The sequence below is a fragment of the Larus michahellis genome, chromosome 2 (assembly GCF_964199755.1).
Source record: "Larus michahellis chromosome 2, bLarMic1.1, whole genome shotgun sequence".
NCBI classification, from domain to species: domain Eukaryota; kingdom Metazoa; phylum Chordata; class Aves; order Charadriiformes; family Laridae; genus Larus; species Larus michahellis.
This window is the reverse complement of record NC_133897.1, coordinates 156,776,355-156,920,533: the sequence shown is the minus strand read 5'-3', so window position 1 is coordinate 156,920,533 and position 144,179 is coordinate 156,776,355. Positions and strand designations below refer to the sequence as shown.

The 144,179-nt window shown below is 43.2% G+C and overlaps 1 protein-coding gene across 1 annotated transcript; it reads right to left on the bottom strand.

Moving 5' to 3' along the window:
- Positions 1–36,516: 36,516 nt before the first annotated feature.
- On the bottom strand, positions 36,517–104,758 carry FER1L6 (fer-1 like family member 6). The gene is made up of 41 exons (XM_074573560.1): positions 104,721–104,758; positions 104,186–104,265; positions 100,991–101,117; positions 100,307–100,361; positions 100,080–100,211; positions 99,298–99,360; positions 94,037–94,115; positions 92,285–92,441; positions 91,006–91,192; positions 89,149–89,341; positions 87,826–88,169; positions 83,827–83,935; positions 83,161–83,341; positions 79,328–79,448; positions 78,095–78,195; positions 77,343–77,433; positions 76,437–76,556; positions 75,151–75,303; positions 73,650–73,836; positions 72,987–73,111; positions 70,915–71,049; positions 70,188–70,337; positions 66,272–66,382; positions 65,499–65,660; positions 64,172–64,355; positions 63,792–63,976; positions 61,380–61,502; positions 61,210–61,249; positions 59,341–59,456; positions 58,089–58,220; positions 56,926–57,051; positions 56,270–56,397; positions 54,252–54,422; positions 52,922–53,082; positions 49,971–50,113; positions 49,312–49,400; positions 46,942–47,040; positions 44,300–44,541; positions 43,794–43,957; positions 40,972–41,072; positions 36,517–36,697 (listed from the first exon to the last, which is right to left on the bottom strand). The coding sequence occupies exons 1-41, from the start codon at positions 104,756–104,758 to the stop codon at positions 36,517–36,519; spliced, it is 5,586 nt and encodes a 1,861-aa protein (XP_074429661.1).
- Positions 104,759–144,179: the final 39,421 nt, after the last annotated feature.

Genomic DNA, 144,179 nt, shown 5'->3' with positions numbered 1-144,179 from the left:
ATAAAGGCCATTGAGTAAAGGCCATGGCTGGAGCCAAAAAAGCCCGTGTGAGATCAAGTGGCTCTTTACTGCTCAGTTACTGTCTAATTATGCTACATTTGTCGGCTCTCTGGGCTGTGCTCCTGGACACCGAGCAGTGCACACGTGATGAACACAGGGGACTTGGTGCCTCATTTTACTTTTGCAAGATCTGAGTGGTTTGGTGCTGAAATTCCTGGTGTCACAAGGTGGTTGTGGACCCTGCAGGAGGGTGGGATCAGGCCATGTGGATGCTGGGAGCATTGGTTGACAGCCAGCTGATTATGTGCCAGCAGTGTGCCCAGGTGGCCAAGAAGGCCAGCAGCATCCTGGCTTGTATAAGGAATAGAGTGGCCAGCAGGACTAGGGAAGCGATCATCCCCCTGTACTCGGCACTGGTGAGGCCTCACCTCAAGTACTGTCCGGTTTTGGGCCCCTCACCACAAAAAAGACATTGAGGTGCTGGAGCATCCAGAGAATGACAATGAAACTGGTGAAGGGTCTGGAGAACAAGTCTTGTGACGAGCAGCTGAGGGAGCTGGGGTTGTTCAGTCTGGAGAAAAGGAGGCTGAGGGATGACCTTATCACTCTCTACAACTATCTGAAAGGAGGGTGTAGCCAGGTGGGGGTCGGTCTCTTCTCCCAAGCAACAAGCGATAAGACAAGAGGAAATGGCCTCAAGTTGTACCAGGGGAGGTTTAGATTTGATAGAAGGGAAAATTTCTTCACTGAAAGCATTGTCAAACACTGTAACAGGCTGCCCAGAGAAGTGGTGGAGTCACCATCCCTGGAGGTGTTTAAAAGACGGGTAGATATGGTGCTTAGGGACATCGTTTAGTGGTGGACTTGGCAGCATTAGGTTAGTGGTTGGCCTCGATGATCTTAAGGGTCTTTTCCAACCTAAATTATTCTATGATTCTATGATCTCAGTGTTGGATCGGAACAGAAAGTACTATTATCAATTAAATTCCTATCTGTACGTGTATTCTTGCTTTTTCACAGGGTGGTGGGCTTCTATGTCTAATGATATGGAATTATGCAGCACAGGTTTTGTAATAAAAGATCTTCTTTTTCCCTCATTAATGCCTGTTTAAAAGATAAGCTATCAGGAGGTTGGAGGAAATTTTCGATTAAACAGGGACTGAGCAATACTGAAGGACTGAAAAGGATTTGAAAGCTGTCGTGAACATTAATTTCCTTCTTCTGTTCTTTGTTACAGTTTATAGGTAGGCATGTAATCAGATGTAAGGATAAGGATAAAGAAACCACAGAGTTTGGGGAAATGAAGGATTAGGGCTTGTCTTGACCTGAACCCATGTGAAAAACTTCCTTGCAACATTTATTGCTTGTCTTAAACACCAGGATTAGGCTGTGCTAAGCACTGGACAAAAAAAAAAAACTAAACAAAATCCCTGCCTGTATAAATTTACCACCTGGAGATAAGTGAAGCTGAGCACATGAGAGAAGACTGTCTCATGCCTGTGTTCAGAGCTGAAGTTTTAGTCCTGACCTATCTACACTCAGGTTTTGACCTGGTTTTCCAAAACTATTGGCTCTCACCATATTTATAGAACCATGGGATCATGCAGTGGCAAGGGGGTCTGATTCGGAAAACTGGGCCACAAATCCGTGCTTGTGGGGGATGTATTAGAAAGGAATTACATTAAAACCAGGTTTTAAATATCTTGAACAAACAAAGGAGGTAGTGTTTCATGGGGGATATGTACACTTGTAGTGGGTAATCATATACATCACTTCCAAATCTCATTAAGCTCTGTGAGCTGTTGTGTGTGCTGCGTGATGCAGAACATGACTGAGGACATCTGCAACAGAGCACGGTCCTGTGCTGTGACCAGTCCTGGCTTCATGCTTCTTTCAGTCATTCAGAGGAAAAATATATATATTCATGCATAGTAATTGGAGAAAAAGAAAATTACTAAAAAATTCCAGATGAGAAACAAATCAAATTATTGAGTTGTGCTAAAAATACTTGCATTTTTTCATGATTAACTCATAGGAAACCATGAAATCCTGGTTCATGCATGTGTCATGTAAATGAATGAGCAATAACACTCAAATGACCTTTTCCCAGTGTATTAGGGGAGTATTGCTTGAGGTATAAATCACTGCAAAAGCTATCAAAATTTGCAAGCTAACACAGTGAACAGCTGTGTTTTTTCCACTATAAAGTCAAGAGCAATTACAAACCGCAGTAATCAAATATGCAGATCATATTTAAAATAAGGAAAGCGGTAAGAAGTGGAGAAAAAAAATAAAAATAGCAAGCAGCAAAATTCAGTATGGTCTGCAGCCTGGAGACATGCAGAAAGGATTGGGACACATTTCTGCCTTTCGTTCCCTTACGCCAGTCACTTCCACGCAGCAGGTGTTGTGAAGGAACTGGAGAAACACCCCATCAAAAGTCATAAAATAGCAACAAGACCACAACGTACAAGGAAATGTAATCCAGAGCAGGGTAGGACTTGGGGGGTGACTGTAGCTGTGGTAATTCCTTACAGAGAGGAATTCAGCCAGTTTAAAAATAGAAGTTGTCAGGCAAAACAGAAAGTCCTGGAGACAAGCAGGTGGCTGCAGCAGATTTTTGTTTGAAACACTAAGGTGGAAGAAAATTACTATCTTCATCCAGCCTTTCTGTTTCTTCAGATTCAAAAGAAGCCAGGAAAGGAAAACTCTTGTCTTCCCACTGAGCATCCCCTTTCGTGGGAAAACAAAGATAATGCGCAATATGAACTATTGCCTCTCCTCCGATTAGTGTATTGGCATTCTCTTTGCTCCCACGGTCTGAGAGGTTACTTAGATGCCAGATACTCTTACAAATGTAATTTACTGCCCACGTCAAAGCAGGTCTTTTTTTCCCTCAGTTTCTCCAGGGCTCTGCAACACTTATCTGCATCCCTGCTAATGCTTGCAGGCAGTTGCCTCTGGCAAGGAAGGAAGGGATCTATTCCTAAACTAACCAGATTATGTCAGAAATGACAACAGGCAGAAGGAGACAAACAACAGCTGGAGCAATCTATCAGTCGCTTCCAAGGGGCTCTTAGCAAACAGCCTTGAGCACTCTCAGTACAGGAATTTACCGGCAGTGCAACCAAATAAAGCTCAATGTGTTGCACGAAGAACAAAGCATTTTCATCGATTATATGCTACATGCAAACCAATAAACAAGTCATCAAAGTACATGCTTTTGTAGATAATTCATTTTAAATAGACTGGGCTTAAACTTGTGTCAAAAATACCTCTGCTGTGGTCAGACAGGGAAAGATACATCACACCTAAGTTTGGATAGGGAAAGGTAGATCATACCAAAGTTTCAGCATACTACCTGGCCGTAGTGCATGTGTCTCCATCTGAGCTTCTCGCTGTAAGCTCCTGCCACTGTCAAAGGAAAGAAGAAGTAGGCGATTTTAAGTTTGATTTATATAGTGTATTTAGATATAGACTTTAGAGTGAGATAATGGACACTGATATGCCTAGCTGTAACCACTATCAAGTGACATCAGATGAATGCCTCTGACACACTCTTCTCTTGATCATATGAATCCCATAAAAGGAGCCGTTCATCCTAAGAGAGCTTGGCCTGTGTAGACTCACAGTACTGCCCAGTAACTGTAATCCTCTGCCCCATGTGTGGATGCTGGTTTATCTTAATCTACAGTGTCTGACAATCATCTCACTGATTTGGTAGATCTGGTAGTGCCTGACCTTTCTTTGGGTAGTCCCAGGCAGAGCAACACCTAGAAGGAGGATTATGTCTAGCAACAGACTCATGCCTTTGGGGCAGCACCATCTCTTCTGGGCTTTGTTTTAGTATCTTTGTATCTTCAGGGATGCCTAAGCGCTACCCATTTCACTCCTAACAGTGATAAGGACTGCGAGAGCTGTACTTTGCAGAGTATATTAGAGCATATAGCTAGGAGGACAGGCAGTATAGTCCTTTCTCACTCTCTCTTTCGCTCATGATGACCTGAGGCATAGATAAGGTCCTCCCAAATACTTTGGTCTTCAGTAGCACACTCTGGTATACTCTGGTATTTAGGTGACTAATCTCCACTTGGCTTCTGCTGTAGATCTGTCCTGCTCTCCTTGTCTTTCTCCTGAAGTTTCTTGCCACTTTGCAAGTTTATATCTATTCAAGGGTGGTATGAAAGGCATGCAGTAGGCCTGAAATCAGTGCCTGGGGAGGAGGTCCCCGATTCATTTCCATCCTTTGAGCTCCTGAGGAACACCAGTTTCTACCACTGGGAAACTCTGACATTTCTGACCTTTCATTCCAAACTGGAAAAAAAAAAAAAGGAAATGTGAAATTTTATACCAATACAGACATTTTCAGCTGTAGCTGTGTGCCAAGGAATTAAGGAGGAAAGTTTGAATTCCACTAAACAAACATTTTTCAAAAGGAAGTTGTTAATTAGGGTATTTTCAGCCACAACTTAATGAAGTCTGTCTCCTTATTCAGGTCTGACTTTCTTCACTAAATTTACCTGAGAGGATACTGGTTTAAGAGAGATTATTTTGCCAGCATGCTGTTCTGTAACATTTGCTAATTTTGCTCGAATAGCTTTTCCCCAGGTAGCCCATGGGCAGCTGGTATAAACAATAGCATAGATATTGTGACTACCGTTCCAATTTCGAAGCAAGTTTATTTGCTACTGTGATGTCTGTTTGGCAAATGGCTTCTGGTCACTAACTATGATGCAAAAGACGGAATCATCTTCTGTGTTTCTGCAATTAAAAGGAAATGTCTTAAAAAGTCGTGTTGTAATGCCAGTAATGATGTTATGTGCATATTCAGGCTATGAGCATTTTCCCTGTATTTGTTCTTATTCTAATGAAGTGTCTTTGTTCTTGTTATTGTCTCTTCTGTGGCAAAGGTAGGAAATGCTACATGCGTCTCTGGTATAAACCAATGCACATAATAAAAGGACACATTTGATAAAGTGAATTTGAAAAGCTTTTCTCCTGCTGATAGAAAATATGGATATGAAGCATCGGAAAGAGCGTGATGGGATACAAAGGGATTTTGCTCTGTACATATGTTAGAGAAAGCAATACAAGTGCATATATTTGCATGTTCAGGATACCAAAGGGAGGGGATTTTATATTGTGGGCACTTGAACATGAACTTCTTCAGTGCCTTCTGGGTCCTACCTAAAACCAGCAGAGCACTGCCAAGTGAGCCAGTCCCATGGGGACTGTGCAGCCATCACCTCACTTCACCTCTGTCGCCTTCTAACGTTTCCTCCATGAGCAACAGCTGCACGTCAGGGTAAGCTCTTCTCAGGCCAAGGCTTGACCGGCATCCTCCCACACCACCCTGCAGAGGGATCTCACTGGCAAAACATCTTCAACCTCTCATCCTCCTCCCTTCCATTCTTCCCCAGTCTGCTCCCTGTACCTTCAGTCCTCAGGGGAGAAAATTGTCTTTGTGTCATCTGTAAGCGCAATGAATAATTGCAATACCTTTATAGCTCATATCTTTCATGTTTCTCAAAACACTTCAACAAAGTCTTTAAGTTGGCATCCCATTCTTCTGAGGCACTGGTCTCTGAGGCAGAAGCAGAAAATAAAGACCTTTCTGCAGTCCTGCAGGATAGGGCAGTATCTGTGCCAGTCTTTAGACTTCTAAAAGTTCGTGTGTTTAGTCTTAACTGGTTGCACGTGCCTCTGCTAGATATATGGGTCACTCAAGAGAATAATTCTTATGGAAGACTGGGACATTAATCATTTCACTGAGCTTTAGACATCTCCATTCGAACTAGTCACCCCAGTTTTCCTTTCCAGTCACTGGAGAGAAGTAGAGTATGATTCATCATGTCTAAGATAGGATGAGATGAACTGCACCAATTTTAATGATGACTACCTTGGCAACCGATGTCTATATTTTAAAAGCTGATGTTCGGTGAGTCGAATTTCATCCATTGTGATAAATGTCACTGTTCTCTGCAATTAGTTTTGATGTCCCATGAAGACTACTTGCTGCTGTGTGATGTACATCATATTCAGACTTGGCTCCAAGGTACAAATGAGACCATTTGATGTTCCTTGGTTTTTGGTGTAACTTGTAGTTCTTATCTCTTTATACAACAAAAAAGTTCTACAAAATATTTGACTACAAAGGCCATTTGTCAGCCAGAACTTGTGTAAGAGGGTCAGAAAGCAAGATGAAAGGACCATTTTTGTGGTCCTGACATTACACAGCATTATAGAGAGTTTTAGAACCAACTAGCCTTTATTAAAGAGGAAAAACAACAGAAAAAAACAACTGGAGAAGGAATTGCTTTGTAGACTGTTGTGACTACTGAAAGCCCTGTCATTCCCACCCATCACATTCAGGTGTACATCTCTGAAAAGATCCATGTTTTTCCAAGCATGGCCTGTTGCCAGTCCCAAGTAAGAAATGTCCTGTTCTAAATTATCACAAATTACCGAGTTTACTCAGTGTCAGCAGCTTCACCAGAATCTGTCTTTGGTCCTGCTGGCTGTTGTGGAAAACAGCATTTGTAGGATTGGTGCTTTGCAGAGCTAAGGTCTCCAAATAGTATGAGCATGTTCTACCACTTTTCTCTTTATTTTCAGTTTTATGATCTTGTATGATAAACTTAAAACGAAGTACTTTTCACTCATTATATTTTCCAGTAAAGAAGACCCAAGCCATGTCTCCCAAGTAAGCAGAGTGGAAAGTGTCTTATAACTCTGTGAGACACCTCATCTCAGCTCCACCAGCTGCCTTTGGTTGTGATGAATTACTGTCATTCCATCTTTGCCTGTACGGCCACTGGGACACACATCTTCTTGAAGCAGTTATTCTTGAATCTCATTTGAGATACCACAGGAACCGTTTAGCCATGCCTCAAAGGGCCATTTTGATTTAACTAGAGGAAACAGGGAGATAAAATATTATAATTTCTTCCTGAGTGAAAGACATAATTTTAATGGAGTAGGAGGAAGGGTATGTTTAAAGAATGATACATATTTGGCTGAATTAATTATTGAGATAAAAAGTTCTGATATAATCAACAAGGAAAGATTAAATCATATTGAAAAGCAAATACTACATTCAGAAATCAAAACATTCATTTGCGTACATGCACAAAAGAAAGACAAAGGGCAGACAGCTTCTTGATCATCGTTTAATTTTTTGTCTGCTTCTTTCAAATGATAAGGACTCCATTTCTCTGGATTAAGTCTTACACAGATGACAGTATTGCAGGCCAGGTCAGCAAAAATAAAACAGTAAACTGAAATGTAAAGGAGGAATATGTTTGGGTTTTACAGCATTCTTGTGACTGCCTGTGCAGGGCAGAATCAGCCCTACCTGAGCCATGTCGGGCTTGAAATCATATCCATTTCCAGGAGAATATTTGAATAAGCATGTTTTCTGGTTATTCCAACGTTGTCTTCTTCTCTTAAGCTGAGCTGGTTGAGTTCATAGCTGAACAAGAAAACAAACCAACAAAAAACCAATCAAAAAACGGTGAGACGAAGTAAACAGCCCAGAAGAAAAAGGTTTTTAAGTCTTCTGTTCAGCCAAGTCTGAAAGTCACATGTTGAGTGTCCCAGTGGACTGACATTTTCTCACAAGTCACATATACCTTGTTCAGCAGGAGTAGCTCGGAACTGACTCACTGCCTGCTCTCTTATCTCACAGCGCTCGTTACCTGACGCAGGTGTCTTAGTACAGCATCATGTTTGCTCTACGTAAAAGCACGAGCAGAACAAGCAATTTCAGACTTCAAACCATGCTAGTTGTCTAAATGTCAGCTAGCTGGTTGATTGAACAGATTCCTTTGTTATCCAGAGAGACAACTGCTCTAGACCTTACCCGCTGACCACAAGTGGAAGGAAAGATGGAGACCATGAGTCTGGAAGTAGCTGAAATACCTGTATTGGCTGTTTTCAGAAACAGGTTTCTGAAAAGATGGACATGCCTTCAAGTCCCTGGTGCTCAGTCCAATCCCACTAAGGAGTCCTTGGGGAGACATGTGTTGATTTCAGTAGCAGCTGAATTGTGCCTCATTTCTCCACAGAATTAGGATGGAGGATGCAAACTGACTACTGATGGATTTTATATATATACTGTCTGCCATCTGCATCGTAAATGCTGGGTTCCTGCACACAGGCACAGTCCATTAGCAATGTAAAATATTCCTAGGTAAGGTCCTCTAATGCATTAAACAATTTACTAGTGCAATCTATAAGTGGAAATTGTATGTTTTCCTCAATCTGCCTCTTTGACAGTGCCTTTGAAATACTGCTTGAATTTCCTTAGGTACAAAGCATTATGCGGTACCTGCTTTCAAAATATCTAGAAATATCCAGTGCTGAGAACAAAAAGAGGCAGGGCAAAATTTGTTCACAATGTTAATTTACTTACACATGCAACTGTATTTCCTAATTCAGGTCTGTGATCATTTAAAAATGAACACGATGAGCATATGAACAAAACCAGGGATGTCCTGTGCTGGTACATTCATCTCCTGTGTCCCCGTATAGAGGGAAGGCTGCCTAGACAAAGCAGTGGTGGGGGGGACACATTGGTCTGTTCAGCACAGGAACAGGTGCCCACAGAGACGGAAGAATCTCTGTCCTTGGAGGTTTCCAAAATTCATCCGCACAAGGCCCTGACCATCCTGATCTGTGTTTGGAGTTAGCTGTGCTTTGAGTGAGAAGCTGGACTAGATGACTTCCAGAGGTCCCTTCCAACCTAAAAATACCCAAATCCAGAGACTAGATAAAGCTGTTGAGACGTTAGAAATTGCAGTAAGAATAGAAAAAACCTGCTACCTGGTGGTCTGGGAAGAAAAAGAGAGAGGAAAGTTAAAAAAAAAAACCACAACAGAAGCCCTACAAACCTACCATCTTTTTTTTTCAAATGACTTAATTGCCATGGTATCTAGGCCATAATAATAACTGAAGTCAGTCATCTTTTCTTTTTGTACTGTGTCATACTGCTACAGTAAAGAACAAGTTTTCCTTTTGCAGTTTTACAGTTTTCTTTTCTTCCTCCTGATTTCTCTCCCACCGTTCAAGATTTTTGTAGTATCTGTTCACTAACAAAAGAAAACACGCTCCAAGAAGTTGCATCCGTTACCACACTCTCTAGTCACTGAGTTTCATGCATTTGAATCCCTAGTGGAACACTTCCACAGGATGACATTTTCCTGTATACCCAGACACAAAATTATCAGGGGTATTTGATGCCCATCTGCCCCTTTAGGCAAGGCAGGCTACCACGTAGGTGTCACCAGCTCTTCCACAGTTCAGCCTGCCACCTCAGACATTATATTTCTCTGTCTCTGAGCTTTTACAAATGCACAGGCTGTGCCCTGCAGTGACCTACCTAGGGTTAAAGGCCCACAAAGGTGCAGGTAAAAGCCTCACACCATTCGTTTGGCTTGAACAGAGAGCTTCAGAAAATCCTGCTTTCACCTTCTGCTTACTCTCCAACCACCAGACAAGAAAAGAGGCAACAAAACTCCAAAAAGTACCAGGCACTTGGTTGTATAAATGTAGTGGGATGTGGGAATATGAACAGAAAGGAGGGGTGGGAAGGGGACACTGAGAGTGTCACAGAAAGGAGATGGGATACCCAAGTATGTGATCTGGAGGGAAATAGATGAAAAAGTCCAGTCCAGGACCTGGCCGGGACTCATCAGCCAGCTATACTCATAAATCCCCTTCCCTATAAGGAAAGATTTAGGTTCAAGGCTAAAACTTCCTAATAGATGATCAGGAGGGCAAAGCTGAGCATCGTCACATTTAAATACCTTTGAAGGGTTGGTCTCCTGTGACTTTTATGTGCCCTTCAGCTGGACTGCCTCTGACCTAGTGATGGAGCGACCAGGTCACCGTGGGCTGCAGATCGAGGAGCATTGTCTGATCTCCACGTACGGAGCTCCACGGTGGAGGTGCCAGCAGATGGCACTCAGGAATACACAGAGCAGTCCCAGGGCGGCCGAGGCTGGGGAGAATTTCGTGCCCTGCAAATGGCTCCTTCTGTACGGCCCTGTCTATGAGACACTATCAAAACACATCCAGAAAACAGAAAAGTAGGTTTCTTTTCACACTTAAATTTTTTATGGATATATATGTATATATATTTAAATGTCATGGCTGTGAGAATGAAGACATTATTGCAGCCAACATTGTGGGAAAAAAAAGAAAACCAAATTCAGGTGGGAAGGTGAATCAGGGCATCTCCGTCAAATTCCAAGACTTCTGTATGCAGGAGATGGAAAGAGATGGAAGCCCTACTAGCACACATTTCCTACTCAAATCCAACATGCAAAAGAGTGCAAACCTGGCTAGCGAGGTCCTAGCAAGGACTAGCTGAACACCTGTTTTCCAGGAAAGAAAAAATTGTTAATCACTTTGGATTTTCAAATGCAAAATTATTTCATTTTATTTTCCATGGAAGAAAGCTAGAAGCAAGGAAGAGCAAGTCATAAAACTCCAAGTGGAACCAACTTTTGCTGGCGTAGAGGGAGGCAGCTGACCCAAGTCACCAGAAGACCAGTGACACAGCTGGGACTGGACAATGGGCCTCCCACATCCACATCTAACCTATTCTGCCCCCCTTGCAGCTCTCATTCAGCAGCTCTCCTCCCTGGATCAAAAACGCTATATCTAGTTATTAGCTCCTACAGCACTTTTCACCTGCCGTGTCACTTGTTCAGAATTATGGGTGAGCTATAAATGAGAAAATATGAGTATTATGGCTCTGTACTAGGAAGGAGAGCTGCTTGTTCAGTCTTGCTTTCACAATCCACATTCTCCAGACGTGCACCTTTTTCTTTTTCCTGGGATGACCCCTCTCTTTCTCTCTGCTCCTTTCTTGAGCATTTCATTGCCTTTCACCTAAACTTTCAAAAATTTTCTTCCTTCTACCCTCAAAAACAAGCAAAAAAAAAAGGTGGACATTTTTAATAGCTGAATTTTCTTACTGAAGAACACAAATCTGCACTATCAGAGGAAAAGGTAAATTTCACCAATTTCAGCATTTCAATGAATGCCACATACTGCTGACTGAAAGAAATTAATAAGTAAGAAACTCTGTGCTGTGAAGGAGGTTTTATTGGCATTCTGTCCTCACTGAATTCTCAGTGCTGGAAAATTAGGACCTCTTGGGTCCATGGTGATACATGAGGGATTAATTTGGCCTTTCTTGTTACTTTATAATGTCATGTACAGTGGATGTTACGCGACACAAACTGAAATACACAGCTTTTTTGAGATATGGACTCTGAGATTCATGCAATTACCCATCTCAGTGCCTGAGAAAACACAAATGCACCTTGAGCAATGGAGGTAGGTATGATGGTCCTGTGGAAGGTGCAAGTCAAGGTCTCAAGGGGACTGGGATGGAGAGAGACATGGGTGCAGACATATTGGTTGGTCAGGTACCAATCACACAGATGTCCTTGGGACATCATGAAGACAAGCTTCCCTCCGCATGCCATTGTCACATGCATGGCAGGGAGTTGTGCTCCCTGGCTATGGAAACCCACACTTAGAGGATGTAGTCCTTCCCTAAAAAACGCATTGTTACATTAAATTGTGGCCCAGTTTTCAAGACCGGTTTCAAGGAGCTGAAAAATGGATTTTAATTTTGTGCCCTCTATATTGTACATTCTTAAAGAGTGCTATGCTGTAATCTGGAGTACTGGCCGTGAACCCATTGAGCCCCCTTAACACTCAATATACAAATGGCCTCATGTGAACGGACACCTGACACCTCTCCCCAACCCACCCATCTCCAGGGAGAAGGGAAAGGATTTTTTCCCCAGCCATCCCATGTGTCAAGCTGATTGTGCTCTCTATTTTGAGTGTATCAACAAAACAGGTAGGTTTGGTGAGCACATGTATGATCCTCGAGTCTTCATATCTTTACATCAAACCATCATTGGACTAAAACCCATCAGTTTTCTTGGGAGCACCATTTAAGGTCTTCTGGCTGAGGACCTTCTAGACCTCGTGTTTTTGTTTCCTGACAAGAGCAGCCATCAGCTACCGACATTGTGCTGAGGCACTGAGTCATTTTTACCATCTCTGTTACGTCCCACAAACATATAGGCCCATACGTTTTTTCTGCAATGGCAGCAACGCATTGATCACATGTGATGTTATGGATCATCCTGGCTCCTGCTTAATTTATCAGTCACCCTCCTCCAGTTTATTGATGGATGAATTAGAAGAGGTAGTACCTGGATTCATTTAATCTGGTTTTATATATATATATTTATAAAATAACATGTTATTTTTTTAAGTATAATAACACGTTGAAATAGTGGTTATTGATGTTTAAAAATAGTGGCATAATAATGTATGTTTTAATTAATTTCCTTTGCCAACGCCAACTGAGTAGTTGCTCCTAACCTATCCAGACCACACGGATGAAGGCTTGGACTTGTCTCACTAAGAACACGAGATGATGTTCAGCCTGTGCAGCAGGGATGGTGCTCAGCTGTGCGTTACTGGGTCCTCCAAAGCTTTCTCAGCACAACAGCCATGGGGAAACACGCAGTGATTCTGAGAACATCAAGCATCGAGTATTCCTGTGAGAAAGAATAAACCAGGTTCTTTTCTATCATTTTCTCAGAAATAGTAACTCCAAAGATACATCCAGAAAGATCCTATTTAAGAATGATTAATCCCAGTCAAGGCCTATTTGGTGAGTTGTATTAGCAGAATATGTAAAACAGCACACAAGAAAATGATATGATTTCTTGTTTGGGGGGGGAAATTCGAGCATACTTTTTCTTCAATGCTAGATGAATCTACCCAGTTTATAATTTCATCAACCCTGTTTTCCATGGTTTTTACTGCCTGATGCTTTTCTGGCCTTCAGGAATCCCAGGTCGCAGAGACCAGAGGGAAAATCATAAGAAAGGAAGATATACCCTTGGTGGAAGAGGATCAGGTCAGGGAATAATGAAGCAAACTGGACATACATAACTCCATGGGCCTGATGGGATGCACCCACAAGTGCTGGGGGAGCTGCCAAGCGTCATTGCAAGGCCACTCTCAATATCCTGTGTTCAATCATGGTGATCTGGAGAAGTGGAGGAAGACTGGAGGAAAGCAAATGTCAGCCCTCTCTGCAAGAAGGGCAAGAAGGAGGACCCAGGGAACTACGGGTTGGTCAGCCTCTCCTTGATCCCTGGAAAAGTGATGGAGCAGCTAATCCTGGACACCATTTCCAGTCACAAGAACATGTATCTTGGAAAATCTTTTTTTATAAAAAGCTAGGTACAATTAATGTGAGCTATTTCAGCCAGCCACCATAGGATCAAATTAAATTGCACCCATAAAATTGTGGGTTATATCAGCTCTAAGAGAAATCAGGGTTGACTAGCTCAGAGATAGAAATCTGTGTCTCTGGACATTTACATTCAGTCATCTGAACCCTCCTTTATCTCAGGGGACCTAGCAACCTAAGTGGGCAGTCTCTGGGGATGTCTCTACAGAATGCTCTAGAAAAGAGAAATATAGTGAGATCCAACATAGTATCACTGAGTAGTAGTGATACTGGTTTTGTAGGCTTTGATGTCCAAGTGCCTGATGTCAAGATATGGAAGCTGCGCTGCTGCCCTCATCTCAAGAGCAGAATTTTTGGTGTCAAGGTTGCCTGTGCCTTACAGGATGCTCCCAGCAAAGACTAAGGTTTGACATGGAAAGAGCCAGCGGTGCTTATTTGATTTTCTTGGCCAGTCTGGAGGTGGGGATTTCTCTTGGAGGACCAAGAGAAAGAAGCCTCTGACAGGGAACCAGAGGAAGTGGCCTGAGCCTGGATCCCTTCTGGAGCAGTGTGTGATCCTTCCTTGCCTGCATAGGGCTCAAAGAGCAGAGTCTGCCCTGGACCCATGATCAGGGAGCCCAGAGCAGGCTCTGAGGGGCAAGGACTTTCAACCCACAAACTTGGAGCGCTTGAAAAACAAACAAAAATTCTTGAAAAAACAAACAAAATGGTTTTTCACATTCACTGACACTTGTAAATTTTCACATGCCTGTTAATGGAGGGAGCCTTTTTCCCTGTGGGTTGAAGATGTCAAATCACTTAGATGCTTTAACAGAACTTCAGGCATTAATTAATTACTTCAAGCTAAGGGGAAAAAAAAATATTAAAGTGAAGTGAAAGGTTCGGAGGTGGCAAGCCCCCAGGGAAATACAAGTGGTGTCAGGATGAGACTCCCTGAAGTACCAGAAGCATTTGCAAGTGAGGAAGATTTACACTGGGGACTCTCCTCTTCTCTTAGGTGCATGGGAACATATTGCAATGGGAATCCTGATGTGCTTGTTCTCATAAATCCCCCTACGATTTAGGGGAAGTCTGCTTTGGTCATTGGCTTTGCTCCAGCAAGGCACTGCAACCAAGGATGAAAAATGGGTATAAGCAAATTGTGGGTATTCAGCAGGGTGTTACTGAGAGAGAAATCATCTTTACGTGCTCAGAAATGGAATCTAAATAAGATGTGAAAAAGTGCTGTGCTGGTATGACTTGGGGAAGTTGCAGAGATTCCTTGGCATATTTCATGCTGTTGAGGAAATTATTTCTAAGGCTGGCTTTACAGCTTTACGGGAGATTCATGATGCCAGAAGTAATTGGTGAGAAAATACTGTTGTCTGAGAGACTCTTGGCTACATTCTGTTTCTTAATGTATAGTCTTGGTCCTCTGCATGTAAGGATATATCCGATGTCATGTTCCCTGGGCGCATGAGTCCTCCAGGCAATTCCCAGAGTGGGGTCTGATCCTTCTCGAGCAGTTAACACCAAATAGCAGCTCTAGTCCTTTTGCTAGTTGACAAGGCTTCACAACACTGCTCTGTGAAGTGAACAGCCCAATGAGTGAAGTGGTGGCTTCTTCACCCTAGGAATGAGCCTTCAAACTCAGTGTTGCAGTCCAGTGATGGATGGATGGGTAGGTGGAAATCACAACTGCACAATTAACCCTGGAATGATCCTTGAACAATATGTGAAAGAGAGCAATTTCCAGGGCTGGAAAGCTGCTCCCTTTCCTGGAGGTCACGTTTTCACCCTGTTCTGAAAGAAAGACCTGGGAAAAGCCCCAGTCATATCTCCTTACCATGCCTTTCAGAGGAACAGTGTGCAAGGTGCAAACCTACCCAGGCTACAGGACAACCTGGCTTCTGTTATTATTAAAATAGTTTTCATTACTGAGTCTATAGTAATTACATTCAATTCCACATTGTAATTTTTGGAGTCACCCTCAGACAGATGTAATACCCTAAATCCAATTAATTATGATCCCTCTCCTATTTTTATATAAAATCCAATTCTTGGCCAGCTTGACAGAAGCAGCTTAAAGTGGCTGCCACCATCACAGTCCTTGGCAGAGAGAGCCAGAGGCAACGGTCTTCCCACTGGATTTATGACAGCTGGGGATACGTGAGATCTGGTACCCGACACCTGAGATATGGGTGTATGGAGATGTACTTATCCCCTGTCTGAAGAAAAAAACTTCATGGAAATGCTTTCAGGTTATGGCTTTGATATTCAATAAAAGCAAACTCAATATTATCAGGTTCCATAATATCAAGTGACATTACAAACCTACTTGAGGCCTTATTTAAGACCATCATTCCTGTAAATGCGACAATCATTACTCAAATACCCTTTATATCTGACAAAAGCACCCTGATTCCCAGGGAAATGTTCTTATTCCTAGAGACTATATATGTCGTTGCTCAATTCTCAGTTGAAAGGGTTTATCTTTTACATATGTAAATAATCACTTAACCTGTTACACCATTGTTTTAATTGGACAGGCAAAGACAATAAAGAAATCCCTAGAACCTTGTCATACAGGTCACATTAACTTATTGCCAGATTAGGTAAAGCAGAAAAACAAAAGGTCCCTTCCAACCCAACAGATTCTACAACATCTCTTCTTGCTCAGGACCTCACTGGACAAGCCTCCAGCCACAGGATGAGGGTAATTCTTATAACATGCTTGATGGGCCTTCAGCCTTCAGATCCCAGCCTCTCGTTTTGCTGTGTTTTCCTTTCAATTTAAAATATTGTTAACATCCAGTTGGTTATCTTTAAATGCCTTGATATGGGTGAATCTTAAATAAAGTGATTTCTGTCTACCGTTTAGGTCCTTTACTGTGAAATTTTGCATCTGAGATGCTTTGTCACTTGTTAGGTGCAGTACCACATCCTTTATTTTGCCTTGCCCTGCACTTACTTGCTTACAGTATCCCGGCAACAGCAATCAGGAGTCTGATTGAATTTACATCATTTTCTATTGGCATGGGGAGAGCAAAAACAGCAGTGAGACAAGGTAATGTGTCTTATTTAAGCTCATTTAAACAACATGTAATCTGCATACACAAAATGGTATAATTTTAGCTATGTTCAAGCCCACAGAAGTGGCTTTTTCTTATGAACCAGGCAAGAGATCGCTTTATGACTGAGAAACTGGGCAAAAGGAAAAACTCAAATTTTATTTTCAACTACAGAAAAGAAAGGAACAAGATTTATACTTCAGCTTTCTCAAGCTGAAATTTTGCCATCACGGGGGTTAATGCTCCATTTAGTGAGTGATGGTGCATGAACAACTTCTTCCACCATTTTCTGTGAGAAAGGATAGTCCTGACTGAAACATTAACTCCAGGGAAAGCCTTATAGAGAAAGATGCATTTAACCTGTCTCCTCCTCCATGTCACACGCCCTGCTGTGGCTTAGGGACTGCACCATTCTTATTTCCCCCCTGTGGCATTTGTGCCATATGATTCATGCATCACACTGAGAGCTTAGGTGTTGAACTCAGGTCTAGGGCTTCAGAGATGGGGCAAGTGGCTTGAGTCCTGGTGCTGGGATGCTGTGTGCCGACAGTTCCCTTCATGGGCCTCGCTCACCCATCTTTAAGACTCTTCCATGGAGGGTTACTCCCAGGGCTTGCTTGATGCAATATCTCATTCTTTTTCCCTTAAAAATCACAGAATCACAGAATGGTAGGGGTTGGAAGGGACCTCTGGAGATCATCTAGTCCAACCCCCCTGCCACAGCATGTCTAACACTTTAAACTTGAATTGATATGCAGCTGTATCCTTTTAATATCCACTTAAAATCTCCTTCTAGAAAACATAACATCCACTTTACAACCAGCACATTAATTTCTTCCACTAGTAGAAAACAGTTTCTCTTACACATTTTCTCTCTTCCAGCCTCTGGAATATTTTCATGCCGCATTGACACAGATAAAGAAACTACAGTAGTCTGTAGAAAACATGGGAAAATATTAATATTATTTAAAAAAGAATACATTAAAAGAGAAAGAGATTGTTCAAAAAATCTTCACTGGCTATGGTTAGTTGAGGTACAACCTTACACTGTGGAATACTGGTGTAGTTTCTACTGGCTTTATAGCTGATTTACTTTGGATAGAGTTATGTTACAGAAATAAAAATAACTGAGTGGAATTTTAAATTAATTCAACAGTCTTCCATCGACCATTTTCTGATCTAGAATTACTCTTAACAAAGTCCTTCATTTCTTTTCATTCACGGCTCTTTGGATAGCTGAATCACTTCTTTTTATTGCACAAGAAGAGGGATCATAAAATAATTTGTAACAATAATCAATCTTCTGCCTAGCCTGTCACAAGTAATCCACTATTAACAGAAATGGGAGGCTGAGTTTGCATTGGAGACAGTCTTTGGGGGAAACTGTACTGTAGTACATTTTGCATCTGGTCTACAAAGTTCACTTAATAATTGCAATCTGATCTGAGGTCAGGATAAGACGCAGAATTTAGACGATGTGCAAATAAGCCACGCCTGCCCTTTACTTGGCTTTTGAAGTGTCCATGTTTTCTCTGAATCCTTACAGGAGCGGAGCTTTTTTCTTGCTATCTCTTCCACTCAGAGTCTGCATATAATAGTTCATAAGGTCACTCTGCATATAATGATATGTTGGAGTAACAAAGATTTAGAAGTGCCCTGATACAATAAGGCATCTTCCACAATTCAATGTGTTGTGCACATCTGTCCTTATGCTTTTATGCTCCCCAAGCACCTCCTCCACTGAGGATAATGATGGGGAAAATAAACAGTTTTCTTTGACCATTTTCTTCCTTCTCCTGGGCTGGCGTATGAAACACAGACAACAGAGTCAGTGACTGGACCTGCCTGACTCCCCCACCTTTCCCCAAGCACTACAGCTCAGCTGGTCACAACAGGCTAATTATTAAGGCGACTTTTGCAATTAGTCTTCAAGGGCTCCGAGGTTTCCCTGCTGCCCTCTTCAGCGCAGATGAGGTCTCAGATCAAGCACTTGGGTCCATTCGGAGGCAGTGACGCAGAAACATCAAAAAGGTCTTGAAATACACATCAGGTTCCTGCGGGGGAGAAAGGAGTAATCTCTGTTTCCATCCCATGATGGGCAGGATAAGAAGTAATCAAAGAAACATGGAAGAACATACAGATGGGAATGCAGAAAACACTTTCTGTGAGATCAATGGATGAGGAATGACGTACTTGCCTGCTCTGAAGGCAGGATCCTTCCAACTCTACAGTTTGCCTTATAAGCATGTCTCCCATCATGTGTAATTTTGCTGAGTTGCGGCTGTTTAAGCTGAAATTTCTCAGCCTGGGCAATCTCCCTGGACCTGAGGTTTAGAAAAACTTTCAACCCAAGCAGTGACAAAGTTTTGGTTTCCATCACTTCTCTTGGCTCCATTGCTGACTTGGACTGGAAGGATTGAGTTTGGGAAAATTGCAGTCTTTGCTGTTATAAATCATGCAATTCAAACTGCAGGAGGTACTTTAAAAAACCCAAGGTCTCTGTTTGTACGTACCCAAAAGAGGCATTCATATTTTGTGATTATCAAACAGAAAGACTCTGCGTTCAGGGAATCAAGCTCAGCCCCTAAAGGCTCTGAAATAAATGATATTTGATCACGTGTTGGAGAATTTCCTTCTATTGCTACTTTTCGCAGTATGTGGAAGTCTCACAAGACGCCGTTAATGTCTCACATGCAGCTTTTCTCCCCTAAATGAAGAAAGTGATGCAAGTGTGGCTACCTTTCCAAGAATTGGTATAGGATCTACCTCAGTCCCTTATCTCTGATAAGTTTAAACACTCTCCTTAAATTTGGAAGCTGAGATGAAGCACAAACCTTTGCCATCTCTTTGATGTCAGTCTGCCAGGGTCACTACATCAGCTGCTTTTGTTGCCGTAGTGCTGTACAAAGCTCCTGCATCTTCATCTGCATCCTGCTGATACTTTCAGGGGGAGTGGGCCATTCTGATCCCGTTAGCCTTTCTGAACAGGATCTGCTCCTTACTGCCATTCATGGAACCAGTACCCAGCTTCTGGGCTGGTTTAGTGATGAAATGGGCTTTTTTTCAATCAAACACCTATTTTCAGCACAGTTTAATTCCCCAGCTAGTTAGCTTTAGTAATAGTAATTAGCAGATTGGAAGAGCATACTTGATTTCTGAAGTCTCTCTAATGATTTTCCTGCTGATTACTTGAAGAACAGCAATACCCTGAACCCCAGGGAAGACTGCAAGAAACTTCTGTATTAGAAGAATCGTCAAAATGCAGCAATGGTATCACCATTTGAAGAAAAATAAACAGGTATCTCATATTCTGTAAAAGAGATTGATGGATAAATACTGTGATGATAGAAGGATAATGGTATTTTCACTTGGCCAAATATGGAGGTGAGATAATTCCTCCTTTCTTCATGGTTATCTCAGATAGGGTCATTCCCCCACATTGACTGAGATGAGGCAATGGAAGGAGATGAAGATACCTGCTGGAGCAGTCATGCTGGCCCTGGGCTGTGATCTCAGCAGGATCAAAAGAGAGAAAACGAACTCCGAGGCAGGAAAGACCCAAGTGTTTTTAGAGACTGCCTTGCATAAAACTTTCCATTCTCTTAAACAAGTGAGGTATGTGACAGGAGCAGGCGAAGAGGGAGGGGCACCTGGAGCTGGAAGCTGTCCCTCAGCTGCTGGAGTGGGACTTCTGTCTGCGAGCTGGCACCAGGGAAAACTGTCTTATGAACCACCTTTAAAGCTCTGCAGGAGACATGCCATCACCCCTCCTGGGTGGCAGGTCTCAGTGGTGCTGCCTATGCACATCTCCAATTTGTCTTTTCACTGCTGAAGAGGATCCCTGCTTCCCCAACCCTTCTAACTCCAGGCAAAGCAGGGATCGCAATGTGACAGGCTTATTTCAGTCAAGCCAAAGGATAGGTAGCTGCACTTCAAGTAGGAGAAAGATTACAGAAGAGAAAGGCAGAATAAAGGAACCCAACCTTTTATCCTACCTGTGCAGAAACTTTTCTCCCTGGTAGTCGCTGAGATGCCCTAAGGCTTTTCTCAGCTGCTGGAGAGAAGAAAGGAGTTCAGGTACCACCACTCACCTCCCTGCATGCTGCTATTCAGTGTTGAACCCCTAAAGGGTCTGACCCCTGAGGTCAGAGTCCTGACCAAACACCTTCCCCATCCCTCCCACAGTAGCTGTGGCTGAGCTCTCTCTTGCTCCTTTTATCTGTGAAGGACCTCCTTTCCCAACTGTATTTGAATTTCTCTTGCTGGCTCTTCCCTGTGATAGGAAGGCAGACTCGGCGGCTCAGACTTGTTATATGGGACCACCTGCTCCAACGCCTTCCCCCTGCCATGTCTCTTGGAGACAGGCTTGGAAGTATAACATGCAAATGTAACGGGAGCTCCCTTGTCCGTCCAGGTGGACCCTCAGTTCTAGAATCTCCTTTGGCTGGGACCTTCCTTTTGCTGTATGAATCACACATCATAAGATGCTTTTAATGTACATGGACTGTAGGCAACCCACGGTCCTGCTGAGCTTTATCTCTCCACAGGGACCCAGAGCTACACCACTAATGCAGAGGACGGAGTTGTCCAAACTGTTCACTCCCACGCCTGCCCACACACCTCTCACAGAGGGCTCGCTGGGAAGTCAGTATTTATTTATTGGTTGTGCAGGGAGGTATGGGGGAAGCAGCTGAAGGGGTTTTCATTACTTTAGTCACTACCTGACAGCAAAACATTTTCCTTGATTTAAATAATTATGAAGGGCTCTGGTGGCACACTTTCTGAGTGCCTCAAACTCTAAAGAGTTTTACCACCTCCCTGATAGAATATCAGATTTTACAGATGGAAACAGAAGTTGTAAGTATAAGTAATAAGGAGGCCAACAGTATCCTGAGCTGCATTGGAGTAGTGTTGCAGACAGGTAGAGAGAGGTCATCTGAGCTCTGCTCAGCATGGGTGAGACCTGTCTGGGTGCTGTACCCAGGGTCAGGCTCCCACTACTGGAGAGACACGGACATACTAGAACAAGTCTAGCAAAGGACCATGAAAACGTTTAAGGGACTGGAGCATCTTCCTGGAGCTGGGACTGTCCAGCTTGGAGAAGACAAGGCTTTGGGAATCTTATCCATGTGTATAAATACCTGATAGGGAAGGAATAAAGAAGGCAGAGCCAGGATCTTTTCAGCAGCACCAGCAACTGAAATGATCTTGCAAGTAGAGTGTAACTGTACAGGCTTGAGTTATTTTTTAGTCTGGTTCCACCAACGTTAAAGCAGGCACTTCCATTCCCAGTAGACACACAGGGCCACTGAGCACAACTCACCATCCTGGCTACGTCCTCTTCAGCTCTTCAGAGTGTATGCCAGTCTTCTCTGAAGACAATGCGCTGGGTTATGGGAAGATGCTATTTGAATATACATGATTATCAAGCAGCAGCAAAGTATACTGCATTCACACACACATTCCTGCTAAGGTATACTGCTAAGTAGAGACTTTTCAAAATCTTCATAAAATCCAAACTCTTCCTAGTTGTTCTCTCAAAAAACAAATCAAGGAAACTTAAAAAACTTCTGCCAAATATAAGCCTGGGAATTACAATTCGTATTTTTATTGCATGCCAAAAAACAGTGGTTCTGTAGCAATATTGCTTTTATGGCACTTAATTTCCCTTCTCCCTGATAACCTCTCTGTGCTCCACATTTTCTACACTGTCTTGGCTTTGCTTTCCTCAGGCGATATCTACCTCAACACCTTCCTCTCCATCCTATTAATATCTCTCCACTTGAGAGGTACCGACCACATTTCCTTCAGAGATGGTCTGATACACAGCTCATCAAACTGTGACTTTTCTCTGCTGTTAGGTGCCCGTGAAGGTTTCTGCTTCTATTGCGGATCTGAAGAAGTTCTTGGGTGCCCAAAACCTTGCCTATTTTTCCCATTTGTGCTGGTTGGTCTAAAAAGAGGTGGCATCTTAACTTACATACCTTCTCTTGACTTAATAATGTCTATATTCTTTATTTTCTAAAGAAATGTTTACATAGGGATTTGCTTTAGGATGCCAGAACGACAGAGGTCAGTGCTGCAGTTTGTCTGCAGTGTAGGGAATGAGGCATTTGCGTCACCAACATCCTCATTAGGCCAGGTGGATTTAGAGTCCCTGCGGCATGGTAACTGCGCCGGCGCAACAGCTTCTCTGCGAAAGGACTTACTCAAAAAATATAACTGCGTGTAACTATGAATTACTTATTCTACAAACAGGAAATGCGGAAAAAAGAGCAGAAGGTAACACTCTGGGTAGGTGATGCAAATTTTGCCCTTTGATGAAACTAGTCACTTTACGCTTTACCAGTTGGGTTATGGCAAGCCAATATATAAACTTCCAGGGAGTTATGCTGAGATGAGAGACATCTGGGGTGAGTCTGCTCCATTTCAGTCAACAATTAGAGGTGATCAGTGAAAGTACAGAACAGATTATGGGTAAAAATTGACATCCCAATAAAAATGTAGTGAAAATGAGGTGGATGAAAATCACAAGTGACATACTAGAATTTTCTCCACCGTGTTCATTTGGCTCTGTTTTTACTCATTTTCAAACTGAAGAGTTACTCATTCTTTTGCCACAGCTGAGAAATGATCTAATTAGACATTTTACCAGCTTTTTCAATAAAAGGACTGAAATCAGCAAAATAGGAAGGCAGTAGGTTTTTCTATTGGCCCATCCTTGCTCTTCTGAACTCTCTGGTTGTTAACCCAGACCTGTCTTATACCTATGATGGTTTGATTGCTAGGTCTATTGAAACAGCTTGCTCTGGGTCCCTGCTGCAAAGCAATCTGAACTCAGGAGACCTTTCTCTTCCACCACTTCATATCACCCTAATGTATGCTGTACGCTCCTTTTTCCAGCATTTGAATGCTCTTGACTAGGAGGGTTCAATTCTGCAGCCACTGACTGCTCAAAATGCTTCATGGCATCACCTGCCCCATCTCAATATGTTCTGCAGGGCGTTATTTGCAGCAATAGCTCATATCTAGGCTTGGAGAAGCATCTGCAGATCTTCTGGTGAGGAAGGGCTGGTGAGGTCCTCACGTCGGGTGCTTCAGTGGGAGGTGGTGGGGTGAGCGCAAGCAGCTGACTGTCCCACTTCTGCTGTGCCTCACAGCATCTGCACCACCACAAATGGGGCATCTGGTGTCAGTCCTGCCTCAGTGTCTTCCCAGCTGATGTTCCTACATACCACCCGCTTCAGAGCTGCACCTGGTGATCCTGTGTGAGCAAAATAAATCTCCAGGGCTGCAATGAAATTCCAGGAGTTTAGAGAGGCTTTTTTTTTTTTTATTGAGAGGTGTGTTGGGTTTTTTTACCCAGTCCTCACCTTGAGTCCTGCACAACAAAAGTCTGACAACGCAAAACCTTGAAGCTACCAGCAGCTTTTTTATAATGCAGCATTTGATCACAGTGGCTCTTTCTTTGCTGTGTGTTCAGTTTCCTCTTGCATACAAAACTATTAGAAGCACATATATTTGATGAGAGGCAACAGAGGTTTTTTCCAAAGCCTTCAGTGGCAAAGTTACTTGCTCTCAGTCTGTTGACTGTTTGAAGTCTAGCAATCTCAGTCCCCACACGCATCAGAAACAAAACTCCCACCATGTTCAGCGAGAGCAGAATTGCTTCCCCATGTGATGCTGTGCTACACCAGGGGCTGAACGCTGGCAGATGGTGTAGGGGCTGGCTAGTGCTGTCACAGGCTGATCCTGGTCAGCGCTGAGGAGCCTCGCCAGCGTCAGAGCCCGTCCTCCGTCACACATCCCACGGGCACCTCGGTCCAGCTGGTAGCTCTGCTCCTGTCATGCTCAAGCTGCTCTGAAACCTGGCGGTAGCAGGACCAGCTGCGAAATTTGGAGCTGGCTCCTCCTCTGTGCTCCTGCTGCGGGTTGGGATGTGCAGGAGCTGGGTTCCAGGTCCCAGTCTGATTTGTGCTGCCAAACCTTCTTGTAAAATACACTTTCTGTAGCTCATTTTCACTTATTTCCAAGAAGGCTGCAGGTTTCCCAGTCCCAAAGACTGCAGAGATGTGATCCACCTGCTTTTATCCTTTAATTTACAGCCAATAACTGAGGAAATTCAATAATAGAGGCTCAGTAAATAATGCGCTGTAGGTGCTCCACACCAGACAAGGCAACGATGAGCCCAGTTAAACCAGGTGCGAGTCTACTTTTCATTGCTGGTGAAGATGCTTGCCTCATCAGTATTTAAAATGAAAGAAGAACCCTCGAGGTTGCTTTCTTCCAAAGAGGGAATTACTTGTCTGCTCTTGCAGTACTGGGAATGGGTGGCACAGGGGAAAAGAAACGGGTTTTAGCGGATCACTTGGCAATGGCGAATGTTTAATTTTAGCAGTGAGTGAAAGCTGATTTAGAAACCTTGTCTTGTGATCAGGGACTGCAGGGAAAACTTTGTGCCCTTGAAGCACGCAGAGGAGAGGTCTGAAAGCAGGGACTCACCCAAAGTTAATTAACAGGTACGATTCGTATCGCACGCTCTGTTCATCCTTCAGCCCTGTCGGATGGGATCAATTAACAAAGAAAGGCATGATCAGCAGGGCTTGTTAAATATTACAGTTTTCCCAGGAGCAGACTCAAGCAGTGGATTGATATTCCTCTCCCCAGGTGCTGGTCCCCCGGCCTGTCTGGGAGGTTCTCGGGATGCTCGCAGTGACTCGTGAGGAGCTCTCTCGCAGGGGGACACAATGAATGGGAGCATATTCAGAGTCAAACCCATCGCTTTTTGTGAAGCTACTGAAATGCAAGTGATGGCAGCAGCCAGCATTTAGTTTTGGGTGCAGCAAGATAATTTCCTTGCCGTGAATAAATTATCATACTTTAATACTAACCAAGTGCAACAACCTTTCAGGCAGATGTCAGACATTTTTTTGCCCTGTTCTTAAAAAAGCTTTTGTCTCTAGCATAAGCAGCTGAGTGTCTGGGGATGCCCCACATGCCTGGATGCCACAGGGGATTCAGCCAGCATCCCAGTCACTACAGGTGCAAGTGATTTACAGGTGCAATTTCCCCTTTTGGGTCCAATAGGAAGAGCACCTTGGATAACCTAACAGCTGCTGGGAAATAATTTGCCTGATGTAGTAAGAAACTGCTTCGACAAGGGGTGTTCAGCAGTTCAAGATCTCACCATCTGGAGTGTGTTTGTGATATGGGTCCCCGAGGACTGATGCAAGAGCTTAGCCTGGACCGTGTCCCTCATACAGCTTTGTGCACAGCTCTGCCACCGTCCCTGCCAGCTCCTGCTGGGTGGACAGTCGGCTGCGATGGCTTGCAGTCCAATCTGATGCATCAGCCCCAAGTTCTGGTCAGTCTGTGCTCCCCTGTCCCTAAATCCAGCCGACTTCTCAAACCACTAAATGGAAATGGAAACACCATAGCCAGTCTATAAAATTTCGGTCACAAAACCAAACATGATTAGGGGGAAAGTGATGTTCTTGGAAAAAAAGATGTTTTGGGACTTGACCTGAGGGGCTGCGGGGGCTCTAGAGTCACTGGAATTTTAGAGGGCTGTAATGGGATTTCAACTACAAACATACTTGTTCCCAAACTTTACCCTTTTATCCACCTGCACAATCTTTGGTTTTACCAACCAAAAAGACCGTGAGCAAAGCCCATGGAGTCAGTAAAAAGGGTTCAGCCCTTCCATCTTTCCTCTCCACATTACAGATGCTATAGAAAAAAAAACCCCAAAACTACTGGCAAAACATTGCAGCTTCACTTTTTAGGGTAAGAAACTTTTCCGGTCCAAAACTCAAACAACTGGAGGAGCTAATAAATTCCTATTTCTTGAGCACGTGTGTTGGCCCCACCTCTGTCCTGGTGGCAGTGAGCATCAGCAGTAAGAGATGCTGAGGGGTAAGAGATGCTGACCCAGGATCACACGGAGAGTGCTGGAGAAGGCAGATACTCAGCTCTGTTGAGGGTTTACCATTATCCTGGGAGGGCAAATCACAGTGCCTGGCTTTGAAGCCCAACCTCCATATTGTCACGTTTTACACATCAAGCCCATAAGTGCCCCTCACAAATAGCTACTCCAGCTCCTTGTGCCAAGAACAGGAAGACCTGGCCCCGGTACATCAAAATTCACCCATGCTCCCAGAGCCATGAGCGAACCATCTTTGTGGTAATAGCTGCTGATGGGGCACCTGCATGAGCTGCACCCTGTCTGGAATCAGTCAAAACAGAGCCTGGGACATGCAATCCATTTCCAAATAAAGATATTGAAGGAGGAGAAGTGCGGGAACTGAGCAGAACAAGATGACTCTCACTAATCCTCTGATTAATGGGTTGCTCTTATTACTGCTGTTTGCTTAATATATTGACTTTACTCTATGATATTCACTGCAGTTGTGTTCCAAGGCTTTAAAATAGCCTTTGAGGCTGCTGTAGTGTAGTACTTTCGCACAAGCTGTGTGCCATCTGCGCTGTGGGTACCGGCTCTGGAGAGCTGTCGGTCAAAGGCAGAGCTGCTCTCTTGGGTGAAACTATTTACATACCAAGAGCCAAGAAGATAATGATGGTGTCAAAAGGACACAGGCTTTGGAGAAGTTCTTTGTTTAGTGTTTCGGTGAGGTTTTATTGCAAAGGTTAATTAAAAGTTCATCACATGCACCAAACGCAGCCAGTGTTTATTTGCTGTACAGCCATATTGACAGGCCAATGCTTTGTCAGTATCTTAGGACTGTGTGCTTGTTTCTGGAGTGGATTAACTATCGCTTCTCTGTCAGGAAAAAGAAACATCACTAACAAATAAGTAAACAAAAAAATAAATCCTTGTCTCTCATGATGTGCCAACGGCCTTTGGAGCTGCTCTTGCATTTGTCTCTTTTTCTAATATTTTCCTGAAATCTGGCACGTAAGTTGCAGTGCAGAGCTACATAGCATGGACCAGCATGCTCTGGGCATGACAAACCTGCCTGGATTTCCTTGTGCCTGAAATCTGTCCCTTAGTCCAGCAGGGGCTTGCAGCTGCATGTGTGCAAGGTGCTTTGACCAAGGATGAAGGTTCGAGAGGCAGAGCCTCTAAACAAGGCAGCTGGACTGGCTGTAACCACTTAGGCTGCAGGTAGAAAAAGTGGGTGAAGGAATCCCTCTGAGATGCGATATCCCAGGGTGGTCAACTGCCAAGGTTCAGGGAGCGAGGGCGCACAGAGACCCTTCTGAATGAGGGTTTAACTGAAAGCAAATTGCAGAGAACAACAAAGAATTGGGGTAAAAGAAAGCCACTGGAGGAAGGTGACTGCAGCGTAGCTATACTGTTCAACCATCCCACCTAACAATGTAGACATCTGAAGAGTTCTTGGCCTGTATTTTTAATATATTTTTATATATATATATATATATATATTACAGCATTTCCCAATCTCCAATGACTCTTGATTTCGCCCATTAATGGGTGCCAAATTTCTGTACATGCCTTTCTTAAAAGACGTTTGGGGAAGAAGTCTTATAGCACCTGCAGATACCACCTACAAGTCTGACATGTTTGCAGCGCCTGAGCGTCAAGAGAAAAGGCAGGCTGGGGCTGGACATGGAAACTGGAGATGGTTTCCTTCCCCCTTTCCAGCCTCCCCTCCACTCCAGATTCTGAGCCAGCGGTTGCGTGCAGTGGAAGAGTGTGGGAAGAGTACCGGACACCAGTGCAGTAAAAGGGGGAGGCATTGCTGGTAACGGTGTCCTCCTGTGCCAGCAGGTCAAGCACAGCCCTTTCAAGGAACTGCAATATGAAAAATGTTCTGTGTTGTGACGAGCAGGTAACTCAGAAAGAGCAGGATGCCGGAATTAGCCCGTTAATTAGCTGTCAGTGTCATCAGAGAGAGTTCAGCCAGGGCCACTCTTCTGTCAGTGGGAGCGAGGGAACAGCCAGAGATCTTTCCAGCTTGCTCCTAATGAAGGTGGCCTCTGTTACTGCCGTGGAGACCTGGAGCCATGGCAGAGGCATCCAGGAAGCAAATGCATAGACTCTGTTAATTAATGTGGCTCTGATCGGTCTCTATACCTGCTCGCAGAAGTGATTAAAAGAGATGCAGTCTGGAAGATTTTTATCCATGAGAAAGATGTGAAAAGTTGTTATCTGTTTACTTTTTAGATGGGGACTTAATTAGAAAGCAGAAGGGAGAGGTGGTTGTTGTCATACAATGCCTGGGAGCCTGGAACAAGTTCTTGGGCCGAGCTTTCCCCAGTCACAAACAGCTGACAGAAAATGTATGATTTAGTCTGGAAGGAGACAGCACTCTGCACTTCAGAGCTGAAGGCGAACAGGCTATTCAGCCAAGCTCATAAATATCCCCTTTGGAGCTCACAGCCGGCACACAGCGCAATGAGGAGCTCCTCCCAGCAATCAAAAGCCGTTCCTGTGACTAACGCGTGGAGGAAACAAATTCTTATGTCACCTCATCAGGGGATTTGTTTCTTCCAAATGTAAAAGTAATTTTAATGTAGTCGTTAGTCAGTGCGAGACCAATCTGCCGGGCGCAGTGCCGTTCGCGGGCTGGGAGCGAGGCACAGAATATTCTGCAGGAAGCGGGGCAGGGCAGAGCCCCTGCAGACCCCGCTGGCTTCACGACCCCGACCGAACTGCCTTCCCATGGAAACTGCCCTCAGAAGCAGCAGCAACAACCGCAGTGTTACAAGATATTTCTGTCTTTGTGGAACGATCAGGTGCACAGAGACGGACATTTGTTTTATAATATTCCATGTAGGATGGATACAGCTGTCTCTTATCTATACAGCCATCAGAATGGTGATAGTCAAGCATGAAAGGTCTCTAGGTGAGGAATAAGATTCAAACGTCTGGGTAATGCCTTCCTTTTTTCCAATATATCCTTAATATAACCTGGGCAGTGGTGATCGTGTTTCTTTGTGTTGAAATCACAGTGGAAGTGGAGGACATACTGATGGGGCCAGTCTTTTTCAGTGGTGCCCGGGGACAGGACAAGAGGTAACAGACACAAACTTGAGCATAGGAAGTTCCATCTAAACATGAGGAGGAACTTTCCTTTGAGGGTGGCAGAGCACTGGAACAGGCTGCCCAGAGAGGTGGTGGAGTCTCCGTCTCTGGAGACATTCAAAACCCACCTGGACGCGTTCCTGTGCAACCTGCTCTGGGTGACCCTGCTCTGGCAGGGGGTTGGACTAGATGATCTCCAGAGGTCCCTTCCAACCCCTACCATTCTGTGATTCCGTGATTCTGTGGCACCTTGTACTTACTGAAGGTGCCAGGACTGTCTGGAGATGGTGTACTACATGCAGTGTAAAAAGGGAGACATCCAGGGGGTAGGTGTAATGGTAGGGGAGACCCTCAGGTGTTGAACCTTCAGATAAACTAACTGCTGGAGCTATGGTCACATGAACATCAACCATAGTGCCTTCAAACTTTTTCTGAGTAGGAAAGAAATCTCTTTACAGGTAAAATCTCTTCAGTTTGTGCAGAATCAAAACTTTCAAGAAATTTCAGGCAAAAAAAAAATCCAAACAATAAAACGAACCTCCAATCTAAACAAAAAATACCCACCCCATGTTCAGGATATACAGATTATTTCATATTGGACTTAAAAAACGCAAAGAATTAAATCTGCCAGCAGACACAGAGATGTCGAATTTGTTGTCTCAGAAGAATGATAACTGCAGGATCAAGATGTATACAGTCTGTTTTGGGGCTTAGCTTTTCCCCCTTCCTTTGCTTTGTAGGATAAATTGTTCTGCCAATCCACAAATTCAATATTCTATAAAACATTAATGCAGTCTAGCTATGAATGGCCACTCTCAGTATGGTAATCCCACCCTAACTAATGGAGTATGCCATCCACAATTTCTGCCAGTCACGTTCCTACCTTCCCTTTTAAAAACGTTCTTCCCTTTTAAATATGTTTGCGAGGAGCTAAAAAAGTAAAAAGACCAGGCTTTCAGAAGAAGGTATCTCTTCCTTACAGACTGAAAATTGGAGGATACATTTTTGAAAGCTGTCCTTTCACCTTTATCACAATTTGGTTGATAGTTAGGTGTGTCTACCTGGGAACTTTTACAGATTTAATCAGTTCTTGATGCTTTTCATGGTTTGCATTAAAACCTGACTCTCAAAAGGCAAAGACGAGTCCATGGCAGAGCCACAAAATGGTGTCAGATCGCTCTATTTGTGGTGCTTTTCTACACAGAGAATACAAAAGCCACCACCCGGCCTGACACGTGGTTATGTCCCTGTGTAGGAAAGGACTGCTCTGCCTCTTAGGTGAAGCCTGATTCATCCTGAAAGCTTTAGTCTCCCTGAAACGTGTCAGAGACAGAGTTGTTTGTTTTCAAGCAGTGACAATACCTCTGGATTGACTGTCTGTCCGGTCTGTTTCGTGACATCTCCAGCATTTTGGAGCAGGTGTGGAGGTGCCAGCTGCTATGAGGTATCCATGGCTGTGAAATCACGGCTCTGCAACCACGGCTCTGCGATCGGGGCTTTGCAGCCACAGGTCAGCAGCCATGGCTGTGCAACCACAGCTGCTGGCTAATGCATTTGAGAGCGCTGCGGTTCAGCAGGAGCAGCCGGGGGTCCAGCAGCGAATGAGATGCTAACTGCTGCACTTGGGTGGCTAAAGGGTTGGGCCAGTCAACAAAAACATGTATTTCCATCGTTCCCTTGAAAACAGAAGGAGCTGCCTAAATGATAGCAAGCAAAGCTTCCTTCTGGAGGTTAGAAAATCGCCAATGATCAGCACAGTGTGTAAGTTGCTGGAGTTGCTCCCGTGCGTGAAAAGGATCTTCTAACACCCCTGCTCCCCTCTGTGTCCTGCTCTTCCACAGTCTGAGCAATGCAAGGCCAAAATGCCAGGCTGGGCTGGCGCAGCTCCTCAGAGCCTGCCAGCATCTCTCGCGGTGGCTGCAGAGGCTCTCCCGAGGCTCCTGGCTTGTGCTGGTGTGAGGGAACAGATGAGCAGACACCGTGCTCAGAGCATGATAGCTCCCAGCACAGGACCTGGAAACATTTGTCCATCAGCTAGGTTGTCAGAAGAGCCCTCCCAAGCCCATTTATTTGACCATTTATTTTAGAAGGGGGTCAGACGTGCTGCCCCATTCACAGCAGAAGCAATCGGTCCTCACCCAGGTCACATTGAGCAAGAAGAGGGACATACTTGCTGCCAAGGGGCCACATGGCAAAGAAGGGAAAACGGATCTCCAGAGCAGATCTCCTGGTGGGAACTAGGCTGACAGGGAAATCAAGCACTACTTTTCCCTGTCTCACTTAATGGGTGAGGAGGAGGAATTCGAAATTACATTTTTTCCCCTGATCCCTTTTTATCCTGTGGTAGTTTAAGCTCCTGAGTTATGGTGGCAGTGGAGGGAAGCCTATGCTTTAGTCTTCCTCAGGGTTTTGTGACGGGCTGGGATGTTATGAGTGGGAAACAGCTGGTAATGGGTGCTGCGCATGGCCCCATCCTTAACACCTGGTGGGTCTGGTCATCACTTCATACTATGGTATTTTCCAGATGGGCACACATAAACAGCTGGATTTCAGCAGCCAGGATGGGGTAGCTTTTGCTTACACAGGTAAATGTTGGGTTTTTGTTGTGGACTCCTGCAGCAAGTCAGGAACAGCAAGTGTGTTCTTTGGGAGCTGCTACACTGTGCAGTGTGAGGTAAGATTTTTTTTTTTTGTTCTAATTAGCTATATGGGAACACAAAATTGCCAAAAGAGGTCAATGCTCATAAGGCCTTTTACTGTCATGTACCTCGCCGTCATGTACCTCGCCGTCATGTAGCAAAATCAGTGATAACAGCTTGTTTCTGTTCTTACAGCAGAAAATCAAGCAAGACTGTGGCAAACCCCACTGGGGTGGGTACTGGTTACTGGTAACTGCTTTTACTGGCTGAGCTCAAAACTCGTGCTGCTTCTTAAGCATTTCATGCTCTTGCTTGCCTGTAGTATTACGATGCCACTGAATGTTCCCGAACTGAGCTAATAGAAATGACAGAGGTATAAATGAATGGATATTTTTCTCAAGGACTCAGTAATCTGTTGGTGTTCAGTATTGTTCCCTTTCATGGGAGGCCCCGACAGCAAAGATCTGGTAGTGATTGGCTATCACTTTTCTCCTGCTCTGTTAGAGCAAATGGTTTCACATATCTGCTCTTCAATGGCAGTAATGCTTCTTCCTTCTGACTCATGTAATAATGTTTTATAAAGATTTCATTTTATTATGCCTGTGAATGTGCCTGGAGCTGAGTTTTTTTCCACAGAGAAACATTCCTCTTCTAGTGCTTCATGTTGTATCTTGATTAGGTTCTGCTTTGTTTTTCCTCCTTAAAAGTAGACTTTCTGTTTTCTTTCCTCGGATGTTCTTCAGCTGTATCACCAGAACCGGGCAAAGGTCCATCTTCCCTTGTTGCCCCATCTCCACCGCTGTGCTGCTGGACATCTGCTGGTAGCATTTATTGTACAATTTCTTTCGATGCAAGGTTTTGCCTCATGATTGAAAATGCAGCACATCCTCCTACAACAATGGCCACATGCATGGGTGACACCAGACCACTATTTGCTCTGTGTCCTGATGCGTCTGGTTGAAAGCAACAAGGCTTTGGCACCAATGCATGTTTCCAGGCTAGAGCTGGCTTCAATCTGGTCAGCACAACCCTCTGCCATGTTGTCCCCGGTCACCTATCTTGATGTGCCCACAGGTCAAATCAGCTACAACTGGAGCCTAGAGCAGGAGGAGGAATGCCCAACTTGCTCCACAACACTAAATCATGGGACTCTGTTCCCACTCTGCTCCTTAAATGCCAGCAGGAGGTGAGTTTTTGTCTAAAAATCTGACTCAGGGTACCTGAAATTGGGCACTCAGAAATTATTACACCCCAAACTTGAGTCTGTCTTCAACAGTTCAGGCATAGGTCTCTCCATCTTTCAAGTTTGCTCACCAGAAGGATAACATCTACTCCTACCTGAGAAGATTTTTGGATGCAAAAAGCAGTGTTTTTTGTGACAAGCCAAATGTCTCAAAGGAGAACGTGCCTTTTTAGATCAGCAGTGGTAGGCTGTTATTTCTAAACATTTTTGGGATTCCTGGCTAGCCTTCCTGTCCCAAGAATACCATCTTATACCCACAGATCTTGTATCTGCAAATGGTAGCGCTCAGCTATTTAATGAGCTATTTGTGGTCAGAAACCAGTTGATAAAACTCCAAGTTGTACCAGGGGGCTTCAAAATTGAGCCAGTATTATTGCAGACCGATGTTGAGAAAACTGCCCAGGATAAGGATCTCTTCTTTTTGTATAAAATACACAGGAGCCCTTGACAATAATAACAATCCTCGGTATAAACCTCACTCCTTGTTAATGACAAAGACCATGTCACCATAAATTCACTTAAAATGCAAACCCATAACATCTGGCATCCGTATGAGTAGTCCAGCATTGAATGTTGCTGTATTTTGTCTCTTTAATCCTTACTGACAGTTCTACCTCTCCAGCTACTTTGCAGCCATCTGGAAGATCATGACAAGGTTTTTGATTTAACTTTGTCCTATAAGACAACGCTATCCAGCTCAGCTTACATGTGCTAGGCAGTTTAAGACTTGTGGAAGAGTTAGCTTGCTTGCTTCTTGGCTGCGTGAAGCCCTTTTTAGCCCGCTCTGCAGGGCTATGCAGGGGTAAGGGGACCTCAGTGTTCAGCGATACAAGGGGCTCGGGGATGGTCATCCTGCAGGGGACTGAAGGCCCCAGGGGCAGCAGGGGTGAAGGAGATGGTTATTTGCAAGGGACAAAAGGGGACAGGGTCTTTGCACGGTCCCTGCTCATCCAGACTCAGACCAAGACTTGGAGGGGAATGTCATTTCAGCCATCTTGTCCTAATAATGCTGCTGCCACAGCATTCTTGCTGCTGGGCTCCAGAGACAAGGCTTGGTCCTGGAGTCGCGCAGGAGGACCCTCCGGCAAGGGCAAGGTGGTCAAGCCACAGTCCAGCGCCTCACACAGCCCATGACAGCAAGGGCAAACAAGCAGAGTAAGGACAGATGGACACAGCAGCTGCCATGCGGGACCAGGCCTACTGCCTTGTTGCACTGGGAAAAAATCAGAACCATTGCCTTTATGGCTGTCACAACATACTCTGATTGTCACGATTCGCCTCCCACCTTTTGCACCAAAATAATTTTCTTTGCTCTTATTGGAGCTTTTAAATCGCAATTCCAGAATTCATGGTATGGTGAGACATATTAGGAGAAATAACATCTCATTTTCTCTCTCATACAGGCTCGATTGCAAGATGGCACAAAATTGAAAAAGATGTGGTTTCAGAGGAACGTGTCCCACATGCTGTGTAAGCAGAGACCGCACCAGACGAGGCCGCAGTGCAGAGGGATATGAGATGAAGAGGGACTTGAGGGTGCTCAGCACCTTTCCACATCGCTGTCCTGCATTGCTGCGTTTAACTAGTCCAGATTCCAGCATGTAATTTTGTTCTAATTTCTTGGTCATATTAAATACACTTATAAAGGAAAATGACACAACAATAAAATCCATCCGGTGGAGTCCTTTTACCACACGTCTAGCTGTAATGTAATTACTCACATACCTAAGTAATTTATTTACATTTATTATATACTTAAAACATGAACTTTAGAAGAAATACTGAGTCACAATCGGTTGGATGGGGTGGGGATGGGGTGCTTTCAGTCTGCCTTTAGCCATCTGCCTCTATCATCAGTGGAAAGAGGAAGAGGCACTTTTAGAGCAATTCATCCCATCCAAAACCAGCCCCTAAAACAAGCCTCAAACCTTTTTAAATGTGAAATATTTTCTCTGTGCAAGATTCAATGACATCAATTTTTCAGAATAATGCAATTCCCTGTGTTGTAGGCCAGAGGGGAAGACAGAGGCTCGTTGTAAAGCCTTAACAGGCCAGGTACAAGCAGTGCCGCATAAGCTTCCCATAGAACTGACCTCTGAGAGTTACACAGATTTCTGTTCCCGCACCCTGAGCTTGGCAGAATTAACAGCATTTCTAGGATTTCTTTTTCTTACCTTTTGATACTTTAAAATTTGCACAGGCTGCTCACACTTTTTATGAGCGGAGCATGATGGAAAGCATTTTCTCAAAGGTCACCTTTACAACATGTCTAACCATGGATGAAACTCGAGGAGATTTCTATTGCTACATCAAATTCATAATCATTCATTTTAAGGCCAAGTGGGGTCATTAAGTAAGCAAGCCTTGCTTTGTGCATGACACAGGCTGCAGCATTTTCTATGTTCTTAAGTAGGATGAAGATTTTCACATTGACAACTGTGTAAGGATTTATTCCTTGCGTTCTTTAATCCTCCATGATTTGTTCCACTCTGCAGCCTTTCTCTTTCCCATTCCTTTTTCCCTCTGCTTGTCAAGCAGCAGGATTCTCACTGTTCCTTCTCCTTTACAAGGATCATTTGCTACTGCAGTGCCTGCAGCTGAGTCTTCATCTTCCTGATCCCTCTCCTCCAGTGACCTCCAGCACTTTCAAACTGCAGCTGAAAAAAGTTCTTTCCCTCTCTGCTTCTACCTCCCCCCGTCACTGACGTTTACCTCATTTATAAGTGTGTGAGACGTCCTTATAGAGCACAGAGCTCCTACTGTGAGGCGCAGGATGAATTCAGTGCATGACACCAAATGAGACAATTTAACCTTAGATATTTTTTTAATAAACCTTTTATCTCAAAATAATTGTGCCATTATAGGTCATTGGAAAACAGTTCAAATAATTAGTTACAAAACTATGCAAAGACTGAACTATACATGTATATCTGTGTACAGATTTTGCTCTTAATATTTAATCACCTGTATGTAATAATAAATACTTGACTGACAAATCAGTTTCTACACAGCATTAAGGAATTTACTTTCAAACTCAGTTTTAGGTGCCGCATCAAACTTTCATTGTCACTAAAGCTGCGGCAGTATATTAATGATAATGTACATTAAGGCTGGCTCTGAAGGGGCAGCCAAAGAAGTTGTTAAAATATTGTAAGAGGTCTCCAGCTTCTGATGCGAATATTTGTGTTTTCTTCTTAAAAGGAATGAGACGTTCATAAATTCTGTATGCCTGACTTTTATTTTTAACTGAGTATAAAATTGGTTACAATAACCTATGCTTATCCTACAACTATCTTATGACTGATCGCACCTGGCAGCGTGTAGATGAAGAGCACCAAGAAGACAACGAGAACAAGTAGAATTATGCCGATGATGATGTACTTCTTGTAATTTCTCCAGATCAGGTGATACAAACACTTGAAAGGATTTACAAACCAAGAGAAGGATGTGTCTGGTCGGCTAAAGGGGAAGAAAGAAAAAGAGAAAAACTTTTGTAAAGGCAGATCCAGGCTACTTCCGACTGCAAAAATACATATTGAGTCTAAAAAGGACCTTTAACTCCAGGGAACTGACTAAAGAATTTGTAGGGAACTTCCATGAGTTTCATGTACTACAAGGTCACTCTTCTTCTTCCATCTGTCCCTGAGCCCAAGCTCCTCATGCCACTGGGAATGAAATTCCAGTTCATACTTCATAACTACTCCAACTTAAGACAAGACATAGAGCTCAAAATTACGAACAAGATTGTGATAAATCCTAAAGAAGAAATGTAGACATCTTGAACTTGAGTTCAAAATCTTTCTAATCATTGCATGGAATTTAGCATTGCAAAAGGATTAATGAGCCACTACAAAATCTAATTGCTCAGTGATAGTCATGGTACCATAACAGGCAGAGCCAGCTCAGGCCTGGCATACGGCCCCAAATGGTGTATTTTCAGAAGGAGTTTGAAAACAGGCCCCCTGAAAACAGGAGATGAGGTGAACCCCAGAATCCAGGTAGTTTGCCTGGGTACATAAAGGGAAGGAGAGTCACCTTCACCTCGTGGTGACTATCTGCACTTCACAGTCCTTACTTTTTCCCAAATGTTGCCCCATATCATATTGTCTCTATAATCAGGAGTTTCTTCACACTGTATGACAAAGCTGGCTGCATAGAGAGCAAAACAACATTCTCCTTAGGAAAAACGTTGGCATAGTCTCTCCTCTGGCATGCCACCCGGCTTGGGAGGTCACTGTGCCTCTAAATTCAACAGCCCTAACCCTGCGATGAGCTGAGGCAACATCCATCAGCTCTGTGTGATGGGATGACCTGACAAGTATGGTGGTGTGGAGCAACAGTAACACGAGCAAAATTGGGTGCAGGTTGTCTTTCTTATCCAATGTCACAGTAATTGTGCAGATGGTGCAGCACTAAGGAGAATGAAATTAAGACCGAAGGTCACAAAAAGCAGCGGTCATGTCTCACTCTAGAAAGCCATGTAAGGAATTTAAGCAATGTCTGAGTCAACTGGAGAATTCAGCATTCTGCATATGGAAGTGAATGCCAACATGACAGAAAGTCTGCAAATCTAAAAGGCCAACTGAATATCTTTTAACTAAAGACTGCGTTTTATACTGAGGTGGAAATGACTCAGAAATAAATCAACAAACAAGCCCTCCAGGTTAAAAGGAATTATTTAAAAATGGATACTGTGTAAAGAGCGAAACTTACTGAATCACAGACTTGAGTAACAAAGCCATTAATCTGCATGTTCCAACTACTTAAGAGCTTTTCATAACCTTTAAAAACAGGGCAAAAAAAGCCAACTGTCTCTCATTTAATTTGTTTTCTTTGCAACGTAGGCAATAGGATTCAGTACCAGCTATAGCCAGTGTATTGGTTATAATAGAGAGCATCCGGAAAAGCATCCCGTCTTGATCAGTAGAGACAAATAGAGATGGATAACTTCACGGTGCTCTGGCCAGCAGGAAATTACACTGCATCTTCTATCTTATTTGCATGTTTCTCTTTAGTTCCCAGACGTTTATTCTTTGTATACCCTTTTTCTAGTACATTAAAGAGTCTGCTATTGTCTAGTAGCTCCTAGAAGATAATTTGGGTTTTGAAATTATTTCGTTTCTTAATTTAAAAACCTAATTACGCAAAACAATCTGAAAATTTCTCTGCTTCTCTGTGTGAGCCTACATGATTAGCAAAAAAAATGTGAACCTACAGTACTGGCATATAGATATGGAGGTCCTGACACAAAGCTCCTTGAGATCCACTTCTTCCTGAGGAGAACTCATTTGAAGTGCAGAAACAGTTATCTGTTAGCACTCAGTTGATTTTGACTCCTCTGCATGTATGAACCACATATTCCATCACTCAGGGGCACTGAGCTGGTAAACTTAAACACCAGCTTTATGGAACTGAGGCATGCAATATCTTCAGCTACGAGTTTATTTTCTTTCCGGTAAGTGAGCGTCTAGCTAATATAGTATTTACTATCCACATGCTGATAGGGCTTTAGTAACCTTGGGATTTATTTTGCCTAACTTTAAAACTTAGATGCCCAGCCTGGTCAGTCATATGGGCTGTCTGCATGTGGAGAGGAAGGACCTTCTGGAGGACAAAGAACCTTCTGTTCATCTTTTTCCCTAGCTCCCATCTTGAGATACGCATGTTAGGTAATTCAGATGACTCCCTCACCTGTACATGAGCAGCTACAAAAGGAGCCTGAATGGCTTGCTTCTGAGATGAGTAATGTCAAGTGAGACTAGCCTCACCCTAATTTTAATTTAATTGAGGCATGCATCTCAATTAAGAGTCGAACTGCGTTGAGACATGTGTTGGATGAGGAGCCTCTCTGAGGCTCTTACTCAGTGCACTCTTGCACTCCTACTCAGTGCCAGTCCCGGAGGAACACTCTGGTTTTGTGGCTTCTGGGTCAAAACACCTCCAGGCTGGCTGTGCAGCAGAGAAGGGGCCACCAAGCTAGTGACAACCTTTTGACCCAACAGTACACTTGCAGATAAAATGCCCTTGAGGTGAAAAAGCAGGGAGCCCTTGAGCCCCCGGCTGCCTGGTATTCATGGGCTGGGATGGAAAAAAAAATGAGAGGAAAATGAGAGGGTGCCTTTGCCCATCCTGTTGACAACCTTCTGGACATGTAATCTTTCTATTAAACGCTACGCTCCCTCTTAAAACTGCCTAGGCTGATTGCCTCCCAGCAGATGTATTTCAGAGCTATCCCAGTCCTCCCTTCTCTGTAGTGCTTTAGTTTCTATTACTGGGAGCCTTTCAGACAGACATCTGTCAGACATAGCTCATCCTGCCTTTGCGTAAAGACGTTGGGTCAAATGATTGATTAAAGTCTTTCCAAGGCTAATTTTTAACAAGTCTAGTACCTCTAATTTTCAGGCTAAATTTATACCCTTTGTAGGGGTATTGGCAATTTCACCTTCATGCTGTTTTCTCCTTTTTCGTGTTTATCTCAACATGTGTATCAAACCAACAAAATTAAACAGAATGTGCAGTGATTACCATTATGATTAGCAATTGATTTTTAGAAGCTTTGGTAGCAGGAAATATAACATCAATTTCTCTCTCTTTTTTTTAAAAACCTAGCTCATTACTTTAGTAGAACAAAGTACTTGAGCAAAAATAGATCAGAAGTACTTTTTTTCTGAATGTGAAAATCTCAGCCAATAATATTTTTTTAATGTGACAAATACCGAAAGACAAAATGCTCCTTCTAGATCATCTGCCTTCATTAAACCACTTAAAATGTCCTCATTAAAAATTCTTATGATGAAAAATAAGCATATTCATTCTCTGATTATGAAGTACAAAAAAATTAGAGGTAGATTTGTTAAAGTCATATTATTCGTGTATGACCTATTTTTGTGTTTTATGTGCCTTTATCTGCAAAAGATTAACTTATGCAAAAACAACTAGATGTATGTAGAGATCAGTTTTCCACTGATATGTAGCACCTAAGACACCTTTAAACGTGTGCAGATAATTCTTAGAATCATAGAATCATTTAGGTTGGAAAAGATCCTTAAGATCATCAACCGTTAACACAACACTGCCGAGTGCACCACTAAACCATGTCCCTCACACCACATCTACACTTCTTTTAAATACCTCCAGGGATGGTGACTCAACCACTTCCCTGGGCAGCCTGTTCCAATGTTTGACAACCCTTTCGGTGAAGAAATTTTTCGTAATATCCAAAATTCTTTTTTCCTAATACTAAGACTCTGCCTCCTAATGATCATATTAAAAAACAACCTGAACACAGGAAATATTTCATACAGTCACTTTAAAGCACTTAAAAATTAATGGCTTATAGTTATCCTCTTAACATAGTAAATATAATCCATCTGATCTTTATTGGTGACCAAACCGAGGTGTTAGGTATATGCATAAGTTATGATGGTTTTTAAGAGGCTATCACATGGCAGGTCAGCTATGGAATGAGCTTGCGTGTGAACTCTAGCTGACCACAAACACGCAGCAATGCAATTTATTTGGGCTTCCAGAGGAAGGCATTTCAGCTAACCTGGAAGGTGCTGCCGGCTGCGAGTGCCAGCAGCCAGGCAATGCACAATTTGGACAAATGGCTTGCTCAAGGTTACAGCAGGAAAGAGGAGAAAAGCCAGGAGAGGTGTAAGAAGACCTGTTCTTCCCCATCTCCTGCTGAATGCCCCTGCCCCACCTTGTTTAATGGGTATGCTCTTACTCACTTGGGTTTTTCCAAGGGCTCGGGCTCCTTTCGAGCTTTGCCTACAGGATTCTTCTCAGCTTCTTCTGCTGTGACTAAGTGAAACTCAGCTTCCACCTTGCCCTGGATCAGAGAGATCATATGTAAGTATCCACTCCTGGGTTATTATCACTAAATCACAGCAGGGTACAGCTTGTGGAGAAATTATGGAATAAGCTGAGGGCGAAGAAACTTGACTGAAGAAAATAAGATGAAGTCTTTGCAGTTAAAGAGAAAGCACAAAGGAAAACCCAGGCACCAAATTCCTGGCTTATGCTCAAGGACAATGAGGAAAGAGAGGTAGGATGTTTTCTTCCAGACCCATAATGTATTTTCTGCTTCCTAAATTATAATGTAATTCATCTAAGAAGAGCTGTCTTCTACCTGAGGCATGTCCTGGCACAGCTGAGTAGCCGAGCTGGAAGCTGCACTGCTGATGTGGACAAGGTGTAGCCCACCAAAGAGGGGAAATTCAGCCAGTCACAAGTGCTGGAGCACTTGAGCTGTGGGGTCTCAGCTCATGAAAGGAAGATGGCCAGAAACGAGATCTGTGTGCAGAAAATGTCATGCAGTCCCAGAGCTCTATTCAGGCTAAAAGAATAGCAGTCTGGCAGGTGGATTCAGAGTCAATTTTCTTGATGGATGGCCAGAAGATGATATGCAGAGCTGCGACAAAAGGGCAAATTTGTTCAGCACCAACTTACTGATAATTTCTAGAATTCAGAAAAGTCATAATGGGATATAATTTCTGGTTACTGCATCTTTTCATTGTGACAACCCATTAAAGCCAGTTGAGTGACCGATAAAATATTATCACTTATAAAAGATCATGTCTGTTACATCTTGCAGTAGAAACATGTAATTTGAGATATTCAGACTCTTAGTATCAACTGTAACTTCTACTACGGATGTTAGAGCTTCCTAAATATGGGTTAGATATTTGCTTTTCCCTTGCACTCACAGCAACAAATCTGTTGTTATTTCCATCTGTGTTAGGTTACAGAGACGTTCTCTCTTTTCCCTGTTTATCCAGGTGCGTTCCTCAGTACTTTCTCCACTATAAATTTAATTAGGCCAAATGAAAAAAAATTATGAAGATTTCAGAGATTTAAAGATTCCAGTAACAATTAAGAGTGGATAAATCAAATCAGCTTCATAAAATCTGTGATGGATGAATAACGGACAAATGGCTTTTCATGTTATTTGTTATTTTCCTACCCCATACCTTTGTGGATATCAAAAACTAAAGTGTTTAAAAAACCTATGGCCAGCAGCTGGGATTCAGGACAGAACTGGACTGAAAGAAGGATTCAGATGAAAGGGATCAATGTGTAAGACAAAGGGATCAAGAGATGAAAGTGGACTGGGAGAAAGAGAATCAATTGTATGAGAGCTGAGAGAATTAAGGTAAAGCAGGGATTTGCAAATGGAGCCCATCCACTAAAACCATGGAAAATACACAGTCACCTTCAATCTGATGAAGGCAACAAACTTGAAGATAGCACTATTTGTTAAGGCATTCTTCTTGCTGGAAGGGATGGAAGGGTGAGGTTTAGGAAAACTCTTGGATAGTCAATGAAAGTCTAGAGAGGGAGGTAGATCCCCTAAAAAAGGGCCAAAGCAGGTGAATTTGTGGAGGGCTATACTACAGGAAGGCAGCTTGTAGCTCTTGGTCTGTGTCCTCACAGAGATCTGGATGGACCTAAAAAGACTCCAACCACACTAATCCCAGAACAGGGCTGCAGGGATGTCTAGGTTCAGGTCCAAGCTCCCGAGGAGCTCTGTGGCCGCATGAGCAGATCAGCTCAGGTTTTCCTTCACTAGCTTACACAGCTCTGCTTCATGCTCTGTTTCATGCAGACATGCCCCAAAGACCATGTGCAGAGTTACCTATTGGGATGTATTTCATGCCTAGATACATGCAATCCACCTAGGAAACAGAGGAGCAGAGCTGTCTTTCACCTACGCTGAGGATCCCTATACTGCTGTAACAGCACAAAGGAGCCTTAAAGACAGGGGAAAATGAAGAAGTTGTGTTAAACACTGGGAATTTCACTGTAGCTCCAGATTATACACAGAAAACACTGCAACATTGTAAAAAGATGCTGCAGAAGAAAACCCTGAGATAAATGGCTAGGTACACGCTGAGTGAGATTTACACCCTGTTGGCAAGCCTTGTTACACTAGAGGCTTCAGGTAAATTAAAATTTTGTATCAGCATTTATATTCTTCTTAGGAGGATACTTCTGATATAACAAGTCTTGTAGAGTGTGGGGGAAGCTGCCACTGTCCTTTGCATTCCTTTATACCAGTTGTATCCTGCCACTAAACCAAAAAAAAAAAAACAAACCAAATTGGCTTAGTGAGTACACTTCAGCAGGAAGAGGGGACTGTGGTCTTTCTGCTTGAGACGTGTCACTAGCAAGGAGAGTAATGGTAGAATCTACAATCTGTTCTTTGACCCTGGTTGAAGTGAGAAATAAATAGAAAATAAATAAATAGGCGGGTAAGATTCCTCCCAGGATTTCCTCAACTGACATAAAGTTGGCTGGAAACACCTGATTTTCCACTCTACCCATCCAGTGTGCTGGGAGATGAACAGTAGAAGAAAGCAAAGAAAAAGTACAAAGAGCTCTGGCTGCCTGGGATTATCTGAACCATATTTATGGGGGACCACTGAAACATTTGGAGGAGCCCTAGGGATTGCCAGTGGCGATTGTTCAGATACTACACCCAAGATCAGCATCTGTCTGTCTCAGGACCTCAGTCCAGAGAAAAGCTGTTCATCTGTAGTGAGCTGCCTACCGTGAGCTCCCCAGCCTTGATGAAAGGCCACCAGCCTCTGACGCGCTTCTGCTGAAATATGGAGATCTTGTTTTCTTCACTTGCTGCCACAACCATGCCTAGGTCACAGCTCTTGGCTGTCTTTGCTGCTCGAGGGAACCCATTCAGGTTCAATTCAAGAGTGCCTGGAGGGAGAAGTAATGTGACAACACTCAGAGGCCAGACAGATGTGAACGCATTCAAACAGCAGCTTCCAGATGGGATACATGGAGCAATGCAGCAGCCTGGGCTCAGGCTTCACAGCTGGGGATCTCCCTCTACTGTCAGCCATTCATTTGTATTGTCCTGGCATCGTCTCATCTGAGTTCCTAATTATTCCCTCTCCAAGAAATACATGTTTGCAACATGGCGCCTCAGAGAAAGACAACCAAAAGTTGGGTCTCAGATGCCGCTCTGTACATACCTCTACAAAATATAGGCCTGGTAAGACCTGAGGTGAAGTTCAGGCAGATCCATTGCATACTTACCCAAGAAATCATCGGAAGAGAGTCTTTCAAAGTCCCACACCTGAAGGACCAACTCTGCAGGTACTTTGCGCTCTGTCTTTTCCAAGGAGAATATGTTTTCTCTTTTACTAACTACCATTTGTTTCTCTGCTGGGAGATAGTGGAACGGGAACACAAAGCGCCAGTTGAAGTTGCCCTCTCCTGTCAAGGAGTTGTAATGTACGTCTGTCTCCTGCTTGTCCTCTTCCAGGCCCTTTATCCACCTATGGCAAGTAGATAGTGGAATACACTGCTGTCACCAGGGGAGCTGGAGTTGTGGTTGTTGTTATTCAGCTACAGGCATGATAATTTACTAATTCCTCCCTAATCAGTGTGAGGTAACACACTGTTCAGGACTGTGACACATAGTGACAGCCCTGGCTCTGGGATCTCAGCTACTTCTGAGCCATGGCACAGCAGCAATGGCCAGCGATGACCAACATTTGAGAGTAAGAACATGACTTTTATTTAGATCAGATCCCAAAATACCAGTTGGCCATTTACTGTTGGCTAAGATGTCTGTCTTCTTTGGGAGAGGCAAAGACAGCATCAGTGATTCATCCATTACTAATCACCTCGTAGCCATGTTGTGCCACACTAATAAATTCTGTGTCAATGACCCAATACTGATTTAAGTGATCAGTATTAGAGTCTAAATTGTTTGCAGTTGCTGTTTTGGGGTATAAACATGGCATAAATATGGCTGGGGAAATCTCTCTGGTTTTTCTTGTGATTTCTTCTTGGTTTCTGCTACAGTGTGCACAACATCTGATGTGCAATGCCATGTTACAAAAGGACAATGCTTTCCTAAACATAATCTTCTCTTCTGAAGTGGTAATGATCCAGCTAGGTAAGTTTTAGTTCTGAAGATTATTTATCACAGCTTGAGTAAAGATTAGCATTTTTGTGCTGCATCCAAAGAGTGGCTTTTCCCCTGCAAGCCCCATTATTTCAAAAAGGAATTGGGAAAAACAGTAACCATCCCAAGCACGGCACTGCCCGCAGTGCAAATCCATGCCTGGTGACAGATTCAGTGCCAAGTGCACTGTCTGAACATAATGAGATTTGTGTCTTCATCACTAAGGCACAGAAGCAAAAAGTTACCCGCTCCTGGCTCTCCCTGTCAGACCGCTCTGGCATTGATAGTGAAGTTCTCATGTTATCACACAGCTCAGCACAAAGGCTGGCTCCCTATTTAGTTCCTTAATTTTGCCCTCTCAGAGCTACTCCACTGCTGCTCTGAACACATTAGTTTATTGATAGGTTGGATATATCTGTGTGAACAGCAGTGATTTCAGAGTAGCTCCTCTCAGGGAACTGCAAGGGGAGGTTTGCTCAGCCAGGGTGTGCAATAACCGCACTTGCAGCCCGCTGGGGTCCATACATGGGTATTAGTGCCCTCTTCACCCAGGCTAATATTGCCTGCTCCAAAGGAGTGGAACCACTCCTGGTACCCCACACAGCTTGGTCAGAGCTCACACAGGTTTCCCTGGTAAAATGCACTTGGATATACCCTACACAGGACTAAGAGCTGTTACCAGACTGCCCTGTCCTTATGCTTACTTTGGATTTCATATTATGTTCACATGATTTTCAGAACCTGCAAAGTGCAAAGCATCTTCTCTTCCCTGCTCCATCAGCCCCAGTGCTGCCTCCTCCAGCTCTTTGCATCTGGTCATTGGCAATTTTCATAAAAACAGGCTTTTATGAAAATTCATTTTTCCATATGCCTAGTGCTCCATAAATTCTGATTTTTCCAGCACTCCGCAATGACACAATTCATGCTGGCATAATAATCTCACTGTCTAGTAGTGGACACATAGCAAGAAATCTAAGGCAAATCTCTCACCTGAGATTTCCAATACTTCCTACTGCCACCTAGGCCATAGTTTCCCCCCACTCCTCTCTGGTACCTGCTCAGAGGCAGAAAGGGCAAAGCCGTACTGCAAACAGGCAAGTAATTTTAAGAAGTAACCTGCTACAATCTCAGAAAAGAACTGGTTTAAGTGTCAAACTCACCTTTCACTCTCTCTCTTTTCATTTTATTTATGTGAAATCCTTCCCATTTACTGATTATCCCAGTAACATCTCTGCAGCTGTGACAAGCGTTTTGTCTGCAGCAGAAAGGAGATGGAGAACGAGCCTACGCGATGTTCTCCCCAGCACGGACATACTCATCCACCCACACATGCTCCCCACACGAGGTTAGAAAATAATTCCCACAGAAATAGCCTGGCAAACACCAGATTTCTTCTTTCTAATGTGGTCACAATTCCATTTTCCCTGATTATTTCATAACTCTCTGCATCCATGTAACCCCTAACAGTTCAAATTCTGTAAGTGTTTGATCACTTTTGCTAAACCATGGGCTTGGTTCTCTTCTTACAACAAATCTGTCTAAGCAGGAAGCAAGGACTAGTGTCATTTTAAAGTTACTTGATTTTAAGAGGGAAAAAAAAGGAGGGGGGAAGAAAAGAAGTATCCATGACAAATGAGTAATTTGGGCAGGCATTTAGAGCAAAGTGCCAAGGTTACAGAAATAGCTTATCGGATATTCTCACAACATAATTATCTGCTTTTTGAATGAAATATTACTTGGCCTTTTGAAGTCGTGAAGAACTTACCCTTTTACATAGATATCACTTGATTTTTGCCCTGTAAAGATGTTTTCATCTTCTAGAATTACATCCTCTGTGTTCCAGATTATTACCCTCAGTTCATAGCTGAAAAAGAAAAGAAAGGAGGCCTGTGTGTACTCAAGCTCTGGTCAGACACTAATGTAACCCTCTATGCAACCATGCTTTTATAAAGTGAGAAACGTTGTATTTCTGTGAAACTCTTAAAATAGCATCAGCCTCAGGCCCCTTCTGTTTACAAGAGGGTATAGTGATAGAGTGGGGATGGTGGCTCCTCTCAGCTCTTGGAGCGTGCTGGACGACAGCAGGGTCACTGCCAGCATCAGAGGGATGGAAAATTCCTTGCTTTTTATGTGCCTGTTCCTTTTCAATTCTCTTCACAAAAATGCTGCAGTGAAACAAGGCAAAGTTGATCTGAGCAACATCATCAGAGCAGCCTCCAAAACAGTGAGCAGCTTGCTAATAAAAACCACAGATCCTTGGGAGGTGTTTTTCAGAAGAAATCATAGAATCATAGAATGGTTCAGGTTGGAAGGGACCTTTAAAGGCCATCTAGTCCAACCCCCCTGCAGTAAGCAGGGACATCTTCGACTAGATCAGGTTGCTCAGAGCCTCATCAAGTCTGGCCTTGAATGTCTCCAGGGATGGGGCCTCCACCACCTCTCTGGGCAACCTGGGCCAGTGTCTCACCACCCTCAGTGGAAAGAACTTCATCCTAATGTCTAATAAACCTGCCCTGCTCTAGTTTAAAACCATTGGCCCTTGTCCTATCGCTACATGCCCTTGCAAACAGCCCCTCCCCAGCTTTCTTGTAGGCCCCCTTCAGGGACTGGAAGGGGCTATAAGGTCTCCCTGGAGCCTTCTCTTCTCCAGGCTGGACAACCCCAACTATCTCAGCCTGTCCTCATAGGAAAAGTGCTCCAGCCCTTGGATCATCTTCGTGGCCCTCCTCTGGATGCACTCCAACAGGTCCATGTCCTTCTTGTGCCTAAAAATATTGTATTTGGTGCAATCCAGTGCATTAAAAGGGAAAAGAATCACTGCTTAGAGATATTTTCATTTAAGCAAGTGTAATTGTCTTCAGAAGCAACAGTAAAAGGAATTAGAGCTTTCCCATCCTTTCCACTCCCTATATACAGACATTTCTGGTGGTCTTCCAAAGCTCTAGAAGCTTGAACTGAAATACAGATGTCGCAAGTGACATAAAAAATTGATACTCAAAAATTTGTGCACGCCTTGAGTCATTGGGAAAAGGTTCTTCACTGAGAGGGTGGTGGGTCACTGAAGCAGACTCCCCATGGAAGTGGTCACAGCACCAAGCCTGTCAGAGTTCAAGTTCAAATATGCATTTGTTGGCAAAATGTGTAACTTGTGTTTGCATGTTGACTTTCTTTCTCATAATTAATGGTTTGACAATATTTTTCTCTGCTTTTGTAGACTACAAAAATGGCAGCGACATTTTGGTTTTGTGGGTATGATTATTTTTAAATCTTTTGGGCTTGGAAAATGCTTGTTGTTAAGGATCTTTACAGAAAGTTCTGATCTGAAGAAAGTAATTGCTACATAGACTTATTTTTGTCAAATCCTGGCTTTTGTAAAAGGAAAGGAAAAGAAACACAGTTTTATTACATCGTTTCTTGTTCAAACATAAATAATAGAGGAATAGTACCTGATGCTGCTTCAGACATAAAATTCTCAGGAAAGGCCTTACTAAAATATTGGAATAAAGCTGATGCAGGGTGGGCTGAGAATTCTGTTGGTCAGTTTTGTGCCTCATTAACAAGCATTCAATTAGCTTGAAGAATTATGCAACTATGTTGCATACAAAGTAGCATAAGTATCTGTCTGAAATTTGAGAGATGGTTATTCCAAACATATCTGTCTGTTGCTGCTTTATGTGTTTCTTGATCTTTGAACCAAGTGCTGGAAATCCAATAGGTGCAATACTATTACATCAGACTAAAGATCTTAACCAGGGCCAAGTGTGTTATCCTGCTGAAAGAGGTAGTGAAACTAGAATTACCTCTTTCAGCTCAACAAGTGGATGATAACATCAGAATTATTAAGGGACTCTTGCCTCTAACCACATGTAATCTCTATGTGAAAAAGCGGTATCATTCTAAAAGAGGTGTGTGGTTGCCCTTGATGTAAAATCACCAAATCTTGAGTTGTTTAATGGAGGAGACCGAGCTGGATGCTCTCTTTTGACTTGAAGTCGTGTGAACCTAAGAAAACTTTTCTCAGGATCACAAAAGTTTGTTTTGACTGTTCTTTTTATAGTTCTTTCCAGACGCTTAAGAAAGGCTCAGTCTTTCAAGACTTCTGCCACTGTGCTGGGGGGAAAGTACAGAGTATTACCCTTTGGGTTTTCTTGGTGAAATGTCCACTGGGGGTCCTGGCAGAGGCATATCTTTAGGAAACATGTCGACCCACATCTGTACACGACCCTTGGAAAAAAGGAAAAAGATAAACATCTCTGTAACCCTAATTTAGAGAGACTTTAAAAGGCTTTAAAAGTACTTCTGGCACCCAAAATCACCGCTTCCTCTGTGACCAACCAGCTCATTATCATGTAACTGTGATTTTATCTATAAACTTGCTATACAATATATTTTTTTCATACACTTATTCTAGCAATCTCACAGGAATTTGGTGAAGTTGGAATTGAGCTTAACCATTGTCAACTTCAAGGTAAAAGTCCATATAAAAATAGTACACGACGAAAGGAAAGAACCAAAGTCCAAATACAAGCACAAGAGTTTGTGTTAACGTAATAAACTAAAGCATTTAAAAGAATGAAAATATGCATCTACTCCTTGTGTGGTTACTGTGTATTTAGGGAACCGGCTGCATACATGCATGTGTGACAATTTCCAGGTTGACACCGTCCAAAGTCTCACCCCTAACACTCAGATGCTGTCTCTGCAAGTTCGCAGATAAAAATAGAAACCACAGTAACTGGAGGAAAGAAAACTGCTCCTGGGTCTACCATCACTACCATCTCTGAGCTGCTCTACCTGTTCCATGCCTGGCTTATCCTTATGGTAGAGAGGTCGAGTCTCAATGTGCTCTGGGACCAGTTTGTATCCAGCTCCAGGGATTTCTTCCCAAGCACGTAAAACCTTTAAGGAGAGATGTTCATACGATTCAACTGGCTCCTCTACAGGAAAAAAAGAAAGCAAAGAAGTTATAAAGTTGAGCCTCTTGGTGATATGTTCCATTAATTATTAAAAATGGTCATTAAAAATCTGATTGAGTTAGAAGTTTTATGTATCCCAGCTAAGTAAAGAAGGGTCTAGAAATGCTTGTAAATAAGGGTACCCACTGGGGTAACTGTAAGATTAGCACTTAGGCAGCAGTTTATTTATAAAACACAGCAAATCATTTTACTATTACAGCAGCAGTTGCTAATAGGAAGACTGAAGAAACACGTGAACTACTCTTTTTACAGAAAATTGCAAATGTGAGGATTTTTTACAGTTCATGAAAGAGAAGGAGACCTGGATTTTGATGGAGATGAGAGTAAACAGGCAGTAGGAATTATATCTATACCTCATTTTGCCTTGTGATGGCAACAGCAAAGACCCCCCTGGAGAACTCAATCACACCTCAAGGGAAGAGGGCTGAAATTGAAGAACGTTATTCCTCCTGACCAGCTCAGCTTGGCCACTGGAGGAAGTGAGACCCCCAAAGAAGGAAGAATCATTGTCAATATTGCATGTAGGGTGGATATTGGAAAGCAGAGAAAGCCTTTGAGCTACTGAGCCTCTTTTTCCTCCCTTTTTGTGTGGGCTCCATACAAAAGGAACCCAGATTTTTGAAGAGGGACGTCTCCTAGATCAGGAGAGAAGTACCTAAGTGAGAAGGAGTTAAGAGTTCTTTTGAGTCAGCAAGCAGTTATCACTTTTCTCACCCTGTTGCTATCTCTGAGTTGCTGGCAGGTGACAAAAGGTTTGGTTTGGATTTAACTGCAGGTATTAAACCCTTCCTAGTGGCTCAGAGAGAGAGGAAGGATGACCCTGTGGTTGTGAGTCCTGGTTCCCTTTTGTGCACTGACGTGTGTTTGAGATGTGATTATTTCATCTAATTTTCTCCAGCTAAACCCAAGGTTTTTAGCCTGAGCTACTCAGTCAGGCAACCTCAAGGGCAAGCAGGACAGACTGTCCCATGATGACCCAGACCTTCTCTCACGCACCTTTTTAAAGGTTGTTTTCACCCTCTGAAGATGCGTATTTCTTCCCATTGGCTACAGGTACTCCTAGACTATCTGGGAGTAGATATCTAACTTCTAGGCTCCTAAAGCAAAAATTAAATTATTCTTTTCCTTGAAATTTAAGGCTGGATTTAAGGCATAGGTATATTTTTCCACCTGTAAGTTATAAATGGTACTGCTCCCCCTTTTCAGTACTCCCCTAGAGGTCAAATCTGTGGTCTTTGTTAGTTTTACAGACCAAAAGATGACCAGCATAGGAACTCAGCAGGAAATAAAGGCCCAGATGTACTTGTCAGAACAGCAATCTGAATAGGAATTATGCAGAAGACTGTATGCTGTAAACCAGGTCTTTATAACATGTTGAAAAACTTGTGTACATAAGTACTTTGGACTTTGCCATCTGGTCCTGTATTTCCTTGCTTTTGGTTTCCATCATCTTGTCTGTTGTTCGTTTTTCTGAAGCTCATTTTAGTGAACTGGAATTTTGATTGAGAGATCTGTTGCTGTCAGTCTCACTCAATCGTCTGCTAGAGAGGAAAACAAACAGCAATACTGGGGTCATAAATCTCTCTCAGGCCAAGAAACCAAAAATGGATCAACTCTTTTCCCTTCAACAGTGCTACCAGAGCAGCCTTCCACTCAAGATGTGAGCTGTATTTTGTAGCTGCCAAGGTGAATTTTCTCAAAGACAAATAAACACAGATAAGCAAGTAGAGGTTTCCCTACATTGCCACAGTGTCCATTACTGTCTCCAAGACCAGATCCTTTTGTTCCCCTTTGAAAGTCTCCATCCTCACACCTCTTTTCCTTACCCTGAGTATAAACCTGAATTGTGGAATGGTTGGGTTGGAAGGGGCCTTCAAAGATCATTTAGTCTGATTCCCCTGCCATGGGCAGGGACATCTTTCACTGACAGCTTTGTCACACTCCATCCATATGTGATATGGACACTCAACTTCCTGGTAGCTTTGCTCTCTTTTTAAGCTGGGACCCTTGAAAGCAAGTTCTGTCCTTTCCTCTGGATTCGTGGGCCCCAGAGATACCTGGATTTACACAGAGCTGTGTTAGCACTTCAGAAGAGCAGTCAGAATGTTAATAATCAAGAGGAGGAAAAAAACAACAGAGAGGAGGAAAGCCAAGTAGGTAAGGTAGGACTGGCAGATAAGCGGCCTGGAACCTAACTGTGGTCAATTAGAGACTTATCTGACCTCAAGTAACTCACTTCACATCTGTATTTCCCTTCCCCCTTCTCCTCACTGCTTGGGTCTGTCTACACTAGTGTTTCAGTTTAGACAGGGAATGCATTTTTGAAAAGACTCTCTCAGTAATGCTGACTTTTCATGCTTTGGTTTGCTGTGTAGAGAGGTCTCAGAGCGTGCAAGCTGCTCTCCATTCAGATGAAACTAAGCCAGAAGACATGGTCCAAGAGGATGCCCTGCACTCCAACCACTCCTGGGTACCCCATCCTTGGGATCAGGCAGGACCTAGTCCAAAGTACCCCCCAACCCCCCTACTATGGGGATGTCAGGTCATCAACAATAACCATCTCACGCTACAGATTATCTGCAATTAAGCTACAGTAATAGCTATTATAAACACAGCCTTCATTACCACAGTTATATGAGCATTTCAAAGCAGAGACAGGTTCCAGTAATCTGACTTTAGAGTGCATAGCACAACAGGGCCCCAGCTACAGCTGGGCAGACTCTTGGTACTGCTACAATGCAGCTGAAGACTGATGAACTATTTTATTACCGTTCTCATCTTCTGTGAAGACTGTCTGTCCTTTAAAGACTTTTGTTCCTACTTGTATCTCCCCTGGCCGCATGAAGGGTCCACTTATTCTGTAGTCCTTACACAGCTTAGTGAGGATCTCGCTTGGCTTGGTTGCATCTCGCCATGCATTGTACCCTTCTCTGCAAGAATGGAACAGAGAGTGGAGAGAAAAGGGTGAGGTTTTTCTTCAGCTAAGTTCACTGGCAAATCAGGACTTCCCATGTGGAGATTTGCTTTGTGGCCAGTGGCCCTGATGTCTGCTCAGCCAAACTTTTCCCTTGAACTGTCCAGCACCACGTCTTACTTGAGACAACCCCTCTGCCTGCTCAGGTCCTAGGGCAAATCACTCTTTTCTCTTAAAACACAGAAGTTGATGCAGCCTTACCTGCAGCTTATGTAAAGTGGCCCAGGCATCAGCAAGTTCCCCAAGAGAAGAAGGACCAGAGCCCTTTCCCTGTTCTAACTAAAGGATTCAAGTCTACATGTTCTACCTCCAGGACGACATTTAAGGAAGAAGCATTCTGCTGCTCACCTGTGCAGAGGAGAAACTGGGATCCTCTTGGGACATGAAACAAGGACACAAACAAATACCTCATACTGGAGATTGAGCTGGTGGGAGGTCTGACTGAGCTGACCAAGGGAGGTCTTGGGGTTTGGTCTGTGCTCTTGGATTGTTTTTTTGCTTTCTCAACCCTTTGTTTGTAAATAAAATAATAATAATAGAAGAACCCCATACCTTAATCTCCCAGGTTAGTGCCCCACCTCAGGGCAATGGAGTTATTTTAGCTTTAATTTCTCTGCGTTAATCTTCATGCAAAATGGCCTTGAGAGTACAGCCGTGTGACTGGGAGCGGGAGCTCGGCACCACTGCCCGGCCAGCAGCCCTGCGCTGCTCTCACTCCTTCCAGTGCCACTCCAGTCCCACCAGCCTTGCTGCAATCACTCCAGTTGCAGTTCAGTAACAGAGAGCAGAGTTTAGTCCTGCCATAACTTCTCTGACAGATTATTTCCAATTTTTCCTTTATGCCTGTCCAAAGGTAGTTTATCACTCATGTACGTTACACATAGGCTGTCTACTATCTAAAATACTTGGTGAACAGTGTTGTTAATTTAAAAAAATCCACTTCCTACTGAGGCTGGCAGCTACCCAAAGCCACCACTAAGCTCTTTGGTGAAATCTAGTTAAAATACCTCTTATGACACTTTTGTGCTGGAGAAAGCATAATATTTAGCCACATCTGGAATTTCCCCTTCAAGTCAAGTCAATCACTGTGTGCTGCTCTCTGGTGCTGTCTGAAGAGGTACTTACATTTCATATTGACTTTGTAACCCACAGGTAGCTCGATGCCTGCTGTAGAAACGATTTTCCAAATCAATTTTAGTCTCCCCAATGAGATCATCTGTTCCCACGAAGTCATGGTCATAGATCAGGACTCTGAGCAAGGAATCCTTGGGGAACATAGCTTGGATTTCAAATGATCTACAGCAAAAAAATGAGAACTACGTGCGGTCAAATCAATTTTGAAGCCTAAAAGACTAAATTAATGAATACTGTGCAAACAATGTATGGACAGTGTCTCTTCTAATAAACAGTGGGAGGGTTTTGGTAGTGTTTTTTGTTTTGATGAAATATCTGGACATACTGGAAACACACAGTGCAAAAGTATTTTCTTTCTTCCTGCTTCCCTACCAGCCACTGTACAGGATTGCTACTACCTACAGTGGACAGAGAATGTGATGGAGCTGGTCAGCTGCAATGATTTATCCTGGATCCAATGGAGGTGGAAGTATGGAAATTACAAGGCTAAAGAAGCTATATGTATAACAGTTCTCAAATGCTTTTCAGAACCCACAAAAGGGATGTGTTTTCTTCCAATAGGTCCAGATTAAATATTGAATATAGGAATCTTGGGGCACCCAACAAAATGATCAGGCAAAAGCTTTAAAACAAGATTCAAAAAAGCAAAGATCAGAAGCGCCTTTTCACTCAGTGCATTTTTCAGGGATAAGGATTGTTGTCATTGAGATGTTTAGAGAAGCTGAAAATATAAAAGTGATTTTAAGAGTGATTTGGCAAATTAGTGGAGGACAGGACACCCTCAAGAGCACAACATTGACTCCAGATTTCTCCAAAGCACAGGCAAAACTGAGCTTTGTCTAATGAAGGACAAGTTTTGTCCTTTTTTTTCAGAGTGGATAAGGTCAAATTTGTAGCAACAGCAGAGCAGTTTTCGCAGGAGAGAGAGGTTTGGAAAGGCTCTGGGATTGCTAGAGGTTAGTGATACTGTGCTGACCAGGGCTTCTGGGGTGGCAAGAGGTGGTGAGCACGACTGATGCTACTGCTGCGAAGGAGTTGCTGGTCCAGTCACCCATGTTGGCAACATGGCAGCAGCAGAAAGGGCTATCCAAATGAACAGCCCCTTCCTAAACTTGTCTAAAACACACACAGTGGTGTTTTCCCCTTCCATCTGTATGTATCATCTACAGTGCCTGTGCTTTATGGTTTATCATAATGATGGTTCGGTTGCAACCTCTACTAAAGAAGAGCTTAAATCACAGAAACTGAGATGGCATGCTATGGAGGGACCACTCTGTTCTTGTCTTTTCTCCTTACACTTTTTTCTTTAAGTCTGCTTTTGCAGACAGGACCCTGGGCTAGGGGGCTTTCAGTCCAACACAGTATAGCTTCTCTGTCTTATGTTCTTACATAATAACTCCATCCCAATTCAAAGTATTTTTAATCTTCTTAAAACAGGGAAAGTTACTGGCGAAAAAATCACAGCTATTAGCATTAACAATATAAACAAGTATGAAGTATTGGTAATACAAAGTTGATGCGTACTGACATCAAATTTGTAGTGCCCCTGGCTCCCTCATTCAGAAGGCTGGCTGGTTTCAAAAAACTATTTTTTTATGCTAGCCCTAAAATTATGAGGTTTATTTGGCACTCCATTCAACCTGAAATAGCAACAAAGATTGTGAAATCACACATTACTGTGCTGATATTTATTCCACTTTAAACTTAACAATTGCACAGAGAATTTGCACAGAGAAGATCATGTGCTGTCTCATTTCCTCTCATGCATCATTTTGCAAAACCTCTCACAGATTGCACTGCATGATGTGTTTTGGCTGGTATGAAAATTAAATAATTTATAATCATACAGGGTGGCACCAATTCTCAACATTTTAACCAGTAGAATTACGAAACATCCAAACAGGCAGAAATCAGCATATAGCAAACACTTTGTAATAGTAACAGCAATAGTGGTGGCGAGTGAGAAAGCAGAAATCACCCCTGAATAAAAAAAATAAGCTATCACTGACCTTCCAAAAACTGGGTTTAGCTGCTTGGGGATGTAGTTTTCCCTGTCTTTAATTTCTGTGTTGCCCAGTCTCAGCACAATGTAGGGATCTGACTTGCCGTCTGGATCAGCTGGGCTGAGGTTAAATGCCTGTTAGGAAGAAAGACTGTGTCCTCAGGAAGCTTGGTTCAATACAGCATGGTCACGACACAGGACTGTGGGTTTCTTGTCCAGTCCTGGGTGTTCTGGAAGTGCCTACCACTTTGATAACGTGCAACTCTCAGCCCTCAAAAAATATGCTCCCATTTTCCCCTTACTAAGAAAGCTTTGTTTAAATGTGTGTCACTTTGAAACAACTCTACTGATTAAAATTGGCTGCATTTGCATAACGTGGCTGGACCAAGTTGTCCATACCATGTTATTTACGTCTCTAGCCCTTTCAGTTTGACCAAGTAAAGCGATTCTCCAGTCTTGTGGTTCATCATGAGGAATATGTAACTTCTTCTACTCTGAACACTTATTTCTAAAACATGAAACATTGTGTGAAATATGACCAAAAAAAATTCTACCACATGGATAAAGGATTTTCAGAGGCTTCACTGCAGACACTGGAGGTAAACTGAATTGAAAAGAAATATCCAAGTTATTTCAAGGTTAAAGGAACATCTGTCTACTTACTGCCACAATATAAACCCTGATGAGGACTTTGACGGAATTGTTTGGTGGTATCCCTTGCAGGATGCGGGGCTGCCCTCCGTCCAGCAAGCTGCCATCCTCAGGACTTGGATATATGCAGAAGGAGCCCTGGTAATACACTGTCTTTTATCTCCCTCGAAAACAGATCAAGTGCAATACAAAAACAATCCTTTGAATGCAAACAAACCATCATTCATGCAGTCCACGCTGCAGCGCCTACATATACACAACACATTTTGTGGTACCACACAAAGAGAACACAGGCTCCAGTGCACTAAACATCGCCTTTAAAAATGTCTTTGCTCTATAACATGGCTCTATAACATCACATCTAGATTACCGTAAGAAGTACTTGCATGCTCTCTATTTCATTATTTAAAGGACTAATACCTGCAGTTGTTCTAAATCTAGTTTTTTTAGTATTAGTATTCTAAAAATAATATTTTGCCCTTAACAGTATATTTGCAAATTGATAATTCCACTGAGTTATTTTCACAACAGTGTGACTGGAATCCAACTGTATTTTTGCAGCCACTATACAACTCAGATAAATCAATATTGACTCATGCTGCTGAGTAGCTCATACTGCCTGAAAGCAACTAGTAGGTCATTTGAGCAGAAATTTGCATTGCAAACTAATTGAGGTATCAATGAGTTTAATCAGTTCCTCTAAACTACAAAGTGCTTGCAATCCTGCTATCATTATTCATGCTTTGAACTACATTTTCAGATTGCGTAATGGTGCCTTGGATCAGGCTGTGCGATTGTTTCCAACTGGAGTAGCTGTAAGCGCCTCCATTTAAACTAATGAAAATTACGTATAAGGTGCTGTAACTGATAGTGCAGTAATAAAGTTGCATTAGCGGAATCTGGACTACATAATATATCTCTTCTTCCCCTACTATGATTTAAAACTTTTTTGTAATTCCTTGTTTCATAACAACAGTGAACACCTGGTGCTGGATGCTGCTTTCATCTACCAGATAATGGGAAAGGAAAAATATGACTCTAGATCCAATAAAAGAGATGACTCTATTTACAACAGACCATCAATGTCTTTTTCTTTCATCTTTGGTATACCTGAAATCTGCATGAAAACATAAAGTCTCTAAATTATTACCCATTTAATCAACATTAAAGCTCACCTTAAATTTTCCTATTATTCTGTCTTCAGAGTCAGCATGAACTTCATCATTAGATTTTCCTCTCAAGAGCTGGAAAGTTTTCACCCAGTCCTCAAAGTTATTAAATTCACTCTCCAAATCCCCTTCATAAATCTTTGAAAATAGGAGAATGCTTATTTTTTGTGGTGCAGTGAATATATTTATAGCAACTTTTTTATTACAGGATGACTAGAAATCCATTTTGACTCAAAATACAGATTTTAATAAAACCAAGGTTTTGCAAAAGTCCTTGAGGGAAAAAAGTTAATTCCCCACTTAAAACAGGAGCAGCTTTGTCCTTCCCAACTACTGAAATAGTACATTAATGCAGCAAGTAGACGTGGCTCTAGAAGGGACAGAATGAACATTTGTAAGCTCTAGAGTGGATGAAAAACTGTGTGGATGTGCTGCTCTGCACTTCTGCTTCCTCTCTGCAACGTGCCTTCGATGTACTGACCCATTCTGTTATGTTAATGTGTCAGAACATGAGAGCAAAGCAACGAAGTGTGGTAGGGACAGAGCTTTAGGATAGGTAAAAAGACCACATCATTTTCAAAATGATGGATATTTTTTCAACACTCTCCCCCTGTAATTTATGAAGTGTTATTCAGTGTGAAATAGAAGGGCCTAGACTAGTGCCATCTCTTAAAAAATGGAAAGAGCAGTTTCTAATTCCCCTTTATTCAGCTACATTCTAATCCAAGCAGTCCTAGTCTTTTCAAACTTCTTCATGTCTCCAGTCGATTTGCATGACCCATACAGTTCTCCTTGAATTCTTTCTATCATTACCCAACCAAATCTAATGCGAGCTGAATATTACCTCCCCATCAGGGAGGATGCTGCACTGGTGATTGCAGCAATGCTTTCCATACTCTTTTTAAAAGTCATTCTTAATAGGCTGTAATATCTCCAACATGAAATTTAGAATTTCCAAATTCAGTGTTTTACAGGTGAACAACAAAACTGAATTTTCACTTAAGTCTCTCTGGGTGCGTCTATACTGGTAAACTGAAGGTCTAAGGCCAAGCGGGCCACATCCACCCTACGAAACCCTGATTTCCTCTGGGCCCCATGTGCTGATGTGCATTATCAAATATCATTTTGTGTGTTTTATTTGTTTTAAAGTGTTTGAAATAAATGTAGGGAGGGTTTGCTAAACTCAGCCCCTGATATCAAGCTTTGGGGTAACAGTGAATAACAACAGCCTTGCCCCTCAGCCTTGCTTCTCTCTTACCTGCAGTGTTGCTAGGTTTGGAGTTTCTTTCTGTTTCCTTTTCAACGTCTTATCCTTCTTCTTTTTATCCGGCTCATCTTCTATGATCAATGCAATGTGGTCAGAAGCCTGCTTGTCTGCAGAGATTTCATGACATCATGTAGGTTTTTAGTGAGCAAAGCGCATCAAATGCTTCAGATAAGAATGCAAAATACATTTTGAAGGTTCCCCCTTGCTCTTTCTCCATTCAGTTTTCTACTGCCGAGCTTAGGGTGCTCTCTTTTCCCACCTCTCCTCCCAGGCAGAGAGCTGGCATTTTATCCTCTCTGTGGCTAAGTCTTCTGGATGAGCTTCGAGGACCAAGTGTGATGGTGTCCTGTATCACTGTTTCCCTGCTTCCCAAGATGACCTTTTCCTTCCTCTCTGACTCCTCCCAGATGTAAACTACCAAATCTTAACATCTTTCACATAAAAAGGCTTATTTGAAACCGGAAGCCACTGTTTAGGCTGACTGGTACTTCAGCTATCAGGTGATCCAAGTCCTTCTCTGCTCAAAGGCATCACAAAATAGAGTGTTTCTCACCTTGTGAAAGCCCAGAAGTATGAGAAATGGAAGGAGGCATCTGACCAGCCTCACACCAGACTCCAAACACTGAGAGGGTACTTCCTAACAAACAGAGGGCGAGCCTTCAAAAATGACACTGATGTGGTTCAGTTCTTTGGCTGAAATCTAGATTTTGAGTTCACTTTACTCTCATTTTTCGAGTAGTTCATGTGTGCTTGATATCACTAAACATAGAAGTATATATATATTTGTTATATCAGTGCTGTCCTGTGTGTATAATACTCATCATCATGGGTGAAAATATGTAACAAAAACTATCAGAAGAGAATTTACAAGATCTGAAGTCATCAGTCAAAAACAATATGCCACAACTGCCTGAATAGCATGTGGAATAGTCCCAATGTCAACTAAATTTCTAATTGTAAGTGAACATCACACCTTTGTAGAACGTTTTCTGTCTAAATGTTTCCTCCATGTGGACAAGCCAGTTTCTCTCAGAAGCTGATGTCCACCTCATCTCTCAGCAGCCCTGATGATCACTGAAACACCATCAGCTGCTATTTACAGAATTATACCATCTGACATTTAGGTCATGTCTTCCATCCAGAGCAACCTCAACACCTCTTTAAAATAGAAATCACCTTGATCACTGGTGAAGTGCAGTCAGCTGTGGCATGGGAAGATGCTGTAATGTAATTCTGAATAGCAGCTCTGTGTAAACAGTAAATATTTGTTTTCCTTCCCAGTCTGCTCAAGCTGTCATATTTGTCCACATAACCAAATAATATTCTAGAACTCTGCTTGATTGTGGGAGGACATGTCAAAGCAGGGAGTATACATGTATGGAGACATATATACATAAACGTACACAGAGCCTATTTCTGGCCAATTCTTTTAGGTTCTCGTGTAAAAATTTTCCACTAGAGCCTGAGTTAGACACAAAGCTTTTCAGCTATGGAAGTAACACACACGACTATGAAGTCTCCTAGCAGAAGCTGTTTCTACAGCATTGATCCTGACTTGGATTAAAAATTGAGAGAAGCTTCTTTTTCTGGACCTGCTACAAATGCCATCTAAGATTATCCTAATCTCCAACTTCTATCATTTTGGACTTTGACTTTGCAAATCTTTGTGCATAAGGCCTGAATGACAGGAAACTCAGGATAACCGACTACTGCCTGTGAAGTTTTATTCTACCCACCATCTGATCAGCTGTAGAGGAAAGAGCCCAGTATACTGTTACCAGACATTGTTGACAGTAAAATAGCAGAGAAGCAAAGTATTACCAGTACAAAATAAGAGAAAAATGCAAATAATTTACTTACTGTCTTCAGGTTTTCCCTCACTTGGAAAAATTCCTTTTGCCTTTCAAAAGAAAAAGACAATGGACAAACTCCTTATCATGAATGTAATACAAAAAGGAATCATTCAGCAGTAAATCTGCTTTTACGACATGGCTCATCTATGAGAGTTTTGGGCACACTGGGTGACTTACTTTTTGCATTTTGAGCACAGAAGCATAGTATTTGGACCACCAGTCAATAACATTTTCAGCTGATTCATCTGCAAGTGTTCTTTTTCTCCGCTTTGTTGATCGTCGTATGGATTTTTTCATATCCTACCAAAGCACAGGGAAAAACACTGCTGAATTGGGGAGGAATAACCCCCTGCACCAGTACAGGTTGGGGGCTGACCTGCTGGAGAGCAGCTCAGCTGAAAGAGACCTGGGAGTCCTGGAGGACAACAGGATGACCATGAGCCAGCAATGTGCCCTTGTGGCCAAGAAGGCCAATGGCATCCTGGGGTGCATCAGGAAGAGTGTGGCCAGCAGGTGGAGGGAGGTCATCCTCCCCCTCTACTCTGCCCTGGTGAGGCCGCACCTGGAGTACTGTGTCCAGTCCTGGGCTCCCCAGTTCAAGGACAGGGAATTGCTGGAGAGGGTGCAGCAGAGAGCTACCAAGATGATTAGGGGACTCGAACACCTCTCTTATGAAGAAAGGCTGAGGGATTTGGGTCTCTTCAGTCTGGAAAAAAGACCTCTGAGGGGGGATCTTATCAACACTTATAAATACTTAGAGGGTGGATGTCAGGAGGATGGGGCCAGGCTCTTTTCAGTGGTGCCTGGGGACAGGACGAGAGGTAACAGGCACAAACTTGAGCATAGGAAGTTCCACCTAAACATGAGGAGGAACTTCTTTCCTTTGAGGGTGGCAGAGCACTGGAACAGGCTGCCCAGAGAGGTGGTGGAGTCTCCATCTCTGGAGACATTCAAAACCCACCTGGACGCGTTCCTGTGCAACCTGCTCTGGGTGACCCTGCTCTGGCAGGGGGTTGGACTAGGTGATCTCCAGAGGTCCCTTCCAACCCTATGATTCTATGATTCTATGAATTCTAGGAGTGACTAAAATTAATCACCTGACTCATGACATCAAGCATGAACAGATGGATACGAAGAAAATGTCAACCTCCAAGAGCTAAATAAAATGCAATATGAATTAGTGTCTCTGTCTTTCATTCCAAGACACTTCACCATGATCATCATATTATTAAAGCCATCTCTATATTACATACTGATGATGTCAAAACTTTGAACATTTGAGACATTTCCACAGGAGCAACCCATACAACAGGCAAATCTACACCGAGAAATAGGTAATGAAGTTTTAAGGGATGTGAATATTCAGATACAAATTGGTTTTTCCCACTTAAGTCTGGAAGTATTTTAAGAACTCCCATTACTACTTTATTGCCTTTTGGAAGGAGAAAGAGTCCCAACAGTTGCTGCAGTTCAGCTGTTCTCTTTCTACAAAAAAGCTAAAATAGGATCTTGAAGTCCACCTGCTCATGTGGCAAATATTAATAACTTCTTTACTGCCTAAAGTTTGGCTCTTGTTGAATAAAATGTGCATCCTACACTCTTACACAGAGTTGTCAGCTTGGCTGGGGAGGCCAGAGCAAAGATAGATAATTGGAAATGATAGATAAATTAGTAGGAATGATAATTAATATAACACATTATGGGGTTCCCTTTAAGACTCTTTTCTTACTATACTTTGCTGTCATACTTTAATATTGTTCTGTACCAGATGAAAGATTCAGGCTGGTGTGTACATCTAGGAAATGAGACATCCCTGTGGTTTCTTTGACCTCCTAATTATGAAGGATGTTGGAAACATTTGACCACTGAAACAGCAAAGGTTAAAGACGCATGCTTTATGTAGCTGCAGAAACAACTTCTGAAATGAAACTCAGTCCTGCATCTTCTGCTTTTATTGTTATTAATAAAAGAGTGATTGTGATGGGAGAAACTACAGAGAAAGGAGGAGCATGTGCATCTGAACAAAAGATAACGTGTACAATCTAGAGCAAATACTGTACTACTGTAAACGCCATGCTGACCAGATTTGCCTTGTTTTCCTGCACTTCCCTGTCTTCTTCTACCCATAGAAGACACCGGTTTTATACTTTGACTGTAAGATCTTTTGGAAACAAGCTTTCTGCTCCACGTTTGTACAGCATCTAACACAAGGGGGTTTTCATCCCTGCCTAAACACCATGGACACAGAAATAGTCAATCACAGTGAGAGTTTTGCAATTAAGTAGATCATTCAAGGCTAGGAAAAGTAAAAATCCTACTACTCCAGCAGTACTTGCCTATTTGCTAGATGAACATCTAACATAAAAGGAAAGAAAGGAAGTATCTATTAATGGAAGTAAAGAAATTATGTGAGGTCAAAGCTGCATTGCTAACTAGTTCTCTCAAGGGCCATCAAGATAACGTGGGTGTTAACAACAGTACCCAGAATTTCTAATCCTAAAGTAAATAAGCGATTACCATTCTATAAGGAAGGGCTAAAGTCTGCAAGACTGCAACAAAGAGTTAATTCAGAGGTTCAGCTATACCCACCTTCTGTTTTCTGTCTTTCCCTGGTTCAGAGGCAGAGTGCTCTGGTTCAGGGGCAGGAGGTGTTGTGAGACATGGGTCTGGTTCTACCACTGTGCATTTACCCTGCTCCACCTCGGCGTAGACGTGATCAGCTAAAAATGGTTCTTCTTGGGATAATTCAGCAGGCTGAGATGACTCAGATGAAGCTGAAATTGAAACGTGGCTAGTTAGGTGAGATTTTGCCAAAAATACTACCATCACATTTGGTCATCATCAAATGATCATATGGTTAAGGGTTTGACACTCAACACAATAAAGAATATCTTCTAAGTACACGCCTAGTGCTAAGCCTCTAAATAGGTCCTTTGTCTTTTTATTTGGGGTCAGGGTTTGACATTTACCTTTCTCAATTTCTGTAATATCTAGTCTGTTTGGTGTAGCTTGAGGACCCAACTGGGTCTTACATAGGAATTGCTTAAGGCAATTGATGGTGTGCGTTCCAACAAGAGTACTCCTCCCAAATGCTCTCCAGTCGACTACGCAGATGCTTAATGGTGGATGCAAGAGTTCATTTTCAGGCAGCTCCTAGTGGAGTAGGAGAGACAGCAGCGTGAGAATTACTAGAGAATATAGAACACGAATAGAATATTTGTCATGCAGAGCAATAAGACTGTTACTCTTCCCTCCCTTCTTCTCCCCATACTCAAAATGCAAAATGCATACAGCATAGGCAACATAGTTCTGTCCACAGTTTTCTGCAAAGTCTGGAGAAAGCCTTGGCCTTAAGAATACAGAGGGGACACATGGACTGTGCTACCGAGTTGAGTCCCGTGCTGTCACATACAAGCATCTCTTCTTAGAATAAAACGGGAGAATCAGGAACATTCAGAAGGAATGAATGTTGTGTTGGTAGTCGTGAGTCTTAATGCCACTGCTGCTTTGTTGAAGGCTATTAACCCTATCTGCCTCAGTTTGTCCCACCATGAGATGTGGACACTGGGTGGTTACATGCCTTATAGGATGAATTACAAAAGGGAAAGCAGGTCTTTGGACATGTGATCTATAATGGAAGTTAAAATACTGCAGCAATCATACTTCAGTATCCAGGTTAGTGTTTTGTTATCCTTTTGTCTTATAAATAAACAACTTCTCTCTTGATGGTAGCAACTAGAGCAAATCAAACAGATCATTTTTTTCTGATGCTGACTTTCGTCCACTGAAAGTACCAGCTCTTATAGCGCAGCCAACAGACAATAACTACTTTCCAGTCCATAACAGCAAGTGTTACAATATGAAAATGTACAAAGTTCATGAGTCAGAAATGATCAATCCCCTTAATAGCCCAGTAACACACAAAAAAAAATTAAAATAATTGAAAGAAAACAAAGGAAACTGAGCATTACCCTGCAAAATGGAGGAGGGAAAAGCACTAAAAATATCCCTGTTCTCTGACAGCAAGTTCCAATCTATCAGTAAAAATCTGATTGCAACATATTCCCTTGCCTGCTTAGGACACAACATGAAGAATATCATCTTCTTTTATCACACATTTGTAGCAGAAGTCTTTTAAAGCGTCTTCAAATCAGTAGCTTTTTCATAAGTACTGATGTCCATTAGTATTTAATCAAGACACAGAGGAAATTATTTGACAAGAAAGGAAGGAAATGAGTAATTAACACCTTGCCTAACATGAGAACAGACAGGCAAGGAGCAGCATGCTTTACGTACCACTTCAAACCAGTCTGCAAGGCCACTGAAATTGGGATTTTTCTTGTAGCTCTGAATGACAGAGGATTTCACTCCTTTCCCCGCACATTCAATGAGAACCTGTGGGCGATCTACAGAAAGGAGCTGGACTTTCTTCAGCTCTCGAACACCCCAGAACAGGACCTGTGGTGGGCAGAGAGAAACATTAGTAGCCTGCAGAGACCCCTCAGTCTGGTGGGAGCCACTGCTGGGATCCCATCACTTCGTATCCCTTTGGGAACACAGGACCACCAGAAAAAAATACACAACTTAAATCTGATATCCAATATCCAACAGGATTATGGTGGAAGTTAAAGCAATTAATAACATTCAACTGATATCACGAAGTTATTGTCAACAGCAAGCCATAATAATCACAGTCTGCTGCTTTCTAACACAAGGGGACTTTGGGTCCAAACGGTGCAAGAGATGAGGGGAGACAAGGTGCAAACATTTGTACACAGGTAGGTGGCATCACTTGGCTGAAGTTTGGGACCCAGAAAACGCTGATCTGAACTTCACCTCCAATGAGGTCAGCTGCAAGGGGAAGCTCTCCGTCGCCGGCAGACACTTCCCTGGGTGCACAGAGTGCAGGTCCATCAGCCACTCTGCCATGGGGGCAGTCTCGTCTATATGCTATTTTTACGTGATTCCTATTGATCAGGATCTTAAAATCATCATCTCTTACTGTTACAGTTCAGTAAAGGCATAAAAGGAGCTGAGGTTTGGAAGCAGAAGTATTCTAAGTAACTCACCTCCACTCTGTACTTGCTTAAAACAGGTCGGATGTTGACTGGGACTGGATAAATCTGGCCAACATCTGGTGGATCCAGGGGGGGAAGTCTGTCTGGATCTGACTGAGGAATCTGAAAAATTAAGTAGTCATAACTTTAGCTGGTTTTTGGAAGAAGTGTCTATGAATGGCACAGAGAACACATCAATTTAACGCAGTTTCACAAACCATGTTGCAGAGCAGACAGGTTGTGCTGTGAGAGGAATGTGACCTGGATTGCTGTCTGCCCTGCTGTGATGCTAAAGCACTTGGCAGGAAGAGTATTCAATAGACTGGGTTTGTGCACCTTTCTGAAAAGAAGTCTCCTTTGTCCTGGCAGGAGATAGTCTGCCCTAAAGACATGCATGTACCGGAGCACGGTAATTCTATTTGCTAAAAATAGAAAGCACGGTAATTCTATTTAATAAAAATCCTGAGCAAAACTACTTCAAAGACTTTCTCAGGAAAATTCTATATCTGATTCTAGTTAAAGAAGGCTGGGGAACAGACAGTGCACATCAGCTAAACTGCACATTTGCCAGACAGACACAATGCTCTTCAGCCACTATGGAAGAGCAGTCCTGCTTTATTGCATGCTGTCACCACTTGAGAACTTGCAAATCACATCTCCAGAGTTAGGGCTGAGTCTTCTCTGTGCAGCTACTAAAATCATGCAGCAGGCGGCACTTATGTCCTTTGCGTGTGATCGCACATAAGCCTGGCCCGCGTTCAGGAGATGATTTGGGTGTACGTGACTGGCCTGTGCCAGGTGGGTGGGAGGAGAGCACCCACCACTACAGCTCTGACCATCACTTCGCCTCTTGCCATGCTCCAGGCTCTGCAGCCTGTTTGGTTCGCCTTCTGTGGGAAAGCTCCCTGGCTTCATTTCCCAAACCTTCCTAATTTTCAACAGTGTATTTATGACCTTCTCAGTCCATGCAGGGTGGATCCGAAGCCTGGCCTGATTTAGCAAATGTCTACATAAAACAGTTCAAGCCAGGACATGATGATCACTCCGACCAAAAGCTCAGGCTGTGATAGCAGAGAACAGTAGGAACACACGTTTCACAGGTGAGCTAACAACCTCCAGGCAGAGCTCTCCTCAACTTTCTTCTGAAGTACGGTACCTAAAGCTTCTGGGGAAAAGAAACACAACTTCTGGAGTGTTTCATCGTTCCTAAGCTAAATTATCACTGTTGAAAGGTGAAGCATCTGAGATACAGCTCTCAAAGGACCTGTAAAGTTGAAGTCTTCTGCTTCTTTTAACTAGGCCATCTGTCTGTTATTTGCTGCTATGTACAGTTGTGTGGGAGTTTAATTAGCATCAGGGAGAAAGGATGTATTCCTTAGTACCTTCTAGGTGAAAGAGGAGATGGGTGAAAAACATATCTGCTAGCATAGCACCTGCAGCATCCATGAGTAATTAATAAATAATTAATAGCAATAATTCACATGCACGTTTACTGCCTTTTGTAAGTAAAAATCCAAAGCAATTCATTTAATAGATTTTGGAGAATTTGAGGCCAGACATCTAGGTCTAATTTTGTTGTTCCCCAACGTATCTGCTTTCTACCAGCCACCTCTGTGATGCTCTTTAAAAAGCTGAACAGAAACAACTTTGTGAATAATACCTGCCTGTCTAGAAATCCACTTGTTTAGTTTTAATAGTATTTGGAGCTTCCAACTCTATATTAATTGGCATCAAATGGTCCAAAATTTTACCTCATAATAAATTAATTGATACTTTAAATAAAAGAATAAATTCACATTTAAGGGTACCCACTTTCTTTGCATTGTCTGACTTGGACACTGATGACAGGTGATCGAGAAAAATATATTAATCTGCAAGATACAGAGACATGCATATGTAATTTCTTAACTGCACCTTTAATTTCCTTTTTTAAAAAAAAACTAGAACATACATCGCTATTTGCATTTCTTACAGCTTTGAGAAGGGATTAGTTCCCAAGGACATGGCCTAGGAAGGCTGGGAGACAGATGACATTTGAAGACAGAACTGCCTCATAAAGAGTTTGATTAAACTGCCCTCCAAGACTGCAAAACCTAAGACTGATATCAAATCAAGCTTCTTTGGATCTTCGCTTTTGTTCTTTTTAAGTAATGCAGTTAACTGAACAGTTCTCCAATATAATGCAAGGTCCCCAGTTTTCCAAGATCTAACAACCACTAGTGAAGTTGAGAGTGCTTCTGTATTAAAAAGGGAAAACTCTCTTGCTTTCAGTGAAATTAGCTTGGTATGACTCAGAGAGGACTTTGCTTCATGGCCACAGTGAAACTGCACAGAACAAGAGGTGAAGAATGATCTAGCACTCAAGCTGACAATAGAGGAAAATACCCACAGGGTGAGTTTACAAGGGGATTTTGCATTTTTTGTTTTAAAAAAAAATCAGTAAATTCTGAGACCGCTTTGAGCTAAATCAAGACTCCTAGTATTCATTAGTCTGTATTTTTTTAGCCTAGTATTTTTCTAAATGTTATAAGAATCATTATATTCCTTCAGCAAGACCCAGCATAATGTTATTCATCTTGAGAAAGGAGCATTCACTTCTTGTACAACATTTCTTCAGCTGAACCAAATGATACCTGCAGATTGGAGTTACGGAGCACAGAATGTCATGGGAAAGGTTATGGGCTCAGAATGAGAATACGTTATTGATGAGAGATTTTTGTTTCCAACCTCACACAGAGCATCACCAGGAATCTCCCGATATTAGAAGGAGCCACTGGCACATCAGCTCACGAGTGCTTTGAAGCCTGACAGATGTTTATATATGTCTTTTCCTGAAATTTTCTTTAATGTCCATAGAGCTATTATCTGCCATGTGAGATCATAGAATCGTAGAATGCTCTAGAGTGTTGTCACTGAGAATAACAATACAGTGCATGAAAATAAGGACTGCAGAGTCTTTACTTACAGTTCTCATCAACTCTCTAGAGAAGTCTTAGGGGTATATTTGGATATATCCCAGAAGCACTGCTGCTTCCCTTGTACCAAAAGATGGCAAAAAAAATACAATGCTCTTTTCATTCACCAAAGAGTGAATTTCAATAAAAAAAAGGGAAAATTATGGCTAAGGTACTAGACTCTATCCCTAGGTACCCACGATAATGAGGAAGTGTTCCACATGGTGTCATATTTCACCAAGAATATAATTAGCTCATCGTGCTTAAAAGCCTCTTTTATCTTGGGAATATCTATAAAATGTGTCACGGAGTTCCACTTTTTTCCCATTTCATATTTCAGAATAAACCTGCCATAGGTTTTCAGCAGAGATAAGTTGCCTCTAACTGGTGGCTCTGCAAATTCCACTGAAATTCCTTGAAATCCCAGGCATGATACACCCCACTCGTGCATCTGCCAGGCTAGCCCTAGAGGTAAGCTGAATTTGCCTTTTGTCTCACAGTTGGAAACCAGTGTAACATCTCTCTTAATATGTTAGAGGGATCTGAAAACTCAGTATCCCTAATCCATTCCTTATTATTCACCACTGTCTTTTCCTAAGAGAGAAAGTAGCATTGAGAGCTTTCATGTTGCTAAAGTCAGGGCCACGAGCTACTCCAAAGAGCAGGTCACTGCAGTGGTGGTGGGATTTTCACAGTTGTTTCTCAAGCCAGAGCCCAATTTAGGGCAGGGCAAGTGATGGGCAAATGAGGCTCAGAACACGCGAGGGGCTGGCGATGGTGTGTGTGTGGACAGTGTCCCCTGGCAAGGTGGAGGGAGCAACAGAGATTGCATAAGGACTATGAGGTCCAACAGCAGAATGATCCTGCTCTAGTCACAATTCCCATTAATTCCAGGGGGTGGTGGGCCTTGGTGCCATGGCTGCTTTTGTGAGCCCAAGGTGCAAAAGTGTAGTGGTCCAAAAAGTCTAGTTTACCTCTAGAAGCTCAAATGTAGCAAGAAGGTCTCCTCCTGAAAGACTTCCACAATGCACTGGGTGGTAAGAAAGTTTAGGTGGTTCATAGTTTTCATCAGCAAGTCTCACCACAGGGGCAGCCACTGTAGACCCAATATATTCTGCCTTACCCTAAAAAAAGGAGAATGAGAGTGTCAAATGCACTTGAATTTCACAGCTGTCGTAGGAGCCAAGATGATGCAGAGCTTAGTATTTGTGGAAAAAAAAATCTCCTGAAGTAAACAGCAAGTTAAAATGCAAGGCAGGTATGAAAATGGAAGAGCTGAGTACTTATTACCTCTTCAGAGCGCTCAAAGTTTCTGAGCTCTATATTCAGCTGGTGAGACTGTGTCAGAGTTTGCATGGTCAGAGACAAATTCATGTCTCCTCAGACTTAAATACTCTATTTACAGGGGAGTGTAAAGCAAGTGGGGGCAAGATGCTTCTTATTTCTCTAAGCCAGTCTTTGGGAGCAAGATTCACTCAGGAAAAAACAAGGCCACAGCTTTGCAAGGACATAAAGTGAGTCTCAGGGCTGTTTTCAGACGTTAAACTGCAAACCACTGTAACGCCAAGCTCCATTTACCAGGGTCATCCATGTTGCTTGACAATTTTCCATTTAATGCCTATTCAGTGGCATGCTTTGCTTTTACGCTGGCAGTAAGACATAAGAGCACGAGTTTTTTGCTAAGCAGTATTTTGAGTTTACCACTGCGTCGTCATCGTACAGCTCGATGACAATCTCTGGTGGGAACTGAGCAATCTCCTCTCTGTCGCCGTGAAGCACAATGCTGTTGAAGAGCAGCATCTGGTTCCAGGTGGGGGATAACGTCTGAGAAATGATCTAATGAAAGAGAGGAAATGCTTAATGAGCTATGAACTGCCTGGTTGGGCGTGTTTCAGTGGGATGTGCTGATCTGCTGGTGACGTCCTTTCCCACGGCCTGGACAACTCCCTTATCTGAGGCACCGCATTTTCCAGCAGCTATTTCCAGCCAGAAGAATATGATTCTTTCACTTTGAGGCCTGTATCTCTGGTGTCTTCATTTCCCTGTTTGCCTCACAGACCCCTCACGGGCATATCAATACATGACAACCAGTCTGTGTAGACAAAGCTCAGCAATGAATTGAGAGGAAAGCTACTGCTTTAGCAAAGCAGGCACATGCCCAATGCTATTAAAATATAGCCTTTGCCCTAAACTGAGGCCAGTTTTCACTTCTTCAGTGTACATTTTTTCAATCTTATTTTTCCTTCAGGGTAATGACACATAACACTTCTATATATATATATATAAATAAATAAAAGATTTAATGAATCACTCACAATAAATCAATAGTTTGTCATTTGTCGTAATTTGGCTTATGTGGATGCTTATGGCATTTCATCATAGACAATGTTTTAACTGTCTTGGCAGAAAATATATTTAACAAAGATAACATTTAAAGAGGAAAAATGTGCCAACTGCAAATTGACTCATAACCTGCTATCGTTCTTTTGAATGGAAATAAGGCTCTTGACTACAGTTTATTGGCACTTGGCTGACAGTCTTCTAAAAACATGCAAGTTATTGGCTGCAATATTTTATTCAGGCAGCGAATAAACTTAACACTTCTGTGCCTATAAAATCCTATTTTTCCTGGGCCAAAATTTACTTTCCTGAATCTGGTGCATCTAAACACTAGCTTCATTGGCTTCATCCCCCAACTTCCAGTAGAAGTTAAAATCACGTTACAAGAAAAAATCAATTCACATCCTTGAGGCAAAAGCAGCGCAAAGAGACAAAAACGACTTAGAGGAAAGAAAAGGTTTTTACTTCTTGCTCCTTTTGGCAGGAGAAATTGAGAGAATTCCTCTGAGAGAAGAGGAATTTTAGAATTAATTAAATTAAAACAGTCTTCTGTGGAGGCTTTGGGGAGAGGGGTTGGATGGGGGGGGGGTGTTAAATACTTTTTCTGAAGGAAGAACATATTTGGCCCCACAAATTCTGCTTGTGGCATGGGTTTCAGAACTCATGGCCCCATTTTAACTCCAGGGTAGTTGTAGAGGGCTCAGGACCTCTGAAAGTCAGTCCTCATGTTTTGTGAGGGACCATTCTCCTGTTCATTTGCCAGGACTTTACTTCAGCCTTCCTGCTGGAGCTCTGTAGGAGTTCCCCCTTCTCTCTAGAGGCTCCATCAAATGTCCACAGGAGACCATTTGCCCGCTGGAGATGCCTGAGGGAGACCACTTGCTATGGGCACATTTTTGCAGCATTTAAGTGGTACAGAAAGTCTCACACCTCCCTCTTTTCAGCTCATTTCAACTTTGCCACTCTAAACCCACCAGTCTGCTTTGCCGAACCCCATCGCAAAGAGCCATGCTGGCTCACATGGCTACAGAAGCCATATAAAGGTCTTCACTCTTTCCTCAATCATTGCACATATAGATTGTAAGAGAAGAGAACCGTAGGGGTTCATCCTCATACCAAGCAATGACAACAGCCCAAACTGAAAACATACAAAAAAAGATGTTGAGAGAAGTAATTCACTTCCTACAAAGTCCCAGTAGCCCCAGAGAATCTGACATCTGAGCTAAAATAAACTAGTACTACTGCACCTTATGTTAGAATAACAGGTTACACCTAAACTTTTGCCTTGCTTGCAGTGGACTGTCAGGAGTTGCCCTTTAACAGCAGGCATCTAACTTTTCCTGCTAGGTACCTCCTTGCAAAGCCGTGATTTTTCCTTTTTGTGGCTTAATTGGGAAAAAATATCATATACTGAAAGAGACTTTGGAACTTACCTTCGTGGTCTGGCAGTGTGATGTGAAAGTAACTTTTGCAAAAGGATCGGAAAGTCCAGTGTTGTCAGCTGCAATGAGCCCCCTCGCCTGATACATGTGGGCTCTCAGCTGGAAGAGGTGCGGGGCTACGTCATTGCAAAGAAAACAGTTATGTCAGCTTCATGGAAATGATGCAGCACATACATAGGAAGGGAAGATTCACCACCTGCCATCCAACCAGGATCTGACAGGGGAACTGTTGCTAGTGCTGTCTCACTAAAGAAACACCTGAGATACTCAGAATAAAATCAACGTCCGATGTAAGTCTCTACCACAAGGTTGTTAACTGCCAGTTTTTATCTCCCATCACCGGTTTATCTACTCAGTGTTCAGCACAGTAGCCTCATCAGGAGAACTGAAGGATGTTTCCTCATTACGAAGAGACAGACCCATGGGACAGGGAACAGAAATTGCAAGCGAACAGGTCCTTTCTTTCCCTGACATCTGCAAAGTGTCAGTGGCAGGACTGATGACTTGGCAATGAAACCAGCCTTTTCTGATGAAAAATACTAAGCCATGATCATCTTAGAACGGTTACTTTAAGCAGGTCATGCCGCCCTCTGATTTAGACCTTTTGGGGCCATGTTTCTTAATTGCTAATATAGAGAAGAAACGGTGCCTTACTTTTATACAGCAAGCAGGCAGGTGAGGGCGCCGCACTCTGCCCTGAGTTGGTTTCAGATGGTAATTCAGTCTCATATCCTACAGGCAAATTATCCATGATGCTTTGGGCATAGTTGGCAGGTCCAAGCCATAGGTAGATGTCCACCTTTGCCTGCACAGTCCAGCCCAGTGAGCGCTTGCCTGGTAACTGAAGAACAAAATCCACCCATCACCCACAAGCTCAAGAAAGAGAGGTGGCTGGATGCTGAGTGCTACCAAGCCAGAGTAAACTAAAGGAACATTCACTGAGTTGATATACTGATAAATGGCCTTTCTCCACAGCGAGTGGCCCTGAGATTCATTTAGCACAAGAAACTTCTGTGATTCTTAGGGAAGAAATGAGTAGTTTACTTGGTCGGAAGTCTGCCTAATATGCAGAGATTTGTTCAGGCTACCTAGTAGCTGCAAGCATACCGGTGCTAGCTGATACCCTGCTTTTCCCAGACTTCAGCCCACTTTCCATGTCATGCGGTTTTGCTCACCTCCAATAGTTAGTCTCAGGTATTACTAAAAATAATACTCCATTGGGCAGGTCAGAAAACATATTCCAGCATAAAATGTTACTAGCCTTGACAAACAATACTATTATTTCCTTCCTCCCCCTTCCCACTTCATCTAGCTCTGCCAAGCTCAGTGTTTAGTATTATCTGTTCCTAAGGCAATTCCTGATATTGATGGGGCTGGAGAGTTAATTATGGTGGTTTTTTGCTCATGCGGGCAAACAGCACTGCGCTTAACAAGTACCTATGACAACTATCAGGAGCTTCAATATTTCTATCTGCTCTTCAGCTGTACTTTATGGGAGTGCTCCCATATAACTAAATGACTCAAAATTCGTAATATGAAGTTACTACTTTCTTATGTGTTTGGGTTTTTCCTGATGGCTATAGTAACAATTACATTGCGTAACATTCCACTGCCCGTCACACCGCCTTTGTAGGAGTATATCCACTAAGACTTTCTTTCAAGATGAGTAATCCCATAACTATATTTTGGACATACATTGCACAACTCTAGGCACATTTTAAATAGCAAGCATAAATAAATCGCTGTATTACCACTGAATACCTAGGCTTCCTTGCTATCTGAGTTGCTGCGTGCTGATCTCTTACCACTCTCCTCCCAGACTTCCATGTGCTGCATTCTGACGTCTTTGCCAGCAAAGAGGCTGTACCTCTTCTATCTTTATTTATACAGCCATAGATAAATAATGCTATATACTTGCCATAACAAATAATGAGAGAATTAATTAGTCATACATCAAAAGCCTGGTAATGATGCAGTGCTTAGAGAAGGACAAGCAGAAATGTGAGAAGCAAACATTAATAGATGGCAGCTATAAACGTGCACACATTTTTAGTACATTTCAAAGGTGAGCCTGTAAAATAAAATGCCTGGAAGAAATGTGAATACCGAATGCTCCCCAAGCGTTCCCTGTGTTTGCAGAGTGCCCCAGACTTACTTTCAGGAAATGAGTTTTAATCTTCCCACAGTCCTTGCCTCTCTGCTCCTTCACTGGAGAATACAGTATGTTTTTTGCTGGGACTCTTGCATATGCAACTCTCTTGTTGCTGCTGAGCATCCAGATGAACACATCAGGCACCGTATTCTGCGGCTGTTAAATGACGATGAATATTGAACTAAAACTGAATTATTTCTATGAGCCATCACCATTATTTTTTATTAAAACACACTCTATTTTACTAAGAGCTGATTCCCTCATAGCTCTGTGGAGTGGCTGATGTGCACCCAGAATAACAGAGGCTGTCACTTCATGCTTTGCAGTCCAAACCTCCATTCCTAAGCACAGCTGAAGTTAAAGAACTTTGTAGAGTGATTAAGCAGCATCTGCTTTGTAAATCAATTCAGGAGAAACTAAAATTAAAATTCTGGGTGTGACTCTGTCTCTGAAAATAACATACCCACAGACTGCATAAGCTGAAAGTACCTACCATGGAAACACATTCAACTTCATCTATACCAGCAAACAAAAAAAGACTCAGAATCAAGCACTGGCATACAACTATCTATTCTGCTTGTGCGGATGCTCCGTGACATCGCCTTGCCCTGCCTCAAATAGCATTTCCCCAGTAGCATTTCCCCAAGCAAAGCCTGAACGTGGTTCGAAGCAAAGACCAGCCCAGGGGTTGTTCCCAGGAGACACCGCGAGCAAGGTCACTCTGTTTTGGGAAGGAAGAGAATTTGGGTGCAGGCTGCAAACCATGCCAGGCTGTGCCACGTGCTCTCTGAGCCATGGCCCTGTGTAGTTGGCTAGCACAGACAGCTCTCAGAGGGACAGCACTCCACTGGCTGGATTTTGGCCCGACCAAATATGTCCATTCTTCTGTTATTCTCAGGCTTAATAGGATGTCTAAGCAGTGTCTGCACAGTGAAGTATAGAATAGAGACCCCTGAGCTCCAAATCACTACAACCATACAAGTGGAGACATGAATTCAGATCAGAAAGCAGGCTGTCCCCAAACCACCAGGTCACATATGGGATGATCTTATTTTTTAAAAAAAAAAAAAAGAAAAACTCTCTGTACCGCATCTTCTCCATATCACATTGCCCAGTGTTTCCTACCCCAGTCTGTTAACAGGTCCATCTAATGCAAAAGAGGATTGGGTCCAGATATTCAAAGGAGAACTCATTGGATAACCAGGCCAGGAGTTATTATTCACATGGGATTATGGAAACCAAAGTCAAGCCCTGGAATTTAAATTTATCCGAATTTCTGTGTGGATTACCTCATCAACCAAGAATCGAATTTTATCTATAAAGCTCTGAGTCTCACGCATCATTTCATCCAGTGGCATCTTCTTTTTATGCTGATGAACAATTCCCTTGGCATCACTGGACATTGCTTCCTGCAGTCAGGAAAGACAATATGTATTTTTTATGCATTATCAAGTAGTTTCAACTGAACACAGAAGGAGGAAACAGTCTTCAATTCAAATTGAAAAGAGAAGATGGAGACACTTGGTTCAAGGTAACAATTACCTTCTTCATCATAACAGAAAGTGATCAACTCTTTGGAGCAGAATAACGTAAAATGTTGAACGTCCCCCATTTACTCTTTGTTTGTATGCATACTGCATGTATGGAAGTCACAAGAGACACGTGGTTATCACCTAGGATTATTGGGCCTCAGCTATCACAGAAATCACAACCAAATTCTGTGCTACAAACAGTAAATAAAGCTAATAAACATTCAGGCGACCCCCACGCAGTTTGGTTTCTTCTCACTGGTTCCCTGGAGGAGCTGATTAGGTCCAAGAATATTTAATGCCAGAATTTACTAGTCTTGAAGTTCAGCCCCACCACAGTAATTTAAAGCCTAACAGCAGCGTTAATTTGGTGCTTGTCCACTGAACTCAGCACTGTCCCATTTTAAGATGCATGGAAAAGAAAAATCAGCTCATTATAATAATGTCATATTTGTATTTAAAAACATGTTCTGAATTATTTTAGGGTATCTTACAACTCTTTATTAAGCACAGTGGGATAACAGTCATTATTAAACACTCATGGATACTATATTCATATTAATTACAAAGCATTCCAGTATGGTGAAATCAAATAGAAATTAAAATGTATACAACCAGCATGATTTCAGTCATTGCATCGACACTTAATGGAAAAAACACACGTACCAGCTCTTGCTTGAACAGCATGAGTCTCTTTTTGTCCAAAGCAGTGTAGTTCAACCCTTTGGGCTTCTTTTCAGCAATGGTAATGAAGGCCCTAGGACACAAAAATAACAGGTTCTTTAACTGTGTTATTTTTTTAATGTGAGCTGCTAAAATACATTGGAATTAAATGTTGTCTGTCTGCTGCAGTACACAAACCACAAGACAGAGATGCTGAAATTCTCTAAAATAAATATTGAACACCTAGAAGATTCAAAGAATTGAGTCCAAAAACTCTTCACCACAATTCACAGAAACAGGGTTGATATCTAGAAATTAGAGTTTATACCTGTTTTGAGCCCAATCATGTCATCCTACACAGAGCCTATTGGGTGATCTATCCCAGCATGTGGAATCCTTTGTTTTTATCTTAACCTTGTCCTTTTTTATAGTATGTCTATCACACACTTGATTTAATCCTACTTATCCCATATACATTCTATTCTTAGAACCCGGAAAGCCAAGAAAATATAACGATTGGCAGTAGATTATGGTCAACACTGAATATTGAAAATAATAATAAAATATTTTCTCTATATAAATATAAACTGCAATTTAGGAAGGCCTTTGCTTTTATAGCAGAATAAATAAAATATATATCTCAGGAAGTTTACTGTACTTTTTTTTTTAATTATCATCAGTTTCCTTGTCTAGCCTCGAATTTGTAGTGAACATATAAAGTTGATTTTCTGTATGCCTCTAGTAAATGTAGTTACCTGCTTTGATTGATAAAATCATTTAAGGTTGTCCTCATTTTCTCCTCAGATGCAACCTCTGAAACCTTGATCAAGTCCTTTACTTGCTCTAATGATTCCTCCTACGAAAAACACACGAAAAAGCCATTATGTAAAGGAGGGCACTTTGTCATTCTGCCAGTGTTACCACACCATTATTCACTGTATGACTAGCAAGAATGAGGGAGGCGACTTTGTAACCTGACAGAACAGGACCTTTGATACAGCACTATGCTTGAAGTGCACAGAGAGAAGACTCCAGCAGCATGATTTATTTTGACCTTTCCCCAGTCTCTCCAACTACTAGTCCAAGCTACTACTGCTTGGAGCAGCTTCGTTTTCTCACTTCTCTGCTGAAGATCAGTCAATGGGAAACATTCTTCATGAGGTAGGAGGAAAAACTGTAGTTCTCCTTGGTTCTGTTTCCAGCCCTGCTGCTTAAATTTAGTAGGTTGCTGGAGTTAACTTCTTAAACTTCAGTGGGCACCTGGGTCTACTGCAACACCTACTGTTATCATTGAGAAATGGATTCTGTTCTTAGAAACTAAAATAAATGGCTGGATTTCCAGCAAGGCCTGTGGGTGTTCAGGTACACTGACAAACATTTCTCTTCATATATATATTCAGATGTTTAATTTTCAAATACCTGGATTCAAAATGTTGGCCTATAAGCCAATAGCTTCTCATGACACAACCTTGCATAAATAAGGGTAGAAAAAAACATCATTATGGGAAAACACTGACAAGGGCATCACAGTGACTGCCCATGAGACGTTATGCCATTTTGTCTCTATCAATGTTTTATGAAAACTAAAAACAAAAAGTGTCCTTTAAAGAGTGTCCAGCATAAACACACGTTAAACCATGTGGTCTGGACAAGAAGACATCAGAGGAAGAACCATAGGAGACAGAATTATTCTATATTTCATATTTTAATTATTTGACTCTTCTTACAAAGAATAAGACATTTCTGAGAAAAGAAGACATCCCTACAGAAAAAAGAAATAATTGTGGACAGAAATATTTGACTAGCTTTAACAGATTAAAGCAATTTAGGAAAAAAAAAAGATAAGGGGCTGATATCAGCTACTCTTTCATAAAATGAACAGCAAGGAATGTAGTGGGAGAAATTTTGAAGGCCTGCTTTGGGGAACGTGACCTCTCACTGCCATACTCTGCTGAACACATGAGCCTGGGAAGATGGTTACCACTTACCAGGTGATCCGCCATTTTCTCAAGTGTGTTGGAAGAGTACAGACGAAAGGTCTGGTCACCCCAGTAGCTCTTGACACAGATACAGGGCTTCCTCTCGTCGTACGGCAGGTACTGGTAGTTCCTGTGAAAACAAAGTACAGAGTAGATCACAAAAGTGAGAGAGGAGCCCAGAGGGAGGCATGGGAAACAAAAACTCTTTGGCGCTCTCTCACAGCACAGAAATCGAAGACACAACAGGATGTGTTCACATATGCTAACCAGTAAATATCGAGAAGGACAGACATCCCTGAAGAGAATAACAGTCCACAGTTTCAGTGCTTTCCAGGGTGGGAGAAAAGCCAGGCAGAGAGTCATACAGAGAAGCTCTGAAATACTGTCAATGGTGGGAAGCAACAAGGGAGAAAGGAGCAAAGATGAAAATCTGATCACCTCTTCAAGAGCAATGGCTCCGCACACTGCTCAGCAGAAGAGGCATGTGGCAGTTTCACCAACACATTACTTTCACAAGATGCTTTTTTTCAGAAGCAATAGCTAGTGGAGATTGACGTTCCTTGGGAGAAGCTGATCTGCAAGAGCCTAATTAGTAAAAGTCATATCGAATTCATAATAACTCAGTGATAAAACGCATCTACTGCTCTCACTTTTCTCACTTTTTATCTTAGGTCCAAGTTGCCACATTGATTCTTTTTGTAATGCTGCTTTCTTTGGGTGTTCAGCTTTATGAGTCTTGTACCGGAAAAAATGAATAAGAAGTCAGCATAACCAGAGGCTCTGCAGACTTTAATGCATACCTGCCACAAAACCTGGTGTTTCTATTAGGGTTGTGGTAGGCACTATGTCAAAACTATGTACCTGATAAGCACGTTGCCCCCCTTTTATATAAATACTATAGCCCTATGAAACACCATGCTCTGACTCTGACTACTGAATTTAGCGCTAGAGATCTCATCATTTTTCTTAGTGACGGGACAGTGGAGAGCTTTTTAATGGATATGAAGCTCTATAAACGGCTTTATGTTCTCCTGGGAATGGCTCTAACCCAATACCACCATTACATGCCCTGCAGATGAGAAGTGACTGTACGGGACAGCTATTTTCTGGGGTACACTTGCATTGTGATTTAACCCCAGCTGGCAACTAAACACCACACAGCTGTTCGTTCACTCCCTTCCCAGTGGGATGGGGGAGAGAATCAGAGGATGAAAGTGAGAAAACATGTGGGTTGAGATAAAGACAGTTTAATAGGTAAAACAAAAGCCACGCACACAAGCAAAGCAAAACAAGGAATTCATTCACTACTTCCCATCGAGCGGCTGGTGTTCAGCCATCTCCAGGAAAGCAGGGCTCCATCATGCATAAAGGTTACTTGGGAAGACAAAACGCCATCACTCCAAATGTCCCCCCTGCCCTTCCTTCTTCACCAGCTTTATATTGCTGAACATGATGTCATATGGTATGGAATATGCCTTTGGTCAGTTGGGGTCAGCTGTCCCGGCTGTATCCCCCCCCAACTTCTTGTGCATCTTCAGCCCGCTTGCTGGTGGGAGTGAAGCATAAAAGGCCTTGACTCTGTGTAAGCACCACTCAACAATAACAAAAATGTCACTGTATTATCAACATTGTTTCCAGCACAAATCCAAAGCATAGTCCCATAGAAGGTACTATGGAAAAAATTAACTCTATCCCGGTCAAAACCAGCACAACTTGCCTTGTGACCCTTCAGTATTTCTCCACAGAAACTGATTCCCTAAATAATAAAGAATAAAACTACCCACGCCTCCTGCACTTCATGATGTTCAACAACTGGCAGAAAAAAATGGTTGCATTTTCCATTTCTTCTCCTCTGGGAGAGGCTGTGGTATCCCAGAAAGGAGAGTGCACTTCCTATGGAGAGAAGAATTCTCTTCTTCCATTTCAAGGTCTCTCTATCTGAGCACAGCCAAATTTGCAGAAAGTCCTGATTATCTGCTTCTGAAATCCAGAGCCCCAGTAGGTTGAGTTGTCTAAGCATGGGCATCCTGTGGGCCCAGAAGTGTCTGGGTCTCTCATGTTTGCTTGTGAGGGTGCCTCAGATACCCTAAGTCACTTCAGACAGGACCAAGCATAGGGGTTTGAGCACTAAGCCAAGCCCACAGAAAAAAAATCACTTGTCGCTCTTGAGTGTCCTATTCATAACCCCAAACTTCCACACATCCTTAATAGGTTTATGTGAGAATATTTCTGTTTGAAAAGACGAAGACGAAATAACTCACATGGAAGACTGAACTTTCATGTCTATTATTCCCCCTGTAAGAATCTGGGGGAAACGCTTTTTCAGTGTTAGCTTATCCTTTTGCTATACATTTTGACATAAAGGTGGAAAATTCCTGGCAATTTCATGGTGCCTGCTCCTTTAATTAGTGGGTTTAATCTCCAAAATGGACTCTTTTTGTTTTCTATTGTTCATTTTTGATTCTAAAATGCAGAGTTTATCTAAACTATCGGATATCCCATTAAGGACTGATTAACACTAAAAATATCCAGTGATGAGACCAGTAAGATGCCAATGAGACAACAGTCATAAAGTCATTAGTTGCTATCTGTGGCTGGCCAAACTGTTTTAGCTAGCACAGGGGGAAAAAAAGACGCAGCAATTTACATAAATTTGAGGAAAAGGGATCTTTAAAGACAGAAAACTTTGTTAATATTGGAGTGAGCCAAGAAGCAAATAGCAGATTTGAAGAATGATTCATTCCTTTACAACAGTTCTTTAAATCTAAATTCTTGTTAAGGGAAAAAATAAAAAATCCCACAGTCTCTCAGGGAGGATAATAATGCAGCATGTATCGAAAGCTGTAATCCTGTTAAAGAGGAGAGGCAACTATCTTTCTGTCAAACATTGTTTTTCCCCCCTTCTGTTTATTTATTTGCTGCAGAAACCAAAATTTCTATCTTTTTTTTTTTTTCTTGCACTAGCTCTTATCTAATCTGACTGAGCTCTCACTTGGTTGATTAATATATTCAATCTGACTTGATTGATTGCAAGAAAGGATGAAAATACTTTTTAACTTTAGGGAGGTCCAGAAACCAAACAGATCCAGGTTGATATTTCCCACCTGGTCCTTATATCTGTAAACTGCTTGCAGGGCCTGGTCTTCTAAAGAAAGAGGTACCATCTGGTCTTGGCACTCAGCAATATCAGGGTTTTACCTACCAAAGCACCAAAGAAAATATTTCTTTTTATTAGCATCTTCGAAATGAATTAAACCTTTACGCTTCTGTTTACAAACAAGGCCATTTATAAAAACTGTTCTGCATGTTTCCATCCATTGGTCCATTCTTTTTTCACAGACTATTTCCTCCTACTTGTGTTACTACTTGCTATTTAAGTCTACATCTATAGTTATTAAGTCTGGAAAGTGTTCTGGGAAGCTGACTCTGGCTTGACCAGATTTCAATATTTTTGATGTGTCATTCTGCTTCTGGATCTGGTCACTGGGTGGATGTTACTTGCGATCAGAATATGGGACCCTAAACCTGGGATAGCACTGAAGGAGTTGCACTTTCCTATAGCTTTCCAATGTATAGTTGGTATCACGCAGCCCTTTTGGAAACACCAGAAGTTCAAGAGCCCATGAGGCCAAGATCAGAAGATGAGTGTAAAATGGCTCAGAGCCCTTTCACTTCAGTGGAACCTAGAAAATTTACTGTTGTGAAATATGTAATTGAGGACTTGAAAGCCTCAATTCCACACAACCTGTTTAATGCTGGCAGGGTTCATTAATGAGTTCTGGAGGATTATAAAATAGGAACCAGAATCCTGCATGATAAGGTTTCAAAACACAGATCCTCACCTGTTCCCACCTGTGATCAGTGGCTTCTCAGGGAGTGTGGTGGATATCAGGGGAACTCCAAGGTCGTGAAAAATTTCATCCTCCCCCTCATGCAGCAGGCTTTCTTCTGCTTCTCCATCCCGTGTCTTTTTTTTCCCTCCAGCTCCTGCTGACACCCCATCAGTAATATTTCCAAAATTACCTAGAGATACAGGATTTGTGGTGTTAAGGGATATGGTGTAAGGGAGAACTTTGTAGAGTGGAGTTGATGGTTGGACTCGATGATCCCAAGGGTCTTTTCCAACCTATATGATTCTATGACTCTATGATTACAAGTGATGAGAGGACTAATTGCAATGGGCATCACAGAATGAACTCTGCCCTGAGGTAAATTATTTGAGTTGGGTCTCTGAAGAGATTAGGAGGCAAAATACTGGGTCAGTTGCTGTATATATTGGGTGAGAAGATTTGTATTGATACAGGGCATCTGGGAGTAGAGACAGCTACGCATCAGTATGCCCAGCTTGGCTGCTACCCAGAGAAATGACGATCAGGGTTTAACTCAAACGTGTAAGCCCTGCTCTAAAGCTGATTCCTGAGCCCTGAGACGCAGCTGTCAATAACATGTAGCATCCCCTTGCTCCTGAGACTCCTTCTCTGCTTTGGAGAAAAGCTTAACACACTTACCAACAGAAACCTCAAAGGTTATTGGCTTGTCCCCAACCTTCCTATCAATCATTGTGGCTTCAAAAAATGTCCCAAAGAGGAGGAATTCCTCAAATTTCTCTTCATAGATCTATTGGAGAAGAAGGAGGCAGAAATATGACATTTATTTTACCTTCGACTTTTTTTTACAGCACAGAGGAGTCTTTGTAAGTCTCCAGTAGCTGTGTTACTGCTGTAGATCCATCAGTCTGAGGTGATCAGTGAGGCACAATTTGTAGAAAGAAGTAATACCTCTTCTGTGAGAAACTGGTATGATTGGAAAAAGAGATAAACCTGTGTGACTTTGGTCTTGTCAGTATTGTCCAGTTATATCAAAACTGATTACATGAGAGTCATTACCCCTCACTTCATACTCTGTCTCACCAGTAGTCGCTATGAAATGGTTTCTGTGTCTTCTTGTACTCTTATACCATCAGTCAAACTATACACCTATGGCAGCTCAAGGGCCGTTTTAGTGCAAAAGCAACAAAATGTCACCATCCTGACAGAAGTAATTTTGCAGTGAGTACAGCACTAGTCTTCCTTTGCATTGCGATAGTAAATACTACCATCCTGGCAAGGGCGTGCTTGCCCGGCTCTGCTCTCCCCAGGGATGGTATCAACCTACTGCCCATGTGTTTGTACTATCAAGACTTTGACCTTGCTCAGGGACACCACGCAGCTCTCAGTGATGCCAGTAAAACTTAAAGATTTCTGGCATCCACATTTTATTAGACAGCAGCCCTGTGCAAAAGCCTACTGAAGACAAGCAATCCTTCATTTTTTTTTAATCCTGCTGTGCTTTAAACTACAGGCCCAAAGGTGGGTCTCATTGCAGGGGGGTACAGTCCTCTGCTCTCTGCCTTCCCTAATGTCACAGCACAGGAACCAGTAAACGTGTTTTCAGATCTTCACAGAATTTGGAAGCACAAGAACCAAAGGGTCTTGGTACAGCAGCACACCCTCAAAAGTGTAACAACCTTTTGTGCAGTTTTAAGGCACGGTTTGGCTCTGTTTAAACCTATTGGAGCCCCAGCGCCTGCTTGTTCTCGGCACCACTCTCACTTAGGGAAGGCTAGCTAACACCTCTAGCACTCTTGGGTCATTAACAAAACAAGCTATTAGCCCAAACCAAGACTAAGCTCAATAGAAATAAAAGTTGTGGTTTGAGTTCTCCCCAAATTCACACCCTGACTGACACAATTACTCCAATGCAAATCGTACTGATTTCACAGCATGGACACCAGTGTACTGAAGTCCATTAGGCAAGATCAGTACCAGTTTCTTTTGCAACAGAGCAAGGCAATGAATAAAACATCAGCAGTATATGAATATTTGTTTCCCTGACTTTTGCAAAGCAGAAACAGCTTTTGACACAGCCCATGATCGCTTCGTTTTGGAAAACCTCTGCTATACAGAGCAAAAGGTCATAAGTCTTCATGAAAGGATTAGCAGCATCATGTACCAAAGCTAACACCACAAACAGATTGCAGCTCCAGAGTAGCTTTAGCTTCCCTGAGCCTTGATTATTTTCAGCATGAACCCAGAGCACAGGGTGCCTAATAAAGCTGAGACTCAGAGACTATGACACACGCATCTCTCTCCCATTATAAAGAAAGAAAACTGCAAATGTTTAATGTCTTCTTGCTGCTGGAATAGGTCAATAAAGTTGTGCTGTGGGGCTGGGTAATTTGCCTCTGTTGTCTCAGAGGCTCTATGAGACATTTTTTGCCTTATTTGTAATGTCTCCAGTTACTGCTTTCCCTTTCAGAGAGTTGTAATGCAATTACTGTGTCTACTGTAGCATGAAATATTGCCGAATGTCAAAAATAAAATATCAAGCATCACTGTATTATGTTGTTGCCTTTTATTCATTCTGTATTTGAAACTGAGGCATAGTAGCCAGAAATAAATCCTTATTACTACTATTAATATTTACTGGTGTTACAGCAGGGTTTGTTCCTCTACCTGGAGCATTTAGCTAGCACCTAAGACCATAGTGTTTGGGCCACTCACATTAATGGATTTCTTCCATATAGAGGAAAATCTATATAGAAATAAATTTCTTCTCATGTCACCTCTATTTCAGTCTTCACAGAAGAGCTGAGGGACAGAGGCAATTACAACTATATGAGTACATAAAGCAAGACCAGGACACAGGTTCGCTCAACTGGTTTGAGATTACCCTTGCCATTTCTCTGCTAACACACTCCTTGACCGGCTCCAGCTAGCACTCATGCCGGCCATAGGGCACAGGCCAAGGAAGAGCACTTGTCAAGGCTAGGCCTCAAGACCAAAGGACAATTTCTCCTCTCCTATTTACTTGTAAACATGGAGTCAAAAGACCAAGAATCTGACCTAATAAAGAACATGAGTGCCTTAAGCGCTGAGGTGGGACTCTGTCTTGGTTTGAGGTAAAACAGAACCAACTTTCTGTTCAGTAATTTTATTTCTTAGCTAGGCCTCTTCTAACTCTCTGAAATTAACAGCGTGTTGTGTCTAAAACGGTTCATTCAGAGCGATAAGACAGTTTGTGCCAAGGAACAGTACACAGAAAGGCTCTTGCTTATATTTATTGCTGTAACAACCAAGGTCAGCTAATTTCATTATTTACCCCGTTGAAGGGTTGGAATTGGAAAAGCGCAGAGGGGTCCCACCTGCGGGGAGGAGCGGACAGGACAGGTGACCCAAAATTGACCAGCAGGGGTATTCCATCCCATCTGCCCCATGCTCAGTATAAAAGCTGAGGGATCAAAGGCTTAGATCTCTTTCTTCAGTGGCCAATGTCCGAGGAGGACCCTGTCTGTTAATTTGCCTTTGATCCCAATCCATGTGTTCCTGACTCCAGCTGTGGAATCCAGTTCCCACCCGTCACCGAGTCCAGTCTGGGACTTCCCCAGTGCCTGCCGGTGACGCCATCCTGGGAGCTTAATCCGGTTTTGTATATACTGTATCTATTTCATTATTTTCCTTTTTATTTTATTATTAATATTTCATTAAAGTAGTTTAGTTTCTTCTAAACTCATAAATCTCTTTATCTCTCCTCCTCCTCCTCTCCCTGTACGAGAGGCTGGGGGGAGCATCTGTCGCCGGCCATTGGCCAATTTGGCCAGAACCACAACAAACTCCCACTACAAAAGCCAATATTTTGATCAACGACATACCGAAATGGGGAGAAAACGGGTTATGAGAATATTTTTCTTCCTATTTATTGGGTAAAAAAGAATAGGGCTTGCACATGCACCACTGCGCTGCTGCTCCCAGACAGTGATGTGATGGAGCAGAGAATCAAAGCTCAAGTATTGGCTTAGCACCTGAGCCCACATGCCCTGCCACAACTGCACAACTTTCTCAAAGCATCGTAGCACAGATCTTCCCATGATGAAACCCCGTACAACAGGTGGAGTTGGGAAAGTAACATCAGATAACACCAGTTGAAGCTGAGCACATGATTTGCAGCCCCTCTCCTACAGAGATTATCAATCTAAACCTACATCGACAATGAACGTTAAAGTAAAACAGGCCAGGCTGTATCTCTCAGCATTTGGACAAATTCTATGTCAGTGATTCCCTACTGACTTCAATTGACAACTACCAATTTTTCTCAAATGAATGCAGGAAATCAGACTTTATAATTATCAGCCTCCCCCACCAGCTCTCTGTGATTTAGCAGATATGACTTCATATAAGTTTCTAGTAGGAACACATGGATGCAGCTAGCACAGAAGGGACAACGGGACAGGAGGCCAAGTTTTATTGAAACCAAGTCCTTCTTGAAATTTTTTTAACAGTTACAGGTACACATTAATGCTCCATTTGTGCTGCGTTATTATGGGAAGGTCCCAAGACTAAGGAGGCATGGAGAAGCTGTAGGGAGTACATAAAAGCAGTATTAGGTGGGCTGAACTCAAATACACACATCAGTGCCAGCCTTGGAGGTTTAGGAACAAATGTCAAACAATATCTTAATAAAATACCAACCTCTAAAGGCACATCAAATGGCTCGACTTCCACTTCCGTTGAGTTCATCTTATCTGAAGGAGAAGCTGATTTTCGATCCTCTCCTGCTTTCTCAGTTTTGTCTTTTCCTTTGGGTGCTTTGAAGTCTTTAGATGGCAATTTGATATCCTTGATAATACTTGAAAACTTCGACTCACGGGCTCCTCCTGAAAGTATTTCTACAGCAATCTCAATGAAGAGACGTCCCCTGAAGGAGACCCCTTCTCCAAAACCTTCATTAAGCTCCTGGTAGTCATCGATGAGGCTGTGGTTCCTGGGTGAGCCATAGAGATTAATCCAGGCAGGCCCAAAGGTAGGCAAAAACCCTGGAGATAAAGCACCTTTTATGGCATTTCTGTTAGGTGTTAGCACACTCTCCTCACCGTCTGCTCCAAGAAATCTTTCCTCTTGTGCACCAAAAGCCAAACCTGGACCCATTTCTATGCATGTGGGGACCACCTCATATAGAGCACTGTTTTGCAGGGCAATTCTTAGGCACCAAGGATCCTCTGCCAATATCCAACCAGGGACTCTGCCAGTATGGAGCTCTTTCTCAGAAGGTGTTCATACCACACGTGCTGGGGCACGAGGCCTATTGCACCTCTTGAAAAAAAGAGCTTGCTCCCATAGACTGAGGGCTGGGACATGGCGGGAGAGGATCAGAGGCCTTCTCACATTGTCCAAACTGTTCCCAAGCCCATGCCACTACTCACTTTATATGATTTGTCTTTTATTTACTCATTAAGGACGCAGTTCTACATTTGAATTGCCAGGTTTAAGGAGTTACTGTGCCTTTGCTGAGCTGTGGTAACTAAACATGTTCCACACTTGAATCACACAGCATAAATAAGGCTACACATGCTCAAACGTCAGCGAAAAGACTCCAGATAGTGAGCTTTACCTCACATATGTGAGGACAAACACACTAGTCCATGGTACCTCCTCGGGCTGTGATAGCACTCAGCTGGAAACTTTGCTCTTACTGGGTGGATCAGAAACACACGCCTGCTCTGCCTGTGATTTACACTTTGTGCTTTCATTGCCAGAGAGAAACTGGTACATAAAGAAGGTGTCAAATTATAGAGCAGCCCTGTAACAAGAAAGGCAGTGGCAGACCACCATGCACTGAGCACAATATAATATAACTTCAAATTAAGCAAGAAAAAGTCTCTCAGAATGAACAAAAACTATGGATATTCACTTGAGCTCTGGGCATTCCTAAAATGGGATTAGCCAGTGCCCAGATCCCAAGAAAGTAGATTTTACCTTAAGGTCATATTCTGGAACAGACATTTTCCCTTTTACCTTTGTCACCATCTTGTTCATTAGATATTTTCTTCAAGTCTATGAAGTGGGTGGCTAAGGCCACATCATTCACACTGCCTTCATCCCAGACCTGGATTTTGACTCTTCGGCAGAGCGGAGGGAACATTTCCTTGAAGATAATCTGTTCGTGCCATACTGGATCTGCACAGTTCTTTTGCACTGTTGTCCGACCCTGAAATGAAAGTCCAGCAAATTTAACCCCAGAGGGGTCAGACTCTGGAGAATGGCAATGAGTAGAGCACAAATTGCACTTAGCCACATGTCTCTGGTCATTTTTAAAGCACAAATATCCTATCTTGAAAATACTTCAGCTTTTCGATTAGCTTGTTTATTTTCCCCTCCATATCTAATAAAAGACCACTTTATGGCTAAAGAATTCTCACCTGCACACAGCAGAGCCTGGAATAAGATCTAATTCTTCAGGGCCCTTCTGTACAAAACATATCTATGAAGCTAGACTTTGGCATTTCTGCTACAAACTGCACATCTTCAAATGGCTTTTGAAATACCAGGGTAGTAGTAATGCGGCGCAGTTTGTCTCATAAAAGATGAAATTCATTACAGCTGCCAGGCTGCATGTACCAATGGAATTACCTTAAATGAGGCAATTTATCTAGCATAAAATATGATTACTGTGGATTGCATTCTGGGCGTATGCCTGTGTGCTGGGGATGTAGAGACCAGAGCTCTTCCTCCTAGCTTGAAGGAGATGGCAGGACCGTATCACAGTCTGTGCAGACGCAGGCTGTGGCAGGCCTTCTACTTTCACATTCTGTGGGGAGAACTGGGGCAGGAAACCCACCAGTGATACCTCTAAACTCATATTTTACACACCAACATGCAAACGCACATCAGAGACCCATTCTTATGTCTTCTTGAGACCTCTGTTAAACCTGAAGTAGCTGCATGCATTTGACCGTTTTAACCCATACTAGTTTGAGATGTAATACTTCGCAGTTTGGATTCACAAGAAAACACGAAATCAGCACCAAGGGCCTCATTCTCATGCCTGAAATGTCCGTAAAGGATTAACTGGAGTTCTACCTAAGGCTTCCTTGCACACTGAAAGCATTGCTGGCTTAAAATCGTTTCCAGTTTGATTCTTTCCTTATTTACACCAGTACTCAAGACAAGCTCCCTGACATGGTGTTTCATGGGTGTACCCCAGAGGAACTCGGACCTTGGACCTCCTTTGTACTCCTCTTCCATAAAAGTCAGAAGGATCCTCTCAGCAGCTCTTTGTAGCACCATCTTTGATTGCCTCAGAAGCAATGAAGCCAGGCAACACTGAGACAGAGTCTACTCAAATGCTTCTTCTTCTGTTACCCACAGAAAAGCTGCAAGGGTCCTGAATTACAGTACAGTAATTCAGAATCATAGAATCATAGAATTGTTAGGGTTGGAAGGGACCTTAAAGATCATCTAGTTACAGTTGATACACAGCCCTAAAATCCAGATTGGACCACCTTTACTGAGTTCAGCCCTGCTTCCTCCAAGGGAGGCCAGAACATAGCACTTACCTAATACCACACTGGGTAATTCACTGTCTCGTAATTTGATGTTTTAGTAACAGATCTAGAGAATTCTCTTTCCCCTCCTGCTGCCTGACTTTAACCTGCTGCTGTGAGGCTGGTATTAGATCTGCTGGCATTAAGTGTTTCCATCACTTAGTTCCTGCATAATTTAAGAACTGAAAAATTTATTTCTGATGACTGAAATACGTGTTTTGCTTAATTTATGTAACTATAAGTTAAAGGACATCAGCATAATCCCCTGCCTGTAGCACACCTAATAGGAAAGAAGGCCTACATTTGTGATCAAGAGGATCCCAATTACCATTTGACCTGCAAACATGACCACCACATAGGGATCCACAAGGTCCTTACTGTCGCCTATGAATGCTTTGGTGACATTGGCCATGATGCTAGAGTTCATCTTTGGAAGTCCTTCTGCTTTGTAAATTCTCACATAGAATCTGGCCCATGGTCTTTCAGATGGAAAGCCTTTGGGGATCAAGAGGTTCCTGAAAGAAAAAAGAAGCCATTTCTCTAAAATTGAAAACTCAGAAAATAAAGCGACTTTTTTTCCAAGAAAATTGTCATCTTGAGTTAGCTTGTGTCCTGAGAAGACACAAAAAGGCGTATGAATTTGCTTCTGTATCTAAACCAAAACATTTTCTGGTAACCACGAGAAAATCACAGAATGATAGAATCACAGAATGGGTAGAGTTGGAAGAGAACTTAAAGCTCATCTAGATCCAAGCCCCCTACTATGGGCAGGGACATCTTCCACTAGGCTGGGTAGCATTACTCAGCAAACTTCTGTGATACAGAACCAGGTCCAGTTAGATCAGGTTGCTCAGGGCCTTGTCCAGTGAATTCTGAGTATCTCCAAGGATGGAGATTGGGCCCCTGTTACATTTGATCACCTTCATGGTAAAAAAAAAATTCTTGTATCCCTTGTTCTAACCTGCATCCAAAGCCTCTTATACTTCTACTGTATTGCTCTGGAAAGAGCCTCGCTCTGACCTCTTCATGTAGGATGCCCCTTATCCTGCTCTTCTTAAGGCCCAAGGAACCAACTGCCTCCCCCCCACCCCCACCCCTTTCCTTGTAGACCACGTGCTCCAGCCCTCCATCTTCTTGGTGTCTCTCCCTGGAGTATGCTGGCAGCATACTTTACCACCTTGAAATTCTGTATTTTACAAGGAGAATGCTAATGAACTTGAGTTTATCTAAGGATATGGAAAATACCTGTGCACACACATCTGACAGAGGAGAAGGAATAGCTTTTCCCAATATTTTTCTTCTTACTTCACTGCTTTTCAGAAATATTTAACTGGTTTCAGATCAATGAACCTTTTCTCAGGGATAATCTGGCACTTAGCCACAGGGCATGGTCAACTCTATCAGCTGCAGAGAAGTGACCCTAACATGCCCTTCAATTTAGTTGAGAGGATTGTAAAAACTCTCTTTGAGCACATCAAAATAGCCAGGTGTACAATGCTATCCTGTTATTAACCCTGAGTTAGCAAGGAAAGGACTGAAAAGAGGGTAGAAGACAATTGAGGTACTTAATAAAGAAGAAATCAGTAAAAAAGAAATTATTTCAGTACTTTTCAATCTGCTCCTCAGCATCAGCTGTTTTTTGCGTAGCTTGTATGGCATCACCTTTCCCAGTCACGCTGATGTCACACTTCAGGTAGCCCTTGGCTCCTGTCCTAATGTCAGCAGGGTCTGTGAGAAGTGCCCACTTGTCACAAAACTGATGACCTGTAAGATGAAAAAACTTAAACACTCAAATAGAGGATGCAAATGGTGCAAATATTTCTCCTTTCCAACCCTTGTGCTTTCAGGACGATCATGCTGAAGCACACCTTTTAGCAGGCACATCTAGAGGGTCCAAAATGTTGTGTGACCAAAAAGGCAAACAAAGGATTGATCTAGAGCTCATCAGGAACAAGCTAATTTTCGTCAATGGTTACTGAGAGCAGTGTCTAAAGACCGATGGAAGGTTGTGTGAGATTTCAGTAACTGAATTAAGGCTGAGGCTTTATGAGGAAAGGCCAACTTTTTGATGAGAACTGTCTGAAGATCTCAGAACTCTCTGGCAGCAAAACCCTTGCTAGGAGCTAGGCCAGATGTAACACTGGCCGCCAACTGAGAAAGGGAAGAAGGAGGGTGGACAGCCATCAGATGAAGAAGCAGCAGCCAGAAGAAGGTTCGGCTCCATCCTTCCAGTGGGAAAATGCAGAAAACAATTCACCGACACCACCCAGCCCTTGCTGCAGCCCTGCTTCAGCAACCCTCATTGAGCAGGTTCCTAAAACCTTACATAAAGTCCTTGGCCATGCACCTTGGGCATGTAAAGGAGTGGGAAGGAAGGACCAGAGGGTACCAGGGATACGAGCTCAAGATCAGCCCTTAGACGCCACCCTCCTGTAAAAGTGTGAGCAGGAAATACAGGACATAATTCAGAGACTAACACAGTCTAAGTACGGATGTAGACTGCTCGCTTCAGTCAGGTCATTTCTCTCTACTGACTCTTGCAGGAGCCCTGAAAAAAGAGTGTCCTGAACGACTCTACACTTTTGCCATAACTGGGTGACATCTATAGTAAGTGGCCTAAATACGTTCATTTGCAAAGACTGAGAAGAGACCAGGAACTTGAGTAACTGTGGAACAAAGATACATGTTTTGTGGATGGTTGTAAAAACAGGATGAAAGAGGGGTCGTGATCTTTTCTTAGCTTCAAACTTCAGAAAGCATTGGACAGCTCTGAAGATGCCAGGTCAAGTGGACCCATGGTCACCTCTTTGTGATTTCCTTCTCCCTCCCATTATTGTCTGCTCCTCCTCTTGTCTCATGCTCTCCTCACCGTTCCTCTCATATTCCATCCTACTCTCCTTTACTCCACCCCTTCTACCCCAACACACACAGAGCAGAGCTTTGGATGCTCTGGAACGAATGAGTGAAGCTTGGTTTTGCAGAGCATTCAGCTGCCCACTCTGGCCCACTAAAGAAAAGCCATCCCTGATAAGTTCTTCCCACCAAGGGGCAGATTGTCAAGGTGTTTTCAGTGTTGAACTTTTTTCCAAAAAAGGAAAACAACCCTTCCAAAAACCTTGTTAAGTTTAGCCCTTGGCATAACCCACAAGCATCTAAGTGGAAAAGCAGCATAACTCCCTCTCCTCTCCTCTCCTCTCCTCTCCTCTCCTCTCCTCTCCTCTCCTCTCCTCTCCTCTCCTCTCCTCTCCTCTCCTCTCCTCTCCTCTCCTCTCCTCTCCTCTCCTCTCCTCTCCTCTCCTCTCCTTCCCTGCCTCACATCTCGTTTAACAGAAAAAAGGGGCAGAGAACGCACCACTTACCTGGCTGACTATACACCGTCCCCAGATCTACTTTAAAGGAACCTATCAGCACACTCCCAATCAGTTTATTGTGCATAACCTGTTAGAAAACAGCCGGTTAAAGAATGTCACTCTCTCTCTTCCCAATCAGCATAAGAAAGAGCAATCCCAACAAAGATCACATTTGGTTGAGAGGTAATAAGCAGCAACATCCAGCACCACCCAAAACTGGGTGGACATAGCCACAGCAGACACAGCAAGCGCTTGAAATCTGTTCTTTACCCAGTATTGTGCTAATTTAGAAACAAATATAGTTGCATCCAAGTGGAATCCCACAGGTTCATCCCAGGTCCCAGGATTATATAGATCAGGAATCAGATGGATGTGTCTTCAGAACAGATGCAGTTATATTACTTGGCAGTTTTAAATAAACCATCATGAATATAAATACATGGGGCGTAACTGGTTTCACACTAGGCTGCAGAAATCATATCACTTTCTCTGCAATAGCTGAATTGCCATAAGAATTGAGTACACCCAGAAGAGGAAGAATTAAAGTGTTTCTTTGCAACATTTCAATGTGCACTTAAACCAAGAGTCTCAATTCTGATTTACCCCCCACAATATTAATGAAATCAGAGAAGTGATATAGATGTAAATGAGATGGCAAGCAGGCCCTAGTGAGTCTCTCTCCTTATTCTTCCTGCCAAGTAAGGAATTTAATTTAATTTAATTTAGTTCCAATTTAATTAATAGCTTTCCTTTGTCATGATTCCTGGATCTATGTACTTCTGTGGCTGATTTTCAAATACATGCATGTGCTTCACTGTACAGACAAGGCAAATGCCAGCAACGTCTTCTGAGGGAAGACTGGCTCTAGAACTGTATTTCTCAAAAAATGTATCTCACCTGGTTTCAGAATCGCTTAAAGGGTTTAAACGTATTCCTTTGTTGGGGAAAAGCTTCTGAAAGCAGGCTGAATTGGCTGGAACACCTTGGTGAAGAGAAGCTAAACCCATGGGATTCAAGTACACAGAAGCTAAATCTAAATGTTGGAGCTAAACCACCAAACCCTTGAGAGCATTTTAGGACTCTGGAAGACATCATACCCTGGCTTTGGACCTACACATCCTAGATAGGGATACAAGACATCATACCCTGGCTTTGGACCTACATATCCTAGATAGGGATACAAGACTTCTGTGACTTTGCATTGGATTTGTCATGTGACTTAATTTTGTCCATTTTTCTTCAAGACCGGGAGACATATGTTCCAAAGTAAAGATCACTGACACCTTCATCAAGATCTACCAGAAAATTGGGGAGGTTTCTAGTTGTAACATAATGTCATTCCTCATGAAAGGTCTGGGGCCACTGTGCCCCTGTGGTTTAGGGAACACACTCAGTTGTCCCCAGTAATTCCTCACTTCAACACATAAGGAGTTTTAAGGGCTGAAAAATCAAAAGCAGACAAAGGAGCAGTTTTATTTTACTCTACTATTAAAGCTTAAAAATTAAGCATCCTTCATGTGAGAGAGGAGCCAGTGTGAAGCCAATGCTTCATGCACTGGTTCTGCTTTTCCTCAATCCCTGATGACACCAGGTCCCACCATAGCACTGGACCCCTTGCTCCTATGAGATCGGAATAGGGCTCAAGGGGTGGGGAAGAAGCCATGAAAACTGTGTTTCATCCTGAAGTCAGGCAAAATTCCAGCTTTGGAGGAACTACACGGAAACAGGAACTCGCCCAAATCAACTGACCCAACGCAGGATGGATTGAAGGGGGAAGAAGGTTTTAGCCTTTCTGTAGCCAAAAAAGAGAGAGTTTCTTTAAGACTCAGAAACAAGAGGAGGACACGTGGTGAGTCCAAGGTGGTGGTGTCTCATTGCTCTTTGCATTTTCTCTCCAGGGCATGTCAGCACATTAAATGTGTAAGTCTCACTTCTCCATCCCTGAGATCTGCTGTGTGAAATGCGATGACTTGGGTAAATGCCCCCTGTTCTCACTGAAATGATGGGGAGTTCCACTCCCTGTAGTACACATGTTGCTTTTAACTGCTGAGGAAATAATTCACTGCTTCTATTAAATGTTCTGCGTCTTTCCTGGTACTTTTTTTTCCAAGCGTATTTTTTCTAATGTAACAAAGCATCTGAGAATGAGGCTTACAGCAAACACTTCTTGTCTTCTCTGAGAGGGAGCGTCACATCTACATTGTATCTAATTAAAGGTTTGTGTCTTTTCACACTTGATTGACTATAGATGACTGAAGGATTTTCTTCACATTTTCTGAATGAGGACAAGCATACACGGTGTTAAAATGGGGAGTATTTCAGTACTGGACATACAGGTTTAGCATGAACTGAGCGTCTCAGTTTTATTATGGCATTTTTAAAAGGTTGCTGGAATGTACTGGAAGATATTAATGAAGAAAAAAATCTATTAATTAGCAGGTGCTGAGAAACTGAAAATCTCATTTTCACCTCAAATGCAGGTTTTGATTACAGATAGACGAGCTGCTGAACTGATGGACAATAGCATTAATCTTTTTTGTTTTCCTTGAGCTTCCATATGCAGATGAGTTCGTTTTCACAGATTAAGAAAATTCAGTGCATGAATGATTGCTGGTAACAGACGCTGCCAATATTTGTTTCTCGTTAAGTGAGATTCATGCTAAGCAAGTGCTGTGGAACTTTCCATCCCCCACGGTTTCCTTCACTCCCAGCACACATATTTCCTCTATTTGTTTCTATTCCCCTGATATATTGCATTTTCCAAAACCGTGTTGCAAGGTAATGAATCTCTGCTTTCAGTAGCATACATGAGCACTGCACTGGGTTAGTTTGTGAGGCTTTTTTTTTAAAAAAGTCATTTTTTCTAGAAGACCTTTAATTTCTTAGTGTTGCACCTTCACCAACTATGAGTCAAATAAGTTTGCTGAGCCTTATGAAGCTATGCAGATTTAGAGGAGGTAATGGTGACATATTTCTCCACACCCCCAACACACTCAGAAAGCTGGCACACTCCCCACCACCACCGGATACATGGAATTCTTATCAAAAAATGGGAGATCAGAAAGACTGGCCATATCTTGAAGAAAAATAGCTATATATTCCCAAGCAGCAGTAGCTCACAAGAGTTGATGTCTCTGTACTGTGCTGATATTAACCGTGTCAGAAATAAATATAGAGGCCATACGCTGTGATAGAAGTCATAACAGTGACACAATATCTACTCCCATGCAAAAGATGGGCCATCATCAGCCTGTAGTAAGCTTTGTCCTCAGGGATAAGTGAAGGTCAGATCTGCAGCTGCAGACAATTTATGTAGGTATGAATTTCATACATATGAGCTGTGCACGGGATATAGTGGATTTTAACTGGAGCTTAGGATTCAGACTGTCAATTTACTACCTGCATTCACAACCTAGTTGTCCAGCTGGCCGTGTGTAAATGAATATTTTTTATTTCTGTCATTTTATTAGCAGCTCAGCAAAGCAGGTACACAATGAACTTGTCTACGAGATTTTGCGCAGGTGTTTGCTACAGCTCTTGACCAGTGCCTGTCTCTGTCAAGCACAACCAGCACAGACCCTTTCCTGGTGTTCATTTTGGAAATGGACAAAGCACTTCAAGGGAAAAGAACCTTTCATAGAATCATAGTATCATAGGGTTGGAAGGGACCTCTGGAGGTCACCTAGTCCAACCCCCTGCCAGAGCAGGGTCACCCAGAGGAGGTTACACAGGAACACGTCCAGGCGGGTTTGGAATGTCTCCAGAGATGGAGACTCCACCACTTCTCTGGGCAGCCTGTTCCAGTGGTCTGCCACCCTCAAAGGAAAGAAGTTCCTCCTCATGTTTAGGGGGAACTTCCTATGCTCAAGTTTGTGCCCGTTACCTCTTGTGCTGTCCCCGGGCACCACTGAAAAGAGCCTGGCCCCATCCTCCTGACATCCACCCTTTAAGTATTTATAAGTGTTGATAAGATCCCCCCTCAGCCGTCTTTTTTCCAGACTGAAGAGACCCAAATCCCTCAGCCTTTCTTCATAAGAGAGGTGTTCCAGTCCCCTAATCATCTGGGTAGCCCTTTGCTGCACCCTCTCCAGCAGTTCCCTGTCCTTCTTGACGCGGGGAGCCCAGAACTGGACACAGTACTCCAGGTGCGGCCTCACCAGGGCAGAGTAGAGGGGGAGGATGACCTCCCTCCACCTGCTGGCCACACTCTTCTTGATGCACCCCAGGATGCCATTGGCCTTCTTGGCCACAAGGGCACATTGCTGGCTCATGGTCATCCTGTTGTCCTCCAGGACTCCCAGGTCTCTTTCAGCTGAGCTGCTCTCCAGCAGGTCAGCCCCCAACCTGTACTGGTGCATGGGGTTATTCCTCCCCAGGTGCAGCACCCTACACTTGCCCTTATTGAATTTCATAAGGTTCCTAGGGCAACAACTCACTGCTCATTTCTCTGGACAAGTCATGGGACTTGTGGCAGTAGAAATGCAAAACACAGCTCATGAAGGGCACAGCTTGTGATATTTCTAAGTAATACAAATACAGCACTGTCGAGAGTCTCATGAGATCTTCATTAACTCCTCAGCAGCTTTGCTGAAATGTTGTGAAGAACCTCAGGAGCCTCAGGTAAGATAATTAGCATGGCTCCGTAGACTTGTTCTTACAAACTGCAAATCTTTATCTAATGCCCCAAGTCCTTGAGTATGTGTGTCTTCTATCAGGGCTGTTCTGAGATGTCACATAGCTTCGCCAGCACTTCATTTTGCAGTGAGCAATGGGAGCAGCACTGCATGCTTGGAGCCCACTCCTATGGCTAATTAGCAACCAGCCACACACATCCCAGACAGCCCGAGAGCTGCTGCTGAGGATAAAGTACCTGGATAGTTAGAAAGAGTTGTATCTGAGGAACTGAGATAAGCTGGAAGTTTCAACTCAGTTATTTGAAACAAGTGGCAGCTGGAAAATTAGAGGGATGGAGGCAACGCTGACAAGAGTTAACTAAGCTGAATTTTCTCATTCTACCTCGCAGATTGCCAAACCAGCAATGAATGTCCCTGTAAATGCACACTTAATCTTCCTTTAGGGCTACGTTCCTTCAAATCATTGCCAGCTGCCTTTCCTCCTTTTCCTCTCCCGTATCCTTTCTCTTTCCTGTACTTCACGCTGACTTAAAATTATTTGTCTTTTTAATTACATTTAAAAGAATCATTTAGAGCCATAGTAACACAAACAAAAATGACCTTTAATTACTGTGCTAAACTTTGATAGGTACTTACAGAGATGTTGATTATTTTGTCAAACAGGAACACCTGCGGTCCAACGAAATCAAACACAAAGTACTGGGGGAAAAAGGGACAGCAGATCAGAGTCATCCTTGTGCCGGTGGCCAGCGCTGTCAGCAGTATGGTTTAGCTTTTTGGGTTACCACACGGAACCCCAGTGAGACACCGGGGGTGCTGGGGAGGCAGTGGTGGACACAGCAAAACCCTTTCCTTGCTCCCTGGCTCGTGTCTGACACGGCCTAGACCCATTTTCTAGTCTCCCCCTTGCATGGCTGCCCAGCACTGCCCTCCGCAAAGGCCCACAGCCCTCATTCTGCATCAGAGGGTATTGTCAAAAGGGACAGGAGGCACAAGGAAAACCAAAGGACTGTTTGGTTTGGGGGGTAGTTTTGTTCTCCATCTGGGACAAACACATGCCAAGGAAAGGCTGAAACAATGAAATGGTAGAAAAGGGAGGTTGGGGGCAGTTTAGACAAAGCTCCCATATGGATCATTTGAAAAAAACGCAGAGGCGGTGGTGGTAGGGCAGGATGCGGTGGAGGGGGCAGGGAACAGGACGGACAGAGCTCGAGAAGAGAAAGAGCAAATAGAGCTAAGCTCAAGGGAGCTGTTGCTGGTGCTTGCCCATGCTTGAAACTCAAACAGCTCCTGGACAGACTTTCCTGCTCAGACATGCAGGTGCTACAAACTTAGTTCACCCCCTTTTTGAGCTACCAAGTGGTGGAGGCCACCCAGAGCCATCGAAGAAAGTGCATTCTTCAAGAAAAAGCACCTACCTCATTGTAGAAAGGGGCATTTGTGCCTTCCTTTACTGTCGTTTGCTTTTTCTCATCACCTATCTCGATGATCACCACAGGGTCGATGTTCTCACCCACCAGCTGCCTGGCCTCGATGATGGTGATGGCAATCTGTGGGGCAGACGGACAACACATGCACTCCTGGGCTCAGATCCAGCCTGCCTGGGGATTTCACAGACACATAAGGGCCGCCACCCTGTGCTCACCTGGTAGTTCTGGGATTTCACCTCCTCTTCGTGAATTCTGGTCACCAGCTTTGCCCTGTTTAAATGACAAAACAGGTGATTAGGCATCTCTAGGCAAGAGCTGGTACTTGAACATATGTTGGAAAGAGTCCTCGTCACAAAGCAAGCTTTGTTTATGGCAGGTAGCTTTGTTGTGAACTATGATTCTGCTTGATTTCATCAGCAGAGGCCATCTCTGTCTTTCTCATATACTTGGTAATAGGGAAATGTCTGGCATCCGCACAGACTGATGCAGCTACCTGCCATGCATGGGAATGATTTCACTTGTTGATCCCATCAAACCTGACTCCATTCTTCCCCTGTATGAAAAAAAAACAACTACACAAGCTCTTGGCTATAGAGATTGCTGTCCCCTTTGGCTCATTTTCATTAGCAGAGTTCATTAGCACAGTTGAGGCACTCTCAGCATCCATTTCAATCTCTCCCTGCACTGGATAGCATCTGGCGGCAATCTGTCTTGAGCTGATAATATTTTGCTGTCAAGTACATCCCACCCAGTCATATGGGAAAGCAGGAGTGAAGGGATTGCTGCTGTCAGCAAATGGATTTTCTGTCAGCAGATGTATTGTCCCAGGGCAATGCCATTCCTGAGAAGGATGGAAAAAGTGTTTTGGGAGATGTTAGGTACGGTACACCAAGGAGCACCTTTTCCTCTTTGGGCTTAAGGATCCAAAAATGCTGGACAGTGCATCGCTGTTCATTAAGCCTTCCTCTCCCTCTTCTTGTCTTTCAAGAGCATCATGGTGAAGATTTGTGTTTTCATCATGATCACCTGATGAAGAAAAAAATCAAGCAAGTAAAACCCGCCTCTGATTTCCACTAGCAAAAAGCTAATTGGGAGCAGATCAGTGACTTCATCAGCATGAACTGAATATTTTGTTTATTTGGGTATCAAAATTAGAGACACAGTAGTGGTTTGTATTGAGAGGCATTGATTACAACAGCAGCTCCCATCCTGTGCAAAATCACATACCATATAAATTGGGGCTGTAACCTCTCTCTTCGCCCCATGTGCATCCACAACAGGCACATGCACACTACTCACATCTGACTGCCCCATCTCTCATCTGCTAGAAAGACAGTGGGACAGATTATTGCTGGGTTTTGCACGTAATACTTAGCATCAGTGCGTCTGCCATCCATAGTTTGTCGCAACAGCCTGATACACTTCAGTCCCTTCCAAGGGACAAAAGTGGAACCTGGCTTAGAAATCATTTCTTAGCTCTCCTCTTTGCAGAGATGAGGAAATGGAAGATCAAGGACAGAAAAAGAGAGCTGAAGAGCATGATTCATGGGATCTCTTGTAGAAAGTTATACTCAGATCACACAAATTGCTTCCAGAAGTGCTTATTTTCCTTCCTCACCATAAAGAGAATCTCAGCAACTAGCTCAGATGTACACATCTACATTTGGCCAGAGAAGCCCTTCACACACTGCTCTGCTTTGTCCTCCTGGTCTGACAGAAGTCCTACCAGCATCTCTACCCCTTGCCGAGCATGTCCGTGTCCAACACCTGCCTTGGGAAGGGAGATGTGTGTTTGAGGTGGAAGTTTAAAATTTGTGTGCCTGTAGTTCATTCCAATAACTATATTTATAAGCGTGAAATGTTCAGTGACTCTGGACGTGAGTTATTTCTGGTCTAGAAGCTGTCAAGGGGTACCTGCAACAGTAAAGATGACTTGCCCAGCAATACCCAGGGGCTTAGGTGACCTTATGGATAACCTTGCGTCAAATGAAAGGAATCACATCCAAGTGCATTTTCTGCAAGTACTCTACAGCAATGTGCTCGCACAACAACACTAGCCAAAGGGTTGTAATAGTGCTTCCTTGTCTCTTTGCAAAGGTATGGTCACTTGAGGGGTATCTAGAAAGTGCTGATGGTAGCAAATGACCATCAGTTGTACAGTAAAACTCACTTGGATAGCTCTCATCAGATCTGAATGTTCCTTTTCTGGCTGGCTTCCACAAGCCACCAGACAGGTACAGACACACAAAACTTCTGCTTGTGTTGCAAGGCAGCCAGGCATGAACCAGCTCCATGAAGGTTCCTCCACTAGCAATCTCATATAGCTTATGCACTCCCCGGCTGCCCCTCTTGTCCGACCTCCCTAGAACACAGGGAAGGTGAACTTGGCTCTGTGTCCGTGTAGGCACAGCCTGATTTTCAGCCCTTGCAGCAAAGTCTTTGCATCTGTAGCACCAAGTTCCCATGGCTACCCTCCATATCCTATTTACTCTAGAGCATGCTGCTTGATTATGGGCTTGTAGTACTCTGTACTGTTTGCTCTGAGGCTAAAGCAGATAAAACTTCCCTCTGGCTGGGGACAGGCATGTGTCAGCATGACGCCCTGCCTGGACCACTGTTCGGCAGTTCCATGTTGTTTCTGTTGAGACATAAACTCTTCTTTCCCTTTACAGCTCCATTTCCTGACATTTTAATACCTGAACCGCTATCCTTCTTTCCCCTCAATAACCGTATGTATGTTGTGCATAAATAACCAGCAGGGATTATTCCCCTGTAGGGATTCAGTGAGAGAAAATGCAAATAGTTTAGAAAGTCACAACGTTCCCCCACTGCACACTTCCTCAATAGATCTTCTAAGCCCAAATCCCAATCAAGACAAGAGAGAACTGGTGATTGCTGTATCTTTGTTAGTTCAGACTCTTCAGCAACAAAGACACCAATGAAACAGATGAAGATGCGGCATAAGGACCCCAATCTATCCAATGGTTCAAACGCAATAATTTGAAATAAACAGAGATCTGAATGCTCACATGAAAGACTAAAGCAAACTATAGTATACTGTGTCTTGCAGAGCATGGAGCATAAGATAAATAAACTCCAACATATCTGTAATTAATAAGAAGTTTAATGGTCTTTAGTTTTGTCTGCTCCAAAAGCCCAAATCCCTTGCTGTAAGGACCAGAGGAGAATCTTTTTAAAAGTAGTGTCCTTTAGCTAAATAATGCTTATGACACAAAACAAGTGTTACCCTGTTTGTGCCCAACAGTGAGTCAAGACACACATGGCTGGTTTATTACAAGACTGTAACTCAAGGCCTGCACTAAACACATAATAGTCCATGTTTTAAAAATTCCATAGAATTTGAGGCATAAGACTGCAAAATAAAACTACAGAAGGTGAAGACTTCTTTGTGGCTGAACTACAGGTTTTGGTGAATGGGGGGACTGTGGTGACAGGAGAAAAATGACAGTGGTGGGATGTGCAGGGGAATGTATCCTTAGCTTGGAAACAAAGGGGGTGTTAAGGGAAAAAAAATGGAGACTCTGCATGTCTCATGGATGTACCCACGCCTGTCAAAAACAAAAAATAATTACTAAAAATAAAAATAAAAAATTAAAACAAAATAAAAGAACTGCTGCACATTTAAGAGGAGAATTGCTACTAAGTACAGCTCCCAGCTTTATCAAGCCAGATCATCCATCTATCAGAGCCTTCTCAGGTTGTGTTCTTATGATTTCTAAAAGAAGCAGATCTTCTGGAGGAATTACACACCTGTAATGAATTATCTATCTCTAGAGGAGAAAAAAAAATTTCAAAAATGAGTCATTTCTCTATGGTAGGAGTCAGGCTGACATTCTTGGTTTCCTCTACCAGATACAGCAGTCTGAACTCACAGAATCTGAAGGCGGACTTAACGAAACAGTTAATGCAAAAAGAGTTAGCTCTCTGTTTACTTGGGAATGATAAGGAGTTTATTGCCCGTTTTATCAATACTAAACCCTAAGACGCAGTCAAAATGAGTTCACGTGAAATTAGTTGAAATACAATCCCCCACCTGCTCTACCCATTTGCAATATTGATTTATGAGGCCTTACCCAGTGCATCTTTGTTTGCAATAATCAACCCTTTCTCGCCTTTTTTCTTCTTCAGCTTCATGCCAGCAAACAGCCCCTTTCTGAAAAAGCAAATAAAAGCAATCAGCGCAGTATCTTCAAGTCCTTTTCTGTGCTGGACTCAAATTTAACTCAAGGAGCTGTTAAGAAGAAGTTTTGATTTCCAAGTGAGATCATTATATTCTGATTTTCCTTTTATTGAAAGCAAATAAGAGAAAGCTCTGAGTTTATGCTTCATCCAATTTTGTTTATTTTTAAAATTTGGCCATGTACAGGCAAACATACTGAGAGAAGAGCCAAAACTTCTTTTCAAACCAAGACAGCAAGAGGCAAAGAAAGGAAATCCAAGATAAGTTTCCAATCTACTTACTTCCCACACATGTAATTCTTATGGCTGTGACAAGATCAGAGACAAAAGCTTCTCACAAATTACACGTTCCAGATCAAAATCAGTTTTCCAGTGAATTAAAACAAACGTAAAAGTGTTTGTGTAAACTTCCTTGGTGAGGACACCTACTGTATGAGTGGCATATACACCACAACAGCTTTTGCCATTTAGTCAGTTAGTTCTCGCTCCCTTCCAGCAGCAAAACCGTGAACAAGACTGGGCAAGGGTTTCTGTTCAGGCTGTGTTGTAGAGATGCTTCAGCCCAACATCAACCCCAGCTACCACCGCGTGAGGCTTTTCTGCCTCCCACTTCTTCCTATAAGGGAGTTGATCCAGCTAAAAATGAAACAACCCAGTTGAAGCTTTGTGAGGTCATTTTTAAGACCATTCCTGGCTAAAGTGGCTCTATAACCTCATTACGGCTTTCTTATTCCAGGAAAATGGAGTGTCCATGGGGTGAGATGCAGTCAGGGAAGCATGGCCCTGGTCTGTTTGTCATCACAGATAAAACATGTCATGACATTCAGCAAGGACCCACAGTGCAGTCCTGCTATTTGGGAAACTGGTGGCACAATTCCCCGTGGCCCCAAGGTGGGAGGCGGTAGAGGTGCCCAGCTGAGATAAAACACCTCTCCTAGTGACAGTGCAGACCCACGTTGGCTGTTCAGAGGTCTGTGCTGATTGTCCTTTTCCTATTTTACTCTTCCATTGGTCCTTCAGATCTTCAGTGAGTAGAAAGAGCAGAGAGGAAGAGCAGCTGTGTTTTGTAGAGCTGGTTTTAAGGAGGGAAGCAAAGGAAATATCTCTGCAAATGTCATACAGTATTTTCCCTCCCACGAAGGATCTTCATTTTCCTCCCATAGCCACCAGTCCCCCCTTCTTGGTTGCCAGCCAGCCTCAATCCACTGAACTCTTTGTCTGCCCTATGTCAGGGTGCAGGAGCACTGGTCCCACAATAGGACACTGATGCTGTTCTGGCATTTTGCAAGCGCCGAACAGCGTATGACTACAAGGCTAATAACTTCAACAGTTTCCAAATCACACCTGAACTCCTGCTCCAACTTCACACTCTAGAGCCGAGGCAGGAGCTGATACTGTGGGATCAAGAAGAAAAGCTGTGGGAAGAAGATGGGACTTCTCCCCCTTGCCCCTGAGCAGGATCAGCCCAGCACCCATTCTCAGCAACGTGGAAGAGAGACAGCATTTTCTGTGTTAAAGCTCTGCCCAGACAGCCCCTTTCAACTCCAGATTTTGGAGAAAGGGGGAAGCAGCTGTCTGTCCTGAAATTGCCTTACACTTTGGGAAAGGACTGGCTGGTTTTTGTTTATCCTCATGGTTTTCTTATCTTTTCTTCCTTCTACAAAGTGTGTGTTTTTAAGCCACGTGATTCATCATTCGAGAGGGAGTGGGAATCAAATTTCTGAGCGCTGGAGCGTGCAGTTTAATTTTTCCAGGTTACTGAAGGCTTGAACCAGCGCTTAATGATGACCCTTAGAGTCTGCACATGTGTATTCTGCTGCCAATAAAGGTATGGCAAAACAGTAACAATAATGTAGGAAATATACACAGAATTTCCTCCTTAATAGTAAACCAGATGGTGCTTGGAATAGGGGTGGGAAATAATGGACTCTTGGCTTTGAATGCCTCAACTAAAACAAAAAAGAAAAATGGGAAAAGAAATCAGTAGAACCAAACCAGGTTTGAGAGGCTATTTTCATTAAATAAAAGCCTGTGGACTGATCATTTTGAATTAACCGGACCAACCTGACTTATAATCAGAATTCCAAAGTCATTGCAAACAATTCATTTTATTTGATGGGGAAAATGTAAATCTCATTGCTGCAGATCTTACCTGCTTGCTGAAATCAACACAGTTCCAATTTAATATTATATAGTACTGAAATATGTGGTTCCACTTGCAGGCACTTTGGTCCTTTTCAATTTGAAATGTCAAGAAAAACATTTCAGCGTATCTGAAACATTTAATTTTGAAATGCTGAAATTAAATGCTTTTATATTTTGAAAATATACTTCTTTACATCTCATTTGGAGAGCTGAAACATTCCCTAAATCCCACGCAAATTTGTAAGCAGTAGTGGATTTCAAGCCACCTGGAACTTCACTTTTATTAGTATACCACTCTGTACTATTTTCCCAATTATTAGCCACATTGGTTCAAGAGGAGCTCTCTGTGGGCATGATTTCATACTAGAGGTTTTCCAAGGAAACAAATATGCCGCCGATTTCAGACGGAAAAACAACGCATGCTGATCATGAATTTTGTGCTATTAACTCTCCTGACAAACAAACCAGGTGGTGAGAGTGGAAAAATAAAGGTTTCAAAATAATGGCAACATTTTTCAGGTTCTCTGTTTGCCACAAGCAGGCAGTGATAAACACTCAGCACATATTTTTTTTTCCCCCCCTATCATCAGAGGACTCGTTTGCCTAAATTTCTGTAGGAATAAAAGCTTAGCTGGGGAAGTGCACAGCCCAACTAGCCCAAACAAACAGGCACCTACGAGCTGAGCAAACCTGACAGCAATCAGTGCTCAAACACCTGAAATCACCTGCAAACTCAAGGTGCATTTAACTATGGAGGGAAAGTTACTGCAAACTGGAAAGTGAAGCTGATAACGTTTAAAAGTTGTATTCAGAGCAAGCAAATTAAGCTTTACTGGCCAGGCCCAAGACGAATGTCAGCAGTGCTGGGCACAATCATGGAAAATGCACAACCTCTGCGTGTCAAAGAATGCCAAAACCCGACTAGTACGAGTAGGAATGCAGTACCAAGGCAAAAAGTTTCTCAAGCAAAGCAGGAGTCAGAGGGAAACCAGAGGGAATGGCCATTCATAAAGCCTCATGTAGAAACTGGGCTGTCTTCCATGATTTTTATATTTACATAACGCCAAAACTGCGTAAAGACAGAACTTCAGAAGGTGCCACAGAACGACAGAAAGAGAAACGGCCAAGCTTGAGATAACTCCACAGGTGCCAACAGTAAAATCTCTCTTTGAAGGAAACCAGATTTCAGTCTCAGCTTTTTAGTCCCCCAGAGGTTTGAGCACAGAGGGGCATCGGGCTGCACCTGACTGCTGCTGCACCCCTGGCCCCACCAGTCACCTCGGCCACGGGCAGCTGTGGTCATGCGGAGAACTGTCCCTCAAAAGCACCGGAGAAGCAGCAGGCACAAGCCACTTGCAAGGCTCAGCGATGGGAAAGGAGAAGAGCATGGGGTTGTTCACCAAGATGGCAGGGCAGCATTCATTACATACGGGATTTCCCAGAGAGAATCTTCTCTGTAAAGGTCTGAGCTAAGTAAATGAAGTTTTCAGGAAACTGAAGGTATCAATCCCTCACAATAGAGAGGCTCCATCACTTGGATATGTACACTGCTCATCATCCAGGGACAGCGTATGTCTTCCAAACATTGTGCGCATGGATAACATCCATAATGTTTAATGAAATCATTTAGCCTCCTTAAAAATGTTCTGTGGATACTCTTTTGGTGATAGAAAGGTTGTTCTCTTGGAAAGAAAAAGTAAAAGTAAGCTTTCTTCAAATTTCCACAAAGAATGTTTCTTTTCACCGCAGCTTCCAGACATAAATTCAATCAACTGCTGAAAATTACTCCTTTCCCTCTCCCCAGGATTGTGAAAATGGTCACAGGAAAATATTGCCAAGAAGGGAAAGTTTCAGGCCTCCGTGCAGTTTCACCAAATTTGATTATATCCCCAAAGTTACTCATACCCATCTGTTATCCCCAAGCCAGGCATAAAGCTGTGTGTGCCGCCTCTAGGTAGACCCCAAAGACGTCATGAGGAAATGTCTTCCATGTTCCCTGAAGGACCTCCTGGCTGTCAGCAAGGCACAAACATGGCACTGTAAGAACCTGGGAAATCAGGAGAGACTTGGGGTGCCGAAAAAGTCTCTCATCTGTCTTGGACCTGTGTGAGGTTGGGGGTTGTTCGTATTGTGGTAGTACTGACAAATTTTAGTGAGGATTTAGCCCCCATATGCTACGTCCTGCACAAATACAGGTTTCCCATTGTGAGCACCTTGATTAGAAGCAATTAAAAATCACCCATCCCAACTAACCAACATTGCTTAGTTCAAAGAGGACGGTGTCTCCCAGCTCCTTCCACATGAGGGTTGTAAAAAAATATGGAGCAGGGACGACTTTTTCTCTTCTGCATATGTACAGTGACAGTGTGGGCCCTGGTTTATGACTGGTTCATTGAGGTTTCCCTGATATAAATAGTAAATAAGACCGGGACACCAGTCATATCACAGCATTTGACTATATTCAGACCATGTTGTATTTGCCCCGAAAATTTGTAAATACAAGGGTTCATTTTCCGTTATCGGTGCCACAGGTCTGCTGCGTCTCTGAAATAATTTTCATACTCTTTGAAAAAGACTCACGAACTGTACTGTCCTCTCATCAAGATTTATCCATGTCAGCTTCCAGCTTTCCAGCTTGTTAGTTTTCCAAAAAATCCTTTCATGCTCTTTCTTTTTTATTTAAGCTGTCACATCATCACAGAGGCTTCATGATCACTTCTTGCACTGCATAATGTTCTCTCAGATATCCGATAATTGCAATTTGCAGTTTAATTTAAAGGAAAGCTGGCAAAAAAAGCACTTCAGAGTTGTCAGCAAGAAAGTATAAGTGACCTTACTAAATACTGAATCTCCTTGGAGTTTCTTCACATTGTTTAAACTTAGTTTCTTCTTCCAGCAAAATACTTTCAGAAGTCTGTGTGCTCAGAGAACTGACGTATGAGGAGAATGGTTTCGTGCTGTGGGAACGGTCACACATCATCCAGAGACAAACGGGCATTTCTAGGGTGTAGACACTTCTAACTGACTGTAGACACTTACTGTAGGATGGCTGGCAGAAATCAATTCTCCATCGGTTATAAAGTCAGAAGAATAACTTAAGCCATCTAAACACAGGCATGTGTAGCTCAAGGAGGGACCTTCTGTCCCCTTCCACAAGGCCCTCTCTCGGTGCAGCTTTCTACCTCTTGTTCAAGCAAAACCCAGTCTTGGGCTTAACCTGCACTAGACCAAGACACCTGCAAGGACCATTTTCGCAGCCATGAGCCCTTCCCTAGTGCTGGCGTGTGAGCCGTGCTCCGGGGGGCATGGAGGAACAAAACCAGGGAGCGAGATTTGGAAACACGGAGGGCAGACACAGAAACAAATCCTGTTTTATCCAGCACGTCTCCTGAGACCATCCAGAAGTCCTCGTGTGGAGAGGGTGAGTGAGCTGCCAGCATCCTCCTGGCAGCAGAAAATCCTTATTGGAGCAGCTGCCTTGCTTTTCCCCCCAAGTCCCTTCCTCCCTGGAAGCAGCAGTCTCAGCAAACTTTTTGACACCATCAAAATGATTTAGTTCAGGGATGATCAAAGGTTTGTGCAGCTCAGATCTGAGCCAGCTCCAGCGCCTAAGGATTGTAAAGCTGTGGGTAGGTGACTGAGAAAGTGTTAGATGCTGAAGAAAGAGCAAAAACAGCCTTCAGCCTTCTCGCACATGAATGTAAAATTTGTTAGGTGGGTCTGTATCTTTGCATTTTATTATTTGCATTTTGTAAGGTGGCTTGTATTCTTTTTGTGCAGCTCCTTAAAATTCTGCTTCTTTCAACATAACTTTCTTTTCCAAAAAGTTTTTCAGTAGATCAAACAATATTGCACTCAGTGAATAATTCTCTCCACATGATTAGTTCTAATTTTCATCAAATAAACACAGGCAAAAAAGAATATCATTCTCTAGGCTATAAAAATGTTTTCTCTTTCCTTTTTAAATGCAAAAACATAGGAAAGACTCTTGGCTCATTTTATCACTTCCACAATATGTACTGGTCATGGAAATTGACAGGAAAAGTAAATTATCTCACAACTTAACCCACTCATTTCAAAGAGTAAAAGATAATTATAATACAGAGATGGGGCTTCAAAATAAAAAAAAACCTAATCAATCTAAAACTATAATGCAAGCATAATTGCTTAATTCAGAAACATTTTTTATTAAGCTAGTATGTCAACTGTGATAATAAATGAAGTCCCAGGGAAGAAATTTATTGCATTATATTTAATTGTCAAAGAGGGCCGAATAAAATAGCATCTCTGTTCTTGGACATATGGAAAGCAAAAAACATCTTATTGAATGGTTAATGATGTACTCGTCTCATGCCTTTGTTTCTCAGGTTACAGAAGTTAAGGGAAGATTTTGCCTGTTTATTGATTTAATTTATCTCCTTTGCCAGTGCAGAGTTGCTTCATGCCGTATATTGTCAGATACTTTATTCTGATTCAGTAATGAGACTCCCTTTATCCCCAAATCCATTATTTCTGCTGTGGTTCTTTCACAGCCTGGAGCTCTCACTAGATGTCTTGACTTGTTTCCATTTTTCCTGATTTCCCACTGGCTCCGCTGTTTTGACAGCTGCAAGGATTTGCAATGGAAAAGCTTCAGCTCCTGGAGAAGGTGAGTACACATTCCTGTATGACAAGCTGCTGTTTAAAAAACAGCTGTGACACACACACAGGTATCAGTTCTGAAGCTTGGGGGGTGGGGGGGGTTCATATCTATGTGACACTATGACATAATATGTTTTGTCTCAACTATTAATATCTCATCAATAAGAAACCAAAGGTGACAATTCTGTGGTCAATATTAGTTGTATGCTAACTCTGTACATTCAAGAACAGGGTCTGCATCAGCTATTCCAACTCAGGAAAGAAATTCTGCCGTCTTTGTGGAGAATTCTCTGTAAACCTTCAGTCTATTGCACTGCAGCAGTCAAAAACTGAAATCAGCCATTGGGAAGTATAAGAAATGAGATAGAAATATGACAGGGCACATCATATGCCACTAAATTACTGCATTTTGGCTACTGCGTGCTGCTCTGATTGCCCCTCTCAAAAGGGACTCAAAACTCAGCCATGTGCAGAAAACACCGGTAAGTGTGGTCGGAGGAAGGTAACAGCTCCTGGCAGAAACTATTCAGCCTGGAAAAGAGATGATAGCCAGCAAAGTAAAAATAATCAAGCATGCCTGAGAAGCACTAAACTGGCAATCCAACGCAAGGAGACGGTCCCGGAGTCATCACTGGTGGTGTCTCAAGTCAGCAGCTCATTGTGCAGCATCAATTCAAAAAAGCCAACACAGTGCCGGGTATCGTCAGGATGGGTATTAGGAAGAAGGCAGTGAGTGTCATTTTGCCTCTAAAGCTTTGGTGAACTCACACGAGGTTATGATGGGATCACAGAATAATTCAGGTTGACATCTTGGATACTGTGTGCAGCTTTGGTCTCCACCTCTCAAGAAAGATAACGGGGCTAGAAGAGGCACAGGGAAAGGGTGGGAGAAACCACCCTATGAGAGACTGAAAGAGTTGGAACTCTTTATTTGGAGAAGGGGTGACTAAGTAGGAATAGGATCAAAGTTTATAAAATTAAGCTGGTGAATAAGGTGAAAGCAGAGCTGCTTGTTGCTCAGCAAAACCCACAACACTAGAATGAGGACGCACTTGATGAGAGAGGTCTAAAAAATAGTAAAAGGATCAGACAGGGATGTATCCATTAACACTCATGATAAAAATGTTCTGGGTGCTGGGGGGAATGGAGCACAGAAAGCGGCCAGGCTCATGTGCTCTTCCTGCACATCACCTCCTTTTGCCACTGCTGGAGACAGAGCACCTTGCCAGACGGACACTGGATCTGACCTCCCAGGGTGTTTCTCATGTTCTGCTGGTTCCCTGATCATAAATATCAGATCTGTCCGTGGCTGGGTCACCTGACAGTCATGCTAGATTTGAATCAGGTATGGCTTCATTATCACATTTCTGTCAGAATGATGAAAGCACGCAAGCTTTTTCCAGAATTATAACTAATCCAGCATAAAACCTGATAGTGAAAAGAATAATCCGTTCTTGAAACAAACTTGAACAGGAAGGTGAGCTCATCCCCAATTAGCATGGCCTCATGTGATCACCATGTTCTTGAGAGGCACCTGGATTTACTGTATTGTCTAACCGCAGCTGAGGTGGTGTTTGGAAGTGAGATATAAAATAATGAGTGACACGGAGAGATGAATAGAGAAGGATTTTCTCAGTTTCACTCCCCAGACCACAGAACGGGAGCACTTGACGACATTATCAGGCAACAAGTTTAAAACAAATGAGCAGAAGTGTTCTTCAGCGAGACACATAAATCATAAGGCACGTCGCAAGGAAGGTTGTTGAGCCCAAAGAGTTCAAAGAGATTTCAGGTAAATTTATGGAGTTAATGGCCAGAGGGTCCAATATCCATCCAGCTCATAAACTTCCTAACTGCACGTAACTGCTAAGGGCAGGATCAATCCCTCATGCCTGGTTCACAGACTCTTTTCCCAAGTATCCACCCTTGGTTCCTCTCAGGAGGCAAAAACTCAGGTGAAGGCAACCTTATGTTTTGACCCAGTTGCTTCCGTGTTTTAGCATTTTAATTAAAAAAATATTATTTCCCTAGATGCTGTTATAAGCAGAATGCCTAAAAGATGATCTGGAAGAAGAAACACCAGGTATATTCAAACACACTCTGAACAACCTATAATTTGAACTTTTGAATTACGCACAGTTCTGCCACAAATGATCTTAAACTCCAAAGCTCTGAGAAGGCTTCAGAGAGAGCAACGCCAGAGCACGGGACCTCTTCAAACACTGGCCATTTACCCAGGCACATATAGCCTTGGTTCTGCCAAATCCTGTCCCTTCTGCAGAAAAGCAATGAATTTTTATTGACGGCTTTAGCACCCTCATACATCATGAGTCATGACAGCAACGAAGCCGCATCCTGAACAGGTGCAAATTAGTGGTCATTTTCAACAACTTGTCTTAGTTCAACGAACAAGAGCTGGGTAACAGATTACTAAATACTAACATACACCTACAAAATAAAGAATGCAGTTATTACACACAGGGGGTTCTTTTTGCCTGTTCCTGCACCTCTTAGAGTCCTTTCCCTGCTCCGCAGGGAGCTTGAGCCAACACCTGCTGCTCTCAGAAAGTCTTCCTTGACTTTCTGCAGGTAGAAACGATTAAAGAAAGCAAAAGGGCAGTATGGAATAGACAAATACCAGCAATAATAATCATGTCTGCCAGGAGCAGTTAAACATTAAATGACTTGTTTGGTTTCTTTTCCTTCAAGAAGTCGTCTTTAAATATAATTAGCTGAATTTTACTCAAACCTTGGAAGAATTCCCTGAGGGTATTAGACATACCTGTGGGCCTGAGGTGCCACTGCTGAGGGCTCCATTCTTCTGTCTTTCTTCCAGTCGCAACCTCTTACATTCTGAACAGACTCTCCAAGCTCCTATTTGCATTTAAGGCTGCATGGAAGTTTGCTACTTGCTGGTAGCAAATGTGGTGCCTGGTTAGTCAAGATGGTAAACACTGAACAGGAGCAAAGACTTATCCCTGTACAAACATTGACTACTCTTGTTCTGCAGAGACCTGTGGGAGCAAGCCAGCGAGGCACACACTGCCCTCGAGCAACAGCTCCAAGCTAAAAGGATGCAGAGATTTTCACACCCACCAAGACACCTTGTCCAGGTTTAGATTTCAGACAGACCAACCAACCACTCTTGAGGAAAATAGGCCTATTGTAAGTATTCATGTATGTACACCCTATTATTATTTAATAAGAACATTGTTTGTTTTTCTCTATTTCCTCACTTTTTCCACCTATAACTTGCCTGACTTCTTTCTATTGCAGCCCACCATACAGGGCTCTGGCTTGTGGTTCCCCCTTCAACTCTTCCCATCTCCCCAGTTAAAAGGATTAATATGTGTTATCTTTAGTTAGTAAACTTTCACGTTATCACAGCTCTTGCCTCCGTATGTACAGCTACTTCCTTGACATTTCCTCCTGGACATACTCCAGTCCTTGCTGAGAACAGGTTACAGAGGAACTGTAACTGACCTATAGAGAGGGTAGTCTGTTATTACGGGAACTGACCTATAGAGAGGATAACAGATAACAGTTTCTATTATTGTGGCAACTGACCTATAGAGAGGATTATTACCATGAGGCTGAACGTCTCTTTAAGGACTTCTTTGTAATCACGTATTTGAACCCCAGCAGAGTGGGGGGGGATTCATTCTTCCCAAGATACACAATTAAGTTCCCTGCTGTGATGAAGTACCCATAGCATGTGAGGCATCAGTGGTTTTACTGCAGTGAGAAACGCAGCGGAGAAATGAAACGTTGTTAGGTGGCTTAACCCAAGTGATCAGCCACGTTCAAAATCCTGCACCTTTTTGTTTCTTTTGGGTGACTTTGCAGGTCAGGCTTATTTGCTCTGCCTGGGTTCAACAAGGGACAAGCTTCCAGCCTAACTGTCCAGGAGCTGCCCTGCCAGTCATACTCTTTTTTGACTTGAGTGGTTGGGCAAAGCTCTGCTAGGAGGAAAAACGGTAATTAAATCAGATATCCCATGCAATCCTATATCTTTAAAAAGCATGTGCCAAATCCCCTTTTCTCCAGTGGAGCAGAAAATGAATTATGAATTGCCTTTTTTTTTTTCCTTCATTCACCCTTCTGAAGTCCACAGTTAGCCTCAAGTTCTTATTCTGTTTTTTTATGGGGGTGCTTTTCTTCAATTTATTTTCTTACTTTCTCTCTGCTTCCTTCCCTTTTTAACCCAAAAAAGCCACCATAAGGAATAATAACCATAACAGAAATCACCAGCAGCACATGCCTTAGGTTTGGGTGGTGATGTGTCTATGCCCCAGGCAGTTACTTTAGCTTTCTAATTCCCTTGAAAGGCTTAATAACTTCTTCAGCGAAAAGCACGAGCTACACTAAGGAAGGGGGTAGCAATGTGTATAATAGCGTACAATAGCACATCTAGTCCAGGCAGCCTTGGCTGACAGCAGGGCAGTGTGGGCCCTTGGGACACGCCACACAACACTGCCACGTGAAAGCACATTCACCAAAGCCGGGTTTTAAAGCACTCTGTTTCTAGATGAAATCCTAAACACCGTGAGCAGCCAGTGGGCCCTCTCAGTGGAGCATTGCTCACAGCCTGGGAACATTACCAAAAAAAAAAGAAAAAAAATAAAGACAACATCAGCCTTTTCGTTGCATGACTTACAGCAGACTGTCTTGCAGGACTGACACCAACGTAGAACAGTTTCACTACCTTGCCCTAAAATTTGCAACTGAGTAAGCTGAACTGGGAGCTCTGCAGAGAGTCCCAGGCACCCTGAGCACCCACCAGTGGCTGATCAGTTTTGGTCACCAGCATCCGGACAACCAAACTCTTCTTGTGAAGGCTGGAAGCCACCTACACCATCCAGGTCCCAAATACCTTTCTTTTTGGCACACAAATCTTCCCATAAGACCTGAAACAAGCCGGCAAGCATCTCCTTTCCTCAGCTGGAAACAGTGGCTCTACACTGACCACCCAATTGGTACTTGAGTAGCAAAAGCTGAGGTGACCTTTCAGCAGTTGCTCTGTCCTAATCAGAACTTTTTTCTTTTTCTTTCTTTTTTTGGTTTTTGTGGGTTTTTTTTTTTTTTGAGATGGTAACAAAACCAGCTCTTGCTTAAAAGGTCTAAAGAGGAGGCACTTTGTTGGGAAGAAGGAGAAAGAAGAGATTTTCTGTGTTTTGACTGTTTAATTTTGTTTGAACATTTGAAATGTTTTCAGACTTACGAACTTTAACAGCCAACGTTCAACGCGCAAAGAGGTGTAAATCAGCCCCCAGGCTATATGGGATGCCGGCCTTGAGCCGCCTTGGGCTTTTTTAAGGGGAGGTTTAATGCTGAAAGACATGGATGTTAACGTGTATGCTGCTCCTCAGTCTGTGTGCCTGCAGACTGGCAAGTGTTGGCGTGGAGGAGAAGTCCCACTGACTGTTTTATAACTAAGCGTAGTAACAGTAAGGAAAGGCTGTGAGGCTGGCATCTCCTCTCCTCATGGCCAGGAAGGACCGCATTGTTATTCTTCCAGCTGCCCTGCAACAAACAGGGCAGAAGCAGGCTCCATATGTGTGCCTATATATATACTGAAATCTATCCATGTTTGCAGAGCACCTGGTACAACAGGGAGCCTTTTCCCAGGAACCACCCCTTCCTTTTATTATTAATCACTAAGAAAGTCATGGCTGCTGTATAGCAGATACGTGCTGAATTACTGAAACCAATCTACGTGATGTTTCCTACCGGTACAACAATTGTACTGAAAATTCCTTGCCCCTCACCCTTTGCCTGTCTTTGTTAGTGAAACTAATAGCTCTTCAGGACAGAGACTGCCTCTGTGCACATATCCCAGCCCAAACACAGTGGGGTCCTGGCCTCTAACTGCCATTGTATCAAGGGCAGTGAAAAATATCACCAAAACAATTCTGTCTATTGCTGTGGCACACAGTAAATGCCCCCTGAGGTATCCAGGCTTGGGATAACAGGCTTCAGGGAGGTGCTAGCCAAAAACCGAAACTTTCTTCAGCAAGTTGTTGACAGCATCCTATTGAAAATGGTGTAAAATAAAGGTGGCTGGTTCTTGACACCCTGCCTCCACCACCCATCCCACACAGATCACAAAACACATCACAAATCGCTGCCTGGGGGGTGATGGTTCCCTAAGCCTTGCCTCTTTCCTCCCCTCCCCTAGTAAATCCATCCCCAGTAGTATTTGTTGAACTCATTTATTTTTTCCCACCGTGCTGAGAGGCCGCCTGGCCTTTGCATCTCCTGTTGCCATCCAGCAGAAACCGCCCCCTGGGCCGGGCTGTGAGCATCACCCGCCGGCCACAGCACCGATGCCTTCGTGCTGGCTGTGCAAGGCGGCGCAGGGCAGGGATCCCTCTGCCCGATGAACTGCTCTGTGCCACGGGAACAGCCCAGCAGATCGTGCTGGGGATTCATTTTATGAATCTGAGGCCAAAGAGAAAACTCCTTGTATTTACAAAGGGGGTGTTTCTCCGAGCTGTCTGATAAACCGAGGTGGGGGCTCTGCCCAGCACCAAGTCAAAGGACATTTAGGAGTGTCAAGAAATAGAAAGCTTACATAAGGGGAGGTTTCCAATAGTCAATACATTAAACCAGTGACTCAGCCCCTCTTCTCTCATAAAAAAATAGACCAGTCCTGGGCTAAGCCAGGTCTACAGTGAAAGGGAAGAGATAAGAAGGAAATCAAGACATAGTCTGTTTCCAGCCTCACTCCTGCCACATCCATAAACTTCCGAAGTTTTGGGTGGTCTGTTCCATTAATGTATTTAAAACATTTACGGACTCACGGAAGTTTTCAGAGTTGGAAGGGACCTCTAGAGATCATCTAGTCCAACTCCCCTGCTAAAGCAGGATTGCCCAGAGCACATCACTCAGGACTGCATCCAGGCAAGTCTTGAAAATCTCCAGAGAAGGGGACTCCACAGCCTCCCTGGGCAGCCTGTTCCAGTGCTCTGTCACCCCCACCGTAAAGAGGTTTTTTCTCATATTTGATCGGACCTGTCCCATGGGAAAAGCATCAGGAGATTTAAGTGTAGTTTGAGAAGTGCTCTGATTGAAACCACAGTGTTTACAGAGATGGGCCAGTGCCTCTAAGGCTTGAACAAAATAGTTCCTCGCAACTACCATAGGCACTTAGCAAACCAGATGTATTGTTTTGGACTTCTCTGATGGGTACAGAATATTGTTCTCAATCACCTTTGAAACCCTGAAGGACCCAGTGCCTTTTGCTCTGTGGGATCTGGCCTGAGCCACTGGCCCAGGTTGCCCAGAGAGGATGCCCCATCCCTGGAAATATTCAAGGTCAGGTTGGACGGGGCTCTGAGCAACCTGATCTAGTTGAAGATGTCCCTGGTCATTGCAGGGGGGTTGGACTAGATGGCCTTGAAAGGTCCCTTCCAACCCAAACCATTCTATGATTCTAAATGGTCCCGAACTCGGCATGTTGTTGCCAAATGCAAGCAGCTATAAACAGGAGTTAACTTATTTTGTGGTATGTCAGAGAACGTGAACCTCAAATCGTTTGCTGCTGGGGAGTCCTCAATGTGTTGGAACAACCTTATTTGAGAGAAAGCGTTTTGGTTCTTTGCTTTGTTTCTCTTGTTTAGAAGAACTGAGAAACTTCAATAGGCCATCTCCTCAGCAGGTATAAATTGGTGTGTTATCTCAGTGACTGGGTAGCCCTAGAAACGGGATTACTGTAATTTTTAAGGGAAGAATCCATGTGTTAAAAACTATGCAGGGGTATCTAGCTAATGATCCAGCTGAAAATAAGTAAAGAGGTTTGGTAGAGCCTAGTACAAAATGCAGGATTTGACTTTTACAAGTGATGCTGCAGAGCTGATCATGGGCCAAGAGAAGTGCAGATATGGAAGTATCTGTACTGGATCGTAGCAGGAGCATTTTCCCGATGCTTCCTGCAGCTTTGGTGAGCCTCTTGCAGGGCGGTCAGCCAGGGATGGAGAGCCAGATCCTGCCAACCACTGCGAGTCCTGGCTGGTGCGGGGCAATGCTGCCGGGTTACCCTCAGTCGGTGCACTTCTAACTGAATATTGAACTGATGGGTGCTCTGGTGTAAAGGAAAGGGTTTCAAATTTGAAAAACAAAATAAATGCTTTGTGGAAGTGTTTTTCATTCAGGGCATTCAGTGCCCTGCCTAGGGGGACCTCAGCTTTGTGATATCATCTCTAACTCAATCTTTTTGCACTTGCTTTACTAGAAATTTTTATTTTAGGAAGAAAAAAACATACTGAAGTGCATAGGGCGCCCTGAACTGTGATCCCAGCTTTGCCTCAAGGCAGCGGTGCAGCTGCTGGCAGGTCTCTGTGTCCCGGCTTCCCCTCCCACCTACCTGGTCCTACCTCAGGTGCTGCGGCGTGGCTCAGGCAGCACAAAGTGGCTCAGCCCCCTGCTAGTTCCTTTGTTTCTACTTTTGCAATGTCCTACAAACCTCTTGTATCTACAGAAATAACGAAGCATCAGTGACAGCCTTGGGTCAGAGAGACGCCTCATTGCCAGGTCAGCCAGGAGAGGTCTATAATCAGCCCATAGTCAGTGCCGCTACCTCACTTGGCGCTCTGTGGGTGTAAAAACAACCCTGGGTCTCCGTCCTGAACAGGACCTAGCTTTGTTCCCATGAAGTCAGGCAGACAAGTATCCTTTATTGAGCTATTTCTCACAGTCAGTGGTTCAACCCTTCACAGTCGGTGCCAGGTCTCAGTGTACAAGCCTGTGTTTTGCAGCTCAGCTGTGCATCCTACTTCTCCCCAAGGGGCTTGTTATTTTGCAGTACTCTGAACATACTTAGCTTCGACTTTCTGAAGACTGTTGGCAGGATTTGTCAGTAAATTACTGTGGAGCTAGAAGGGAAGAAGAATAATAACTCCCATCTGGGTGGACTTAGCACACAGTAAGATGTAAGGTTTGGGCATTGTTGTAGGACCAACCCCAAGTCAGAAGTTAGTCTCTTGTCAAGGTACGAATTAAGCCACAGGATTTAGCTCCTCTCCCTCCCTTCCCCATACACACGTTCCCAGTCATTGAAGGCTGCCTGCCCTGTGGCCTGGCCTAAGGAAACATCCTTAGGGCTGCCCTATTTTTACTGAACACCGTCGGTCTCAAAGGCAAAGCCATGGGCTCCCCCGTGCTCTGATGAGGATACAATGCTATGCCTTCTGCTCAGTGCAGGGTCCAGAGTCCAGCTGTCAGGACTCATGGCCCAAACCCACATCCCACCAATACAACTCCCAAACTGCTGACCAGTTCATCACTCTCCAGTGATGACGAGAAATATTCTGTGAATGCCAATTAAGCAGTGACATTTGCAAAGATGCTTCTGTTTTATCAGCACGTTGTTTGCACTGGAACGTAACAGTTGGCCGTTCAGCAGGGAAATATTAATCCCAAATGAATCCTTTCTGGCATAGGAACAAAACCAGACTGTTTGCTGCAGGAAGTACTCGGCATCTGAGCTCATCACATACACAATGAGATTTTCTACCAAGTAGACATGAAGTTTAAAGACCGTTCAGGAGGCCAAGCAGGTTGGTTTCCATAAACAAAAAGGTGTCTGAGCACAAAGCAGCTCGGAAGTCACTCTGTCTGTCAGACGGCCTTTTTTTTAATTATTATTTTGCATTTCAGGCTCAGAAAAGTTGTAGCAAGGACCCTTACGGAAAAATGTGGAGAATAAGGGATGTAGGTTGCCCTCCCAGAGATTTACCACAATCTACCGCCAATTCTTGAGCACACAATATAGTTGTCTATTTACAGCTGCGTATGTATAAGATTAAAGTCAGGATTTTTGCATTGCCCATGTGCTGACAGCAACTTTTCACGTCCTATGTCCCTGTGATCCTACTTCACCAACACTGGATCTCTTTCCTTTGTAAATCTATCATTCCACCATAAATCTCTTCTTATTGTGCTACTTCAGGCCCAGTCTGAATAAGTCACAAGACTGTTGTTGACCAATGTAAAAGATGCTCCTAGATGAAGGGGCTAGCAGCAAGCGTTTCTGACATTTCTCGAAACAGGATGAATATCCCACTTCTCTTAAAGTGCTAAGAATTCATTTATTTCTGGCTCAGTGGGGCTGTGAAATGCTAGAGCTTAGCAGTCGTATATTCCAGAATAACCTCCTGCTCTGAAAAACTTTCAAATAAATCTTCAGTATGACTTCCGAGGATTATCTTCATAACAGACTTTTATCTTTTGAAAGCCAGAAGAGCAGATGCTGCCTTCAGCTTTTCTATAGATACTGAGTTTAAATTGAGCATTTTATGAAATAGCTGGTACAATCATTGTGTCCAAGTTCAGACAGCAGTCATCGCAGGGTGATTTGATTTTCACTCTGGATAGCCTGTACCCTGCCAGGTCAAATAAACTCCTTCCTTCTCCCGTCCTGAACTAATCTGAAGAGAGAGAAAAAAAAATAATATCACCTTGAACGATTATTTGTAGAGCGTTAGGTAGGAGCATTACTGCCCCAGCAAATCCCAGGGAGCTTCCAAGGACTCCAAGCAGGACACTGGGCTGCTGCCACTCAGCACTAGGTGACCCCCTGAAGGTGCTGATCAAGGAGGTAGCAGAGGCCAGCCACAAGTACACATGCTTCATGCTGATGCTGCCAAACCCCTTTAAACTGGATGGGAAATCAGTCTCCACTGGTATTGCAGCAATTCACTTTCCATCTACTACCAGAAAATCCAAACTTGTAAAAAGACTTTCCACACCCAGATTTTCCACAAAATCATCCTTTCATTCAAAGTCAGCTGTATCTTGCAGATCTCCTCTCTCCACTTTTATCATAGCCGTCAACATAACCTCATTCATCAATATTGCTCCTTTATTTTACTGGAGTTGGAGGGAAGCTGTTCAAACAAAGGCTGTACGTAATGACTAGAGCACTACTAGTTCCTAAAATAAACATCTTTATGTCTCAATATTTGCTTCTCATCAATGTCCCTGAGAGCATCCTGCCTTTACAGGGTGCAACTCAAAAGAGTTTGCTGTTCTGGGGTATGATTCACACTTTGTCAACAATAAGCACATTTGGTTGAACTCGGCACTTTCGGTTACTTCAGTATTTCTCAAGGTGCTTGGAAGCAGCCAAGCTCCAGCAATTGCTGCAAGCATTGTTAGTATCAGAGATGGAAATGGCTGGACAAAAATAGCTGTCTGCATAGTCTGGCAAGGAGCTTGTCTCCAAATAAAAATTTGGAATGAACCACCTTGTGAAGGGTCAGGTCTGCAAGCCTTGTGCTTCAAATTTCATTCATATTTTACTGGAACTATTTAATAAAGAAGAAAAAAAAAACAAACATGAAATAAGATACGGATTATTATATGAAGAAAGATTGTTGGAGGAATGACTAATAGCCCCTCTTCTGTATAAACATACAAGGAAATAATTAATCTTTTCTTCATAGAATCACAGAACAATAGATTGGTTTGGGTTGGAAGGGAGCTTTGAAAACCATTTAGCCCAACCCCCCCTGCCATGGGCAGGGATATCCTTCACTAGATCAGGCTGCTCAAAGCTCCATCCAACCTGGCCTTGAACACTTCAAATGATGGGGCATCCACAGCTTCCCTGGGCAGCCTGTTCCAGTGTCTCCCCACCCACATCATAAAAAATTTCTTCCTTATGTTCAACCTCTTTCAGGTCTTAAGAGCGTTGCCCCTTGTCCTGTCGCTACAGGCACTGGTATAAAGCCATCCTCTTTCTTACAAGTGCCCCTTATGTATTGAAAGGCCACAATAAGGTCTCCCTGAAGCCTTCTCTTCTGGCTGAACGATCCCAACTCTCTCAACTTTTCTTCATAGGAGAGGTGTTCCATTGCTCTGATCATTCTTGTGACCTTACTCCGGACCCACTCCAACAGGTCCATGTCCTTCTGGTGGTGGGGACCCCAGAGCTGGATGCAGCCATGGCAGGGGACTCCAGGTGGGGTCTCATGAGAGCACAGTAGAGGGGAAAAATCACCTGATGGCCACACTCCTTTTGATGCAGACCAGGACACGATTTGCTTTCTGGACTGCAAGCACACATCACCAGCTCATGTCCAATTTTTCATCCACCAGCATCCCTAAGTCTTTCTCTGAGGGGCTGATCTCAATCCCCTCATCCCCCAGCCTGTATTGATACTGGGGATTGCCCCAACCCAGGTGCAGGACTTTGCACTTGGCCTTGTTGAACTTCACAAGGGTCACATGGGCCCATTCCTCAAGCCCCTCGGGGTCCCCCTGGATAGCATCCCATCCCTCTAATGAATCAACCACACCAATCAGCTTAGTGTCTTCTGCAAACTTGCTGAGGGTATTCATAATACCGAGGAAGGAAAGCAATACATCGCCAAAGTAATTTTCCATAGCACAATTGATTTGCTTTTCCCTGTGCTACAGCCCCTAACAGAGCTGCTGAGCTGTGGTGAATAGGACTATTAGCCAAAACTTGAAAGAAAAGTCCCCCATATGTTCACCATTGCTGGGGTCGAGGAAGGGAAAGGGTCCCGCTGCCTATTAGCAGGCAGGGTCCCCCCTAGCAGACAGGCTCTTCCAGACAGCGTTTAACAGCAAAGGCTTATCTGGTATTATGTGAATTGTTTTCAGGAAGAATCCTTCCCTCAATGACAACAAGCAGCCTGGATCCTATATAATACCTAAAATTAATCAGAATAATCCCACCCAGCATCCTATTGCCTTTCTACTGTGATAAGCCCTTTTCAGAAGATGCTGCCTTTTGTTTATTTCTCACTTCTTTCTGTTTATTCCTCATTAATGCAGCAGAAATATCTACCTGATAATAACTAGAAACGCTTTCTTCTGAGGATTTCAGAGAGCTTTGCGAGGGCAAGCATAGGCTCATTTTTTTAAAGATGGCAAAATCAAGGAACAAGTTAATACTCCAATAGAGGCTAGGCTATAAATCATAGCTTGTAGTTCCTATCTGCTTGCCCAAAAGGCAGGATTATTTGGGACGTAGTTAAAGCATGTGAAAAAAAGGTGAGAAGTGAAAGCTGATTTTGGCTTTAGAAAGGGTTGCTTATTTTTGTCACAAGTCGTGCATTATAGCAAGTGTCTTTTTTATCTTCTATAATTCCCTGCCACCAACAAATCCCCAGTACAAACAAGCACAAGCTGGAGCAACATGAGACACTCTGGGAGAGGCAATACAGCCATTTGCTCTTGGTGGAGAGACCACACCATCCCACCACATCTCTGTCTTGGAGGAAGCCACAATGCATAGGAGACTTTTGGACCCCTTTGCCTTCAGCAGGGACACACCAAAGCCTGCTAGTTTTCCACCTGTGGAGTCCATTGTAAGGGACGTGCTTTTTTTGGCCACTTCTACCAGGGCAGCATTTCTGAGAGCGCTGGCTAAACCCATCGTCTTAGAGTTAGACAAAGCCCTGAGCTTGGAAGAGACACAGTCGAGGAGAACAAGGTTCAGACACAGTTGTATTGCCTTGTATCAGTATACACCATTAGCTGCTGGAAATGCCAAGTAATTTCACTTAACACAAATGTCTGTTGTTGCAGGCTAAATTAAATCAAATTATCTCCTATTTTCTAAGAGTATGGAAGCCCAGAGTCACTGCATCACGTCTCAGCCTCAGTCTGCATGTGCAAGTTGGATAATGGTTCTTCCAGGCTTTTTGCATGGCTTGCACAGCCAGAAACAAAAAAAAAAAAATTAAGATATTCATTCTCACTGAAAATATTGTGTATTTCAGGAATTCTATAAAATACCCAGAAAATCCACTTCATCTCCTCAGAAGGCAGCAAGAGTACAGAGCTAGCAGAAAAAACACGCTTCGCTTCAATTTTGATATTTGCAGAAGTACAGTTTAAAAAAAGAAAAGAACACAATCCTAGGAAACAAGATTTCCAGAGTGACTTACACGTAAATAAAGTCGGAAAGATGGATCAACATTGGAAAAGGAATTTAGGTTAGATGCTCAGTTGGCTGTCCCTCCGACAGTTTCCCCCCTTACACCAGCTGGATCCAGCTCAGCCACCTGGCCAGCATTTCCACCAGAAAGCATGAGAGGAAAAAGACATAAATGGCCCATTAAAGTCACAGTATGGTGGGTTTTTGGGCGTGATCTGTGGCCACACATCTAGACACTAGTGACAGATTTATTTTACCTAACTTCAGACATCTAAAGGTAGGCTGCTACATCCCAGCCAGTCATCCCAGGTAATCCATATCGAGTAGACATCAGAAATTCATCCAAATGAATTAGGCACCAGAAGGGTTCATCTCTCCCCATCAACTGGGAAGGGAGTCTAGACACTTGAGACATCTACATTTGTCCAGCTTAATCCCACCCTCATGTGGCAAGCCTGAGCAAGACGGTGTGAAAAAAAAGATATATCAAACTTTCTTAATGAGACAGAGAGAGATTTAAAACACAGAGAGATTGACTAGAGTGTTTTGAGGGGGGGAAAGAAAAAAAAGATACTTTCGTAAAATCCGGGGGATTTTACTTGAGAAGCCTAAATGTAAGGGTTTCCCTGCCCTTGCATTGGACCCCCACATGGAGCACAGCTCATCTTTTTATGAAAATGATCAGTTTAGCTCTACCTCAGGGCATTACACAAGTAACTTGATGTCCGCATTTCTCTGGGTCGGTGAAGGGGAGACAGCAGTGTGAGTTCTTGCCTGCTTATGGTTGGAGTCAGCAAATCTCCCCACTCCTAAGTGAGATTGTCCATCACTCTGTCCTGATGGAGGAGCAAGTGACATCGCAAAGCCTGTCTGTGCCACCAGTGCTTTGGTCCTCAAATGCCACCTGGTGGTGCCTCTTCGAAGCCCTGTCTGGTCATTACGGGCATCCTTTGAGGATAACAAGGGCTGAGTTGTGTCCTGTGAGTAGCAAGCTTTCTGCCAGAATGGCAATGCCTACAGGTCTGGTCCCCACTGAATGTATTTATTTGGTGGGCTTGTAATAAAGAGTTTAAGCCAGAAGTAAATATTGGTACAAGTAACATAAAATACAACAGAAAGCGGGGAGAAGCTGCATCAGGACCAATTCAGCAAAACCCTGAGGCGTGCACAGACGAGGCTGGTGTTATGCACAGGAGTCAATGTATGTTTTCCAAGTCCCATCCAAAAACCTCACCATCAGCCACCTTTTCTGTCCATGCAGTTCATTTTTGTCAGGTGAAGTTATTCAGTGATATCATTAGCAGCTTTAGGAGCAAGACCTGAAGGCCAGCCTCCCAGAGCTTTTACAGTAGCTCTGTAATAAACAATAAGAAGGCAATCACATGAAAAAAAAATTAGCAATAAAGAAGTAACAAGGAGTAAGGAAGAAGAGGAACGACTTGATTCAAAGAGCAGCAATTTCACCGCTGGCAGGGGATATCCCAGTGCCACTGCGTGTGCAGCAAGTGGCTGGTTGTCACAGCAGATCACTGATGATTTCCTACATTCCCCAGGGCAAAGAGGGCTGGAAGAGAGCCCTTTCTCCTAGGGCAGCTTTCTCCATCTGCAGAGAGTGAAAGCAGGACCTCGCTGCCCCAGACTTCCCAGGTCACCTGCTGGAGGTACAGGCTTGCTCTCCAGTGCCTGTACATCACCCTGACCCATGAAAATGCCAAGAAAAAGGCATGTAATGAGGAAAGAGGAAGACGGCTGCATTTTATGCATCCTTGAGGCAAAAAGTGTTCTGGAAGTACTTGTTCAAAATACTTCAGAGTACCATTGATTTGTTTGTTTGTTTGTTTCTCAGTGGAGAGCACTTTCTGGGCCTCATAAGCCACCAGACTTTATCTAGGTACAAACGCAGCAGCAGGAGGTTTCCCTCTGTGTTTAGAGACTTAACACTGGGGGCTACTTCTACACAGACAGGTCATACAACCCTCAGGCTGGATTTTGCCTTTCCCTGTAAGGAACACTTGCATCCATACCTCATGGCTTGCTATGAATTAAGGCTATCTTGAGCAACAGCCCAATACTCAGAGCTCTAAATCTGAATTCACAAGTTTTTCATGTGCCGGGACTTTTACCATGGGAGGTGGGGACGTGCTGGCTTGAGACAAACTGCAGGCACTGACACCTCCAAACCCCACGCTTGGACATAGGCAACCAAGCCAGGAGAGGTCAACCCCCAACACTGAGCAACGGAGCCCCAAGATGCCAAACGCCACCAGTGAAACACGTCAGCGCCCCGGAGCCCCAACAGATGTTCATTTCGTGCTCACACACGAGGACAAGATTGCGTCATTAGGCACAGGGCTGATGAGAGGAAAATGCTCCCCAGGGAGCTCACGAGGGGATTTTCCCCCTGCCTTTCCCTCAGCAATGGTGCAGGTGATAATCCATAGCACGGGGCAGGAAAATGAGGGATCACAATTCCTTGAGTGCTTACAGAGAAACCCAAACCTTCCTCCAAAGCAGTGACGGTGTCAGCATGCTCAAATGCTTCTTGCAGCCGCCCAGAAGTTGCCAAGGGGAGGCCCAGCTCCTTCCTTGCCGCATGTTGTGTGTTTTTTCTGACGAGCTCCTCGTGCCTGCCTCAGCCCCAAGCTGCCTTTGCCTTGGGGTGGCAACAAGATATACACAAGTGGGAACAACTGTGCTTTGTTTTCAATTGTAAAACGATTATTGGTCTCATTTATAGTAATTGTGCAATTTTTTTTAAATCAGTCATTGACATCTTAATAAAGAGCTGAAGTCACATCATTTACCCTTAGTGGATAAAATCCTGACGTAAGGTATGCTGATGTAAACTCTGCAGCAACTACTTTTTTCTCTAGAGCTATCCCAGAACTGCATCTGAGACAAAATCAGAATCAATAAGTAGAATTTCAGCTCTGGTATTACTCATGTTTCCCTACTACTCATAGAAACTAGGTTCACTTCTGAAGTTACAATAGCAGTACACAAGAAAACTGAATGAAATGCCAAATACTTCAGCACCCTCAGAGCAGAAACCTTTTGATGTCAGAAAGACCAATCTAAGCAAAAGACGCACAAGAAATCGGTATTAATGTATTTTAGATCAGATTCATGTCATTGTGCTATTTCACATTTTCCTGTGAACGAGTCAAATTCTCAAGCGCTTTAGCACTGCTTGTTTACAACACTTTGCATTGTTGTGACTATGGTTTCTTAAAAAACTACATCAACTAAAATGAAATGAATCCATGAAAAACAAACTATTACCACTTTCCAAAGCTAATAAACTGTTTAGAGTTTATTGTTTAGAGACAATTTTAAAGGACCCAAACTCTCTGGTGCAGAGAGTAATCCAACAGCCCAGATATCTGATGGAGATTTCTGTTGTCTGCAGCATCAGACCCACAGAATAATAAATGACTTGGGCTCCAGAACCATGTAGCTCTCTCAGCAGAACAAATCCATTTCAAAAGAAGAAATAGAAAAATTTTTCTAAATCTTTCCAGAGATAATGCTAGATCAGTTTTAGGTACATTTTCTTAGACTGTTTCAATGAAGGAAAAAACTAGGGAAACAAAACATGGCTTTCTCTTCGCTCACAAAACATTGTGCAGTTGTCCTAGAATATAACGCAGGCACAAGTTACAATTTGTCACCATATTAAATTTATTTAACCACTACCATTTATTTACTATTTATATAAGTTAATTTATATAACTATTTATATAAGTTAATTACTATTAATATAAGTTAATTTATATAAGTTAATTAGGCAAATCCTCTAAGCACTTTGGCCAAACTTGATCTCAGTTCCACATCCTAAGTCCCTAAAGACTCTACAAAATCCATGAAAAAGTTCCGGGTTTGGTCTACTACAGCCCAGGCAAAACCTGTTTGCTAGTACCCGTTCAGCTCTACTGCAAAAGAAGGTGGAAACAAGAAAATACACTATAAGCAGGACATGCTAATTAAATAATCTTAACTCTAAACAGAAATACAGAACCATACAAATAAACATGGTTTTACACATATATATACATTCATAAGCACAAACACCCATACATTCCTCTGTTCTCTTTCAGCAAAAAGCCAGTATCCTTTCCTTATGAAAAACAAGCATTTCACAAATTAGAGCTAATCCTCAACTCACGAATTGGGTTGATCTCAGGAAAATAAGATTATTTCCAGCTGCTGCACCTAAGCACTAAAAGACCTAAGTGTCAAATTTTGCCTTTAGATGCATCGTATTGAAATCAAAAATTCTCACTGGGTAACGTCAAGAATACATGCATCTACCTAAGAAACATGGCATGCTGTTTCTAGACACTGCTTCAAGGCAGAATCACAAAACTACAGGGAGAGATCCCAGTGATGTTAGACCAACTGATGAGGCCACAGAAACCGCTCTCGTACATTCGAGCCCCAAAGCCCAGGACCAGGCCACTCCGGGTGATTTCTGTTCTCCTACTTGCACCGATGAGTTGATGCACACCAAGTGTGAACCAGGGTAATCCCAAAGATGCTACACTGCTGAACAACAGCAGACAGGAAAATAAAACCCTAAAGATACAGCATTCATCTGCTCCCGTTTGCAGTTCGGTGGAGTTAATGATTTTTCCTCAAACACTTTTAAAGGATAAACCTGTACCAACACAAAACTTGCTGACATAAACGACACACTCACGCAAGCACCTTAATGTTAAAATTCTAAGCCTTTAAGTATTTCTAAACCTTATTTTTTCTCAGTGGAGAATGTTTTGTATTTTCACTGCCAAAAAAAAAAAAAAAAAGGGAAAAATAGAAGAGACATTACCTTGGCTTTTTTCCCTCCATCTCCTATGCTTTCCTGTTGTCCCGTGTCAAAACGGCCCTCAGGAACTCATCCAGCACCTGCAAGACACACCACTCTTCTTGCCTTGGCTGCCATAGGGATTCTGTCTGTATTTATGATTAACTCACCGAGATATCTGCCGCAGTAGGGTGAGGCTGTTTAAACACTTAATGATATTCATGACTCTTATTCCAGATAAGGTTTGCCAGAGCACTGAAGTGTACAAGTGCAGTTAGCTGCTTAGTGAAGCCTTGCAAAACTCGGTGGGTTTGGCTCATAGCGCTTCTTTATGGATACTTTTTCCTCCTCCTGCCACGAGTGGGTTCTCTCTGAAGCTGCGGTCAGGCGGAACCAGCCTATGGCTCAGCCACCATTTTGGCTCATAAAACAGTTCCACAAACACAACAGTTTGGTGTTCTGGGGTGTGACTATGCCAAAAAGGGGTACGCATTTCCCTTCACAGGGCTTCGTGCAAGTCAGGTATTTGCTGCACCATTAATACTATTTCTGCTCTTTCTCCAGACACACAGACCCTCTCCACACTTGCCGGTCCAGACTATTTTCCCATTGTACAAATATCCCAATGAAATCAATGGGAGTTTGGTCAAGACAAACTGGTGGAGTGGATAGGCACAACAAAAAGCTCAGGAGTTTAGTTCCCTCCAGAGTTCAGAGATATTGCTCCCTGTATGTTCTGGATATAAAAAAAAAATAAAAAATATTTTCATGATGAGGACAGTTCAGCATGAGAACAAGCTGCTCAGTGAGGCTGTACAGTCTCTGTCCTTGCAGGTTCTCAACACCTGGTTGGACAAAGCCCTGAGCAACCTGATCTGCGCTCATGGCTGACCCTGCTCGGAGCAAGACATTCGACTAAAGACCTCCCAACAGCCCTTACAACCTCATTTCTCCTGTGGTCCTGTCCTATGATCCTATATCCTGATACAGGTGTGTGCAGATATATCAGGATTTATAGCAGAGGTCGGGGATGAAATCTGCTCCCCGTAGCAATGTCGATGTTACTGTGACCACACAAGTCATGCATTGTCTCTGAACTACAGCTTGTGCAGCTGCAATATGGGAATGATTCTAGCTCCTTACTTCCCTGGGGCATTTGCAAGCATCGTATAATATTTTCAAGTTATTCATACAGCAAATGATGCACTACAGTGTCACAGCAATACAGCAAATGAAACATTTCCATTAGTTCTTGGAGCAATACAAATGTAAACTTTGGGGAAAAGCACAGGCATATTTTGGGCCAGGTCTTGCTTAACCTAATTAAACTAACTGAACGTCACCCTGCTGACCAAATACAGAGGGTGCTAACTAGCTGACCATTTCATCTCTCATATCAAAAATATGTGCATGCTTCGCTGTGCTGCACAGGTCTACAAAAGCAAACCTGGTTTGTGTATTAAAAAAAGCCTTTCACACAAGAGGATAAAAAAATTGCTGCAATTAATACAATTAGCACAAAAAGAGGAGACCTGGCTCACTGTGCAGTATACCGCCTGCGCAGTCATTTTGCTACTCGGTTCAGTAGCTTTGCATTTCATGTTCAAGCATTGGTGAAGAGTTGAGTTGAGGAGCAAATGGGGAAGAAAAGAAAAGCCTGATATCCTGGCAAGAGGAATGTCTTATATCATGAAGGTTAATTGGGATCTTTCCAAACAGAAACCGCTCTCCATCTTGGTTAAAAAGGCTTTGTGTCAGGTGACACAATAAAGGGCATCAACATTTGTTGGGATTTTTTTTTGTTTATTTTTTTAGGTTTTATGTCTCTTTTAGCACTTGGCTAATCAGTATAGATGTTCTAGGTGCTAAGGAAAACACACAGGGACATCTTCGTACCATCTAGTTTAGACATTTATCGTTGGCGGGGTTTCAGGCAGCAATCTCAGCCAATTTAACATCTCACTGCTGCTGAGAAGGGATGGGGGCATCACTCCCCTCTACCAATCCCCTCTTCTGCTCTCAGCCATGTTCCTGATGCTCATGTTACGCCGACTATTGCCAGGCAACAGGACAAGAGGTAACAGGCACAAACTTGAGCATAGGAAGTTCCACCTGAACATGAGGAGGAACTTCTTTCCTTTGAGGGTGGCAGAGCACTGGAACAGGCTGCCCAGAGAGGTGGTGGAGTCTCCGTCTCTGAAGACATTCAAAACCTACCTGGACACATTCCTGTGCAACCTGCTCTAGGTGACCCTGCTCTGGCAGGGGGTTGGACAAGATGATCTCCAGAGGTCCCTTCCAACCCCTACCATTCTGTGATTCTGTGATTGTAGCAACAATGCTCTGAGCCAGTTTAACTCACTAATCCACCAGAAACAAGTGGACAATTTGGAATTATCTTGCAGGAGGAACCAGGGAACCTGAAGCCAGGAAGAAAGGAGGGAGAGCTGTCACACCACAGGGAGCAGGAAGAAGGACAGGAGGGAAGATGGAGCCATCAGGTTGTCTCAGATGCTGATGAAACTACAATTTTAAGTACGTGTTCCAGATTCACAGATTCCTTGTGAGGCCTGTAAAGGTACCAGGAGAGCTGTTTCTTCGTTCCTTCGCGCAAAGATAAGTTTATCCCGACAAAGTATTTTGAGCAGCTGTCTGAGGAAGGGCTCTAGATATGTCTAGGTGGGTGCAGACATCAGCACAACAACTGGAGATGACCCAGGTTCAGCAATAAGGATGCAAGTGGTGAAATTTTGCCTCAACAGGGGCAATCTGTGCCACCTATGATGCTTCAGGACATCCAGCTTAGTCTCCCTTCACTGCTCCAGAAACGTGTGGGTGGCTGAGCTCCCTGGCACCTCTAATGGCACTAGATGCCTGTGTTTATAGAGTTCCCATTTTGCACGTGATGATACAGCAGATTAGGGGAGTCGTGTGTGACCCACTTGTTTTCAGTTGTTAATGCTGCAGGGCTGATTCCTGAAAACTGATTTGAATAAAACAAAAGATGGAAACTCACTTTTTTGCAAAGTCATTCCAAGCTATTATGGCTGAATCTTAGTCAATCCAGCTCCCAGATTTGGCCTCCCACAGTGCTGAGCTCTTTCACTTCATAATTATTTGAGGCATTTTTCTGGAGCACGGTTAGCTCAGTGGATATTATAGCCACCACTGATCATTATGTTACACATCACATTTGTGTTACACTTCACATTTAGGATACTGACCCACCTTAAGGAGTGAGAATCATCTTACATGGTGACAGACATCCAGCAGGGTCCAGCTGCCCTCGATGCACCACTCCAGGGCACTTCCTAATGTACTTTGTCCAGAGGAGGCCAGCGGAGATGTGCCTCACTGCCCTGCATGAGTTAGAAAGGAGCTTTATGAGATAAAGGAACATTAATCTCACCCTAGGTATTTTTATTTCTCTAATTCCCTGGAAGATGCCAGTCTCTTGGCTCTGTGGGAGACCACTGAATGCTTTGCTACACAGGGGGCCCAGGGGAGTTAATCTGAATTAACTTTTAAAGTGGACAAATTCAAGTGCATTAATCTGTGTGCAGAGACACATGCTCAGAATTACTGTGACAGTAATTTGATTTGGTTTGCTTAAATTTGGAAGTGAAATGAATTAAAGTGAAATGAGGGACACTTCAACGCCCTGGAGGAGGTCGCTCAGGAGTTCAACGCGGTCTGTCTGATCTGCTTGAGCACCCCGGGGGCAGAGGAGGCTGCAAAATACTAACTGTGAGCTGAAAAGCAGTGACCGCGGTGATGGTGTGCTGTCCGCACTGAGGAGAGGAAGAAGAAAGGCATGCCAATACCCGGCTTTTGCACTGCCAATATTTCAGGATTAATACATACTCGCAAAAATGGCAGGGTATATTTATAGACTTTTGTAGTATAAATAGTCAATAATGATTGAATGTGTTGGAAATCCACAGTGGGGCTCCTACTGTCCTCCGACAGTGGGATTTGCTTTGGTATCAATTAACACCAATAACTTAAGAACAAACAAACTCAAAGAAAAATGTTTGTGAACATTTTTTTCAAAACAGCCACCTGGTGATTAAACATGAAAGACGTTGTGTCTTTCTATACTGGGGGGGGGGGGCGGGGAAGCAGAAACAGGTCTGACCCCATCTCCAGCGATGCAATGCTGATCTGAGAGCTCTCAGGAGGGATTACATGAGCCCAGGCGCTCTCCTGCCTCCCAGGCAGGTGACTTCTAGAAACCACCATGACTCATAAGTATTTACCCACTAATATTTCCTCAAGCCCTGATGAGGTGAGCTGTTTAGAGAGTTTAGATGGGAGTAGCCGAAAGGTGTGGCTAGCTTTCATTACATGGTTATCATTATTAGTTTGAGCAGTACATTGTGCTTGCAAGGGAGGGTTTGAGTAACGTAGAACGCTGAAATGCCAAGGAGAAGCACGGTCCAAGTAAAGAACATTGCTGGACAGAAACGGGAGAAGAGGCAATGAGGAAAAGGGCTCCAGCCAGGCAGATGCAAAGCTGGCAGATGTTCTCATGCACTTCAGAAGGAAAGGGGAAAGACAGACAAATGGAGCGGTTTATTGTGAAAATTCACTTGAGGATTTCATGACAAGGACATTTTACTTATGCAGTGGTCATGTCTAAGAGTCCCTTTTGTAGACAAAGCGTCCATCATTTGTTCGTTTTGTGACAAAAAGTATTATGTGACTCTATACACCTAGTTTTAATGTTCTGGGCAGTCTAATATCCGGGGCAGTCCTCCCAAAAGAAGACAGTGGAACCTGGCAGGGGACAGAGGAGAGTGACTCAGGTGACCAAGAGCATGGACTAGTTTCCAGCCAGGTTATAGCTACAAAAATTATGACACTGGTGCTTGGAAAAGGCAAACGGGTGGGATCCATGAGGGCCTCTAAAATCTTTAGTGGAATGGCAAAGATGAGCAGGAAACACTTGTTCATAGTTTCTCTCTGTAGAAGCATTTTGCATAAGATACATAACTACAGTGTTGAACAGATGAAGCAGTTCAGCTGTTGCTACTTAGCACAGGACTATGTAATGTTGATATAACAGAACAAATTCAGGGTAAAACTACTCCATTCGGAGCACAGATGACAAGAGTCTCCAATACACTACATTTTTAAAGCAAGGCTTTTTAAATTCACGATTAATAGATCATCACATTTGGATTCTCTAGCAGTTCAGACTTCCCAGAGAAAGTCGCTGGGTTTTCATGAATAAATTCAGTCCTGAAAAGAGGGTTATTGGTGTAAAAGGCTTGGAACAGGCATCATGCACAGCTACTATAAAAACATTTTCCACGCACTGAAATGGAAGGAGAGTTCTCATGTAAATTAACTACAACCTGCCATAAAAGTTTGATGGCCCTTTTCTCTCTGCTTTCTGAAGAGGAAACCCCCCAGGCAGACATCTTATGCTGCCTAATTGAAGCTGGTGGGGAGTCTGGAGCACACCAGCGAGGAACTCTGCCCTGCCACAGCCCGGACAAAGCGTCAGCCTGGGCCACCCTCTCCTGGAGACGTTTGTGCCAGCAGTCGCTCAGGCATGAGGTCTGATGGAGGTCCAAGCCTTCCAGAGAAAGAGAGGTAAGGATGCGGCCCTGCTTCCTTTCTCTCAATTAGCAGAGATGGCAGCAGTTATGGCAAGAACAATATCTGCTGGGAAATGATGGCAGGGCACCCTCCTGAGAAACCCTGCTAAGGGGGCTGAGCACCCCAACAGTTGGATTTTCTTGGTCTGTAGCAGCTGAATTGGGGGGGACAGAAGGAAGAGCAAAGCACCCCAGCAACTCTAACAACCACAGCTCCCCAGTGCCACCTGCTCCACAGCTTGGCTAAACCTGATGCCTAAACCAAACATTTTTTTGTTTTGACACTTTTAGTGCAATTTGTTGGCTTGGAGTCCTTGTGTTGGAAGAGGCAGTGAACATAATGTCCACCCCCGTCCCCAGGCCATTCTAGGTTATATAGACCATGCCTTCCCTCATCTCTTTTTATCTTCAGAAACCACCAACAACTCTGTTGTTCTCAGCTGCTTTCCATCTTTTGGATCATCAAATCTGTCCTCTCTGAACCTTTCCTGCTCCCCTATAGCCTTTCTGAGGGGGAAAAGCTTCAGCTTCCACCACCACAAGGGTTTTAGGAAGGGCCACCCCCCTCCATTAGCACTAGTGCAGCCAGACATCTCCTACGTTTCCAAATGCAGGCATCTGTCACACAACTGCAGGATGTGAGTCGCAGCTGGTGTGGAAGAAGACCACAGTTAGAGAGACCACCAGCTGTCCTCTTCTATGGCCGCACTCTCCAGCACCCACAACAGCATCTGTCCCAAGCCCCACGGCAGCCACATGGGCACCAGGACGCTTGGTTCCTCCATCCACAGGCAGCTGTGTGCGAGAGCAGGTGACGTACCTGCGTACACTGCGGCACCTTGCCCATCTCAGCAGCATGAAGCCATCTTGTCCACCACAGGAAACTGAGAACCAGTTCCAGCATGAGTTACAGGCAGGCCAAGGAGAAGGGCTGCACCACTGTGAAATCTACGGGCTGGAGCACGTGGGACTATTCGGCAAAATATCCTCGCTGTGATTGCAGTGGGACCACGGGTGCTCAGCACCTTGCAGGCTTGGATACTGAGCACGCACGGACATGGGTACTACGTAGTCATGATGCTACTTCGGTCGCATTTCTGACTCCCTGACAGAACAGCCTTAAATGCTCTGTTTCCCCCCCCCGCCCCGACTTGCTGTGTTTAAGCACCAGGAAATAAACGTGGTGAAGATCTGTTATCTCTGTAGCCCATGCTGTAATTCCTACAACACTGGTATCTTCTCTCTCTCAAACCCACCCACTAAGTGATTGCCTTTATAACAGGAATATTTGTAAATCTGCTGAAAGCATATACAGTATCAGTCTCCAGAATACTGTCATTTTTGCAGACACAGAGGCTCTCTTTCATTTCATTTCACTTATCTCATCAGCTTACCCCCATCTTAAAACAATCCACTTCCCCTCTTACCTGCAAACCTTAAAAAAAAAAGGTGCAAAATGAAAGCGGCCATGTACAGGTCAACACTCACATAGGAGGGACTTAAAGCTGCTGCCAAATTTCCTATTTTTCTTCTGCTGTTTTCTCTCCCCTTTCCTCTGAGAAGGCACCTGTGTTGCAAGTAACAAAATTTGCTAGGTCATGATCCACCTAATGTGGTTGACAGAGGCGAGATTCATCTCTCCTAATGCCAGATGTCTGCAGACTAAATGTTCACATGTGAATTAGTTTTCTGGAACGTCTTGGTCAATGGAGGTAAAGAAGGATTTTGAGAGCTTGGCTGACCTGACACACTTCTAGAGGGCTCATGCAGGTGTGGACGTCTACCAGGGGAACCCCCTGAGCAATCCTAGCACGTTCAGGTTTAACATTTGCAACCATGGCCCAGGAAAGAGTGAAATAAAAGACCTAATAGTCCTCCCCAGTCTTGTGGTAGTAAGATTACACTTCCTGGCATAACAAGAAGACGTATCTAATAACTAACACCATGAAGGGAGTAGCTTCTGTTCACATACTCCCCTCAAGCTCAAAACATCAGACCACCGTAGTCTTGCTACAAATGCAGTCTCCCCATACCATATTAGCTGATACCACTCAAGAACTCTGCAATGTTTGATTTTGGCATCAAATAGAAAAGACATCATAGAATCATAGAATGGTTTGGATTGGAAGGATCACCTAGTTCCAACCCCCTGCCATGGGCAGGGACACCTCCCACCAGACCAGGTTGCTTAAAGCCCCATCCAACCTGGCCTTGAAAAATGCTTGCAAAATACGCATGCGAGTATGGACCAGACTGACCCGCCCTGCAGCGTGATCACTGACACCTTATCCTTCTGCTCCACAGGCAAAGCTTCAACCACCCCCTTCACCTGGTTTCACTTAACAAAATCAAATGTAGTTTACAAAGGCTCGTGCCTGGATGCCCCACTGCTGTTACATCAGCACTTCCCAAGGGTTTGAAGGTATCATACAAAGGGACGTCTCTGCTTCACGTACATCCCTTTCTCACTTTTACTTACCGCATGGAGAGACTGGATTTTATGTGGCCAGATTTCTCCCATGTGAGTCAAATAACTTTCTTCTCCTCGTTTGCATTCCCTCAGCTTCCCATGCAGCTCAGACATAGATGTTTCCCTCTCTGACAAAATTCTGTATAAACCATTCAAACAGTTGTGTCCGCACAACTGTAGTTAAAAACATGATAAAGTCAGTTTATTTTCTTCCTCAGCTGTGTTGCGTTAGAAAAGAGAAAGAACTTTTTTTTTTTAGCAACTGGAGTTCTTGGTATCCCATATAGATAGGCTCTGTTGTTTTTTTTAATCCACAACAAGTTTATTCATCTAAATTGAATCTGAAATCCTGCGGGTGACATTTTTAGGCTCATATGTCAGCAGATGCTTCTTTTGCCTTTTTTTACTTCAACAGAAACAAGTTTATACATAATTTTCTCAGCAGTGTCCGTAATACAAATCCCACTTCTAGGCAAGCTTCCAAGCCTCAGCTGCTTGGTCATATGCATCGGGGAGCGTTTTGTGCTTTAAAACCTCACACAGCATTGCCCACAGGAATCTTTCATTCTCCTTTCCAAAATTCATCTTATTAGCCTCCTCTGTTGCCTCAAACCTAATTTTCTACAAACAAGTTGCTTTGAAGTTAACATTGCCCATAGAATTATTTTATACCTTCTCCCCTTTTGCAGGACCAAGTGGTTATTGTACCTATAACACCGCAAGCTTCTTCATTGGTTTAGATCTTATTGTATAGTATAGGCTTGAAAAGGCAAAGCAAACCAGGCCTTTGGAATGCTTGTGCTGCAAGAAGGACTGAGCCCCTGATTATACTTAACAATTTTCCTCCTTTTTCTGAATTTCTGCATTTAACAGACTAATTCCTTCTATAAGCCCTTCTGAAATGATGACTTCTCCTTTATAAGTTGGATTGCCATTAGTTCTGATTTTCCCAGCCTTGTCTTTGTTTCTATGTGTGCATATAGTTACAGAGAATACTTAGTGCCAGCGCCTTGCGCAGCTCCCCTGTTACTATTCCAGCCTCAGCTTCGTAGCCATTGCTTGGAGTACGCGGTTTTTAGCAATTTATGGCCAGCTGCCCACAAATTTCCATAATAGACGCGGGGCTTCTAAGCACATCCGCTGCTAATGGATTTGGAATTGCTCCGTGCATTTTATCTGCACCACTTTGCCTTTGTAATACCTGTGGGATAATTTGTAAAGCAGGTTTTGTATTATCTCCTTATTTAATTTTCTTCCTTGATGTCTCAAACCAGAATGAGACCAGAATGGTGATGTCTTCATATGGCTCGGCTTCAAAGCCGCATGCAGGTCTTAAACAGAAGATTACAGTGGTAACAGGTAGGATCTCTCTTCTTGATGCCCTAACATCATCGCAGATCAGCTCCAGAAACCAAAATACAGCAGACGCCCAGATGCAGACAACTTGTCTTCAGCATCCAGCATAGCTACTACAGTCCCTAAAATGCCCAGTCCCCCGAACACTGTAATTCAGAGCCCCTGAAACAACTCCCAGTATGGTTGATAGACTTCTCAGGTGTGGCCCCATTTTCCAATACAAGGTGTCACTCTCCCCCTCATTTGATTTTACCTAGAGGTAAAGGCTCCCCCCGTGAACTCTCTGCTCCGTAGCCTGACTGTGCAACTGAACTGGGCGAGAAAACACCAACGCTGCCTCTGAACTGGCAACTTTTGATTCGGTCAATTCAGGAATGAATTTTTAACAAAACAAGCTTTCCAAATGATTACGTTACCTTTTGGGCCTGGCAAACATCTTCAACAATAGCCACACTGGCACTTCTGAACATCTGATAACTTGGCCGCGATTTAGGCGTCCCAGATGGTGTTCAGCTCTCATTAGATCTTGCAAACTACTCAGTCAGTAATAGCTCTGTTCAGCTAAAGAAAATGGACAAATGTCACATTTTTTGATAGCAAAGCAGCAAGTTGGAAGGGATTTTTCCTAGTGGGTAGGGCACAAGGTCATCACTTTGACAAGATCAATGCTCAAAATTTTTCACAAGTATTTCCATGTCCAAGTTTGTCTTGATTTTATTATAGAGGTTTTGCAAGGTATCGTAGTAGTTTCCTTTTGTGTGGTTCATTGTGTTTTGGTTTGTTTGTTTTTTTAAACAGCCTAAACTGTTGGAATAATATCACCAGAGAATCTCAGCCGTTTCTTAAATACTCCCCTCCATTTCTGGCATGCCTTGGCTGCAGAGGAAAAACCCATCCACGAGTGCAGCAAAACCACCTACAGGCTGAGAAATCGAGGAATAACTCAGAGTCTTACCTGTTGGGGCACTCCATCCCGGCTGGTATGCAGTTTTTAATGTTCCCATATAGCATGCAAATCAGTCCTAAGAGATCAGATAATTTGTCACTGTTACTGCAAATTATTCAGGCATAGCATGGAGAAAGGGAAGGAGAGGCAATGCAAGCTCTCCTCTACAGTTCTGCCAATGGGACTCATTTGCAGAGTCCCTTGCAATGGCTATTTTTCAGTTCTTGGCTTCCTTTTTGACCCTCAGCCCATGGAAATCATTATGTGGTTTTTATAGCTTTTAGAACATATCAAGGGGTAAGCCAGGTACAAATACAAAACTGGACTATAACATGGAGTTCCAAGTAGGCTGGTGTGTCAACACCCTGGTACATTTTGTGTTCAGACCAGTTTGAGTCAGTATCAAACACGCAGCTAAATTTGAGGAAGTATCTTGTTATTTTAGTATGCAGCCATGAGAATTTTCCTCGTGCTTTTGGCAAAGGTGTGTTTACACAGTCATGATTTCAGGTGAAACATGAGATCAGAATATGCAAAGCTAGGATGGTGGTTTCTCTGGCTCTGTGGACTCACTTATCAGGGCACAGAGGAGACGGCAAGGTTGGCAAACATCACCCAGCAGAGTCATCTTTGTGGATCTCACCAGCCTTGCCCCGGTGGGTACCTCCTGGCTCCGTGTTCTCACGTCACACCTTTTTCCCTGGTCACTCAAGTCTCTTCCTAGGAAAGACGATGCTGCTGTTGCCCAAACACAAGTATTTCACATGTCTCTGAACGGCCTCGGCAACTGCTACATGCTTGTGAGAGTCCCTGTTTAAGCAAGAGTGACCACTCCTTAAGGACCCCACTCAAAATTGGGTGCCACCCTCTTAGAACTCATTCAGAGCTATGCAGAGGGATAGTTCCTGCCCCAAAAAGCTTAAAAACCTGAGCAAACTGGGTTTTTGAAGCCTTCTCTTCATTGGCTTCACTTCTCATATCGCTCACGTATAAAACTGATTTAAAAAATGACAAGGTAGAAGAAAGAACTCTATTCTACTAAAAAAAATGAGCTCAAGAAAACGGGAGGTGGGTAAGGTCACACAGATTGAGCCCGGGTCACTCAGCTCCCACTTTAGCGAATGAATGAGGCAACCCACAGCTCCACACCAAGTCATAGAAGAAAGCAGTGCAAAATGGAGACACCAGAAGCATCAGTGTGTCCCCACGGCAGGTCACAGTTGAAGCCCTCAGAGATGCCAGCAAGTGACAGTCAACCTGGGACACGCTCCACGAACAGGGGGACAGAGACTGCCTCTTTGCTTTGCAGTACCCAAAACCTGCCCCAAGGGATCCCGACCCCAAACACCCTGACCCTCAGTAGGGATAATTATGATGACCAGAATCCTGATCATCCTCACTCTGCAAGATTTTGTTCTCTCATTGTGTGACGGTGACCCTTCACTGCCAGCGCAGAGCTGGCCGAAGCGCGGGTCCGAGCTCTCTCTGCTGCAGCATCTTTCCCTACTGAGAGTTCAAAGAATGGACAAGAGCGTTTTGTCCCCAAGGCTTTAATACAGAGTTTTAAATTTATAATCCAGGGTTTAAATCAGAGTTTTTGTACGTGGCATACACTGCTCCATCCCTCTCCAAACACCAAAGAGGCAGCCTGCCTGCAGCATGAACTGGTTTCACAGTGCGAGTTTGACATCTTCACTCCAATCACGGCCTCAAACTACGCTAAGAATACAATAACCATGAAAGGCAAAGTTAAAAGAAGAGGAGATGATTTTTTTTTTGCACAAGCCACTTTTATGCTCCTTTTATAATACTCTGTGAGCTGTTAAAGCCCACAGTCCATCAAGCTGTGCCCGGACTGTCAGAGAGAGATGAGGAATTGTATCTGCTGCCTCAAAGCACCCGCTATGCAGGAAAGAAAAGAGCACATGAGAGATGAAGTATCTCCCTAAGCTCCCCGTGATTTGACTCACTGTTTATTAGGAGGGTTTGATTTGTAAATGGGAGGAAATACGCCTCCATTAAATTGTCTTTCCGCACCAAACACGCGCTGCACAAATTACAGCTGCTGTTAAACAAGGAGGCACATAAAAAGCTGTGCTGCTTCGCGTCAGTTATTCTGCACAAAATGACGTCAGCGATAATATTTGCCATTCTGAATCGGCACAAGTCACAGCGGAGATGTCTCGTTATTGAAGGCACCGACACTGCCAGGATCAACAGAAACAACCCACCTCCTCAGAGCATCAGCAGAGGTTTTTTAGTGCAGCACAGAAGCCAAATACTTGTCTTCCTGATGTGGAAGCACATTTGTTGGCCTGCAAAGGAACTGCTTGATTTTAATCAGCAAAAATCCACTGCATTGAGGTCTCAAAAACCAGATAAAATAGGTGTCCAGGAATATAAATAAGATAAAAAAGAGAGAGAGGACAGAAGTTTCGTGTCTTTTATCTCAATAAACAGGAATTCAATTCTTTTTTTCAAGATGTTTAGATAAGTTTAGTGAAAGGTACTGTGTGGGCTGCTAGCCATGCTTTTCAGTTTGAATTTAGACAGTAATATAATAAAAAGATACTAACACAAAGTTGAGGCACGTTAAAACTGAATTAATACAAGACAAACGCAAGCAGCACTGTGATGATCATTGAAACTGGAAATGCATCTGTCAGTCACCTGTGGTATAACTTCCTTACATCAGCATTTGATCACGTACAGACTTTGCTTTTTCCAAAATCTCTGTTAAAACGCAGACCTGGATTGCTCTCACACAGGGTTTCAAAGCCGGGGGTAGTTTATGAAACCACTTATACCCAGGAAATGGGATTATCTAAGAAATGTATAGCTGTCCCCAAAACCCTGTCTCTTCTCTGTACAGATCTTTTTGAAATAATTACCTGATCCTTCATGAAAAAACAGCGGATTTTAAAACAATAATGTCACATGTACCCAAAAAAAAATTCCCCCATTTGGAAAAATGGAGAAAAATTGAGAAAATGGACTTCAGATGGAATTGGACTAGAGAAAAATTACTTCAGATAGAACAGAAGAAAATTCAGGATCTTCGAGTTTTCGCTCTCAGAACAGCCACTTGCAGGAATATCTGTGCAAAAATGAGCAACTGCATGTAGGAATCATCACTCTGCAGACCTCGGTATTTGTAGGAGTCTCTGCAGGGGAAACGCTAGACTTTATTTTAACTCCTCTGCCTTCTCCACAGCTCGCGTGTTTTCTGAAGGATTTAACAAAGCTCATTTAACTGTCATTATGTTTTCACACAAACACCGCACAGGATTGGAGGGAAGAAAGCTTGATTCTTTTTTGCAAAGAATAACCAAAATCCTTTGTCACTTAATTGCTTTCTTTCTGAGTAAAGAACGGAGCAGAGCCCAGAGCCTACCTGCTCTCTCCCTTTCCCCCCAGCAGCCGCAGAGGCAGAGTCCCCGTCACGTTTCTTAGAGATCCATTTCCATCGCAGCCAGGGAAACTCAGTGCAGCATCAGGAACACACACACAGCTCTGACCACACGCTGCAAATAACGCCATATCTTGGTGCATAATATATATGTTCAGGAGCCAAATATCCTCTTATCAGAGGCTGGATAAAGCCAGTTACTAATCACAGAATGGTCGGGGTTGGAAGGGACCTCTGGAGATCATCTAGTCCAACCCCCCTGCCAGAGCAGGGTCACCCAGAGCAGGTTGCACAGGAACGCGTCCATGCGGGTTTGGAATGTCTCCAGAGATGGAGACTCCACCACCTCTCTGGGCAGCCTGTTCCAGTGCTCTGCCACCCTCAAAGGAAAGAAGTTCCTCCTCATGTTCAGGTGGAACTTCCTATGGTCAAGTTTGTGCCCATTACCTCTTGTCCTGTCCCCGGGGCACCACTGAAAAGAGCCTGGCCCCATCCTCCTGACACCCACCCTTTAAGTATTTATAAGCATTGATAAGGTCCCCCCTCAGCCATCTTTTTTCCAGACTGAAGAGACCCAAATCCCTCAGCCTTTCTTCATAAGA

Excerpts from the sequence above, each read along its gene's own strand:
- FER1L6 (XM_074573560.1), bottom strand. The coding sequence starts at position 104,758 with ATGGCAAAAGCTGTTGTGGTGTATATGCCACTCATACA. Across the intron at positions 77,434-78,094 it reads GATTTTATCAATCAAAGCAG|GGCCTTCATTACCATTGCTG; the intron begins GTAACTACATTT and ends TTTGTGTCCTAG. Across the intron at positions 41,073-43,793 it reads TCAAGGCTGGGGAGCTCACG|GGCAAGGTGGAAGCTGAGTT; the intron begins GTAGGCAGCTCA and ends TCTCTGATCCAG.